The following is a 119,349-nucleotide window of genomic DNA, read 5'->3' on the forward strand; positions in this document are numbered from 1 at the left end:
TGACCTCCTTCATCAACAAGGCATTTCCATCCATATAGCTACAGTTCACGGGATGTTTTTTTTTTTTTTTTTTGTCTTCCCACCATTCTGAGTGAACTCCAGAGACTATTATGCATGAAAATTTCAGATGAGTAGTTACAGAAATACAGCAGCCCATCTGGCATCAACAATCATATCACTAATGAAACCACGGAGATTACACTCTGGCATTTAAAGTGAAAATTAATTGACGCCTCTTACCTGTATCTGCATGATTTTATTATTTGTACTGCTGCTATATGATTGGCTGATCTGATAACGGATACGCAAGTGTACCAGTGCTCCTAATAGTTTTCTCAGTGAATATACTGTATATATAAACATAGTTAAGTGAATAAAAAGGACATCCAGTCGGAAATGTAAACAATATGCTAGCACCGAGTTTAATAACATGTTGCTACACGCAAATGTGTTCTCGTACCAGCTGACAAATCAAACTTCGCACTTGACCTCGTTGCGGCTTCGCCACTAGTAAACGCTCCGCCCCGTCTGTGAATCGACACTGCCCCTTACTGATGAAAACAATAACATTTCCGCCCTGCTCTCCGTTCCCTGGAATAGAGTTCCCCTAAGCGCCAGAGCAAAACGTTCCCATGCAAAAAAAGAAAACCTATTTTTGCTACTTGCTTAAGCCTGAGATTAGATTTAAAACTGACTTCTGCTAGACAAGCTTATTTCCCGAAATCAACAGCATATCGATTGCGCCGGAACAGCAAATTTATTCCAACGTTGTTTTTTCCTTTTCCACTGCCGGAAGACATTAGAAGGGAAACGCCGAGGCCAAATGGCTGCCTTTTCTATGCGGGGCTGTTTTTCCCCTCTCTTTTAATTCCATATTTCAAGGACGGATGAAGTCTTTGTGATCCTCGATGAGCGCACCAGTAAGAGTTTACGTTTATCTGTATGACTACTCTGGAATTTTGGTGACAGGCACAGCAGGGGTATCACCGCCTTCTCTCTTCGCTCTTTTATGTTGTTTTGTTTATGGATTTGCTTACTTAATTATTATCAAATTTAACACTGTCCCTATAGTGGAACTGTGTTGATGACCGTGATCAGGTGTTGTGTAATACTTACCAAAAGCAAGACCATTCCTCTGTCAAATCACGCTTTCAGGGGTATCAGTGCTTCACTTGTCATCGGCGACTGCTTATTTGTTGTGTGATTCCGCAGATGCTTCTTAATACATTTCCTGTTTAATAAGGCCGCTCATGCGACCGCTGCATGTAGCTTTAAGTTGTACATTTTCCATGACATCTGAGCACACTGCATTCACGTCAGTATGAGGTGTCATCGGAACACTCTAGGGAGCAGAATTTCTTACTCTACACGTGGAGCACGACGTGATTTGTACCTTCCTGTGTGCACAGCGTACTCAACATATCCTGTACTAGGTATATCTTAAAGTGTAGTGCCCTATTTAATTCAGAGGCTTAGAAGCCGGATTATAGAACTCATGAAGGATTTCAAAAGGCGCAGTAAGAGTCACCCTCCAGTTCATATAGAGCTGGACGTTATACCTAGAGCCCTGGAATCAGCACCCCCTGTTACAGATGAAGTTCCAATGGCGTCATCCTCCGGCACAGGTGTTGCTTGACAGGCATTGGCTGTCATCACAATTATAGACGAAGGTTGTCGCTCCTTACTATATGTGTAATTTGAGGAGGGACGCAGTCCATCACACGTAGTTTGAGAATATGCCTCTTCTATCACAGCTAGAGCTTGTGGAACATTATTGTTAACCAAGGATGTACAATACTTCCAAGAGCATGAGTTCTGTTGTTGAAAGGTTAAGGAATTTTATTCTTTATGTCTTGTTCTTAAGTTGCTGCTGGCTCTTTATCTAGTTTCTCAATGTAGAAGGTCAGGATTAGTATATATTTAGAAATACAGAAAATTGTGTCGACGCAGAAGTCTGTGGTGCAGTGACTTGAGTCTGTACATATTGTCCCCATGTAATGTAGCTCACACATAATTTCCCAGGCTGACCTTAAACAATCATTCAGAACCATTTCAGCATCACACAAAAATGCTCTAGTACCTGTACATGCCGTGACAGTGACAGTTCATCTATCTTATTTGAGAGCAATCACACATTGCCTATTAAAATGGAAGGGAGATCAGCCATGAATCCTTTTCATCCTCTTCACCTTTGGACAAACAACTCCTACAGTAGGTGAAACATTACTCCAGATTGCAGGAATATTTAATACAACCTACTAAGTTTCTCACTCTCTCTTACATTTTCAGGTATTGCAGATGAAAGCTAACATCCAGATCCACTTCACTCTCTCTGTAAATTCTCCTCCTGAGTTCACAGTATGTCCTAAAGGCATTTGATACAAGCTGACACTTAGGTTTGCGATGACCACAACAGATCATTTGTAAATTTAAAATCCAGTTATACGATTTCTATAACCAGATGAAGTCTAATCCTAAAATGAATCAAAACTAATAACTTGTAAAATAAGTTCAAACACACATAGAACAATACAGACAGAACCCAGAGTTTCTGTAAAGGCTACTGCCTGCATAGTGCACAGAAGTATAATAAACTTGTGGGAGTTGATAAACACTTGAGTGTTCATCCAGGCATTCCACATTGTTCTTCTTAACTGTATTTTGTTTACCTGCATGCTGTCAGTGACTCCATATAAAATAAAATCTGATTGACCAATATGATGCAGTTTCTCCATATTAATTAAAATCTGATTTACTGATATGATGCAAGCAAACATTAAAGGTTTTGGTTGAATAATAAAGGTGTAACCTTGTGTCTGTCATTAATAAAGGGACACCCATTTTGAAGTCCTTTTGCAAAGTCAAGTAAGAAACAGTAGAGATGGTACATACCACTGCAGGTCATCAAGAAGAAAAGAAATTGGTAAAATCTTAACAGTAGCCAAAATCTCCAAAACTGGCACAATTATTTAAGCACTATATTTAATTATGCTCTTCTTTAAAAGATGCAGTTGTGCAAATTTAGCTTATTTTTGCACAGGGTTCCTGGAAACATCATACAGATGAACTTAGTCACCATACTTTATTTGATGAATAAATCATTTCAATTTGCATGTTTTTTTCAGGTTCTTAAACCTTTTGTTATGGTGACATGAAGTCAGCAAGCTATACCACTGCTACAAATTTTTTGTTATTTTTCAGAGATGACACACTGATAAACCAGTCCTGGACTGGAAACCAGCACAGTTGGACCTGTCCATCTATAGCCCAGAATGGCCAGCTTCCTACTCTGAACCAAGAGTACATGTGCCATGTCCAAGGTGAGTATCTTAACGAAAGAGAATTTATCTGCTTTCTGCTACATCCTTTATAAATTTAAGAACTGATGGTCTTTTCACCTTTGTTATATGAATTTCACTGACTAGAGTCCCTTCAGAAATATAATGTTCAGCAGAGCACAACGTAGCCTTCTACGTTCGTCATCAGTTTGACTGTTTTAAGATTTCCCATACAACCACTCCTGCACTCACTGTAAACTATTTTACATAAAATGATTTATACAAGTATATCTGGTTTACATATTACAAACTGTATCTGATTGATGTCCAGTAAATCATAAGCAGCTTCTGAAGAGATGGTTCAGATGACTGGTATATCTTCAACATCATACTCTCTTGGTTTTTAATTTAGAAAGAAGAATGCAGTTGTTCTGTTTTTGCATTTGGAAAGCTTGTCCATTCGGATCTTTTATCTACAAGATCATAGCTGCATTAAGTTGAAGGAGTTTATCTTTCGCTTTCTCTCTTACACACCCTCACCAGTATTCAAATTGAAGACACTGATGTCTAAGTTCTACCTGGCTTGAAAATGGCTTCTTTTAACTTGTAGTCTTGCTCAAGTCCTATTGCCTTGTGTAGCACTCTGAGTAATGTAATGGTCACAACCCCATTGTCACTTTAAATGTTAGCTCCAGTAGTCTTTGTTTTTGCAGAGCAGCACGTTTCAGTGGGCTTTATTAAACCTGGCTTTTAGTTTTGCTAACGGGACTGACTTCCATAATTTGCTAAGCATTCCTTCAACTTTTTACTGTCCTTTTAGATGTTTAGTGTGACTCAGACGTCCAAGTCCCAGTTCCTGGACAAGGCCAGGCAGGCTCGTGAAGAAAGAAAGGGCCACAAGGAGCGGGAAAGAGCTGCCATAATGATCCAGGCCCTTGTCCGACGGTACCTCTGTCGTTGTAAACTTCACAAGGAAATAAGGTGTGGCTGCCAGTGCCCCTTTATAACATGCAATTCGCATTGAACTGTCTTGCTTGCAGTTGTTTTAACTTGTCCATCTTCTTATTTAGGAAAGAAGTGGATGAATTCTTTGAGGTATGCAATGCAGATCCTTCCAAAAGGACTCCGCTTTCTATTTTTGAAATCGCAAGAAAGATTTTATTTGTATTCAAGAAAGCAGAAGACCAGGCGGTAAGTTCCCAAACATACTTGCTTTAGGGAATGTTATAGATTTTGCTATTGCACTGCTTGTCAGTGATATGCTCTTAGCCACTTTCCTCCTAATTAATCTAACCAACACATCTTTGTAACGTGCAAGGTAAAAACACACAGACATGGGGAGAATGTGCAGATTCTAAAGGAAGAAGAAACAGGAGAAAGACTTGCATTCAGGATGTTGGTTCTGTGAAACAGCAGTGTTAACCACTGCACCACGGTGCTGTCATAAGTTATATTACAGTTAAATGAGTATATAGTGTGTTGAAAATGAAAGAAACTTTTCTGTAAAAAGATGTATTTATCACAGATCTGTTTGAATAACATAAAACTGCCTTCTATCTTTAAATCTCTTAAGGGTTTTAAGGCCTTTTTCATTTTAAAGTACAATTACCAAAAGAAATAACATACTTAAAATACTCCTTCATTGGATGTCAGATTCTCATTGAATTTTGATCTACGGAGATTTTTACTCTATGATTGTTTATACATAGCACATATGTATAAATGCTACATTATCAAAGTAGAGCTTTCAAAGAGGCAGTGTTAGCAGATTCATTTTCTATAGTGACCCACAGAGATATTGGTTAAGATGTGTGACCCATGCTGCTCATAATTACTATTAGCGAACTACATTTTCATTTGTTTTCCTTTATTCCTACAGAGATTTGATAACCTTTGTCGTTGCATTCTTGCTAGTATGGAAGCTGAGAATGAGATCAAGGTGTGTGTGAATATCTTTAATAATCGTTGGTTGCAGAGATTCATTCATCAAGCAGTGTATATGGGTTCTGACATTTTATTGTAAAATAAAGAATGTGAAGAAATAAAATATTTTCAATGCTTTGACATAAATATGCAGTATAATTGGTATTTTTTTTTCCTTTTACTTAGATGTGCTATGTTTCACTAGCTTATTCAAAAGAGTTCTCCCTCTTGTGGATAAAGCAAGTGAAGGACATACTTTGGATCTGCTGTGAGTTACTCAAAAAACTGAAGGTAAGGGGATTTTATTGTAAATGCAAAGCAGTCTTTTCATTTTAGTTTTGTTTCTTCTTCCATGTCAAGGAGAAGTCTCACAGCAGTTTTACAGTTTTATAAACCTTTCTTTACATTAATAGGCAAATTCCATTAATATCAATAAGGTTTTTTCTTGTGGGTACTAGCAATATGTACAGTAATATTGCCACTTTGTGTTTGCCTGCTTGCTTTTTAACAAGACTTCCTTCTGTTTTTGTTTCAGCCTGATATTCTACAGGACAGTAAGCTCGTCACTTTGTATCTTACAGTGTTAGTTAGTTTCACTGACGCCACCAACTGGAAAACTGTACAACTAAAAGGTGAGAAAGCGCAGTCAGTTTTAAATGATCAGAGTGGTATTAAATTCGGAAATTTTAACGTTTAAGTGATCTTCAGCACTGTCACATGGATGGGGTCATGTACAAGTAGCGTGTTCAGTATCAGATTGGTTATGTGTACAGGTTAAAATAAACTTCTTACTTGCACATCTGACCAAGATTTTTGTTTTCCCTTGAACATTAGAAGGACTTCGGCCAGCAATGAATCGAATTTGTGAAAACGTAATGGGCTACCTGATTCAAAAAGGATTTTATTCTACCATGCAGGTATGTTATATTAGCCTACCTTAGTATACAAAGATATCTTTACTGATATATATCATCCTTGAAATATTTTAAATTTTTTTTCTAGGTTTTGCTGACAAATGGTCTGGCAGGATCCAGACCATCCCTGTCTAAAGCTACTTTATATGCTACCTTCACTTTGGTGTTGCGGTGAGTCAGATAAGTATATGGGTTCCTTGGTACTTTATGCCTATATGAATGGACTGGAGTTATTACAGAATTTCAGTTTATTGAGTATATAGTTTAGATGTGGTGAAATTCTGAAAGTATACTAAATAAAATAATCAGTTTGTTAAAATATCACTTTTACCCAAAGTATAAGTCTATCAGGAAACTCTTCTACCTCCCTGTTCTTAACAAACAACAAAAATCATATGTTACAACTAAGGAATCCCGAACACCGCAGAACATGGCTTAGCTAGTTAAAAAAAAAAAAAAAACTAAGACTGAAAGGTAGCAGATGTGGAAAAACATGGATTGACAGTGAAATTTCTACAGTTTTTTTGGAATTTTTAATTTTCTTTTATCCTGTAAAAAGGAAATATATGAAATGTGTTAAATATCACCTGGGGTTGGCAGCCAGCAGAGGTTAGTAACAATAATATAATGGTGGTTGTGATGTTAGAGATTACCCCAAGCATCACATTAACTTCAACCGTGTGTGTTTGCATCCCAGTTTACAGTTTAATACCCGATTGAATGTATTTTACTGTTTAAGTCCTTTATTGTAATTATGACTCTGAAAACTAAAGAGGCAGCATGTTTATATAATGCAGATTTTGCAACATACTGTATATTTTGCTCTTTTTTGCAGTCCTGTAATTGCCGCTCACTTCTCTGACAACCAACTGAGGTATTTCCTGATAAGTTTTATGTCGGTCCCTGCTGTCATTCACCATCTATGCACACTAGCACCAGAGGTAATGCAATAAGATCTTGGGGTTGTTCAGTGTGAATCACTGGTTTTCCTCATTGAGAGTTGCCTTCCAGTGATGTTTTTTGACTGAAATGGACAATCTGAGTATGAGTATAGTAGTAGTATAAAACTGGAAAAGCATTGCATTTTGCAAACAGCAAAAAAAAAAAAATTGTGGCATTTATAAGGTATATAGCTCTACTGCTAATGATAAGCAGCAGTCTCAGTTTAACAATATATGGATGTATATATAACGCTACTGACTTTGCTAAGTTTGCATTTTGTCTCAAGCCATATCAATAAATCCAACCCAGTTTTGGCTACTCACTTTACATTACCTCTAAAAAGGAAAGGCTGGGCTTAAATGTCATTTATTTTAGGACTTAACCTGGTTTGCAGATGTCATCTTGCTTATCATGTCCCTACTTCCAATATAGTATCAGCCAGTTCAAAAGGTTGTTATCTTCTTCAGGTCTGTCATAAATTTGTTCTCAGGGCTGTTCTGTCACAAAAGTTGAAGGGTATTATCTTTGAGTCCAAATTTGCAGCTACAGTGTGAGCCTAGGTGTAAGGAGAAGAATATCAGCAGCTGTAGTAGTACTGTCACGTGTACAGAATATAGTGAAATTCTTACCTCCATATCCAACTAGCATGGAATAGAAGTACTATTGGCCAACAGAGAGAACTACACTTTTTTAATGTATTGCACGCTTTAGCATACAAATTGACACTTGAATTACACTTTTAAACAATTGACCTATGATCTTAAGTGCTGTTTTGCTCCCCATACCCCTTTATTCTGTAATGCAAAGATTCACAAATTGAGTCCTTATGTACCACTGTGGCCAGTGGCCCAGGTAGTTCAGTCTGCAGGTATACATAAATACTGAGGGCACTGACTGTATAGGGATGACATTTTACCCCTGTGTCTGTATGTTTTATGAGAATACTCTTGATTTTTTGATTGGTTGATTGGTGACTCTAATTGGCTCCATATGAGTGAGTGCAATCTATTATAGTCTGATGGTGTTCCTAGGGTTACTTTCTGCCTTGCTTCTTGTTCTGCCACTAGACTTTGGCCTCAACAAACCTGAAATGGATTAAGTGGATTCAAAATTGTATTTTCAGTAACGTTTGCATATGCCCTTAGTTGGCCATGTTTTAAAACTTGTAGTTGATGAACCATTTTATTTAGTTTGTTGATTCAGTTGACTGCTGTGGCTCAATGAGCACCCATAGTAATCATCAATTGTTGCTTTTGACACTGCTAACTTACTATATGATGTTGATATTGTGGAGTGAGTTTCTTTGTAATTGAGTAGCTTGGGAACATCTACAAGTTTAGCACTTACTTTATTAACTTATCCTGTTGAATAGAGTAATATAAACTAGCCATGACCTACAATATTGTGTACCATTTAATTCTCAAACAGCTGCGTGTGCAGTTTGCTTAAATATAACTTATAAATGCCATCATCACATATAACACATTATCCTGGGCACAGCTGTAGCATGTGACATAGTACAGAATTAAAAAAAAAAAAATTAATTTCCAGCATGGAAAAGAAAACACTGATAACCTTTTTCTAGCAACATGTTTCTTGTTTATAAGCACATACAAGTAGGACTTTCACTGTAGTCTGATGATATAAACCTATAATTGAAAGGTATATGTAAATAAAAGGATGCAAGTATAGGGTGTCTAATTTGTGTGCATGCCTAAGGTCTGTTTTCACTCCTTTGTCTCTGCAGTGTCTGATTAGCTTCCAGATTCACGACCTCCTGCGGAAATTCATCATTTACCTGAGCAGAGAAGATCTGTGCAGTGATATTTGCACTTGTCTTGAAGGAAGCCACACTCTCTGCCTATTAAGTATGGCCTCTCCCAGCACTTTCTCTTATAAAAGGTTAAATTGCCTTAACACAAAGCCTAGTTAACAACTGTTGGATTCAGCTTGTGTTCTAAATAATAAGAGTGCCTTATAGCTTCAGGAGCCCATATGAAGTTTGTACATTCTTACCAGTCTCAGAAACATTTCCTCCCATATCCCAAAATGTGCGGGTTAGGTTGATTAGCAACTCTGAATTGGCTAAGCATGTGTGTATGTGCATAAATATGCTCCACTATAGACTGGCACCCCACCTAGAGTTGGTTGATTGGTTCTGGCTCTCTTCAATCCTGAACTGGTTTAAATGAACCCAGGAAATGGATGATTAGAAATTATCCCTTTGTAAACCTTTAAACCCTATGCTTTTACTTCATAGGTAATATTGTTCACCTTGGATTCCTGAATGGGAAAATCATGGAGGAAGAAGTAAACCTTTTTGTAAAAGCTCTGACAGACATGCTGTCCTCCTGTCAAATATATGTTTCCCAGAAGAAATCCAATCTAACTCACTGGCATGCTGTTCTAGGCTGGTTTTCTCAGAAGGTTGACTATAGGTAAATATTATTTATTAATCTACTTTAAAATTCAAAAATATCTAATATCAGAATAATATTAATAATACCATATTGTATGTTTTCTTTGTGTAATAAATTGTTAAAGGCAATGTATAGAAATTGTCTAGATTTGTATCACATCTAATAGGAATCATAAATACAGTAACAAAGCTTAGCACCATCAGATAGTGGAACTATATTATTTGTTTCAGTTTCCTATGATTTTAAATCAAGAAAAAACAAAAACACCTTTGAATAACATCACTACAGCTAAGTCTTCATGATGTTGTCTGAACATAGTAATGGGTCATGTTGACATGTAACTTGACTTCATTGTCTATGATAAAACATATTGCCTACAGCTTGAGCACATTCAGTGGAGTCCACACTTGGCATGAAACCACCTACATTGTTTACACCTTTTTAATATTTGTGATATTTAACTTTTCTGTCATTGTATGATTTTTCCACTCAGTTTTTTGTTGGTTCCCATGCTCAGGAAAATTGAAGAATATACAAGACTATGTTATGCTAAAAATAACATGCATGTTGAATTGTGACAGAAAACAAATTGTTGCTGGTTCTCCAACAGTCCTGAGTTGGGAAGAATGAAAACATTAGTTTGTGGTATAAAAATCCCTTAACATTCTCTAACAATGAACCAAGGTAAAATAAGCTAAAAAAAACATTAATGCTGTCCCAAAAGCAGTGCCTGTAAAATATTGATAACATCAGTGAAGAATGTCATTTCTGCAGGTATGCTTAAAAAGTTACAGCTTGTTGGTCCTATCTTCAGTATTTACACTCCTCACATCCTCCATTTATTATCAGTACTTTTTTTCTTACTGTAAAAATAGCTTGTTTACATGTTTTTTCCTAATTTAAAATAAATGCAGGTAGTGCTTTTTTTTCTTTAAGTGACTAGGGGGCTCCGCCCCCTGCTCGCTTTGCTCGCCCACCCCCGAGTTTGGTTTACCGGATATACAATTTAAAGAGATTGTTATTTTCATGGGAATTGTTACATATGCATTATTTTCACTTTTACTTTAAAACATTTTGTAAAAAACAATACTGTACTTGTCCTTTATTTACGGCCTCCGTGCGTGGATAAATCTCTTTCTCGCAGGACGTATAACGCTGCTCATGTTGTTAAGGGGGGGGATGCGGGGGGGGGGGGGGGGGGGGTGGTTGAATGCATGCTAAGGAGAGGCGGTCGGATCATCTGCTGGCTTGCTGCTGCTGGCAAGCTAGTGTTCTGCTTGTCGCTTGTTGTTGTTTTAAGAGCTGGGAGCACATGAAGCATGTCTGCCAAAAGCATTCCAACAACTGCTAGGTTAGATGTCCGTGAACTTGTTTTAAATGTTGTCTCACTGCCTTGTCTCGCGTGACGTTATACTGTCCCTCGCAGGACATCAAATTGTCTTCTGAGAAGATCACGTCTTGTCTCCCTTCCAAGATTTTTTTTTATAATAGAGAGATATGCATATGCTTATAATCACTGAAGGTTTTTCTACCTCTTTTTACAGTTTAAGAGAATCTATGCCATTGGTAGCAAAACAGCTCCAGTACCTTTGGGGTGTTCCAATCATCCGGATCCTTTTTAGTGATGTTCTGAGCAAGAAGTTGGAGAGCCAGGAGCCAGCTCAGTCATCAGCTCATTCTTCATCCTCACCAAACAACCTTCCCGTGAAGAGTAAGTGCTCCTGTAGAAACATGCATGATTCTGCCGTAACTGTTACACAATCATATATAAAGTGTTTAGCCTGCTATATGGTTTCTTAGCTGTTTTTTTGTTTTCTAAAAATGTTCTGAAGTTTTCAGAATTGCTGCATGTAGCAGTTTTTGGTTTTGCATTTTATTTCACTTAAAATGCACACAACACTGTCAATCATTGCAAATCTCCAGTGGCCTCCAGAAATGCTAACTTGTATAAAAGTGTTGCCTTTTATACTTTTTAAATTCATGCTGTTTGCATTAGCAATATAGCACTTGTAAATTTAGAATGATTTGTTGTCTTTATGAATGACACTCTGGACTTAGAGAGAATAATCTGTACAAAGAGGGAAACAGAGGCACACTATCTGCTCCAGAAGGAAAGAACAGTCTAGTTTGTCTTTCAAACATTTCCATGGTTGAGTAAAGTCTTTAAAAAAAAAAAAAAAGATGGTTGCATAGTGTTTATTCATTAATAAATATAAATGAATGAGTTTGTATGCATAAAAAACCTGCAATGGTAATGTTACATATAGTGCAAAAATATGCGTTAATTGCACTTATTACAAAGAGCCATGATGTGAATTAATTCATTTTATGATCTTGATTCGTGGTGCCAATCTCTCTCTCTCTCTCTCTCTCTCTCTCTCTCTCTCTCTCTCTCTCTCTCTCTCTCTCTCTCTCTCTGTCTCTCTCTCTCTCTCTCTCTATTATCTTTATATATAATACACTACCGTGGCTGTTCATTTGTCTGTCCAGGATTTTAAATCACCTGTAGCTCACAAACCGTTTGAACTACTGACCTGAAATTTGGTACACATATATTAGTTGAAGTCTACTATCCACTTTCGGTGTGACTATTGACCTCCAAGGTTATTCCTCTTTTTCTTTTTATTTTATTTTATTGTAGAATCAACTATGGCACATTCGTACGGGTGCCGTTCTCATCTCTTTGCCGTCACTTCCTCTACCTCTTCATATCTTAAATCATTCTTGAGGCAGGTTGAAGACTTTAAGCGCCAGCTTAAGTGAAAAATTAAAGAAAATGTACTAAATATTTGCAACACAAACACTACCTTAATCAGTTTTAATGCGAAGAGGTGCCAACAAAAGAAAAGAAGAAGCGAGCTGCTAGGGTGAAGAACAGAAGAGCTGCTCAGGAAGCAGCAAGCGCATCAGCCTCTGAGCAAACGAATGGTAAACGTACAGAGAAATAGTCTGAAAACTAGGAATGCTCAAGTCAAGTGTATTCACTGCATATATCATAGTTCGCTTGCAGGAGCGATTTATTTGCACGAATCTGAGACAGAGGCTGCGGACTGAGGGGAGGGGGAAGAACGACGTCAGGAGTGGGGAGCCGGGCAGGGCCCTCCTCACTGTCCTGTTTCACTGCTATGCAGGTGGAGCCGCGGGGGACGGCTAGTTGTTAATATGTGTAAAAGATGTGTTGTGCTGCAATACTACAACCTTGTGAAGATCATCCATTTTAATATAAATATATTTTCATAAAATATTGTGCACTGTCCAACAACAGCTTTTTTCTACCATACCAGCGATGCAATCTGTCTTCAATAAAAATGGTCAATTGATAGGTAGTAAAGTAGACTCGGTTATTTTTATTTTTATTTTGAGTTTTATAGTTGTTTTGTTTACTTAAATGATACGTTAATATATTGCAAACACTGTTTAATTTGTTTGAGTTATTAAATACATTTCTTCACTTACATTAATTTCCTTAAGACAGGCATTATAGGTTCCTTGGCAACTAAATTGGCCTAGTGTGAGAGTGGTCACATGGATGTTGGCTAATTTCTTGTAATTTTGTGTATTATTTGATTTTTGACCCCTGCTCTGTATTTTCAACAATTCCTTGGATTTGTGATTTGGATTTGTTCGCCTTGTTTTGCCTTTGCCTTTTCACAGAATTTCTTGTTGTTACAGAGCATTTTGTGAAGCATAAATCTTTTTGCCTTTGTTACTAGCCAGGCTTGATGGTTTTCCATTCTAATGGGCATTTTTAGAAGTTTTTGGAACTTTGTGGTTTAGGAACTCTCGAGTTCATAACACTGCACATCTGTGACCCTGATCTTTGTTTAAATTAATTTCAGTATGATATGTTTATTTATGTTGATAATTCAGGTTATGTTAAATACATAAGACATTTATGCCTGACACTCATTGTATGTGTTATTTATGTGTCTATCTAGCTATCTGTCTTATAGTTCCTTTCAATACCTATCTTATCTGTGTTTATCTTCAAGATCTTTTCAAGCGGGCATTTCAGAAATCAGCATCGGTTCGAAATATCCTAAAACCAATTGGAGGGAAGAAAGTAGATTCTGTGGAAGTGCAGAAGGTGTGCAGTATCTGCGTGCTGTACCAGGCAGCACTAACTACTCTTACACAGATTAAGCTACAAATTCTCACAGGTTAGTCTTTTCATATGGAGCACATCCTGGCTTTAATTCATTGTTTGCTTTGTTACCCTAATTTCTAGGCAAGTGAGTTCAATACTGCCAGGATTGTTTTTGGCCTGAAGAACCTTATATTTTATTTCATTAAATGGGATAAGAAAAATGGATATTTGATGAAGGCTTTGACTTTATAACCAAAAGTTGGTTCTCTCTCCTTTCACTCAAGCTTATTTTTTCATTATTAATGGTTGTCACATCCTTTATGGTTGCATTTTTTTGTGTCAGGAAAGAGAAGTTTCTACTTTCCATGATTACCTTTCTAAGCTGAAATTCAGATAGAAGCAGGCTCTGGTGTAACCTACTACCACTATTAATATTAAAAAATTGTATTTCTCCTTTTTTTTCCAATTAAATTTACTTAATTCAGATTTTGCTTTGACGTTGTCACCTTTCATCCAAGTACAGAATAACTTAATAATGTATCACACATTTAATAGTACAACACACAACATATTATGTTGTGAGATCCACAGAAATATAAGAGGAAATTTCCATATGAAGGTTAAGAATATGACTAATAGAACTCATTTGTGCAAAATGTACATTAAAAAAAATCTTCCTGTATTCTTGTTAAAATTGTTTTATGCATTATTGAAATTTAATTGTAGCAACTAAACTTTATTTTATATAGCATATGTTTTATTTATTACAGAACAGGAACAAATGTGTCCCATAAGTACGGCATGTTTAAGCTTTTTTGATTATATTACCAAAGGTGCCTTACAAGTACGTTTAAATGCTCCTGTATTTCTCTAGTCTGAGCACTGGCATGTCAGGTGTGTAACTCGACTTTAAACTGCAGCAGTCTTGAGGTTCATAGTGTAGCTCTATTGTCAGTCAGAAGCAACTCTGCCCATTCTAACAGTGGGCATTTTCAGTTAGTCATTGTTTACTTCATACAGTGCATTACACAAGAATATCCTTTGCAGTATACTTTGAAGGCAAACTAGATAAGAAGGTAGTAGATGCAGGTAGATCCATATATTTTTTTAAAAATATCCCCAAAATATAGATAGATATATAAGTCACCCTTTGTTTTTGTGCACAGCCCAAAATTTTTAACTTGCTTTTTGTCTGTCTCTCCATTTGTGCTAGGGTTAACATATTTGGATGACCTGCTGCCTAAGCTTTGGGCCTTTATCTGTGAATTAGGACCCCAGGGAGGCCTGAAGCTCTTCTTAGAATGCCTCAATAATGACAATGAAGAGTCTAAGAGGCTCCTAGCCATGCTCATGCTCTTCTGTGACTGTTCTCGGCACCTGATCACGTGAGTTAATCACGCTGTGATGTGCTGGCTCTTGCAGTAGATTAAAGAACAGACAGCTGGAGTTTTCTTATAAAAATATGTAAGGTGTGTCATTCTGGAGCAATTTCTGTTGGTTTTGCAATAGCTGGCCATTGGATCTAATTGTATTTTTCTGAAGATATGAAATATGTTGAGGCCATATCTGAATGATAATATTAATGGACATACAGTATATTATTATGATCCATTTATGCTGATCAATTTGAAATTGCTTATTTTACTGTTTGTTAACACTAATCTCTAATATTATGTGTGTACATAATGTAATTTTTTTAAATTTATGATTTGTTGCAGATCTTAGACCCTGCAATATTTGAAGAGTAATATACAAAATGGAACTCAACTGTATGTTAATTTATATAGATTAAGTCAGGGGGTAGGTGATTTTGGCAGGTATTATTAATAAATAATGTATTTAGATTTTTTGCATTTAGAGTGTTTCCAACGAGATGACTCCAAAACAGTTTGTCAGCTTATTTGAAATAGATGTGGGGTTATTTGGGTGCTATTAAAAATTAATATACTTTGTGATGGAAACCTGGGCATCACAAGCCCAAACCCCAACACAAACACACAAGCACAGTCCCGGATTCAAATAAAGGTTGGTTTATTACACCACGCTCCTTTATAAGTTACAAAAAAGCACAACACACAGGTTTTTTTCTCTCCTTACTCTAATTTCTCTCACCACCGCACTGTCCTTCTTCAGTCAAGTGTTGCCTCTCTACCTCCCAGCTCCAACTTGCTTGGATAAGGGAGTGCGGTCCCTATTATTACAAACCTGGGAGTACTTCCAGTGCCGGGACAATCGCCCGATCGAAGCACTTCCGGGTCACACGGAAGTCCATCACAGTAGGGAACTTGTCTCCCTGCAGCACCCACTTACGGTACCCCGTGACCCTAGCAGGATGCCCTGCCAGATTACATTTCCCGGCATGCTCTGCTGACTTCCCACTGGGCATCAATAACCAGGGCTGCTGCCATCTAGTGTGCTGGGGGAATGAAACCCCCCCCCCCTAACCAGCGACATCTTTTCTTTTTAATGGGCTGTCCGTCCTCCCTTTCCGGTCCTTTCTTCCTGGTCTACTCCCTTTCCTGGTTAGGATGCCTGTCCAGCCCATGTGACATCTACAACTTTATATCAGTGCCACTGTTTATAACAGAGATAAAACCAGCTTTCTACTAAATATTTTTATTTGCTCCATAGCTATTGCAGAAGGCATATTGAACTTATTCCTAATAGTCTGTTGAATGTTTTAGCCCAAGAAAATGAAATACAACTTCAGATGTCTATTAATCAATCCTTAATTCAAGTCTAAGGTCTGTGGAAGTCATGGGTAACCTTCCTAAAATAAGAAATATTTGCTGAAAAAGTGATCCAAAATCTATAAGGAATTTTTTCAAAACTGGCAATAGTCATAGTATTCAGAAAAAAGAAATTATAATATATTTCCAAGAAGACGTGTTATCATTAAAGATCTCACAACCGTAAGCGATGCTTCAGTTACACTGGCACAGCCGCAAAAGTTGCAGCTGTAAATGTCCTTTCTGTTGATTCATCTAATGGCTTCTTTCCTTTCCTGATTAAATTTAAATTCTGAACTGTCTTACTCACCACCAGTCTGCCTCCACAATAGACAGACCCAGGGAAAGAGCTTGTGCTAAAAATAGTGCTTGCTGAAAGTTGTATAATGAAAGGAAAGAGTCTATTAACACAGCACTGCATAAACCAATCCAAGAAGTGTTGTACAGTTCAACACAGTGTATGTTTTTATTCTGACTGGCAGAGACACTTGCAATAGAGTTGTGTGCAATTATATTTCTCTGAAAGGAACAGTCTTATTGAACCATTAGCAAATAGTGAATTTTATATCCATTGTGCACATATTTTTACATTTTGCGAGCAGTTTTGTTTGTAGCAGCCCGTTTGCATTTTACTGTTAATGGCTAGATTATTTCAATAGCTTTACAATTAAACTTAAACTTTGCTGTAGGTCATTGAGAGTAAAGGTTAAGTAAACTAGCAATTCAGTTAATTCAGTTACATCTCCACTGCATTATTATGGGTTCCAACTGGTGCTTTTTGTTAACCTTTAAAAAGTCTTGTTTCAGAAACAAGTTTAAGTGAATCCAGTATTTCAGCATCCTCATCTCTTTCTTCCTGTAGTATTTTTGCATTTCTTTTTATATACCATTTTTATTCAATGGACTTGACTTTTTCTCTTTAAAGTGGCTTTAATAATGCATCCCTTATCATATTTCACAATTTGGTTAACAATTGGTTTCACAAAATGTGCTCGGCAGAACACTGACTAACTAAATCACGTTGATTTGTATTATTAGTAAGGAAAAAAATATTTAAAAATGACTGGTACAGAGACAGAGCATAGAAGTTATAGTTAATATTCATAATTACTCTTGTAATTGTCTCATTTCTTTTTAAACTACTTATTGAAAGACTGTTTCTAAGAAAAACTTATTTTTCAGGTGTTTTATTTGCTATTAGTCACATTTATTTCAAATTATCTTCTTTTAAAAGTATTCTGGATGAGATTGAACTGTATGAAGAGCAGATTTCTTTTAAAATGGAAGAACTGGTGACCATCTCCTCTTTTCTGAACAGCTTTGTATACAAAATGATCTGGGATGGCATTTTGGGTAAGTACAATGAAATATAAGCCTGGATCACCTTGACAGGAAGGAACTGTTTTATCAGCAGAGGCCTTTCGCTTTTTTTTATATTATTTATACATATTTATTGGGAGCCTAAGACAGTTGTGTTTTATATGAGTATTTTTGTAATAGAATGTGTTTTAAAGATTATAGAGCAACAAATATGAAATAAAACCATTCTCAGAATGTTGCTTCATAATATGTTGTGAAGAATCACGTTTCATCATTATTATTTTTTTCTTTTCATTTTCATTGTGATTGCTCAGTGCTCTCAGTTATTTTCCTACCTCGGTCAGTAGCACTGAATAATGAACCTACTTTTTTCTCCTTTTATTTTCTTATTTTAAGTGGGTTCCAAGGTCTATCCTGAGCAAGCAGCTTTGGGGATCCTGTTATGCTGCTTTAATATATTTTTCTGTTAATGACAGGGACAGAATTTACAACATTAAATTTAACAAGTTACAGTGAGTCATTGTCTTGTGATAGAATTTACAATTTTACATTTTTATTTTGTATTTCTATTAGCAAAAAAATGCAGAAAATCATTTTGAAATCCTTATTTCTGGTAATGCTGACCCTGCACATGCTGGAATCCTGCTTCAAGTGACCTATCTTGTGGTTTTACTCACAGAGACCGCCAAAGGAGAGAAGCTTGAACTCTTTCATTCTGTCCATGGGTGGCTGATGGTGCTTTATGAGAGGGACTGTCGACGAAGATTTGCTCCTGAGGACCACTGGCTGCGCAAGTTGGTTGTTTGGTTGTTTTTAAGGAAGGTTACGATTAAGGAATATTGTAGGAGTGGCCAAAATGATGACATAAGGAAATAAAGTACTGTCCTTAAAATTGGGAATGGAAAGATGTCCATCAGGATCTATTTGTGAGCTTCAGCAGGGAGCAAATTGTGGGCAGTGGCTTACTGGCAGAGAGGATAGGTGGGATATATGTCAGATGTGAGTTTTCAGTGTTAACAAGGTTATTATGAAGGATCACAGTCTACAAAAGGAACAACAAACACCCATAAGCATGATTTGTTTTGTTCCATTGTTAGACAGTACTCCATTTTTTTTTAAACAGTTACCTGTTTCACACAATAGATTGCACAGTGATGTTTAATGACTATCATGGCGTCATAGAATTGCTTTGGCTGCTGTTTTTGTTCCTAAATCTAGCAGATGATTCATAAGAGTACAATATTAATATTTATACGAACAATACAATTGAGTAAAAATGAATTTCGGGACTTGTAATCTTTCATTACTATTTCTTGTTGGTGTGTGTGCATATTCCTTTGTGTTAAATCTATATTTATAAATCACTAAGTCCATGGCAAGCAAGATGCATGCAAGACCGAGCCCCGCCCACCAACAATTCACTAAGCAGCCGACCATGGCACACGCACTACAGAGCCAACAATTCGCGCAAGAGCGAAAGCATTTGCCAAGAATGTTTTCATTAATCAAGAACGAAAGTCGGAGGTTCGAAGAAGATCACATACCGTCGTAGTTCCGACCATAAACGATGCCGACTGGCGATCCGGCGGCGTTATTCCCATGACCTGCCGGGCAGCCATTACTCCCACTGGCATGCCTCCGCATAAAGTCAAACTTAAAATTGGTTCAATCGTCATGTTTCTCAGAAACCTCATGCCAGCAAGAAGTCTCTGTAAAGGTACTAGACTGACCGTTCTCAGCATTCACCGCAATATACTGGAGTGTAAAACAATCGCAGCTCCTACCTCACAAACTGTCCATATTCCCCGGATTTCCCTGACCCCATCAGATTCAAATTTGCCAAATTTTTACACGCAGACAATTTCCTGTTAGATTGGTCTTTGCAATGACAATTAATAAGGCACAGGGACACACTTTCAAAACGATATGCCTGTATCTGCCAAACCCAGTTTTCAGTCACGGACAATTGTATGTTGCTCTCTCCAGAGTTCCATCTTTTCATTTAATTACAGTCGTATCCTCAAACCCACCCCCTCTGGACAACTGTGTGTTTCAGGAAGTGTTCACCCATCAATACCTAATTATGCGGCATATGTTACGCCGCGGGTTGGCTAGTATGCTTATATAATTGGATAATACCATTGTGGTTAGGAGTTCATATGTGGTATTGTATATCCATGTGGTTCATTACATTATAGGCCAGCTTTGGTGTTCTTCATGTAGTGCTTAGTAGGTGCCAAATAAATCTTTCAAAGAAATATCTAATATAAACAGGTAAGAAAATGCATGCATGGCATCACATTCAGGTATGTTCAAGGAATGTGCAGGTGCTTTACCCCTCAATAGACTGAGTTCAGCAAGGCCTGGACAGGTTAGTCCATCATGGGGTCCATTCTCACTCACATACACCACACTCCACAATTTGCAATTGCCAATGAATATAACCTAAATAAATTAAAAAAAAAAAAACTTTCAGAATTAATTCCTTCTTTGTTTGAGCATGTCTGGTCATAGTAATTTTTATGAAATGGGACTTGTAAAACTCTTCAGTTACGGCAAATATTAGGGAATAACAGAAGTGAAAGGCAAACTTTATTACAGTTAGTGATTATTATGGATATCAGGTGAATGTGTCACTCTCATGGTAAATTATAAGGTGACCAGGTTTTCTAAGTCCCAAACTTGGACACTTGTGTAGCATGTGCTTTATGCCCACCCATAAAGTCCATCCCTGATTTGTTTAATGCCTGCTTTATCTCATCATCATCAGTAGGGAGACAGCAGGGCAGAAAGAAAAAAAAAACACTTTCACAAATGAGCATGTATGATCCCACACAGTATTTTACGTGGAAACAAATAAATGGAAGTACTCTATTTTTCTCTGCTTATTGGTCCGATGCTGTACAAATTTCACACAAGATCTTAATCAACCTTTCCCTCTCAGGTGTTTTTACCAATGCTGTTATACATATATTATCTTGAAGTGGGGTTGGAAGTGTGGGAGTATAGAGGTGGGGTAATGGCTTACCCCTTGCAGCTTCATATGTGCTGTTCTAAATATATTGTGTGGATATTTGTTTAGGCAATGTTTTATTAGGTGGGTAGTCTGTTAAAACCAGAACATTTTGATATTTTTCAGTTATTTATGAGAACACAGAGCCTGAAATCAGGACTGTCCATTTCACGACTTGTGGTCACCCTAGTTAATAATAGTGACAGTGAAATAGTGAATCATTGTAATCTACAGATAATGGTGTTGCGAGGTTGGGTTAGTGTGAGGATAATCTATAATAATAAAAGGCAAAGTCCTCACTGACTGACTGACTGACTGACTCACTCACTGACTGACTCACTCATCACTAATTCTCCAACTTCCCGTGTAGGTGGAAGGCTGAAATTTGGCAGGCCCATTCCTTACAGCTTACTTACAAAAGTTAGGCAGGTTTCATTTCGAAATTCAAAGCGTAATGGTCATAACTGGAACATATTTTTTGTCCATACACTGTAATGGAGGAGGCGGAGTCACGTATCGCGTCATCACGCCTCCTACGTAATCACGTGAACTAAAAACAAGGAAGAGATTTACAGCACGAGACACACGCGGGAACGAAGGTAAATGACGTTAATTTTTGACTGTCTTTTAATACTGTGTAAGCATACATATTAACACATGTGCAATTAAACGTGTGCATTTACGGGGTGATTTCTCAGGCTTAAAAGCTCGCCTTTTACTAAAAAGGTAAATGCAAAACTATTTTCAATCAGTTTATTGAAACGCTCCCGTTAAGGATTGCAATAACATATTCGCGAGATAAAAGAACGAAGTAGGGGGAAATGGAGGAAGAGCCGGAAACAGCAAAGAGCAAAAAATTAATTAAACAATTGAGAACGGAGCGAGTGAAGCATACAAGCATGTTCATAAGGGAAACAAAGCACGGTGTAAAACGTAACTTTAAATTAAGTTTATAGAAACGCTCCCGCTGCGGATTGCAATAACATATTCGCGAGATAAAAGTTTAATGAGAAGACACGAGGTATAAACGAACCACACGCCGTGGCGCAACGTTAGGGGCAACAGTTTCAACCATTCTATGATCTGCTTCTCGCAACTGAAAGACGGCACATGGCGGATGTTAGCCGACTTGCTGACCGCAACGTTAGGGGCTTCAACTATGGCGCTCACGCCACATCTCAGTGCCAACACTTTCCAGACTCTATTTAAAAGACACGCCCTCCTCACTGGACAGTTAAAAAGACCAATCAAACTAACGATGACATCAAGTATTACCCAATCAAAAGTAGGAAAGGAGGCATCTTCATAAAATGCGTGTGGGATGATTTGCATGACACGCTGCTTTAAAAAAAAAATGATAAAAAAAAATACGGGATAAATCCCGTCCAGTATTGATTCAAAACGGGACTCGCAATTTCATTCTCAAACGCGGCACAATTCCGTATTTTAAAGGACGGGTGGCAACCCTACAGTGCCAGGTAAGCACCCATACAATCAGATTGTGATTCAGACTAGGAATGCAATGAATGTAATTTCCCCGATCTACATACAAGGCGAAAGTCTTGCAACATTCAAAGATGAGTACTTATTAAGTACACCATGGCACATAAAAGAGCTTATGAAGCCTTGAACCGAAAAAAGCAAGATCTCAGAGATCGTAAAAAAAAAAAAGGAGGTAATGTCGTTTTACTCGCTGTACATTTTACTCAAACATTACCAGTTATTCCACGAGGGAGACCAGCAGATGAACTCAACGCGTGTTTAAAATCCATGCTTCTCCCACGCTCGGTTATATGTCGCGTGTTCTCGGGTAGTTACACCAAAAAATGTATACATTTAAGCATGTAATGGGCAAACAAAAAATGAGGTATACCCGAAGGCACTGCAGTACTCCTCAATGTAACTTTACTTCTTAAATGTTAATGTTTTACTGTTTAATAATTTATACGCTTCTTATATATTGTTCTAATTCTTTTATCAAAATACCAGTGACAGCGCAATGCACGATAACATGGAGTGAATACACCATACGCATCTGCCCACGGCCGCCCTGGTGTGCGCAGATAGGAGTTGATTCTAAAATAAAATAAACATAAAAAGAGTAATACAATCATCACCCATAAAGCGGATAGCAGACGTGACGTATTATATGTGTACCAGATTTCAAGTCAATAGGTGAAACGGTTTGCAAGCTACAGCTGATTTAAAATCCTGGACAGACCAACGAAAAGCCACGGTAGCAAATTATAGAAGAAGATTTTACTGTTTAATAATTTATATTTATATGAAATGTGCTTCTTATATATTACTTCATATTCTCATATGATAATGATGTTAATGTTGTTTATATTGATTTCTATGTTATTGTAAGTGCATCTATGTGTGTGTATGTATGTATGTATGTGTATCTATATATATATATATATATATATATATAAAAAATCTATAAAAAATATATGTGTATATATATATATATATATATATATATATATATATATATATATATATATATATATATATATATATAAAAAATCTATATATAAAAAATATATGTGTATATGTATATACAATATATCTGTATATGTGTGTATATGTGTGTGTATATGTGTATATGTATATATATATGACAGCAACACTCATAACAATGACAACACAATTACATTGACAATCATGTTACGTTATTTTTAAAATGTTTCCTTTACTTTTTCATAACCTCTTTAACACACTACTTCTCCGCTGCGAAGCGCGGGTATTTTGCTAGTACTGAATAAATGTTTATTTACTGTTGTGCATAACACCACAGGATATATCATTCATATCTAGATAACCTTTTGGATTTGGTTAAGAAGATCATTTAACTTACTTGTTACAACTTAAAGCATCAGGAGGACTGAGGTGCCGATGCACTCATTCTCTTTTGCTTCTGATCAAGCCGCTGGGAAGCAGAAATAATTTTCTGATACAGAGGTTTCCATTCATGCCTTGCTGAACTTGCCAATGCAGGATTCAGTCTTATGCAAGCAAAAGCATTCAGTGACAGCGATTTCCTACCCATGCTTGCAGTCTGCTGGTGCTTCTTTAACTTGTATTGGGGATCTGTTTGCCGTCAGTAGTGGCTATTGGAGCTGAGAAAGAGGAAAATATACAAGTTGGTGTAACTGCTATAAAGGTAAAATTGAAATTATAAACTAATTTATAAGCTGCACAGAATGTTTTTTTTTTCATTTTAAGACGGACAAGTTTGTGCTATTTATTGAAGATTTTGTAATTTTAAAACTCTGTACAGGTTGATCTGTTCAAAATTTCACAACAAATTTCAACCACTGTGGGGGGTCCCCAAGTTGTTTCATATGGACGGACAGACATGGCTGTCAATAGTGTTGCTTTGTGATTATACTGTAGGTGAACAATTCTGTTACTCTCTGTGTATAATAACTTATATTTTCTTACATTACATTATTTACATTACGTTTCATATATCTGCTCAAATGTGAATTCTGTCCAGGTCCATCTGTAATCCAAAGACTTAAACAGTTCATTAATTAAATTTTTATCCAAATCAGTTATTTAAATTACAAAGATCATTAACCCAGGACACTCCACATTTAACAGTGCCTGACTCAAGAAAACATTGCTGTCTCTAGTACACTCTGCTATCTGTGTGTGAACCTATTTTTATAACCATCTCCACGCTACATCTTGACTGCTTTTTTTAGTTTGATCACTGACATCTCATGTTGCATCTTAGTTGTACTTGCTATGTTTTTTATTTAATAATTAATGTACCTATGGTAAGCATTATGCATATTGGTCTATAGTAATTAGAATTGGCCAGATCCCTTTTTTCATTCAATGGAACAAAATTTGCAAGCTTCATATCATAAGGAATCTTACCAGTGTGCAGACATTTCTGAAAAATAAGCAGTAAGGTTTTATATATGCACACACTAACTTCCTTGAGAATGCTAAGATGATTATTATTTGGTGATTTGTTTGAATTCAGCCTTTATAATCTTAGTAACATTTCTCTCTCTTTTATCTCCAAATCCCTTAAGTATATCCTTAATAGTCTCTCTAGCTAATGAGAAGTTGTCGACCTTTTAACAGTTGAAAGTGTCAAAAAAAAATCTTTTAGGGGGTTTCCATATAATTCATTTCACCATTATACCTCACGTATTTCTTGTCTGTTTTTTATTAGTAGAATAGTCTTTTACATTTTCCACAAACTTCATCTCTAACTGCCTTAGGTTTCCTTCTTAACTTCTTAATTGTTGATCTCATGTGCTCATAAGCTCTATAGTTACCACTGGAGTTAACTGTCTTTCACGGGTTCTACATCTTTTCATTTTGCATTTTTTTTCTTAGCATCATATTCATCTATTTTAGATTTCTCTTAAATCTCCTAATGTTTTAAAAATTTTGTTTTTCATTATATGTAATATAATTTTAAATCTGCCCCAGTGTTCCACACTTTTAAAGTTTGTCCCAGTTTGTCTTCTTTAATTTTTGAAAATATACTCAAAATTTGCCTTACTAAAATTAAATTTAGTAGTATTTAGTTTTGTATAAATAAACTGTAGGTTTCTAGTGATGCCATTATGTGGACCATTTCCACTATTGTTTCCTTATACATATTTTTTTTTCTCTAATTATGATGCATTTAATGTTTAAATGTCTTCAATGTAGGGACCTCAAACCCAGCATTCTGTTCCAGGAGTTGGACAAAGGAAAGAAGCGAGCGAATCATCTGCTACAGCACATCCCCCATGTCATTCCCCATAAAAATGTAAGCACATGTTGAAATAAGTGTATGTTTCATTTCTTCATTTGTTTTATAGTTTGCCCTACAATTAATCCATTACTGATCAATCAGACATACAGTGCATTTAAACTCAGATCTGACATTTTATTCCCTACCCTCCTACAAAGTAAAAGCAGAAATCAAGGACTCTATGTGGAGTTGTCGGCAATGGATTTTAAGTTATTCCAATGGTTAGTAGAAGCCTAATTTAATTAATTAATGACAGAATTAATAATTAATAATAGCTCAAAAAAGATTTTTAACATTAGATTAGGTTTTTATAATTTAAAGCAAAAAAAAAAAAAAACCCGTTTTAGTAGGTGAGTCATGATATTTCCCGCTGAGAAAGAAAGCATGATGTTCTAGCATTGCAATATAAAATACTATAATGCAGGGCTATTCAATTGGCGGCCCGCGGGCCACATGCGGCCCAGAATCAACCTCCGAGTGGCCCAGCCCGTGGTTCCGCCCATAGATAATAAATTAATATATATTATTCATAAATTGTTATTTAATATAAATATATTATATTAATATAAATATATATAGTATATTAATATAAATATAAAGTATTATGTTTTTCAATAAATTTGTGTTGATTTTAAAATTTGTCATTACGAGCTGCTTTGCCACTAAAATGACTGGCCCAGCTAACCTTCTTGGTTTGACAATCTGGCCCAACTGAATTTGTAATTGAATAGCCCTGCTATAATGGATTAATTAAGCACTGAAATCTAATCAGAAATTATTCCTAATAAAGGTGTCAGTATGTTAGGGACAGCAATCTGAAAATTTAAGCAAAATATATTCCTCTAATAAGATTTTTTGTAGGATACTCCCAGAACATGTGGCTGAAAAAGGGAAGTGCTTAATAGCAGAATCTTAACCATGGGTAGTGTATATGATGGAAAATCTAGAGATAAGTTGAGGTACATGTAATCAATGTATTATTTTAAATTGTGATTAGCACAAATTGATTAGGTGAATATTTTATTGATAGCTAGTTTTTATTATTATTTTTTTTTATTCTAATTGAAAGGCCCCATCCCCAGTGCTGATTCCAGCTTTTTACTATATGCATGCACTCTTTTGAAGAAACTAAAAGTCTAGAGATACTGTTTGTCTCCATATAAGATGCTGTAGAAAGGTTTCTTTTAACAAAATCTCTGACATGCTTGTAGTTAAAGAAATGTGTTGAGGAGAGGTTATATTTGGAGCTCAGTTGTTCAAGGAGTGCAGAAATGTACATTGGAAATACAGAGATCTCTTAAAAATCTCAGTAAAATCAAGCATCTTTCACATTTTGTAAATTTTGAGGTTTAAGGATTGTTGGAGTGTATAATGGTTTTGTAAGAGGTGCAGTGGAGAGTGAGAGCTCAGCCTTAAGGCTTCTCCTGTATGTTCTAAGAAGGCTAAAGCTTAGAAGAAAACAATTTGCACTGCCAGTAGACATAAGGGTTATACACTTTACAGAAATTAAATTAGTTAGACCACTTAACTTTATACTGATTTAGAATTAGGATTTTGGGGGAGAATTGTATAATATTGACTAGCAATAAACATCTTTTTTGGTACTCCACATTTGACATATTATGAAATTTGTGAAATTGCTTTCACGTTTGTGTATGAAATTCTGCTGTAACATAACACTCATTACAAAGCATTACAGTCAAGCTGATGTGTTGTACATGGCTAGGATTATAGCCTAGATGTTGAGAAACTATGAAGTTGCTTTTTTGTTTGATTGTGTAATCCAAAAAAAGTTACTTAACTAGCAAGTACGCTAATTTTACAAAACACTATAGACAGTTATAACATTATGATTTCTGAGTCATTTTGTTTTGGCATATAATAATAGCAAAATATGGCATAAAAGGGTCTAAAACATAAAATTCACCTTCTTATTTTTGATGTTCTGAAGGTAGGATACTATTCCTAGACTATACTTAACAACATGTAGTATATATGTCTTCGTAATATGGAATAATCATTTTTAAATGAGTACAACTTCTACATGTAGAGTGTGAAAGTAAGAATTGTCAAGTAAAAGTTTGCTAGATCTAATTACCTTGTTGTCCTCTGTTTTTTAGAGAGTCTTACATTTCCGCACCATTGTCACAAAGGAGAAGGAATCCTTGGGACTAGTGGAAACAAGCTCAGCCTCTCCTAGCGTTACACACATTACAATTCGACGCTCCCGCATGCTGGAGGTATTGAACGTGGCTGTCATGTTGTGCAATCTGCAATTCTTTTCTATACTGTATCTACCATAATAAGAGTGCACTACTTACAGTATTTAGGCCCTTTACAGCATCCATCCATCCATTATCCAACCCACTATATCCTAACTACAGGGTCATGGGGGTCTGCTGGAGCCAATCCCAGCCAACACAGAGTGCAAGGCAGGAAACAAACCCCAGGCAGGGCGCCATCCCACTGCAGGGCACACACACACACCAAGCACACACTAGGGACAATTTAGAATCGCCAATGCACCTAACCTGCATGTCTTTGGACTGTGGGAGGAAACCGGAGTACCCAGATGAAACCCACACAGACACAGGGAGAACATGCAAACTCCACGAAGTGAACCCGGGTCCCCTACCTGCGAGGCAGCAGCGCTACCCACTGTGCCACCGTGCCGCCCCCTTTACAGCATTTCACTGAAATTATAAGAGGGACTAAATTTTCCTATGTTATTTTTTTGATTTAATTTACAGATTCCTTATATTTGGGCTGGACAGTGGCATAGTGGTTTGTGCTGCTGCTGCATGGATTCAGTGTTGTGGGTTCAAGTTCCACTCATAGTCATTGCCCTTGCTGAGTTTGCATGTTTTCCGCATGTGTAGTATAAATGGATTTCTTCTGGGTACTCCAGTATCCCTCCCATATCCTTAAAGACATGTGTGTTAAATTTATTGGCAATTCCAAACTGACCCATTTACAAGTTTGAATGTGGGAGTGAGCATGTGATGGACTGGTGTTCCTGTCCAAAGCATCATTCTGATGTTCATGGGGATACCTGAAGTGGTTTAAGTGAATCTGAGAATGTTATGTAATGTTATGATTCCTTATTGTTTTTTACAATTTTTGAATCTTAAAAATGCATTATGTATTCCTAACCTTTTCCCAGGTTTATGCTTTTTCTAGTTAATTAAAAGATTTAGCCTGCTTTCAGATATTCAGTTGTGTTAAATTCAGTATGGTAGGTAGTGTTTGTAAGAGTAACTATAGCTTCCCTTCATTCTTGTTCCGAATAAACCCAGGGGATCTAGAACTGAAGCTTTGAACAAGCTTTAAAAACTTGAGTTGCATTGTGTCTGTGCTACAGGCTAATTCGACACACAGTACTATCTCCGTGTATGCTTAAGAAATAGTGCATCTTGTCATTTCACTGGAATGTTATACAGACTCACATCTTCTACTATTCACTGTGAATGCCTTGTAATACTCAAAATTTAAATTTAATGTATTAATGTTTTTCATTTTGTATGTACCTGTTTGTGTTTACAATCTGCTATTAATCTCCCACTGATGTACTATTTATAAATGTCATAATCTGGACAGTTTGCCAAATAATAAATTGAGTCTTGGTTTCATTTCCAATTTTTAGCATTATCATTTTGCTTATTTCTGGTTAGTGCTGTCTGTCCCTATAGGTTTATGGCTATCATCTAGGTTTACCCAGATATGTTAGGTACCACACCCTAATTTGATTTGTCCACTCTGTGCCTTTCTAAAGAATGCTTAGATGAGATCAACTCAAATCACCTTCTGCCACTTTGATTCTCATTCTTCTTTTACTTCCTCTTTTCCACCTCTACAGATGGATACTGGCACACATACTACTAATTTAGCCACTGGCTTCTGAGCTGTTGGTGCCATGTTTCCAAGGCCAAATGGCCTTCCTAAACTCTTTTGGCTACAAAGAAACAGTGTCCTCATTACAACACTGAGTCATTATATTACTCAAGATAATGCCTTACTTAACAAATTGCACAAATAGAACAGATTCAAACCAGTGCAGCTAAATGTGATTTTTGTTTCTCCTTCAGCTTTTGAATATATTAGAAATTCTGGTAACATTTAGTTTCGGTACTGCAAAAATGCATCTATTAGGAGTTTACTTTTATGTAACAAGACCTTAACATGCACTTTTTTGCATTTTCATAACACTTACAAAGCATTAGTAAAGTGTTTATTCATCTCTGTAATGTGACCTACTAATAAAACATTTTGAAGTAGTTTGAGGAGACTTAACTGAGACACATTTCTTTTGATATTACATATTTAGTATAACACTTGTGAATTCTTCATATTAACAAGTAATTTTACCATCAGGTCATTATGCCACACTGCACAGAGACTTAGAATTGAAATGAGAAGTTAACAGTGGAATTAAATGCTATTTTTCAAAATGTTACAGCATAGGAATGGAAGAAAAGTAATACTTCCACACCTTGAAACGGCAAAGGAAGAAAAACAACAAATAAAATAAACGCAAACAGTAGTTGAAATACAAGTGAAAGACCTTGACTTTATAGCACGAGATGTACTATGTTGGTAGCACTCTGAAACTGAACTTCTGGAAATAGCATCTCTTTTTCTTTTTCCCCAGGATGGTTATGAACAACTACGAAAACTTCAAGCCAAAGCTATAAAGGGGGTGATCAGAGTGAAGTTTGTTAATGACCTTGGGGTAGATGAGGCTGGAATTGATCAAGATGGTGTCTTTAAAGAGTTTTTAGAAGAGATCATTAAGAAAGTCTTTAATCCAGCTCTCAATCTCTTCAAGGTAAAGCTTTCCAAACTTTAGAGCAATTTTAGAAATTATTTGAGTTTTATAACTCTGAGCCATTGATGCTGAAACACATTATAGCAGCAATCACTCTCAGTTTACTAAAGTTTTTTGTTTTGACTCTTGTAGACAACAAGCGGGGATGAAAGACTGTATCCTTCTCCTACCTCCAACATCCAGGAGAATCACCTGCAACTTTTTGAATTTGTGGGAAAAATGCTGGGTAAAGCCATTTATGAGGTATGCTGATTAGTTACTACTAATTGAGGTTGAGGTATTTTTTTTAAAAGGATTATGTATACAGTAACTGAAACTTTCAGTATGTGAAGCATTGAAATGAAGAAACACCAGAAAGTTGCTAAAAAGTGGACACTTCTGGGTAAAAGTGAAAAGGCAGAATATTGTATTGGCACCAGTGGCAAAAGTGGAAGACGTATATACTGTATGTAATTGGGGGGCAAGGATTAAAGATCAGAGAGCTGCTTTATTTCAAAGTGTATTTTTTGTTTTGTTTTCTAGGGAATTGTGGTAGATGTGCCTTTTGCCTCCTTCTTTTTGAGCCAAGTCCTAGGGCATCATCACAGTACCTTCTATAGCTCAATAGATGAGCTTCCATCACTGGACTCTGAATTCTATAAAAATTTGACTTCCATCAAGGCATGTTTTTTGTGAAAATTATACTTGTTAATATTCGATTTGTAGTTTAGAGAGGGCACATTGTGTACTTTGGCACAGAGGTTAGTCCTGCTGCCACACAGCTTCAGAATCCTAGGGTTGATCACCACTGCAACCACCATCTGGGTGGAGTTTTTACCTTCTCCAGCATCTTGAAGTCACATACAGTATATTGGGTTAATTATCTTCTCTTCTTTGAACTTGTGTTAATGAGCATGAACATGTACAAGAATGTGCCCTGTGAGAATGTTGTATAATCCATAGCTGATTTTGGCTACCAAACAATACTTCAAAGTATGTCTTCTGGCTCCCTGAGATCCTGTAATGGATTAAATAGTATTGTATATCCATGGAATAATGTATAGTTAAATCTAGAAGCCAAATATTCTTGTGTGACTTTTCAAAAAAGAGAGACAGGACCAGAGCTGGAGTAATAGTGTGAAAATACATTAGTGTATGTTGTCCCTATGAATTTCCCTAAAGGGTTAAGTATTAATCTAATGTTAATTGTTAAGTCAACCTTGCTTGATCCTTCTGGTTAAAGAACATGATTTTATACTAGAAACAAACAGTAATTAAGACAGAGTTCCACTCACAAGGGTTCTCAGTAGAATCTTACCTTTTTATTTTTTAGCGTTATGATGGAGATGTTAGTGACCTGGGTCTGACCTTGTCTTATGATGAAGATGTCATGGGCCAGGTAATGTCTTTGTTGGATTTTTGTCCTTTCAAAAAAGAACAAGATTTGTTTCATAAAGGTTTAAATAAGCTCAGTGTCATCTTAAGAGAGACTCTCTTTTTTATTAGGAAAGTCCTCAGTATGCACAAGTTTAATGCTTAGGCATATTCTGATTCTGCTAGAAAGAGATGCATTGAATGACACAAACTAGAAGTGTTCAATCCAGTTCCTATCTTTGTCATCCAGAAGTCATAAACAGAGGTAAAATTCTAAGAATGACGCTAGTTTGACCCTCCCCAGGCATATAAGGCCTTTCTGGACATCTAATACTCTTAAGTCAGAGTGTTCAGGAAACCACATGCATTCACTTAACAGAGGGGCATTGCCACTGTATAATTAAGGTAACATAGAATGGGCTGTGCTTCTGTACTCTGGGAGTGAGAAGAACATTTACAATGCATTCCCAACACTGACCTACCTAAACGCTTTGTTCTCCTTTATATATTCTTAAATATTGTTATATTGTTCAACTCAAGTATTTAGATGCTATCTTGCTGTAGACAAAATGTGAAAATATAGTGGGAAAGATTTTCGGCCACCCCACTTAACAAGATCTGTCATTTACATCATTATGACAAACTAGGTTTCTAATCTGTTGAGGCTGTCATAATTGAAAACAAGCATTTTTTTTTCAAGAGTTTAAAGTGAGCTTACACCACAGCCCTCTAATGTCAGCTGACTGTCTAGTACCCACTTGTTTCTGACTGTATGACCCTAAACAAGTCACTTGGTCTGATTTGTATTTCAGCTATAAAAAATTGTGAGTCACCTTGTTAGTCAATGTTCTTCGTAAGTATTTGTGTATGTACTGTATGTTGTACTGTATTTATACAATATGTATATAGATGGGTGCTTGACACACCAAGAGAAAGGACCATCATTCTTTCTTCTGTTCCAGACATGGTTGAAAAAAGTTTATTTTGGAGAGAAAATTAAAGGAAGTAAAAAAATATTGTAGAAGTAGGAAAGACTGGTATCAATGGGGAATGGATATCCAGGTTTTGTAAAAATGAGAAAAATTAAATTTACGATCTAGAAGACATGGACTAATGTTAGAATAAAATTTTTCCAATGGTCACACTTCAAAATGTTATGGACACTCAACTCTTCTCTACGCTTTACCCCTAAAGTACCAGTAAACAGTTGGGCAGAGATGGGTGAACACTCCTGAGCCACTTGCCAAACACATTTTCTGGAAGATCAGAGGAAAGTGTGTATACATTTTTTGGGATACCCTGTGTGTGTGTGTGTGTGTATATATATATAATATATAGAAAGAGAGATGTAAAGCAAAAAATATAAGTATACAGATATTTTCAGAATCTGCACAGCTGTTAATTTTGTATATTTTACTATTTTTATTTGTTAGATGACTATGATTAATTTTGCATAACTTTTGGTTACTTTAAAAGATGTCAACCTGCAGTCACTTATTTGTACTGCTTTCTTCTTAGCTCGTCTGCCATGAGCTTATTCCAGGAGGAAAAACTATACCAGTCACAAATGAGAACAAGTAAGATTTGTTTTTTTAAGTAATTTTTCTTGTTCCAAAAGCCTCATTTTAAGCACACTATTTGGTTAACACTGCCAGTGATGTAAGCTTCTCGTTTGGGTTTTTTTCTTTAGAATCAGCTATATCCACCTTATGGCCCATTTTCGGATGCGTACCCAGATCAAAGAACAGACCAATGCCTTCATCCATGGCTTCCGCTGCATCATAAACCCTGAGTGGCTGCGAATGTTTTCCACGCCTGAAATGCAGCGGCTAATCTCTGGGGACAATGCAGAGATTGACTTGGAAGACCTGAAGTACGTTAGGCAATCCTCATGTGGCAGTGTAACTTTTTGTTCCCCAAATTCAGGGTTTACCGTAGTTCTTGGGAGCACTTTGTTCTGAAGTTTGGGTTTTGCGTTATTTATGACTTTGTGAGATTTATATCAGCAAATAATGTTTTAAGTAATTATAAATAATGGGAAGGATGTTAGTGAATTACAAGTTGAATATTGTAATAGACAATTAGACAAATATTGAAGTAATGTAATGTTGCTTTAGTTTGTGCTTTTCGGAATACTCAGTCTGCCTTACTTAAAACTTTGTTCTCAGGGTCAGAAATATTAGAAATGTTGGTGATGCTCAAGAAAATGCTGTTGAGTATTAACATAGTGTAACATGAAGCTTTTTTATGTGCCCTTTAATAGGTTGTGAAAATGAACTCTATTGAAATGGTAGCTGCCCTTTGTCTTGTAACCTTGAAGAAAGTCTGTAATATTTTGACAGAAGATTAATGTTTGGTGATGTCAGACCTTGATTTACATCAATTATTTTAAGCTAGAAACAGAAAAATGTTTTAGTTAATTTTAGAATTTGCAGTAAATTAAAATGAAACTCTTATGAAACAAGAATATGGTTACACATTTTAACCAAAGGTTATACACAGAAAAAATACTGAAATGATAAGTTAGCAACCATTAGCCTTCTCTTTTGGTAAACTAACTACAGTACATACAATAGGATAATGAGAGAAAATTAAGAGATATAAATAAATATTCAAGTGAGCATTCAATGACAAGTTCTTGTGTATTTGATAGGAAGCACACTGTTTATTATGGAGGATTTCACAGCAGCCATCGGGTAATCGTCTGGTTGTGGGATATCCTTGCTAATGACTTTACACCAGAGGAAAGAGCCATGTTTCTGAAGGTAATAACCTGGCATGGGCAACATCCAAAGGATGCTGATCAATGTTACTGTACGTTATAGTTCTGCAGAAATTACAGAATTACTAATAAATGCACACACCCTGTACACATGACTCCAATAAAGAAATTTTATATTATTAAGGGATCTTTAGTTGCTGCTCTGGCAGGTTGTATTTTATGTTTTATTTATGCATAGAGATTTGACTGATATGTTAACATATCCAAGTTACTTACGGTCTTTTCTAAGGAGATAAACCCTATGAAAATGCAAATTTCAGGGTATACCACATTGAAGGTTAAAACCCCCAAGAAATTAATGTGGGCTGCAAGATGGCTGCTAGAGGAAGTAGTCCAGCCATATACTATCCAGAATCTACAAGCAGATATAAGCAGCATCTGAACTATAAGGCAAGGGTAATTGGATGGGTATTGCTTACCTATACTATAAATAATGCTGCCTGTGCCTTTTAAGTGAGAGGGCTCTTTGGTTATTCCCTAATTTCAGCTGCACAGTTCCAAACACAACCAATCAGGTGACCCTATGTGAAGCATAAATGAAGTGGCCACAAAAATAGAACTACCTCAGGCAAAAGAGAAAGAAACGGAGGATGAGGGAAGAAGATTTGTAGTCAGTTGTGGACAGCTACACCACACTGAAAAACAAAGGCCCAAGTAGGCACACTTTGATTAGTTTTGTTTTGTGCAGATTTTTGCAAGCAGGTATCTGTTTTCACAGCACATGGTTAAAAAAATGAAAAGTTTATTTAGCATCTGACTCTTGATGTCAGATATATTCATAACTGCCTCTCATGAGTACTTGACAATGTGACTGTATAGTATCAATAATCCATCCATCCATCCATTATCCAACCCGCTATATACTAACTACAGGGTCACGGGGGTCTGCTGGAGCCAATCCCAGCCAACACAGGGTGCAAGGCAAGAAACAAACCCTGGGCAGGGCGCCAGCCCACCTCAGGGCGCGCACACACACACCCACACACCAAGCACACACTAGGGACAATTTAGGATCGTCAATGCACCTAACCTGCATGTCTCTGGACTGTGGGAGGAAACCGGAGTACCCGGAGGAAACCCACGCAGACACGGGGAGAACATGCAAACTCCACGCAGGGTGGACCCGAGAAGCGAACCCGGGTCTCCTAACTTTGAGTCAGTATCGCTAATCACTGCGCCACCGTGCTGCCCTAGTATCAATAATGTTACATATAATTAATAATTCTAATTGAACATAATGTAGTTTGTGCACTTTTATAAAGTTTGGTGACATGACAATTTCTTTCTTTCTCACTCTAGTTTGTCACCAGCTGCTCTAGACCTCCTCTACTAGGTTTCACCTACCTCAAGCCCCACTTCTCCATTCGCTGCGTAGAAGTGTCTGATGATCAGGTAAGGCTAAACAGAATCAGGCAAATTACTATTATAACATGGAAGCCATAGCAGCGCAAGAGAAACTAGAGACAGGAGGCCCAGTCCGTCCTAAATCTCTATGCATTCCTGATGGCCCCTGCATTTGATGTATATATTTTCTCCACTGAATGGGAGGACATTTGCAATAGAAACATTTTAAAAATAAGGAAAATTCTTTGTCTAGTATTACTTTTCATTTTGCTTCGTCTCTCAAGCTGATTTCATAAATAAACACCTACAACATGTTTCAGTTTTTTAAAGGGATCCAGGAAAGCGGTTCTTGTGGAAAATATGTTACAGTGTAAAGCACAAAGTGAGCAGCTGAGTCTCCACCACTGATCCTGTGTGACCCCACAATAATCACTTATTTCACAGTAAAAATATGGAATCCACGAAACTACAACATTTATCTGTTTGAATAAAGTAATTATCTAAATAAATCCAAATAAACAATTTTTATTTAATATAATGCCTTTCTCTAGTGTTGCCAATCCAGGTCCACTTTACAAGTATAGCTCCATAGCACAGCTGTATTTATACACACAGTTTGAGCCCAGGTGGGTTACGTGAGTTGCCTAGGACCACACAGGCAATGCACGTCAGGCTCTGAACTGACAGATTTGGGGCTTAGAGGCCAGCACCTCAGCCCACCATGCTGCCTACGCATGAAAGGATACATTTGGTTAATTTTTTACAGACATGATATATATTAATATGTCAGTGAAAATTATGCTCTTTAGTGAAGTGCCTGTTCCTGTAGTTTAAAATGGTGTCTATGGGCATCAGTCCAAATGTAGAAACAAAAAGCCTTAAAACTTATCAGATATATCCATTTTTAAGCCAAGAATGTTCTCAAGCATTCATCAGTGTCTGGAGGCTGCACACACATTGTGAAATAGCCTTTCCATATCACTTTTGGAAAAATGTGCTTTTGTGAGATTCTTTCATTTTAAAAATAGTCTTGGCTATGCTTTTTTCACCTCCTTGCCTGTCTCCAGCCACGGTATCCTTTGACCCCCATGGTGTAGTTTCTCATAGCTCTTTCATTTGAGCCATTATTGCACTTAAGTATGATTTTTCTTAGGATTTAGTCAAGTAATCCGTCACTTTATAGCAGTGATATTGTGTGTATGAGTATGAAGAACAGACACACATGTGGTTTCGTGCTAGTTTATTTCCCTATTTACTTGAAAACTCCAGCTGTGAACAGACTAGTGGACAGAAACTTATCTTTACCTCAGGAAAACAGTGGCAAGAATTTTTTATAAACCTTAATATTGCCAAATTTCCTTTTGTTGACATGAACACAAATAAATCATAAAGTATGTTTCCTTTAATTAAAAACCTTTGTTGCATTGAAGCAGAAGTGTTAGTAACATTTGTAGGTTTTTATTTTCACATTTGGACTGATGCTCTGTAGACTCCATTTTAATCCACAAAAATGGGCTTTGCATTTTTTTTAATTGATAAAAAAAACACTTAAGAACACAATTTTCTATGGCAATTTTATTGTATACCATGATTATAAAAATAAATTGAATTTGAAAAATACCAGGCCTATTCTTTAAATCTGTAGCCATTCTGGAAGACATTTTAACACAATTGAAAAACATTTGAGAAACATAACAACTGGTGTGCAGTTTTAACTGGGGAGGGAATGACTTGCATCAGAAAGAAAAGTAAATGAATAAATGTGTTAACGCATGGTGTATTGGTCATCCTCTTCCAGGCTTGTGTAGCCAAAAATGTCATGTAGCCTTTGTTAAAACAGCATTCTTTACTTAACAAATGTTTCACTTTTTCAATATAGTTTTATTATAGAAAGTTGTCTTGCAAAACAAGGGGAAAAAAAACCAAATATTTTTAAACAGCATGTGACCCAAGTGCATTCACCCAGGTCTGTATTTTTTCTGCAGTGCAAGCAATTGTTTTAATTACTGAGTTATTAGAAAGCCTTTTTGGTCATAAATAACAAAGACGGTGAGTCAGCAAGGAATTTTTATCACAGTGTCCTCTTCCCATTTGCCTTCTGCCTGCAGACAGATTTTCAAAACACAGTTTTATCCTTTTTTCTGTCATGCAAAAAGACAATTTCCCCGCCGGGATTAATATAGTATACCAAATACCAAAAAAATACCTTTTTATTTGACACCCTTTATCAGTAAGCAGGCAGGTTAAGAATGATAAACTGTCCAAGGATGTTTTTTAGCAGAATGTGTAGAACTTAATCTGGCCAACTGGCCACTGTCCTTTGACCATGAAAACTATTTGTTTCTGCAATTCGTTATTTTACTTTTGTTAATTCAAATTAGTTCCACTTCTTGTACCCAAACAACAGTTAAGTGAATAAACTACAGAAATTCTTCAGATGAGCTAACTAGCTGAGAAGAATCAAGATGACAAATACTACCAAGTGTTGTAGGCTAGAGTGCCTGCAGCTTAATTTGGGCCAAGTAACAATAATGTACCGTGTGTAGTGGCTTTGGCTTTAAGACTAACTCTAAATCCCAGTCACTGATATCTGGCCCTTTGACTACGGGACAGGAAATTGTGACTTAGTGACAGAATAACTGAGTTAAAACCTTTTTGTGCTGCTAAAATGCATAGTGTTAAAAAAAAAATCCCTGAAGGAATCTGTATAGGCATATGACTGGTTAAAGCAGGTCAAGATTTGTAGTGATAGTAGAGACACTAAAGGAGCAGTAATACACAAAATTATATAAATCATTGTGGTCAGTTTTTTATCTGTAACCATAATTTTGCTTATCTCTGCAGGACACGGGGGATACCCTGGGTAGTGTTCTCAGGGGTTTCTTCACAATTCGTAAGAAAGAACCAGGGGGGCGTCTCCCCACCTCTTCCACATGCTTCAATTTGCTCAAGCTTCCCAACTACAGCAAGAAGAGTATTTTGCGTGATAAGCTGCGCTATGCCATCAGCATGAACACAGGCTTTGAGTTGTCGTAGTGCTGTTCCACTCTAAGGGAGCAGTGCTGAACAATCAAGAGTCCAGTGGCAAGCCTGTGCTTACCACTTTTGTCCTTCACAGAGTGAAAGGTTGCCAGCAGAAAAGACGTACAAGTGACACTTTCCTTCGATTGCCTATGGGATGAGACTTGCTGGAGGTTGACTAGCTGTGTGCTGGTCTTTCCCCTCTGGTGTTTTGACAAGCTGATAGGCGGCAGCCTTTTTTGAGGTTCCATTGGTGAAGGGATTTGATGACACAGCCCCACAGTCCTCCTGCCCATAACAGATACTTCTAAAGGACATCTTGTGAAATTCTTCAGGCATTTTCCAAATTCACAAGCATATAGTAAAGACTTTGGGCCATATGTACTAGAAGAGCTGATACCCAGATTCAGGTTCTTGCAGCAGGTGGGAGCTGGTGGACACCCTGCTGGATTAAACTATGCTACATGTGGGGACAATCGTCTGTGGGAGGCTTGGTGTTTTACAAGAAAAGGTGTGTTTTTTATGCTTTTGTTTTCACAAAAATATTTCTACCCACACAGATACCCCATACCACCTTGGAGGTGAGTGATTCCATTCATTTTCAAGTAAGTGTACACTACTCAGTACTGTATGATGATACCTCAATCCTCTGTCTGAAGAAGTTAAAACCTATCACTGAAGCCACTGATTTAATCTAGTTTTCCTAAATCCTGGGTATTCCTTAATGACACTTCTTTAAGTCAGCAGATTCTAGCCCACTTCCCCTATCTGCCGTTGAGTGCAAAGAAGCTGTGGTTAAATCACAAAGCTGGCTGTCTCTTTTTTTCATTACTTGCAATGCTGGCCTGCTTTTGAGCATTGTGTGTTGACCCTTTGGAAGTGAAACAGAGTGATGGGCATTTGCAAGCAATGTGTGAAGTATAAGGCGTGTAAAGAAGAAATAATGTTTTAGCGGGGATGATGGAGGAATCTTCATTGCTAGAATATATCATTAAATCTGAATTGACTGGTGCTTGCTTTAGTACCCAATGAAAAATACTGTTGAATTGCGTGAATTTTAAGCACATATATCTGAATTGGAATGGCCTGTTGCCTCTGTTGTGAGTTAACAGTTCATACAGTGATTTTAAATTGTCATATTTATCAAAGGAATTCTCACTTTCCCCTTTTTCAAGACATTTCCCTTTAGTTTTATTTATTATTATTTTTGTTTATGGGGTTTAATTTATCTTTGGTATAGACATGTTTAGGACATTGGCAGGTATATTCAACATTTGGTGCATGATGATCCTTAGAAGAATGAATGGATTTCAAATTGCTGGCAGCATGTTAATCCCCAAGCATTTGGTGTGGAATGTAAGGTTCGGAGCAGTGTGATTGTTTTTTTTAGTATTTTTGGCTCCTTGTTAGTACGCACATGAAGGCTGTCACTCACATGCCTATCATTTTTAAGAATCCAACGTCATATTCTTGTTTACCCGATTTCATGTGCATATTTGTGTGACATCGCTGGTATGGTCATTGTCACCTCAGCTCAAGATGGCATCAAACACTTAAGACACTGAGTCACTGAAGACTGTGATATACAAACACTATCATTTGACTGAGATTGTGTTAAAAAAAAAAAAAACTCCTCTGTTTCTGAGGAGAATATTTCTTGATTATTTGGGAGAGTCTTCATTATGCCTCTCATTTCCAGTGGATTTCATCAGTGGAGTGAGACTGCAAAATCCTCAACTCTAGCAGCTTTGTTTTAAGATTTTGGCTGCCTCTGCACGATGTCATATATTTGCAATCCTATATCCACACCATTATCGTTCTTAATTTCTTTTTCTGTTTTTATTTCCTCCTCCTAATGGGCATTGTCACTTAACCCCCGTCATTCATTTATTTCAACATTTCCAAGGTATTTAATTTTTTTGTGTTTAATTAGTTTGATATCTTCTTTTGTGTATTTCCTTTCAGAATTCTTGTCCTTCTTCAGGTTTCCTTGTTTAACACTCCATGTCAGCATCAGTTAAGCTCCACTGATTTTCTTGTTTATACTCTGTTGTTATTGCAGATTTAATTATTTAGTGGCCGCTTATTTCTCCCCTCCAATATTTAGTGTCTCTTTTGCCCTTTCTTGGTTTCTTGTCAGCAACTCATGGTTTGCTATCTAAAATCTGTCTTTTTTCTGGTACTTTCTTCATTTGTATTTGTATCTTTATTGATTTTCCGTTATTATTCATTTTATGTTGTTCTCCTTATTGTTACCTTTGCATATTGCTCTTTGCTATTGATTCTATTTGTTTTTCTTCCATCATTATTTTATAATACTTTCCCTTATTAAGTCTATTTGCATCATCTTCATTGGGATTGTTGCTACTACTTAATTTTTTATCACTTCTGCCTCTGTCATTTTTGTCACTTATTTCTTGTTGTGCATTGTTTCCGTCATTGTTTTATTATTTCTGTCTCACTTTTTCAATTTATTTATTATGTTTATTCTGTTATTTTTGCAACTCACTTTCTTTTTCGTCCATTCTTCACCTGCATTTGTCAATATTTTTATTCTCTCCATTCTTCATTGCCACAGTCTATCTGAAATCATCCTTGCTTTGTTTAAACCATTCATGTTTCCCATCATTATTTTTTACCCACTCCTGCTTGTGAGTCTCCATATAAGGCGGTTTCCATCATTATGTCTGTCTGTCTCACCTATCCTTCTCCTCTGCCTCTTCTTGAATTCATTTCCCTTTTCTCTTTCCCTCTCTAGCTGCCACTCATGACTGTCCCCTTCAGTATTTCTCCCTTCATCCTATTCTGTCCTGTGATACAGTCATCGGTTTGTAGGTGCAACATTATTGCTGCTCTTTGATCATCCACGTTGTTGCTTAAAGTGATATCATCTAAATCCTCTTTGGTGATTTATTGTTTCAAGTGCCTTCTCTATTTACATGTTCTGATTTCTCCGTAGTTTTAATTTTTCTCATCTCTCTGCTTTTCATTCTGTCCTGCCATTGTTATCATTCCTACGTGATTCTCCGCTGTTACTTCAAGTTCACTATCATTACAGTGACCACCATTCTTCACCCTAATTGTGCACATATGTCATACTTATGGAAGTAGCTTTTAATTCTTAGTACTTCTTGCTAGCTGTATTCCCGGTTTTTACACCTAATCTACTTCCCAAAACATTGCATGCTTATCGCAGATTGTTTGCATTCAGAGAAAATGGTTATCTGCAGCCATCTTGAGCCTTGAGGCAAGTTTGAGTTCAACTGAGATTTATGAATGAATCGAGGTTAACAAATGACCACAATTTGCTAAAAGTGGTCATAAAGTTAAAAGGTCACCAGTCCAGATCACATATACTTTTAGTTTGTACTTATTCTTGTGCACCCTGTTTTGCTCCACTGAGCAGGTAAGGAACTGAGAAGAACATTATGGCTGTATTAAATCTAGCCACATAAAGCGTGTACGTCTATGCAGTGAAGAAGACTGACTGCAGCCAGCTGGTGGACCCTGGTCTTGACAATCGAAGCCTGTGCTCAGTTAAGGCAATAACTCTTCCAAATGCTGGCGGCATGCTCGTCTTTAAACTGGTGTTACTTTGCACCACTCTTACTCCTTCTCTGCCCATTGAAGTAATTCAGGGCCATATTTTGTCCATCGTCTAGTACTATTGTCTTTCCTAGTTGATGATTTTGGAGTGAAGCCATATGCCAGGGAGTAAACTGACCACAGAGCCCAAAACACTTGTGGCATGCCTGACACCACCTCATCATTGTGATAAATAAATCAGGTGGTGACACTTCTACAAATACTAACAGAACATATCTGGAAACTGGGCTCCCTTTCTGCACGGAGAAGCCTTGCTGGCAAATTATCTTTGAGGGGTTCCTCAAAAGCCAACACTGTGTACACAGTAATCCCAAAGTCCAATTTAAATGTAACCCACAATGGTGGTCATTTAGGTCCTGTCCCCTCTTTGCTCAACCAGGAACAACCGAGCAGCCAATGTGGCAGAACCAACCCTCTCTCTGTTTACAACTCCTAATGAACTTTTTTTTTAAACAATGCCGAACCTAGTGATAACAAAACCTAAAGGAAATTAAGAAATATTTGCACTATGTGAAATGCTAGATGTCAAAAAATAATGCAGTTTTAGTGTATGAAATGTGATTAATGTGTATAACCAAACTATATAAGTAAGCAGTTACTGCTGAAAATTTATTAGTGTTCTCATCTATCACTTGTAACCCAATTAATTTCTTAAAATATGTACTTTGCAAATAATGTGTCAGTGTGCTTTATGATTTTTTTTCTTTTTAATTCCCTTATCCTCAATTGTCCAATGGCTTTTGAAGCATCTGTCAATGGTGGGGGTGTCATGACACGGATTAAAAAATGAATCCAGGTATGAATAAGGTGAAGAATGGAGACGACAATGATGTGGGTACTTAGCGGCCCACCTTGGTCGACAGGTGAGGTTACTCTGACTGCTCCCCCTTTCTTTGGCCCTGCTAATAAAACACAAAGACATGGTGCACAGGGTTTGGCCCCAGGCAAAGAAGCTGTGTAGTCATCTACATTACACCCTGGTCTCCAACTAAAAAGTAGTTGCTGTGTACTTTTGGAATGCAGATGTGCACCTCTAAGCTAGACCGGCCACTGTTGCTCACTAAGGGACATTTTAGGAAATTGGAGCCCAGTGTCATTTTGGGGTCCTGTGTATGATTATGACTAATACATGGATTTGAAAAACTTAACACATTAACACAAGGGGTCACAATTTGATTTGTTGTTGTTTTCGACATTTCTCTTTGTCTGAACTTCCTATGAAAAGCTAAGAGATGGGAGTGGAAACCATAGGATCTCATGTGTCCCCATCACGTTTCTTGGGTGTCAGGCTCCTAAACTCTTAGTGGCAGTCTGGTAACCAAAGGGACATCCTCTCCATGCCATAAATAAGGAAAACAACAGACAGTAAAATGCAGGCTGTGGAGACTTAAAAAATGATGACTGACTGTTTGAAGATCCTGTGCATGTTCTGCTCACTCCATTACTTAAAATGCTGAAATCAAAGCAAGTGGCATGAGTCTGCCCCCGTCCTTTTCAAGAGTGGAAAGCACCAGGGCCAATCTGACATTTTCTCTTGGTTCAATTTCAAGTTGTCATATGTACATGGTATAATGAAATCTGTGTGTTCATGTTTCCTTTAGACTAGGGCCATTAGTAAAATACCAACGAGACCAATAAGACGGACAGAAAAAATATCACTAAAAGGAGTTGACATGATCGAAGTATTTAAAATTATAAAGGGCATTAGTATAGAGGTCCCAAGCTGTTACTTTAAAATAAATTTTGCAACAAGAACAGGGGAGACATTTGGAAACTTAAAGGCATATTTCATACAAAAGTTAGTTTTTTTCTCAAATGAGGAACCATAGACCCATGGAATAAATGACCATGTATATGGACTTCATTGACATTCAAAACTCAACTTGATGTTATTTTGGACAGTCTAGGAGAATGGGATGGATGAACTTGTGGGGCTGAATGGTCTGTCCTTGTCACAGTTGTTCTAATGTTCTTATCATGCACTGAATTCAACATATACCTGTATATACTAAAAAGTATGCATATACAGTATCTGTATATATAAGCACATGTAGTTGTCACTGTGAGCGGCCATTGAGTAGCCTGATGACTTGTATGTTATGCGGTCACTCAGCCCTCCATTCATTCATTTACCGAATTCACCATTGCAGGGTTCATCCCTAGGCAGGATGTCAGTCCATTGCTGAGGTATTCTGTATGCTCCTTAATGGACTGGCCCATTACCCTGGATTGGTTTCAGGTCTAGGTGATTGACTACAGTTCACCACATCCCAGTAATGGAAAGAGCTGAATGAAATAAAAAAGTGATATCCATTAGGTAGGTAACTGTGCGGTTTTACAACCTCTGGGACGTGGGTTCAACTGAAAGTCCAGTTGTCCTCAGAGACCTCAAAGGAAAAATAAAATGATTAATGGATGGATAGCATACTTTTTAATATGCCGGTATATATGAATATGCTTGCAATGTATACAAATTAAAGTTGAACGGGCATAAAGCCCTTCATCCAGCGCTGCCTCGACTTCAACAGTCAACCTCACGCCGTTCTGCAGAACCTCCGATCCTGTTATTATCTTGTTCCTCCGTTTGTCATGGCTCGGCAGCTCAGCTACAATAATTCCAAACTTCGAAAGGCCTTTTTGATTTTTGTGACCCTTTAAGTCCACCTTAAAACTCCCTGTGGTCTCCGTACCCTAAAAAAGAAGCGACAGGAGAGTACTGACTCGAAGAAAGTGAACCGTAAATCACTTTTCGGGAAGCAAATCATATCCATTCTAAGAGTAATAAGACGATTAAATCACGTAGATCATTGGCTACCTGACACTGCTTCCCATTGATGATTGGTTCTATAGAAAGTGCTCCGCTTACGTCGCAGAGTGGCTGAGAACCTATGCATATTCAATGAGGCTCCCGTACCACCTGCTCTCCTGGACTAGCTAGCTGAGAGGACCCGCCTGAGGCGCTGTGCCTCCTGTTCGTCTGAATATTGCGAGTAGACGTGGATGGTAGCTTCGCGGTGGTCCTGTCTTGTTTTGTTTGGCATAATGCTGCCGTCTCCCCCAAGTCCATCTCCCTCGAGGTGGTTCAGGTCCCTGAGAAGGTAGCGACTGCGTACTGGAAAAGTCGCTTAGCTTGTTAAACTTTTGTGTTTCGTAAACCTTTTCTTGCCTTTTTTTAAACGGTTCTCTGCTCCGCGGTTTAACGTGTCTGATTTCTTTACCGCCGTTTGTTAATGTCACACAGGCGTGCGTTAGCTGTGCTGATTCGGTTAAACTAACTGCGTCAAACTGATAAGAAAAGAGTTAAATTAGCAGAGGCATTAATAAACGAGGTAAAATAACAAGAGCCTTTAGCTGATTTACACTGGTCGAGGTGCGCGCTCCGACCCCGAGATTTTTGGGGCTTCGTCTATTGTTTTTGGTTCGTCTCTTTGGATGCCCGCTGTACAAGTACAGTTACGTCCTGTAAGCGGCCACGGTCTGCCTGCTGGGACCCCATCTTAGAGAGAACCTCCCATTCCACGAGCTTGTATGTCTGATGCACGAAAAATATAAAGTCGGTAATTAATCAGTAGACCGCTTATCCTTTTGAGCTCTATGCTGCCCAAAAACTGAGCACCAGTGACCGTCTCTGAATGATTGGTTCAGCCAGCGTTATGAACATATCTCAAGTGTTTCACTTGATGTCTTTAAATGTGTAGTTTGTGTCTTTTTGCAAAGCTAAATAGTAGTCTTCGTAGAACCGTCCACTTGACAGGTGATATGAGCTTTATAAAGAGGGGCAGATCAATTAGTTCCCCCGATGTATCCTTTTTATCCAATGCAGTGTAACCCGGTAGGCGATATACAGTCGGTGGCAGCCCGGCATTCCCTGAATTGCGCGCTAGAAAATGGACTACGCGAGCTGGGCATGGAAGCTCATTCATCGTTTAGCACCTTCTTTATCTAATTGATATCATGTAGTGCCTCTTATGTCTGTCTATCAAATGTATTTCACAAAGTGCTTTTTATTTCTATTTCATATGTATTGTTTTCCATATAATCCATTACATATTATATGGTGCATTTTCTATTATACTACCTTGCCTATCAAATTATTTCATATAGTACCTTTCATATGTATATATGAGGTTTTGAGGTTTTTTTTTATATCAGTTTGATTTGTAGTGTTGTGTTATATTGCCTTATCTGTCAATTCCATACAGTGTCATTCATAATATCTAATATGTAACACCTTTTTCTAAGTCTAATTGTTTCATATAGTGCCTTTTTACATACATTATGCAATTTCTATTCCTCTGTCTGTTATGGAGTGTATTTTCTGTCTGTCTGTCTGATCACAAGAGCTCTTCCTAGCTTGTACCAGTGTTACGGTCACTTGTGAGGTATAAAATAAGGATAGGAATGGCACTGGTCTATAAACTGCCAGTGGACTGCTAGATCCACTTTAATGTAAAATGCCAAAGCCTGTCTTGGTTCTCTTGTTTTTATGTTGTCTTTTAAGTTGGCTCCTGGGATTGGCAGGGGCCCATTTGATGTGTGTGTACTAAGCGGTGAGCAGGTAGCCAACAGTGGACTGCTCAGTAGATTTATGTTTTAAAGGTTGAGGATATCATGGCCTGTTACTGCTGTGCCTTGTGGCTCGTCTAAGCCTGCCTGAATATCAAATGTCAGCATGTGTTGGTCAAGTTGTGGGTCTAATTGCACCCAGTGTTTGGACTGGGAATGGTGCACCAGTCCATCACATACTGAGACTGGCACCTTGGGTGTTTGGGCAATGCAGATTTGGGCAGGATGTATAAGCTCCTGATTTCATTATACACTGGTAAGTTTGCCTTGTGTAGAAATGCTCTACCTGTATACTCATGAAGTGTATTCAAACCATTTGGCACCCTTTTTTAATGGACCTGCTATATGTTAATGTTCAAAGCACATGTTTCGACCTGGCTCATAAAACGGCATCTTTAAGTGTATAGTCAGCTACTTATTTCAAAGAGCGTGGCAACTGCGCTGGTGTGCTGAGAGCTGTCGGACCAATGAGGGGAGGGAGGGAATGCTGAACCCTTGGCAGAGACATGCCTGAGGAAGTGACTTTAGTGGTTTCAGTTTCAGTCCCCAGAAGTCTCGTGGTCGAGTTTGTTTTTGTGTCCATTTGTAGATGCTTGGCGTTTTACTTGGTGACTGTAAACTGAGTGTGCATGGGCTGTATGCATGTGACCCCTGACAGTTTCCTGTGTCCATCCTGTATTGGACTCCGCAGGCTTACAGTAGGGACAGGTGATTTTATTTTATTGCCTCAATTAATTTTTATAGCATCTTTTATGGCGAACAGAATGTAAAAGCTTGTCATTTAATAAAAGTAGCAATACGGCTGCCAGCAAATGAAGATTACAAATAGAGGATGTTTGCCTCGTTAGCATCATTAAAGAGGTTGGCACTTGAGCTCGTAACGTTTATCTAACCAATAAATTGGCATCCGTGAGCTGAGTAACAGCATTTAGCTGCTTACGATTCTGGGATCAATTTGTAGATTTTATACGTTTTGTGGTGTTTCCCTACAGAACATACAAGGTGTCCCAGCCAAATTTGTTGCTGGCTGTAGTTGGACAAAACAATTTCTAAAAATGACAGACTGAATAAATTTTAAAAGCAAATGATGAGAGAATAGTAGTTACCTTAAAGGACCTAAACCCCCACATCCTGTCTTTTGCCCTACAGGCTAAAGTCCAACGGCCAGGCCAGCAGGACACCCGCTTCTGTTTGTGCCGAGATGCTGAAGAAATCCAGAGAGGCTTTTGAGTCCAAAAAGACTGCCGAGGAGTCCTTCCGCTTGGGCCAGCTTGATGGCATCGTACGTATGGTGGTCGAGAACGAGGATGACTTTGTTGAGGCTTTAAATGAAGATCTGCACAAGGTGAGTGCATGGAGCTTAAAAGTGGGCAATATTCAGGGTGAAGGCAAGAAAAGGTAATATTAGGTCAGGGCAGTAGACCCTTGTGGGGCATTTCTGGGGGAATCACAGAGCAATCTTCATTCCACTTCCATTTCACTTACACTGAACATGTACATAGGGAGTCCTGTGGGATTATCGATAGATGACCTTGCAGGGGCTATGGAAATGCAGACACCCTGTCGCACACATTTCTTGATCTTAATCATTCTTACGTTCTGTATCTTGCACTTGACATTCAGCAGATGGCTCTTTTTTTTCTTCTTCCTATTATGATATTCATCATCCTGTGTCATTGGCCTCTGCGATTTTCTTGACGGTCAGTAGATGGTGCCATTCTTTTTCTCTCTCTCGTCACCTTCGTGATCAGTTTGCAGTAGAAAATGCATAAACCCTGACAATTCTGTGGACGTGGAACACAGCCACACATTTTTGCTTCACTAGGGTGTATCGCATCATAAGCTTTAAATTAAGACCAAGGTTCTGGTCCCTGTGATTCTCAAATAATCACATGACAGACAGGCACAAACTGTGGCTTTTTTAATATGTGTGCATATATATATATATATATATATATAAATAAAATACACACGTATACCTGATTTGTAACTGCCGCCGAGGAGTTCAGTGCTACCCCCCCCCCACTGTTGATATAACATTACATTCTCTCTTCATTTGGCAGCCACGGTTCGAGTCATTGCTCTCAGAGTTGATCCTGGTCAAGAATGAGGCCTTTTTTGCCATCAACAACCTTAAGAAATGGATGCAGCCTGAACATGTGGAGCGCAATCTGGTATGACCCAAGTTGGGGGGAGGGGGGTGACTGCAGCAGCCTTGAGTCAGTGTAACTGTAGTTGGAGGAATATACAGAGCAGACATAAAGAAATAATAATGGTGGCCCTCTAGGGCAGAATGTAATGGGTGGCGCTGGAAATTCCAGAATTCATTAGCACCAACACCGATGGATAGCATTTCATGGTTTTTAACTTTTCAGCACCTCAAGTTTGTATTAAAAAAAAAAAAATTGAGTTTTTTTAAATGCTTTATTTAAAAAACTTTTTTTTTTTTAAATACAAACTTGAGGTGCTGAAAATGTGTGTATTCTTGTCTCCTTATTTTATATCTTGTAATATGGCATATGCCTGGTGGGCTTTTCATAGGACTTTCATATGTCACCTCCCTTCACCTCACCCTTCCCATTATTGGACTGTGCCTCTGCCCCCTAAAGTCCAATCTTGGCCAAGTCATCTTGTTTTGTTTTTTTTTCTGTGTTGACTTGTTATATATTCTTGCAGGCCACCAGTTTGGATCAGTGCTTCCTGGTCAATGAGCCAATGGGAGTGGTTCTGATTGTTGGCGATTGGAGTGCGCCTGTTCAGCAGTGTCTTATACCTCTGGTTGGCGCTATAGCAGCTGGTAGGTGTTTAGGGATTGGGTTGGGAGTCCTTTGGCTTCAGCAAGGCTTTTTGGCTGGTGTTAAGCCCTGTAACGAACAATAGATTGGATTTTATTTTTTTTTAGCAGAATTGTTCTTTGGCTCTTGTATTAACTTCTTTTGTGTGTTTTAGGTAATGCTGTTCTCCTAAAACCATCTGAGAATAGTTCCCACACGGCTGAGTTGTTACAGAAGCTCTTCCCCTTGTACCTGGACAAGGTGAGACAAAATTCATTTTATTACCTTGCCAAGTGTGGATCCAGTGGTCAGGTAACCTTAAATGTGTGTCCCCTAAATTCTACTTTATTTTTTTCTGAGGGGGTAACCATGGCCTGTACTTTCCATGCACCCTGCCTCCCCACTCTTGGTAGTGAAGAATGGGGGTCGTCATAACATCCAACCTCTCTTTTGACAGGAGTACTACCAGGTGGTCTATGATGTCATGCTTGCTGATCTTCTAGAGCTCCGATTCGACCACATCTTCTATACAGGTAAGCCCCCCTCTACCTTCTTATTAACCGCAAAGTGTCAGGAGAAAAACTTTTGTTATTTTTACAGTTAGTCTGATTACTGTATGTTGATCTCTAGGCACATTCACCAAGGCTCAGCAGGTGATGCAGGCAGCTGCCCATCACTTGACTCCAGTCACCCTGGTTGTAGGGGGGAAGAATCCATGCTATGTGGACCAGGTGTGTGACTTGCCTGTTGCTGCGCACCGCATTGCCTGGGCTCGTTTTCACAATGCAGGCCAGAATAATGTTGCACCAGATTACATCCTCTGCCATGCCGAGATTCGGGACAAGCTGGTCCAGGCCTTGACTTCTTGTGTCTTGGAATTCTACGGAGCTGAACCTGCCCAGTCACCCAGTTTTGGGCGTATGGTCAACATGGAGCACTTCCTTCGAGTTCGTGAGCTGATGTTATCCAGTGGGAAAGTAGTCATCGGAGGCGAGGTGGACGAGAGCAATAAGTTCATTGGTAAGAAAAGCAGTTGACAGTTATGGGATGGTGTATGTGTTTGTAACATTGGGATTTTCTCAGATTTTTATTTTGCATTTTTATGCAACCCTGTGTCTGCTGCTTTCTGCAGTGCAAGTGGTTTTTTCCCTTTTCTTTTTGTTTTCTCTTCATTTCTAAGTTTATGCACAGCCCTTTTTCTCACCTGAAAGCTCCCACAGTCCTGTTGGATGTGCAGGAGTCTGACGCCATCATGAAGCATGAGATCCTTGGGCCCATCCTGCCCATCCTGACAGTGTATAATGCAGACGAAGCAGTCGATTTTGTTAGAAGGAAAGACAAGCCTTTGTGCTTGTATGTTTACTCGAGCAGCCCCAAGGTAAAGGTGACAGAATAAAATGATACAGATGATTTGCTTTATTTTGGGGGTGGGGGTTGAAGTAAGTGCCCACAGTAGCAGTCCTGGTACCTGTGAGTGATCATCTTCACTCCTGTGGTTTTCATATGAAGGTAACAGGATATGCCCATCATGTGTTTGAAGTTTTATTTATTTTTTTAATCTACAGGTTATTTCAAAATTTTTGACTTGTACATCCAGTGGCAGCTTCTGTGCCAATGACAGTGCTATTCAAAGTAGCCTGGTGACGTTGCCGGTGGCTGGAGTTGGTAAGTGTAGTGGGTGTGAGCTTTATGTCTTTATTAATCATCACATTCTCAAACCTGCTTAGTCTAACTCAGAGATGCTGAAGCCCAGCACCAATCGGTCTTTCATTTTCATGTCTTTTCACAGTGCAGGCCACCATAAGGTACTGCACAGACCAAATGATGAGACACACTAATGCAACAGTAGATACATATACTACAACGGCCCAGCAGGGCAACACGTTAAAGAGCACGGATAATTGTTTGAAACAGTCATTGAGAGCATGTCATTTTACACACTTGCCAGCCAAGGGCACCATGTTGTATGAAAAGGTTTTATGCCCCAAACAGATATCTTTAACAGAAGTGGGTGGTGAAGGGTGCACACAGTTACCAATAAAGACTTTCCTCTAAACACCTTTCCTTTTTAAATTTTGACTGCAGGAGCTAGTGGCATGGGCCTGTACCATGGACGTTACAGCTTTGATACCTTCTCACACCGCAAGTCGTGTGTGCTACGAACTACACGAGTTGAATGTGTCACTTACTTGCGCTTTCCGCCCTATGAGGATCAGCGACTGTCTCTCATGATGTGGGCCACCTCATTATCACGCAAAGGTGCTGGCTGGTGCAATTTGCTCTGAGGGTGACGGCACTTCAACCTGCTTGTAATGTGGCACTTAGATATAAATTGCAAGCATTCTTAAGCAGACCTCTGTTAGCCTTGTGTGTATAAATGTCCCATAGCTGCCAACCACCTTTCTGAGGACAACCAGCTAATAATGAAGAAAGAAGAAGAAAAAACTGTTTCTGGTACTGGGATTTAAAAAAAAAAAAAAAAAAATCCTGCATGCTCTGAAACAAACATTGGAGGTGTTTTTGCATGTCTAAGGGGCTTAGAGAGGATTCACAATGTTGCACAAATGATCTCCGTATTTCTAAAGCCACCAACTTCTTTAGTAGAGTGAAACTGATGTCACACTGGGCAGTCTGTTCTACTTGGTAAGAATGGTGAGAATTAATTTTTTTAGTTAATGAAATTTCAGTGTAAATCATATAAAAGTCAAGTCTTATAGCAGTATAAAAATGGCTACACATGAACAGCTGTAGTAAGAGCATATTTACATAATGTCTGTACTGGCCTTTATTCATCTACTCTTATCTATACATACAAAAAATAGTTTATCGGTATTGAATTATTGTGTAATAGTCAAAATAGTCTTATAAATCAGTATGCAGAGAATGTATGTATTTATATACATTACATTGATAAAGCATGTACGTGCATTTTTTTTTTATTCTGGAAAATGAAGGATGTACAAGTCTATGACCACATACCTCATAAAAATAGGATTAACTGAGTTGTACTTATGCCCAGGACCCATCTGTCAACTGTACATCTGCCAATCAATTTTATTTTGTTACTATAGTGCTCTAATTAAACTATACAAAAAATTGGATATGTGGCAGCAATGGATTTCCTGGTTGACAGTTGGCCAGTTTTTTTTGTTTATTTTTGCTCTAACACCATTTTTAATAAAGTGTATCAAAATGCTATCCTGTAATTGCATATTCTGTTACTGTTGCTTAGAGAGAGAGATACTTTTTTAATCCCCAGGGGGAAATTCACAAATGTTTCAAGCATTTTAATTCTAAACTGAGACTTCACAAAAAATTTCATATTCTTAGGGGGTTGGGTAATGGATGGATGGATAACACACTACTTGTAAATAACATGCTGCATTTTGCACACTTGGTGTGAAGGCTGGTTATGCCAGTGGAGGAACTGAGAAGAACCTCCAAAAGCAAACTGGTCTTCGGAGGGGGGAGTAAAAATTGCTGCTGGCTCTGTGCAAGTGCACCTTCCTCTAACTGTGGAATGCATTATGGAGTCTATTATTTCCTAAGCTTATGTTTTGGGATGTGTTTGTTAATTTAATACAGTCACCTTATTCAACATTTTAAAAGCATCAAGTAACTACACCTTGTCCTTTTAAATTAATCACGAGCGTTCATATATGCTTAGTTCCATCTGACTGCGGTCTCCAGTGTGCCCAGGAATGGTTTATAGCTAATGTACTGAACGCTGGATGATAGTTTGCAGCTCCAAACCATGTGTCATCGTCCTCTCCCAGAAAAGGTGTGTTGTTCCCAGACAGTTAGAGATGAGGAACTGCCTCAAGTGCAAGAATTTTATTCACAAGGAAAAGGGAAGTATGAGACTGACCACCTGTTGCAGTTCTTGCATTGTTCTGGGCTGTGACAGAGAAGCAGGGGCTGTTTGGGGTGGGGACAGTTTTAAACTTGGTCAGCTAAAAGGGATTTCTCCCATGCTCCTCTCCTTTTGAAACCGCATGTATCAAATTTAGTACCACCCTACTCCCTCATGAAATTAATGTGCAATAACTAGACTTGAATTAATGAGAAAACCTATGACTTTAAAACTTGAGACCCCCTACAGTCCACCGAAAGAGGAGGTCTGTCTTATGTTTGGTTGGTGTAAGACTGTGGTTGTGGAAATGTGCAAGGGATAAAGAGATCTATAAACAAAGAGGACCTAACGACCAAAGGTGGCTGGGTCTTATCGCTCCATCTAAAACATTGGCACATCCTTGGTAGAAAATACATGTACGTTTGTCTCTGTATGTAAAGCAGCTTTTAATAAATTATTGGTGTTTAACTCCAGGCCCCCCACCCCCATAGGTTTAAGTAAGCAGAAATGGAACTAACCAGGGGTAAGGACACCACCTGCTTGGCCGACTTGAAGTTTCTACTAAATAAAGTTCTCCATTTTACTACATTCTTGTTTATCTTTGTGCCAGAGCGTGACAACATATGGTCTGTTAGTGGAACATACAATTAATTTCACTTCCTCTGTACATGTGACAGTACAACTAGTAAATAGACATGCACATTATTTAAGTGTATATTTGTAAGAGTTTACCCTGAAATAAAAAGTCTCTTTGTACTACATTGTTCATTTCTTGATGACCTCTTTTCCTTGTTTTGTTTACAGCACCAATAAACTGGGGTGCTTAAGAAAAATGTAAGCATCCTCCATATTGTCATATTATATACAAACACAGTAAATGCTGAACAAAAAGACACATTTAAGACAAAATAAAACCAAAGTAAAACCTTTCTTTCAACACATTATTCCTCTTCAGTTCTTCTGTATACTCGCTCTGGCTTTTGCTCCTTCATGGCAGCAAATCTGGCCAAGGTGAACAGGTAGTCGCTGAGCCTGAGAAGCAGACAGAGAATAGATTATCCCACAAGCAGTAGTATATGACAAAGGACTCAAGATATTGGCTATTCATGGGGGAGTGTGGTCTAATGGCTGTAAAGCTCTGAATGAATTTATTATATATATATATATATATATATATATATATATATATATGTAATATAAAAAATGTGTTCTCCATAAATAACATGCAGAGTGACCCCAGGTGGACAAAAACCTGAATGTTGTCTAATTTAGGGAAAAATGTAAATAATTTTACTGTACAAGAAACTTGGTTTATAGAGAAACACATCAGCTGAATAAATGCAAATGTACATTTTGTGTAGTTGGCAAGCTGTCTGCCATGGCAAGTAAACCAGCTTCAGTGGTCACTGGTGGTATTAGAAACAGTGAGATGTGTGCATGCACACAGCATGGCTTCAGATCTGCTTTTGTTGCTTCTTATTAGATACCAACCTGTTAAGATACTTGACAACACTGGGATCAGCTTCTCCCATACGGACAATAGGAACCACACTGGAATAGCAAAGAAGAGAAAAGAACCGGTTATGGATTAACAGGAACCAACATAATTGTTGTAAAAATTTTTAGTAATTCAATTTTCATTAGTTGAGTCAAAAAGTAACCAATATAGGAAATAAACCCACCCATCCCTGCCCTGTTATCCTGAGCAGTACCACCAGAAGCTACAAGTAGCACTAAATGACAACTACACAAACTACACCCAACAAAGGGGGCGCCTGCATGTAGCTTATGAGGGGTATGATATGATGAATGCACTGAGTAAATTGACAGTTACAGTTTCTTGATGAAAATCAAATATACTGGAAAATGGTATCCCAGCCATGAGAAGAGAATAAGGTGAGGTACAGAGACCACAGCGATATGAGGGTTAGGGGTTTATAGAAGGCCTTACATAAGAAAAAGTGGTGAGCCAAGACAGGTTTTGTGATTGGGTGTCGCCAAAGGTTTGACATGTGCCACTGTAAAGTTTATTCCAAACACATTATTTTATTAAAAATAGATAATTGAAGCCATAAATAAATACACCTAAAACCACGAAATTCAGCTGACAAGAGAAAACCTGAAAGGGAGATGGGAAGAAACAAGTGGAAGACATTCAGCCAGGCTATGTAAAAGTGCTGATGTGCCCGGTTTGGTCATGATTAATACATGGCCAGGGGCCACTCTCTTCTATTTTGAATGTTCCTGTGAATGAAATTCGATGTTTGGCGAATGCATGTTCTTATTTTGAAACCTGAGAAAAGCATAAAACTCTGTTAACTGCACTGAACCTTAGAGCTCACCTATGGCCAGATGGAAGACAGTGGTTCTGTCCATATCTAGGACAATATGCCTTCCACATTTTCTCTCTCAGAATGACTAGAGCCAACTGCAGGAACCTCTGATTGCAACACAATTTCATCAATAGCTCTCCTTAAAATATTGTACTATTGAGACTGTTCAGCTGATATTAAATAGAAGTTAAGTATATTCTTCCTTTAGTGTTACATTTTCTTTCTTCCTTTTAGAACCACTGTTATACCACTTGGGAAAGATTATATATACAGCCATTAGTGCCGAGTGGAGTTACACACCTGATAAAGGAAGAAGAAGGAATACCAATATGAGACTGAACATTTTGTGATGATTCAAGGTCAGAACCACCAATCAAACTAATGCACAGATACAACATGCCACATTCAGACAAACAGAAAACCAAACAGCTTAGAAGTAATGCATGACAGTTAAAGATAGGAAAGTACATATGCCTAAATCCCTGACACACTATATGACTTTTTCCAGCGATTTTCAATTGTAACCCGTACTTAACTTTAATGAGTCATATAGTCACAGTGCACACCAGTGAGTCACAGTGCACACCAGTAACTCCAGTCATGTAGTGTGACATCCCTAGCAACTCCAGCCTCCCCCCTCGCCAGCTCTAAGTTGAGCAGGTTGAGAATGTTGTGTAACACAGCCACCGCCTTCACCCAATCTTTGCATTAACAGGAGACAATTATGTAACATTTTCCAACAAAAAGACAAGTGATGGAATGTTTACTGAAAATAATGTGGCATCCCTCTGATCGACTCATGGACTCCTGTATACTCTTTGCCACAGTGCACCAAAGCTGGTATGGTGGTGGCCCAATGTAAATACAATGTTTTATTTATTTTACCAGTAACCTGGACAAAATGGAAAAAAAATGTATTTGATAACAGAATGATGTCTGGGAGGAAAATTACAGACTGATGTAATCACCTGAATATATAATGAAATTACACATAAACCCAGTTAAGAGGTATACTGGGAAGGGTCAATGTGTCAATTGTAATATAAAAAATTTTAGATCCAAAGATGACTATGTTGTTGAAAGCAAAGCTGTTCAGTTCTTAGCTTTGTATCAGCTGAACACAAACAGCAATCGCACCAACTTCAAGTCATTATCAACTAAAACTGGACTGGAAACGCAAATAGCTAAGACAAAGCAGATGACCTTCTCCTCCAGACCAGATTTGGTGGGGCTCCTTCCAATCTAGCCCATTACATTATATGGATGCAGAAATATCATTACAGAAATCCACTAGAGAAAAGACTTTCCTCCACCTCAACCATTTTAACTTGTGTACATAAAGCCTGCACTCACCTACGCTCTGCTCGTCGACAGATTGCTCTGGCAAGATGGAGGGCACAGCTGCTTTTTCCTCCGGACTTGAAAGGAGAAAAAATACGCAGCAATAAAAAAAATAATTGTACATTTATGTGTGTTTCACAATCATACCAATATGAGCTATCCAATTCATTCATCCACGTTTAGGTTAGTAAATATCCGTGGCGGACCGTGCATTTCACACCTAGGCCTTCAGTAGTGCTCCGTCTGAATCAACCCGCCCCTCAAAAACTAATTTATGGTTATAAAAACCATCTTACTATGCAGAAATACAGTAAAAAGAGCCGTTGCATCACAGATAGATAACTCCTGTAGCCATAATAAATGCCTTTATTGAATAGACAAACCAGGGGTGAACAAGTTCCTTTCTACTGCAGCTACAGCCACGACACACATAAACATCAATAATAACTCATAAACTTGCAATATTATTTAGGAAAATCGCAACATTTTACTCACCAAAAATTTGAATTATTTATAAACAAAATACATCCTCCTCACTTTCCTCAAAAACAGTTCAATTACTAGCAGATTATCCGTGCGCTTCAGTTCCATCACGAAGTCCCTTTGTATCGCCATCGAAGCTAATGCTGAAAGTCGAACCTGCCCTGTCGTATTTCTGGCATAAGTTTTAATTCGCTTTAGGGCTGAAAATGTCCGCTCGACAGAAGCAGTGGACACGGGAATGGTCACCGCCAAACAAACCAATGTGTACAGCTGCCCCATGCTCCATGCCCCATTTTTCTGATGAAGGAAGTCAAGGAGATCAGTGGGAGATTTTCCTGCAAAATCATCCATAGCATACTTACACCATCCTATCCAATCAACGGGTCTGAATACGGTGACGTTACTGTACGCCTGCTAGAGGGCCCTAGTAACACCAACTCAAAATCTGATTGGTTGAAGCAACAGTTTATTCGACATTTATTTTGTGTTAGAGGGCCTGCAGAACGGATAGTGAAGGCCTCCAGGCAGACTTCATTGACTTTGACCCTGCCTGGCAACAAATGATGGCTGAAATGTGATTGGTTAAATGCTTTAATACGAAAATACATGTCTGGAAGCAGCATAACCTTCGGAAAAGCTATGAAAGGAAGCGGACAGACTATTTGGAATTATTTAATAAGTATTCATGGACAAAATATAATTAACATTAGTTTGTGATTCAGATATTTTTTTAGTCCAGCAGAGAAGACCTTGCAGGCCCTGACAGTCCGCCACTGGTAAAAATGTATTCGCCATCTTGCTTATTTTCTGAAATGTACACATTTGAGACACCCAGTTGGGGGCAGATTTTCAACAAAGTCCTATCGATGTATCCCAACTGCACAACTAAGTGCAAGGATCAAGATGACACCTATCTATTCAGAGCCACACACAAGCCACCTTACACTGCCCCTGGTACCTTTAATGTTAAGAGGAGATACAATGAGGATACTTACAGGCAAAATGAAGTTAGTCAGAGTTGGCAGCTGCGCAGTATAATTATCAATCCATTGCTCTAACTCCAGGACTGGCTTCTCATTGAAACTTGTTCTCTCTAAAAAAAAAAACAAAAAAAAACAAAAAAAAAAATGTATTTGAATGGCCAAAGCCTATCAGAAATGTCCCTGATGAGGAATTGCTCAGGGTCTCATCCCTCTAAATTTCATGCCATTGCACTGACAGGTTGGTCGTGAACTCAGGGTCTCAGAGTCAAATGCACTTTTTTTTTTATTCAGCTTCACTAAATGAAATTTCCCCTTGCTCAGGACAACAAGAAGGCCTCTTAACTTCTACTGCTGTAGCAAGATGTTACATTATACACACTGGGTCTCTTTCTATCTTAGCTTCACTCGCCGCTACCGGAGTGATTCTGAATGAGCTCCCAGATGTCATGGCAATATTTATGTCTGCTCTGGAATTCACTCAGGATAACACCTCCTCATTATTTTTCTCTATGACATTCAACAGTGGCAGGGATCAAAATTTAAGATGCTGGATTAATTTCCAGCATTTCTACCATTTTGCTGAAGGGAAACTCAGCCAGCAGCTAATCATGCCAGTAAAAACAAGATGGTCCTCTCTTACAACAGAAGGTTCTCTGAGACTCAGAGCACACGCCTGTCCCATTGCAATTCAAAAGCTAAATTAAAAACTCAAACATTAGGACATCACAGACGTTTTGTACTATGGAACAAATATTTTAATTTAAAGACTGCAGCATTGATGGCACTCATCAACTGTATATTTGATAATGAAAAGCTCTATCAGTATACTTAAACTGCTTATCCTCAGTTAACTACCGGCAATATTATTCTTTCTGTGGTTTTTACAATGCCCTTAAAGATTATACCAAAATGAACACATTTGCACACTATATTTATTAAAATTAAATCATTAAGGACAAAAAAAATCCTTGACTTTGTCCTTTTTTATTGAGTATTCTAACACATGGAAAATAAGATGCAAAAAGTAAAAGATTATAAATACTATGAAATAAAAAGTATTCAGGCTTTACTTAGATGGCCATCTCTGGCTGATGATACAGGCGTGGCAATATTGGATCCAACATCCTGCAGGACACTCTGGATCTACAAATAATCAGACATCAAGAAATACAATTGCAAATGAATACTGTATCTGTAACTTGCTCAAAACATAATTTATGTATTTTACATAAATACATAGCATTCCTTAGGATTTTGAGGATTATAGATTACAGTTGAGGGCAACATGGTGTGTAGCATGCATCACAGCATGTGGCCCCAACATTACCACTGGAGTGCTGTCCAGTGTTTTTATTTTTTACATGCTTTCAGGGAAATCAAATTTTCCTTCCACCCACCCAAAGACATGACACTATAATGGTGACATCGAATGGCTTCACTGTGGATGCAAGCTTGTCAGTGTACTTTTTTGAGACTGTGTGGCCTCTGCTGGTCAAGTTCCAGCCCTGTGTCTGTGTCTGTCTCTGTCTCTGCTAAGTCTAGTATTCCTGCCACTTTTAATGCCATTTAGCAGGTGCAGAAAAGGATGTCCAATCGTTGCTATTAATTGTCCTTTCCTAAGTATGTCAGTCCAAATGAATACTGGAGAACACAAAAATGAACATTTCAGGAGTGAGAATAATCAAACAAATCAATGATAATTTTTTTTTATGCTTACCCGGTCCAGTTCTTCCACAAACGCATGTCCTTGGTCAATGCAGAATTCCTTGGCCAATCTGGAAGACATGTATGTTTACTAGTTTTAGCAAAATCTTTCTTTCACAGACTCCTCTATTTAATCCTCTGGTTAATCATTAAATGACAATATTTGTTACATTAGCTAATCTTAGTAGAATATGTATTAAATTCAAGTATTCTTGTGCTTTTTGTTAAAACCAACTCTACTACACACACCCAATGGCTGATGTCAACTCATCTGTTGTCCCCAAAGCCTCAAACACATAATCGTCTTTTGGTCTTCTCTCACCTGTAAAAGTGTTGGACCACCCTTGTAAGATAAAGAGAAGAGATATTATGTTGAAATGGGAAAATATGATAACACGTTTTACACAAATTGACTACTTCATACATATAATATACAGAAAGCAAAGGGTGTATGTTACCAGCCAAGTCAACAGGGGCCTAATGTATACACAGTTAACATGCACAAAAATGTTGCATACGTCCGTATTCACGCACACTTTAGAGATATAAAAACTAAACTTACCATAAAGCCATGCACATTTTACCCCCCCCCCCCCCCGTATGCAAATTTCTTTTTGGTTTTGTAAACTGGTGGCACCAAGTGTCAAAGCAATGCTACCGTTTCTGTGCATATTGTTTACAAATATAAGGCATGAGTTTAAAAAGGGAGTTGGAACAACTCAGCAGAAATCTTGATCCATGTGAACACAGCAGCATTGCATAAATGTGATGCTTTTTTAAACCATTAACTCCAACATTCCATCTCATCCCAAGGCTGCTCTATTGGATTGAGGCCTGGGGGACACACAAGCCATTTGACTAAACTGAAGTCACTGTCATGTTTGTAGGACCACTTACAGATAACATGTGCTCTGTGATTTTGTGGATTATCCATCTGAAAAAGGGTGGACTGTGGCCATAAAATAATGCACATGGTTAGCACAAGCGATAGCTTTCAAATGACACTTAGTTAGTGTTATGAGAACTAATGTGTGCCAAGGAAACCCCACACAATTACCCTACCACTGCCAGCCTGTTCCAATGACAGAAGACAAGATGGATGTATGGATTCACACTCTTTATGTCAAATCCTGGCCCTTCCTCCTCAAATTTAGATTTGCCGTATCAAATATATGACCACTGGTTTACGTATTTAATAAGAGCTTTTGTTCTCAGAACTGTTCTGTGCATAACATTATTTTTTTCATTTTGTGATTTAGGATACACAGGTGAAATGCATTTTTGTACAAAATACAACCAAACCTTTATCTCCCGTTCTTGTATAAATCCTGGGGGATTTATGCAATGCTTCATTTCTAGATGTGGAACACCTACACATTAGTAGAAAAAAGAAAAAACAAAACTTAGCTACAGAGTAGGTTTGTGTTTTTTTTTTCAATCAGCAAATTTTGCTAAGGAAAAAGCCGATAACCAAACTAATTAGCATTAATAGCTGAAAGTGAAATACTGAAAAGTGAAAAACAATAGTCACTATAATAATATACAAGAAAGTAATTCAATCAAATTAAAATAATCATATTTAAATGCCATGCCATTAAACCATCTCTGAAGTTTGCACGCTTACCCCAGGTCTCTGTCAGTTTCCTCCTACATCCCAAAAGCCATGCATGTCAAATTAGGTGGCAACCTTACATTAGCCATGTATGAGTTAGTGTGCAATGTGACAGACTGGCGCTCTATATATGTTAGTCATTATATAAAGTTCTTCTCATAATACATGCAGCCCTACAACCTTACTGATCTGTAGGGGTCAGTCGCTCTGTAACAGTTAGTCAGAGTTTAAATGCAGTCTCCTTCAATTTCTTACTATTATAGGACTCTCTTTTCACCGTGTCATTTATAACAATGACTTACAAAGTTACTACTGGAAGCATAGGGAAAAAAGAAGATAATTTTAAAGAACATTTAATTTTTCATAAGACTGACACAGTTCCACCATGAGTACTTATGTGAGCACCCAGTTATGTTTCATCAAGGCCAGTATCTGCCTTGCATCATACTAGCTTCAGACAGTTGGATGGCAGACTAATGGGAATTGTCCACTAGAGGTTAACGCTGTGAATGTACATTTTAAATGATGTTCAATGTGGATTTGACTAAAATTGCATAGAGCCTCCCAATATTCATTTTTTATCTATAAAGTAATGCTATATTTCTCATCTACTATGATAATTTTGCTTCCTGCTTTATAACACTATTAGAGATAATGTCACTACTATAGGCGTTGTAAGATATAAAACGATCTACTAGCAGATGGAATGTGAGGCCTTTTCCTAAATGATTCAAGATTGTCTTGCAGGTTACTACTAGGAGCCATGACAAGCACAGCTCCACGTGGATGGACATGACATTCTGCTCTTTAATTAATATTGTTTTTATCAGTATGCTGCTGCTGGAGTATGTGAATTTTACCTTGGAGATTAATAAAGTATCCATCTATCTACTCTTATAAGTAGCACATAGTGAGGCCCCATGGCTGAGACTGGGCCTGTAGATGTGGAGAACACCTCAGGTTAGTGACCCTGACAAAGTGACTGACCTGCTAGCAAATCTAAATGACTCACTAAGAATACCTGCTCCTGCAGTTATCCCAAAGAACAGCACAAAGGATTCAGGTATTAAGAAGTTAATGTGGTGACAGACTTTAGGACAATTGCATAAAAACAGCGCCATTCGTCCACTAAGCAAATCAACTTATTCCAGTTCAGGGCCATGGAATCATTAGTAATGAGGAAAAGGGCAAGAAGGAATCAACCATGGACAGGATTTCGGTCCATCACCGTGCACGCCAATGTGTGCTGGTCTAATGCTGTCGCCAAACAACCTATAAAGCATTTCTTTGGAAAGGCGGAATAATGCCCATATACACATTGAGAGAGCATTCAAAATTCAGAAAGGCCCTAAACCCAGATTGTGCGTTCTGCCAACAAAATTCGAAAATGAAGCATGCTTACGAGAATCCCTTTAAAATGAACTGTCAGCACATTAAGCATTGACTCAAATTGAGGGTGTTAGGTTCAAAGCCAACATCTCACTCATAACCCGCCTTATTTCAGGCATATTAAATATTTTTTGATATTTTGGTTGCTGTAAAAGGTGCTATATACAATCATGTTTAAATATTGAATAAAACTTTGCAATTCAAGCTTTCTCTCTTTAGAAACAGTAAAGCGACTCATTTGCGAAATCCGAACGATTGCATCATAGGTGCAGACAAAGTACATCGATACAAAATAATTCATTAAAAAATTATCTGAATACAGTAGACACACAAGCTTACCCTTCTGTGTTCTCACAGAAACGTCGACAAAAATAAATGCTAGTGCATTTTTGTTTCGAGACAACTGGAAGAAGAGTAAACTGGAGAAATCTTCTTAATAGTAAACTAGTCATTTAACTATATTTGTATTCGCAAGCATACTACGTATCTCGAACACCAATAAAATAAACAAAACACACCTTTACCAACTGAGATTTGACCCTTCTCGTCTACCGTAGCACCGCCAGTGTCAGCAGCGTTGTGGTAGAAATGGCTGTCCATCAGACCATCGCACTGCCAATGGCACCACAGTAAATACAGTCAAGCCATTGGATAAAATAAGAAAATGGGCGGAAACCTAATAGCTATTGGCCAAAGTAAGACACCACACCACAGTGATAGACTTCTATTCGGACCACTTGTCTACACCTTCACCTTTCCTTGCGTGACTAGGGCGGTGTTATTATGCTATTGACAGAAAAGTCAAAATATGATTGGTTAAATCGTAGTGCAGCGTCACCCAGTCAAAAAGTCGATTGGATACATTGTGTTGTTTTCAGGAACGCTTGTCTAATTGAGTTCTTGGGTGAAGTTCGTGGTTTTGGAGGATTCAATGTAAGGTGCGTGTTTGATGAATATAATGTGTTTGTTTTCATTACATTCAGTTCTTGCTGCAAGCTATCTAAAAGCATAGCAGGCTTATGTGGTGAATGCCGGTGGGGGTGACGCTTCTAGGTTAAATCGTCGAGTTCGAAAGGGTTTTTCTTAATTCCCCATCTGCTTCTCTTATTCGCCTGTTTTATCATAAGATACATGTTTCCGTGCACCTTGTGTACTTTTTATTGAAGTTTATTTCTTTGTATAAAGGATTACTTTAATTTAAACATTTGCTTCCGTAATACAGTTAAGAATATTGTTAGATTAACGAATACTCGGCTAATGCGACTTTTAAACGAACTCTTAGGGGAGTCTTTTGGAATATTGTCCAGTTAATCTCGGCCTCTGAGCAGTTTAAGAAATAATTGCAATAGCGTGCTGGCGATCAAGACGTCGGTTTGAATGTGAAACATTATCTCGGGCGCATGTTAAATATACGTCATGGTGGAATCTCATTTTTAAACAGTTGTGTTCTGCTTTCTGACCTTTTTAACAAACTTTTGTATTTGCATTTACTTCTGCTTAGACAGTACAGTACAGTATTGTACAGACAGTTGAAGTAAAGTATCTAATGTAGCCCTGTTACTGTGTTTTTGTTGGACATACCTGGCCTAGCTGGGAAGTGGTCTGTGTTTGTCTAATGTTGAGATTTCTTTACTAAAAACATTTGGGGTGGTGGGTAGCTTGTACACTCGTGTTTCTAGCGACATCTTAATTTCCTTCTTTAATCTAGCAAAAACCAGTTTATATGTGGTTTTTGATGGTGTTTTGAACACTCTCAGAATTTTGGCTTTGAGCAGTTACTGAATATTTTGGAACACAATTAGGAAAATATTAAAACTGCTTTTTACTTGAAACGTTTAACTAATTGATTTTTGTCATCAGGTCTCTTATTCCCCCTAGTTTCCGATTGACCTAAATCAGATGTGACTTTTTGAAATCCTTAAGTATTTATGATAAGAATGGCAAGTTGGTTATGTATTCTTTAAATGTAAAAGACATTTGTGTTTTTTTTTAATAACTAGACTTTCACACATTATTTTAATTGATTAGTTGAATTCCTTTTTGTTTGAGCATTTATTTTTCGCATGTATTTATCCGTTTACGTTTTCTGATTCACTTATTCCAGTTAATTGACTGGGAGTAATAGACTGTTCAACTATCAGGCAGCACCCAACCAAAAAACTGACACACTCGCTCATAAGCTCAGCTTGGAGTCACCCATTATCCTAGCACTCCCATCTTTAGGATGTTCTAAAAAAAAAACAAAAAAAAACAAACCTACGTATATATGAGAAAAAGACGACCAACACTGTGATTTGATTGCAGTTTACCTATGCATGTGAGGCAGTGATACTAATCGTAATGCAACCATATTTCTTGCCTTTATTTTTTGTGTATATGAAATGGATTCAAAATATAGGAAGTGCCTAGAGTGTGTGTAAGTGATCTATCAAAGAGATTGAAATGTCTCCACATCTTATGGGAGGAGAGCCTTTTTTCAGTGTGGAAAAGCCACTTTAGTGTCGAGTTATGGTTATAGAATCTTTCACTAACTCGATTTACCATACAAAGAATGGTCACAGTTTTGGTTAAATTACTGTACTTTTTCCTGAAAGGTCTGAAATCAGCCATGAAAGGGCACAGCCCAGTTTGCTCCAGCTTGATTATGGAACCTCTGCTGATTTGAGACTTCTTCTGAGAGGCCATCCTGCTTTAGCACTGATTGGTTTCAGCCTCTTCTACAATGTAATGTAGAAATAATGTTCTTCTACAGTGTTAAAAAAGAAGCCTATTCCCTCCATACTGGCTTTAGTTGCTTTGATTAGTTCTGTTTTGTGTAATACTTCTGTTTCATTTAAAATAGAGTGACAAACATATTTGACAATAGACAGTGCATAGACATTTCTAACATGATTTCTAAAGTTTGACCTTGGGGAACGAGCCCCGGACACAGACAGGCAGACATGTTATTTTCACCACCACACGTTTATTTACACTATCTATTATTTACAATTATTGTGCCACAAACCCCAATCTTCCCCAAAATCCAGGCCAACCACTCTGCCTCTTCGGACAGCCTCCTTCTCTCTTTCTTGAACCTTGTCCTGCATCCACCCGACTCCAGCCTCGAATGAAGGGAGGCGGCCCCTTTTATTTCTTTCCGGATGTGCTCCAGGTGTGCACCGGCCATCCCGCGGACACGCCCCAGTGTGGCGGAAGTGGCGGCTGTCCTCCCGGAAGCACTCCAGGTGTTCCCTCTCTTCTTCCCCCCAGTACTTCCTGGTGTGGCGGAAGTACTGGGGTCCACGGTCCTTCAGGCAGGGGGACCACGGGCCCCTACAGGGTTGGGCTTCCAAGCTCTGTACCCATGGCCCCAACACAACCAGGGCGGACGCCCCCTCGCGGTCTGGAGGAGGAATGAACCCTCCTCCTGTCTTCCTGGGCGTCCCGGCTGGGTGCCACAACCTTTAGTAAGTCCCATAAAGACTAATATCAAAGAATTTAAGAGGAACAGACATCCTGCTTAGGATGAAATATGTAACTCTCAGATCTGCTCAAACCATTTCGGGGTGAGTAGTAGGTAGGCCAGAACCTATCGTGGTAGCATCAGGCACAAGGCTTGAACAAACCCTGAACAGACCCAGTCCATCACAGCACCCAATCATATACATATTGACAGTCCTGCAGGACCAATTTTTAAAGCTCCATTTAACTTAATGGGTAAGTTTTACACAAAGGAAAATTTGCATGGAACTTGAACCCTAGTCCTGAATGAGCAAGGCGGTAGTGTTAACCACTGTGCCCCCAGGCCACTCATCATTGTAAAACTGAAATGTGGAGAACCAAATATATAATATATAATATTCATGGCATTCGTAGTCTGAATCACAATTTGATTGTATGGGTGGTTACCTACCAGGTAACGCTTGTGGTTGGTCAGCAAGTCGGCTAACATCCGCCATGGTGCCATATATATGTATGTATGTATGTATATATACACGTGTGTGTGTGTATATATATATATATGTGTATATATATATTATAATATAAATTTCAGATATTTCACACTTAAGTTTGATTTAAGCAGTTTAGATATGACATCTCTGTTGGTGTTTAGGCTTGTGATTGAAAGATTCCCAGAACCAGAGTATCATCCTGAATTTTGGGTGTTCAAAATCTCATCTTATAAATAAAGTTTTTATATTGATGTTTATATTAAATGATACAATGTAGTGCCATACCCAACTTCAGATCATTTGAGTCCAGAGTTGTTTGTGACCTGAGATACATACCTTTGTGCATGTTGCATTTTTTCCATGTTTATTTGGAATTTATCTTTCCTACAATCAAAAGGTCTATTTTTTGGTTTATTGGCGGCACTAAGTCATGCTGTAATGAATTATTATTATTATTACATTAGACTGGTGGATGGATGCCCTATTAGTGTCCTTTCACCTCTTTAATTTGATAGGTTAACATTTCCCACAAGCCTGAACATAATGAAAAAACTGAAGGATGTTCATAATGTACATAGTCCATTACAGAGCTGCATGTTCCTAGGATGCTGTAGCATCAGCTTTGGTTGAAACTAGCTGCAACACAGTCTGATCGTAGAGCACACTCACGTGTGTAGCCATACTCAAAAGAGAGACAGAAGATTAAAGATTAAAATGTAATTGTTAACTTCTTTGTGTTGCTTTAATTTACTCGGTCCATTCAACAAGCTAAAAGGTCAATGACATTTTTATGAAAATGTAGTACATACAAATAGTATGTTTTTAAACCTACCTGGATAGTTTGTGGCCATCTAGAATGGCAAAATATACAATCACAATTTAAAAAATTGTATACACTGTGTGGCATTTTTATTTTTTAGTTGTATTATTAATTGGTTTAGACACTGTATCACTAAATCTATTTAGCTGTGATTTATTGGATATTCTGTAGCAGCAATTTGAAAACAAATAGCAGAAAATGAAGACAGTGAAATAATGTGCAATTCAGGAACATTATGTCTTCCACAGAGACCTGTCAGACTGTATGCTTCTGATGGGCATATCTTGACACACAAGTGATGAATTCTTAAAAGAAATATTCTGCAATGAATCAATGTGCTGTCAAATGATTCTTTACTCTGCGCCAAGCGTTGGCTAGCTTGTTTAACCCTATCCTCCTGATTGATTTACAGCACCTCATTCTCCCTTTTCAGGATCTTGTTTGCACCATGCTGGACAAGGAATTAATTGTGTCAGCACCTGGGAAGGTAATTCTTCATGGAGAGCATGCAGTGGTCCATGGAAAGGTCAGTGTATATGTGGGCATGTTGGGGAATAAAACCTTGAGGGAATCAGTCGTGAGTGAGTTTGAGTCATTGTGTAATTGTAATCTAGAACATGCTGTTTATTACAGATTGTGTCTCTTAATTAGTCATTGGTATCAGTTAGATAAGTTACATTTTGGTAGCCTATCAAGCAAATATGACAGCAGAGGAGTAACAGCTGTTAATTGTTAACATTTTAAAACATTGTTTCATTTACTGCTAGTATAAATGCTAAAATTGCCTACTGTGACAAGACGCAAGGCTTGCCCATGCAGAATTAACATTGTGAACACCTAAAGCAGTTGGAACTCTACATTTATAGTTCTCAAGCTGTGACCAACATCCAAATAAGCATAAAAGTAAATACTTTTTAATAACTTATTTGTTTCTTATTTGGCTCTCCTTATTACAACAGTGAAACAGTAGCTATCTAAATGATTTGGGGAAAAATTGTTGTTTACATATTTAATTACTAACTTATAAGTACTACTGGAATGCAAAGTGCTTTCTTGTGAATTGTGCAAAAAAATAATTATTGCCCAAAAATACCACACACAAAGTGTGGAAGAAACTCGGTGGAACTAACCTCCATTAAATAATGTGTTCTGTTCCCCCCTCTCTATGCAGGGCTGTGTGGTTAATGTTATTAGCCTATTTACACCAACCATGTCAATAAGTGCTGCTGTTAGTCCCATGCATGCGGAAATTGTCTCACATTTCTTATAACTTGTGTTGTTGTTTTTTTTTTTAATTCAGTTGGCGCTGGCTGTTGCCTTAAACATGCGGACTTATCTCAGAGTGGGTCTTAGTGCAGACAGCAGGGTGTCTCTGAACCTACCTAACATCAACACATTCCTCAGCTGGGACTTGTCTTCTCTTAAGACATTGATGCCTGCATATGCAAGTGAGAACCGTGTTTGATTTTTGCTGTACTGCACAAATTGTCATTAATATTGTGGTGTGTTATAAAGGATAGAATTAAAACCAATTCTAAAACTATACTGACTAAAACAAGTGTGTTAATTTTCTGCTTTTGTTTAGCTGAACTGCAGAAAGTAGATAAACCAGATCACGGGCTAATCCAGCAGCTGCGAGAGTTTATGGGTGTGCTAGAAGGATCGATGGAAAACTCCACCTTGGCAACCTTGGCATTCCTTTACCTCTATGTCTCCATCTTTGCTGGATCAAGGTCGCACTCCTCTGCTTAATCTAGAAAGATTCATTGCACTTGTCACAAAAAGTATGTGACTTATAAACAAAGTATTTGAACTTTCCAAGGTGTGACTGAACAGAACTGTTTAAAGATGAATATTGCCTGCATGCATATTAAATATATTCCATATGTGTGTGTGTGTGTGTATGTATGTATGTATGTGTGTGTGTGTGTGTATATATATATATATATATATAACACACACACACACAATCTGTACTCCATGGCTGCACCCACATAGTAACGAAACCGGACAAACTTTAAAAATTAATAGACGTTGGCACTATATCTGATCACATTCAGCTCTTACAGGAGAGTGTTCCCCGTGTGGGGAGAAAAGCACATGGTCGTGATATCTCTGGCAATCAGCAGCTACCGTCTAAAACACACGTAGCTCTGATCTCTCTCTCTCTCTCAAAAACGTCAAACGTTACTCCTTAACAATCTGTAGATGATAATGTCTGTTGAACAAACGGGTATCGCTAGCTAAGCGGAGGCAAGGTGCACTGCAACACGTGGCGAGACGTAGACTAACTCGAACAGAAGCTGGCGAGTGAATGAGTAAAGCCCCGTCCCCCTGCTCTCGGCCCACAACCACACTGTTGGATTTGCATAAATACATCGGTACCACAAGCGAACTATGGTACCTAGCATGATGAGAGAAGTCGCAAAATCAACCGTAAATTTCAAGCAAATTATAGAAAACAACCAAATCTAAATCCATTAAGCAATTCTCTCGTGAAAAGTGAACAGATATACAGAGAGAATGCACTTGGACCATGAAATTTTTAAAACTGTTTCTTAGCGAGCACCTATGGGCCAAGGGCAACCTACATTTCAAATTTCAAGTCCCAAGTCCTCATGGTTCAGGAGATTTCGTGATAAGTGAGTCAGTGTTATTTGGCTTTATGAATAAAAGCTGCTGTGTCAGGAATTGGCACAGAGGCTCAAAAAGGTGGAGTGAGTACATTCTATAATAATGCAGAGTATTCAGCATCTTAGTATAGTCTTGTATTATAGCCTTGGTCTTGTAGAGTTACAATTTCCCTTCCCAAGAAAATAAATAAAGCAAAATTAGTTTAAAGGTTTCAAATTGTGTGTCTTGATCATGAAATGGATTTGCCAGCTACCTAATAGCCTACCTTATTGACTAACAGTAACAGTTAATAGAGGAAGATGGAACTATATTACCCTCCTCTCCTTAGTGATTTTTTTTTTAATCCTTTTCATTCTTTTCACTGAAATATCGCTGTCTATACAAGACTTCATTTTTATTACTGTAAAATGTAAACCTTAACGCATAAATAACAATGTAGGTAGGCACCGTAAAACTTTCTAAGAGCGATTTGATGCATTTGTTAATAGTGCTAAAAATAAACAAGTGAAAAAAAAATTGTCTGTTTTCTTGGTAAAAGTAATGGTTGTAATGGGTTTTGCTTGTTTGCACCTCCCTATTATCTTGGACTATATCATCCTACTAATAAAGAGACATTTTTACTCCATGTAAAATTAAGTAAACTACATTATCTAAAACTACAAACTGAGAGTCTGTGACTTATGTCGGAGTGTCTGTTGTACATTACATAACCATTAGTGTTACAAGTGACTATTCCTCCTTATGCTGCCTTTTGCATGATAGTCAAAACATTATGAAGTTAAAATTCTGAAGTTAAATGGGAACACCATGAATTTTTGTTTTTTCTCTTTCGGAAGTATTCTTACTACTTAAAAGAATTACTGTACTTGGGTCTTTCAAAAGTGAAGACACCAAAGTTAAATATTTGCAATCAAGACTGACAGTGGTTATAAGCTTAGTTATTGTGGACAAACAAATGCATGCACTTGTGGAGGACATAATTCTGTATGTGTAATATCATGCTTCTGGGTGATGTCCTCATTTACAAGTATTATAACTTTGTGTTTCTTGTTTGTTTCAGGGATTGGATAGGTATCACAGTGACTGTGTGGTCAGAGTTGCCAACAGGGGCTGGTCTGGGATCAAGTGCAGCCTATGTGGTTTGTTTGTCTGCTGCTCTGTTATCCGCTTGCGGAGTGCTATCCTGCCCTGTAAATGGGTGCCAAATTTCCAGGTATGAATGTACTCTCTAAGGGCAAAATAAACCCTAAAAGGTAACATTCTTGCTTATCCAAGAATTTTTCAGGGTTGTTTGATGGCCTTTTGGTTGTGAATCACTGCTTCCTTGTTTATTTAAGTGGTCAATCTCATCCTTCCACTTATCTAGTTAATCTAAATCTTAAGGAACTGAAGAATGTTCTGCGAGGATTGTGTACAGGAGAGAGACCAGCTATAGATGAAAATCTTGTGAATCAAAATGCATATATCCTGCTGTACACCATTTGGTCTAACACAATGTCTTTATAAACTAGAAACCCCAGAAGGAAACATTCATAATCACAGGTAGAACTTTTAAACTGTATGGTGAAACACATAAACCCATATGTTGAATTGTGTCACTAGCTGAGTGAAAAGACTAAAGTCTTTGAAATCTCCATTTACCTTTACCCTTTAAACTAGCAGAGCTCCACTTTTAGAGTAGATACATTTGTAAATTACTGGGTCTTGCACCTCTCCCTCAATTTCCAAAGTGGACCAATGTGATGCAGTGAGTGTCCACTTATATGTACTCTATATTAACCTGCTCTTTCTATGAAATTCCTTGCTCTAATATTTCTGATTATACAAGTAACTAGAGTAGATTTCTGAATATTCTTATGGGATGTCTGTGATTTTTCAGTAAGGGTAATTCATTCTGATAAAACATCCTGACCACACAAATTATGGGTAGATTAATTTCTCTAAACACCACTCAGGAAAACAAATGCCACACATTTGTATTTGTAGGTTAAATTAAATACCTCTCCAAACCTCCATGCTTAGCAATGAAAATTGTGTGATAACCTGTATGCGAAAAGGTAATTTTCTAATCAGGCTTTCGTTTTTTTGTTCTGCTGTTTCACTCATGTCTGTGACTAAACATGAAAGGAGGACGGGTAGGCTAGTTGTACATATTGTGATATGGCGTTTATATCCACACTAGGATGTTTCTTTTTTTAGATGCTCAAGGATATGTATTATATTGTCTCTGAATGCCTGCTCTGCATTTACATATACAACCTGTTAAGATTTTAACTTTTGTTGTTAAAAACTTTTTCTTAGATTTGTTTCTTTTGAACCCATCTTGGTATGTGACAGCAGGTCAGTCTGATGCTGGTGATGTTTATAATGAGGGGACCATTTTCTTTTGGCAATTTCCACATACCGCCCCGTCCCAACCCCATCCACCCCCTTGCTTCAGTCAGTTCCATTGTTACACAATATCGAAGTATTAGTGTTATCTTGCTGCAGATGTTAAGTCATTGATTTAATGCAGGTTCTAGTCCCATTTGAAAATTTAAAGGAAAAATCTACAAAAGAAATATTTGTGAATATTATCATTTGAGAAACAAACACTTAAGAACTAGGAAAACATCACTTGTTCTGTTGATTATTTGTCTCAATCTATTCATGCTGAGTAGAGTACAGACAACAACACTGGGATTTAATGAACTCGTCTGGGTATGTGACAACAGGTCAGTCTGATGCTGGTGATGTTTATAATGTGCAGTCCATTTTCATAGTTTATATTTGATGCATTGATATCAACAGAACAACTTGCATCAGTGATGTAAATGGTGTTTATAGCTGGATAAGGCTCCATACTATAAGGCTAGGGAATTTCAAGAACAATTGTAGAAGCATGAAAAGGTTCCCGTCCCCAGATCTAAATACAGTCAGGCGTCTGTGATGGAAGTAGATATGCAGAGTTGAGATTTCTTCACCAGACAATTTATAACAGCTATGGGACTCATTATAGTCAATGTAGGAGATTTCTGCAGCTACTCACATCCATCTCCTGTGCTTCAATCAGATTTCATGACATTTTTAATGTTTATATGCACCAAAAAAGTGAAATTTAGGTTTAATACTACTACTGAAAAAAGAGTGTCAATGACTAGTTTATCTATTTAGGTGGGTCTTTGGTTGAAAAGCTTAATGTTATTTGAATGTGCTTATCTCTCATGTACAAGAGAACATTTTTCAGAAGGAGTTTAACAATATTTTAGCCAAAATGAGTGTGTTTGGGGCATTGTGAAAATGTGGTTGGATACCTACCATTTATTTATTTGTTTTTTGCACACTGTGCGTTAATCCCTGAAGGGAAATTGTCTTTTTGCATGACCTTTTGGCGGGGGGCAAAGCACAGGGTCAGCCATTCTACAGAGCCCCTGAATCAATTTACAGGATAAGTGCACTGCTCAAGGGCCCAACAGCATAGGATCCCCTCTGGCAGTAATGGAATTTGAGTCGGTAACCTTTCAGATACCAGCACTGATCCTTAACCTCAGAGCTACAACTTTGTCTAATGCACTACAAGTAATTTTGTTTTTTTTTTTTTTGTTGTTTTTTTAAAATGGGTATTTTAATATTATACTCTGTTATTCAAGCTGGGTTGCTATTGTTTTAGAAATTTTGTGACCTTTGTTCTCTATGAAAACACGAGAAGTTTTTCTTAGCCATCACTATAAATGTTATTTATAGTAATTGCTGTCTATTGAAATCTTAATCATTGTGTACAGGTCTATCCTTGTTAATACCTGATTGGATGCCACTTGAATAACCACTGCAGTTCTGACTAGGGGTGTTGCCATATTTACGATAACATCTTAATTGTTGTTGTAATGATGTGAAAGCTGAAATTATCAAGAACGTCAGTCATTTTACAGAAACAAATCGCAAACTTTCCTTGAAAGTTCATGCCTTCACTGTGTCATGTAGCCTAATAGGATAGATTTCTGCGTGTGCGCATTAAGAGTGCATTCAGTTGGGTAGTATAGGCATACATGGTCACTGCTCCACAAGTTAAGCTAGCATAGGTAATTTAAAATGAGTGAATAGACAACACCAGGAGATAAAATGTAGAAACCACCAGCCTCACAATCTACATCATTAAATTTAGTTCTGCCTAAATCGTATGATTCAGGCAGCCAAACAATGGTGTGTAAACTGCAGAAGATTGGTGTCATTTGTTTACAAATACTAATTTTTTTTCCTGGAGTTTCCAGTGTGCAATATTTGACAGAATCTGAAAAAGTGCAAATTCTTCAAAAAAAAAAAATCTGGTATCTTTGTGTGTTATTGGACAGAACTTGAAGTTAGTTATTTGTTTAAAAATGTTATATGCTAGTGTATTTTTTTTTCTTTTATTTCACTTGGATTGTTTACATTAAGGGGACATGTCTGTTGCTCTCATTATAATAGTTTTTGTTGGTCTTTGTGCAAATCTTTACAAAGTAAATCATTTAGGTCACTTTCAAATGGTTTACTTATACTTGACTGGTGGTTTTGATGTTTTTGTATTGTTTTTACTTGAATGCTTAATTTTTAAGAAATAAATAAGACGCAGTTTCCTTCAATATGATGTTTCCATTAATACCATTAGTATGCAAAAATGTATATCCTAGTAATAGCTGGAACTATTACAATATAAGACTTTTACAAATGTATTTTTGAAGGTTGCAAAATATTGTCTAGTTATTACTGACAAAATCCCTGAAAATATCAAGATATCTTGTGTGGTTTTTTTTTTTTTTTTGTCATCATTATCACACACCCATAATTGGGACACATTGCAGTCTTTATCAATCTGTCTATCCATTTTCCGTATGTGCCTTTAATATTATAGAACTGTAGATTATCAAAGCCCATCACATCCCAAATTTAGAGTTCCCGATAACGTCTACACATATTTTAAATATGGAAGGAAATGTGTCTGCTTGTAATATGTCATTTATTCATTTTCTTTATTCTTTTTACCTTATAGATGGAATAGAGAGGAGCTTGAGATAATTAACAAGTGGGCATTTCAAGGAGAGAAAATCATCCATGGTAACCCTTCTGGTGTGGACAATGCTGTGGGTACATGGGGTAAGAAATTTAACTTCATTTTATGCTCTGGTGTCATTCAGATATGGCTCATTTGAATGTTTATGAGAACAGATGTATTTGTTAATTTTAATAACGTTGCCAACACCAATTAATAGAAAATTAACAATGCAAACAGATCTATAGAAGTTCCCCCATTTTAAAAGCCAAAGAGAGAGCAATACAACAATACAAAGGTGATAATATAAAAAGCATCAATTACAGAACCTGCCGACATGATCTAACTGGAGCATGCTTGAAAGCAATAGGCACAAAGTAAAATGCATGTTTTGTAACCTTAATTTAGCAAAATGCAACGCAAAACTTCTCCCAAATAAACTGGCAAACGATGCATACCATTCGATGGCAATGATGCATTAAGTCAATAGTTAAGATCTTCATTTAGGTATCCGTGAGGAATGCAAACGCAGTGCTACAGCTTGCCGTCATTGTGAGATGAAGTGCTCCTAAGAAGAATCTGACTCCTATGCCTGATTCCACTTTGTTCCCTAACTTAAGTCATTTGTTTAATCTTTTTTGCTCTTTAAAGTTAAGGATGTTAGACTCCTCAGTATATGTGTTGATCACAGCCATTTTAAGGCACTATTTAAATCTTCATTAAAATTTAAGCAAGCTACTTAAATAACATTTTATACCAGTGAGAGTGGGTTTCAATATTTGGTCTTTCAATGTTTTTAAGATGAAATGAAAAAAGTGAAGCTGAATGTGCTGACATTATTTTTCATTACTTGCTTAAAGTACAGTATTGATAGAAAGCATCCCAACACTTTACCTGATTTTTCATTATTTTATTATTTATTTTTATTTTTTTTTACTACAAACTTAGTGTCTAGACTTTTTTTGCCATAAGGTGCGTTTCATCCAACACACCTCTAAAAAAGTTTGAAAGTATTAGTACACAGTTGACTGCTGTTGATGCCCACTCGCTCTGAGCTGCATCCTGCTAGTCGTATGCCTTTGTCCACTTTGTTACCATGTGCTTTTGCAGTGACTGTCTTTATCATTAAGTATCTATGTAATCTTACAAAATTGCCCCAAATAAGGTGGAAAAAGTGAAAGGAATTGAAAATGCTTTACATAAACATCATAACCACAGTGTGGTATAGTGGGCCCACAGCTCTCATCAAAGGCCAGTTTAAAATAAATAATCCCCATGCTCGCGAGGGGGCGTGGTGGTTGTGTGGCTGAAGCTGTTCCCAGGGTGATTTGCGGTGTGGGCGTTTCTGACCTAAGTGCACAGGTGAGAGAACGCCCACATCTGTGATTGTTTCTGGGGGCTGCTAATTTGCTACAGCTGCCATGCCTCTTAATAAAATAGAAGCGCGAGTCGACTAGGGGAGAAGAAAATGAACGGAAAGAAAAGAAAGGAAAAGACGGAGGTTGCTGGAAGGAAGTGAGGAGAAAGCTGGTGTGAGAGAGAGAGCGAAGAAGAACAAGCGAACGAGTGACAGTAGGTTCAAGTGCAGTTGGACTGTGAGCCCTAGTGAGGTGTTTATCCAACACCTAGGGCAGTTGATTGTGGTCGCTCCCGCTGAGCATTTTGAGAGGAGCGGGAGTGACTAGCGAGGGGGGTGACTCGCCGTGGAAGACGGCAGGAGTCGGGAGACTTAGGAAGATAATCTCCAGCGTGAGAGTCCTGGCTGTTGGAGAGAAGCCAAGTCCCGGTCTGGGTTGAGAGCACGACCGCAGCCAGGGATCGGTAGGCCTCCAGACCTGTTCTGAAGTGGAAAGAAGGTCAGCTGCAGGTAGAATGGCTCCCCCTGTTACAATGCCTGGATAGGGAGAAGCAGGGGAGTCACTAGTTAAACAAACACACCGGGCATTTTGTTTTAAAGAGATTGCTTCCAAAGTTTTAACCTCATTGTCTTTTAAAGGATTATTATTTTTGTTCTATTTATTGATTTTTAAACCTCCACGTTTGTTTTATGGATTATTTATTTAATGACTCTTTTTAGAAGGCACTGCACTTTATTTATTTTGAATACTTTTTTTGACTGTTTTGTTGTGTTTAATAAAATTACTTTTGCACCATCCCTTTGCAATGTTGTTGCCTCACTGCTTACCATTACCGACGGTGACAGGTTCAAGAGCTCCAGAACAGCAGATGGGAGCATGGAGCCGAACACGCATCATCACACACAATTTTCTGTCAGACTAGTCCGCTGTGTTAGAAGTAAAATAAAGTATGTATCTATCTATCTATCTATCTATCTATCTATCTATCTATCTATCTATCTATCTATCTATCTATCTATCTATCTATCTATCTATCTATCTATCTATCTATCTATCTATCTATCTATCTATCTATCTATCTATCTATCTATCTAAAGACCATAAACATAAATGATAAATTGTCACATCCTGATCTTTCTTTAATGTAATAGGAATTGTTCTGCACATTAGTCTATTTCTCAGTAAGATTATTGATATAAAACAATTCTTTTATCATAGAGAAATCAAAAGTTGGTGGTTATATTGGTATTTAAGGGTGTTTCAGTGATATTTGGTGAAATTAGTTGGGATTTTATATTGGTGAGGAATCTTTATTATCTTATATATAATTCGCCAGCCTACTCACTCACTCGCTCACGTCTGTCCGAAGCCGAATGTGCAGTCGCCTTCTGCGCAGCTGCCCGAAAAACCTTACGAGACCGACATCGCGGCAGGCGGCGGATTTATGGCCGTGAAAATTCAAAGAGTAAGGCGACTTCGATTAAAGCTCTAGAGGCCTGAAAGGCGATTTCGACTACAGTTCGAGGCCTAATTACGCATTCATTCAATACACCTATATCAGGTTTGTGGTGCTTATACTTATTACTATTCCACTCGTGCCCGTTTCATCTTACATTGTCGAAACGGGCTCTTTGTCTAGTTAATGGTAATGCAAATATAATTCCCATTTTATGTAAAGTGAAATAGATTTTTCATAGTCGTTTTTTATTTTAGTGACCAGTTTTCAGAAATAGATTTGAATTAGAAAATGAAAGGTGGCTGTTTTTTTTTAATTTGTAGGTGGAGCTTTAAGGTATCTTTCAGGTGATATAACACCATTAAACAGGTTAGTAATTTTCCACCTCCTAATTTTGAAATATCAGTATATACATTGACAGCAGACTAATTTTTCCTTACCAATGTGTTTTTAAGCAGCTGAAAGTTGTTAAAAAATACATTATTAAGCCTGGATATTAAAGTTTTATCCATTTATTACAGTGTTCCAATACTAAGGATACTATTGACAAACACACAAGTTCCTAGAAGCACAAAGGTTCTGGTAGCTGGAGTGAAAGACAAAATTCTCAAGGTAACTGCAGACAGTGTGTGTTTACTATATTCCCACAGTTTTAATTTTAAAAATTGGCTGTTACAGTTGGTTAATCTTCATTAGAGATTACATTTAATAATGGCATTTGCTTTTTAAATTTTTCTTGGGAAAGATATTTGTATTTTATGAGTTCTTGTTTATTAGAATAGCTTTATAGATGAGTTTTTAGTGAAGTGTAAAAGACTACTTTAAAGTTGCATGCATTTTTAGTGCGCATGTTTATCCATCAAGAATATATAAAGAGAAAAGCTGATGGATAGGCAATACATTTTTGAAAATCTGTTGTTCACATTATATCCTGTTTCGATTTTAACTTTTTCTTGTCTGGAGTAACATTTTTTTGTTAATGAATAAATACAGGCATTTCTCTTTTCAAACTTCCAAGTTCATTTGGAATATTTCACTGCCATCCTAAAAGCTGTTGACATTTTAAGTTGTCTGATTTAAAGCTGGTCAGAAGTTAACCCTCTCCCCAGATATGCATATATTTCATTGATGCTGAAAAATAGCAATCCTAAGAGATCATACTGTAATTTTTTGGAGGATCTGGAGAGGACTGTCCTCTTCTAAAATACTATCTTTATTGCTTTATGATGCAGTTGAATATCCCTAATCAGCAAAACCCCAAAATTGTAAACTTTTTGATCGCTGACATGATGCCACAAGTGAGAAAATTCCATACCCGACCTCACTTGCACATACAGGGCTCTAAACAATTTTTCCTCTTATTATTATTATTTTTTTTTGTTTGTTTTTCTTTTGATGAGGGGATATAAATAAGACATGAGTTGGTACCTACAGTTTACAACTGATTTCTTCAATCCCCCTTTGAATTACCAAAGTTCAGAAAGCAAGATAACCGCTTCCCTGCTCTACCAAACTGCTGTGTAGGAGGGGGAGTGAGCGTCAAGTATCAATAGTGCCGAGTGGCATGGAGCGAACATAGGCTCTGATGCTCTTGTGGCACCAATTTGTTATCAGCTATCATCAGCATCACTACATGCAATACTCGCTGTGTTTTGTTTAAAAGGTTAATGTACTATGAGAATAAGCAAAAACACACTATCATAGGTGGAGACTTAAAAACTGCTGTTGTTTAACTGCTGATTGAGGTATTCTGCCAGTGCTACTGTGCACAAACTTTTTCATGCACAAAATTATTAAAAATGTATAAAATTACCCTTAGGCTATGTTTATAAGATGTAAATAATGATCTCTCATTATGCATATGCAAGTATTCCAAAATAACCAAAAATAATGTCCCCAGGCATTTTAAATTAGGAGTAGTTAATGTTAAGGTCCCAGTTAAAATGGCATAAGAGAGAGTAAAAAACATTTGCATGCAGAATAAGGATTTCACTTTACTCTGTACTCTGTGACAAAAATAACCCTATAAACACATAAACTAACAAGTACTGTTAGTTCTGACCTACTGCCATTCTATCTACACAATATTACTTTTGTCCATTAGATGGTGCCATATTTCATGGTTTTCTCACAGAATGCTAGTCTAAACTGCAGATGTCTGAAAATGCTGTTTTTCCTGCTGTTTTTTAAACAAATATGCAGCAATCTTTTATAGCCCAGGGCAACATAAAATTAGGATTTCTGCAGACTTTCATTGAAGTCAAACTCTTGTGGTTTAAGAGGCATTGTTATTTTTATTTATATAATTTTTACTATATTTTGCTTATAGTGTCATCTTGTTCCATTTGTGTCATTGCTTTCTAAATTTGAAGTGACTATTGAGTATATTTGACTTGAATGTTGCAGAAAAGATAATACCAATAACCAAACTACAGGTTATCTGAATTCTCATCTGCTATAGTTAATATTAATAATATATAGAAATAAAGGTGCATAATATTGTATTCTGAAGAGAAACTGATGTTCCAAAACCTTTCAACTGAATGCCTGCTGTTTAGATTAACATCTTTAAGTTAAGAAGTGGACTGTCCTTGACTTGTTTATCGTCTTGCTTTCATTCTATCCAGTTCTCTAATCAAAACGTTTTTAGTGCTTTTAATACTACTTTTTTGCAAGTCTTTTTAAAATTGAATGTGTCGGTGGGGGTAGGGGGTGAAATTTTTTGTTACAGTTCTGTTATCTCTGTAATCTGTGCTTAGTTTCCAGCCATAACAATTCCAGTGCTTGATTCAATCAATGCAATTTCCCATGAGTGTGAGAAGATACTGGGAGAAATGGCAACAGGCCCAACAGATAAACACTATGATGTTCTGGAGGTAAGATCCCACTACTCCCTGCTTCCTTCCCAGCTACAGTATTATGTACAATGCTTTAATATTTTAAATTGGGGCAGATGTATCCCTTAAAAGAAAGGTGCCACCTTTAGAATTAAATCTGACATTTGCAAGTCGAGTTCAGCATCTAGTAAATGTAACACTAAAGTTCTAAATCAGTTGCATCAGGTTTGCCTGTACAACAATGCACATTCTTTAAAAGTGAGTATTCCATTCATACATCTACTGGTTTAGCCTAGTTTAATGTAATTTTTTATGAAATAGGCTATTTAAAAGTAATTTAAAAAGTGAGTTTTAAAAACAGCAAATACATTTAACTCTTTCACTGAAATGTGCCTAAAGTAGCCTAATCCAAGGATGTACAGGTACTACACTGCATCCCCAAGTTCATGAATACTGAATTTATTTGGTTTTTTTTGTGAGCATCCTCCACTAACACTAACCTTAACCCCCCCTATCCCCACATTAGGAACTTTTTGACATCAACCAGCACCATCTCAATGTGATCGGTGTGGGCCATCCGTCACTTGACAAACTATGTCAAATAACGCTAGCTCACGGACTGCACAGCAAGCTTACAGGGGCTGGTGGAGGGGGCTGTGGCATCACCCTACTGAGACCAGGTGAGTCTAGAAATTTTTTGTTTTGAAAAATCAAAGTTGCTTTAATAATTAATAATAATAATTGCATAGTGCTTTTCTCACTCCTCAAAACGCTTTACATAGACAGAGGGGAACCACTTCAACTACCACTATTGTGTAGCACCCACCTAGATGATGTAACAGCTGCAACTGTTGCCCCAATATGCTCACCATACATTAGCTTTACTTTTTGCAGTGAGACTCCCCTATATTATATATCTGACTCATGAAACAACAGAAGCAAGTTACAAACTCAATTTTAAGAAGTTAGTCACAGACATTTTCTCATTTAAGAACTGTTTTCTTTAGAGAGTTGGAACATTTTGATTTGAAGAAAAACATGTACTTTCAAGAAGCCCTGAGCAACCTTATTTATTAAATAGTAAGCACAAGCTCTTCCCATGTTGCAAAACATTCAGAGAGATTAAAAATAATACTGCAATATAATGGCTGTCAAAGGGTTGTTCACAAAAAGAGATGTTGAAATTGCCCTATTATGTTAATTCTTTATTGTAAACTTTTCAAAGTATTATAGTTTCTTCTTGTTTCATTTCTGTTATTGGTATTTGTGTTGAACGTTTGCTAATGTTATTATAAAATTGTAAAATGTTACATCAAGCACCAGTATTGAACGAACAGGTGGAGTATACAGAATTGACAGTTCAGCTGTAAGGTTGTTTATTCAGACATATTTGTTGGTTCTTAAGACTTCTGTTTTGAATTGCCCTGCTCTATGGCCACAGAGAATTATTTTAAGACAATAAATGAGAACCTTGTGTCCAGCTTTGTACTTGAAGGTGTATGTTTCTTCTCTTACTGTTGTCCACTCCTATTTATACATTGTAACTTAAACATAGTATAGCTACATGTTGACATCTAGGACACTTTCAAGGACTACACACAGGATGGCCTTTCGTATTAAAAATGAGCATATATTTTTCATAAAGCAAAATTTCTCAGTTTCAACATTTTGATAAGTTGTTTTTGTAGTATTTTCAAGTAAGTATAGGGTTTAAATGATTTTTTATTTACAATTTACACAGCTTTTTTGAAACTGGGTTGTACATCTAGGCCATCAACCCCATCCTGTCAATGTCCACTCTCCCTGACTACGCTTCAAACTTGCAGTCTCTGTTCTGTCCAGGCAACCTGTTTTACTGTAAAGGACTTCTTTTTAAATTCACTTTGATGTCATCCTGTAGAGCCCACCCAGGTAGCCTTAATCCTATGATTAGCCAGTGATATGCATCACTTCTCCCGCATTAGTGCTGTCAGTTCTTTTGCTGTTTTCAAGATCAAGGTGTAGTTTCAGATTAATGGATAAAATCTGTGACTTTGAAACGTAAATTCAACAAAGCTAATTCCAGTTTTGGCCTTTAGTGGTCTGGTGTATTTTTGACTTTGGCAAAGTTATTCTTATCCTGAAACACTGGTAAACAGCTTAGGAACCTAGCTGGCAATTCCCCAGGTAGAAACGCAGTCCAGTCCCACCCTCCAGAAATGACCATCTATCTGCAGCAGCCAAGTGTTATGTGGGCATCCGGTTGGCCAGGTCCAGCTGCTCGGGTCCTCAGTAATGTGGATCCCGTGAGCCAGATCACCCTCGTGAAATCGCACCACATGGCCGTAGTGCCATAACTGACACTGTCTCACAATGTGGGTAATGTGCATCATTTGGGACTCCATGAGCAACTATTCATTCGACACAAAGTCAAATCAGCGATACCCAAGGATTCTTCGAAGAGACACTGTACGGAAGGAGTCCAGTCTTCATCTCAGGTCACTGGATAGCATCCATGTCTCACCACCATCTAGCAAAACGGGAAGCACCAGGACTCTAAAGATTTGGACCTTTGTCCTTTTGCAAAGATATTGGGAACACCACACATCCTTTTCTAGTGATCTAATGACCCCCCCCACATGCTCTCCTAATCCATCTACTGACTTAGGGGGCACATCAGATACACTATAGCATTATGCCACTGGGTGAAGTGGAAAGCCCAATCTCTACTTTAACAAAACAGCGCTAGCAGAGGCTCTGTAAAGTGCTCAGTCATCCATATAGTAGCATGCAAATAGACACAGGTCAGTCACAACGTGAAAACCGGTTAGTATGGGCACTCTGACTGGCCTGAGGCTACACAGCCAAATACGCAGCAAACTGTGATGCATTGTGTGTTGTGACACATTTCTCTCATGACCAGCATTAGGTTTTTGAGCAATTTGTGCTACAGTAGTTCTTTTGTCTGATTGGATCAGTTGGGCTAACCCTTGCTCCCCACATGCATCAGTGAGCCTTGGGCACCCATGATCTTGTCACTGATTTACTGGTTGTCCTCCTCTGGACCACTTTTGGTAGGTAGTAACTACTGCATATGGGCAACACCCCACAAGAATTGTGGTTTTGGAGATGCTACAGTCATATATCCTCACAGGTGGCGCAGTGGTAGTGCTGCTGCTTTGCAGTAAGGAGACTGTGAAAGATTGTGGGTTCGCTTCCCGGTTCCTCCCTGTGTGGATAGCGCTTTGAGTACTGAGAAAAGCGCTATATAAATGTAATGAATTATTATATAGCCATCACAATTTGGCCTGTGTTAAAGTTGCTCAGATACTTGGCCTTTTTTTCAGCTTCCAACACATCACCTTCAAGAACCAAATGTTCACTTTCTGCATAATATATCACAACGCTTGACAGGTGCCATTGTAATGAGATATTGAGATAATTAGTGTTATCCAGTTCAGATGGCAGTAGTTTTAATGTTGTGGCTGTCGGGTGTATGTGATGTACAGGAGTGGAGTAAAATGCACATGTAAACCCATGCATTGAGTTCATCTGTAGTGTATATACATAAAAACCAGGGCAGAGAAGCAAGTCATAGTTTAAAGTGGGGAGGGGGGGTTGGGGTTGGCAGAGGATTTTTAGTCCTTTTGGGACAAGAGAGAATGCTGCAGATTCTTCAAGGATTTAGGTGTGTAGGATGAATCTGATGTCAGTTACAGCCTACTTTCAATTGCTTTTACTTTATATAAGTTAGTGTGGTACCTAGAAGACTTTACTCCCTTATTAGACGCTCTTATTGTTTTATTACACCCGTCTATCCATTTTCTGACCCACTTATCCACTTCAAGATTGTGGGCAGGCAAAGCTTATCCAATGGCTGCATTAGGGTAACATGTAACATCATCACTGGATGGCGTACCTATACAGTATAAGGGACACTTGAACACTTCTTGTAAGTGTACACTGAATAAGTTAATGTTAAGCAAATCGGTGAAAAAGTTTAATGTTTAAATATCACCCGCACACTCACTCTTCCTGTTGATGCCCTAAAACTGGGTGCTGTATCTCAATACCTCTAATTACTCAAAGTCAAACAAAGCAGAATTCTAACCAAGCCAAGATGAAGCTGGTTTAACTAGCACTGGATATCCAGTGCATAAACCAGACCCTGCTTATTAGAGGACTCAGTCATATTTTATTTTGTTACAATAAAATGGGCAATCTTGTAGCTTCAGCAGTTCTCAATCTCTACATTAAAGTAATGTAATATTGTGTTAGAGGTCAATGTTTAGACAGGGAAGCTCAGCTTTACCAATAGCATTATCAAAATTTTAGATGGTGCTTCTCAGAATATAATGTATTGCCCCTAAATCTACTGTTGATGACAAAACAGACTTTCACTCCTATAGTCATAATACCCTTTGTGTTTTCATGTTCGAGCTGCGAATGAAAATCAATCTCATGGTTATGTCAGCACTTCCAGTAGCCAATAAACGTTAACACTTATTAAAGCTTTTCTTGCTTGCAGCTGAGCCAATCCTTCTTCTCCATTAGAACAGCACAGCAGGGCAATTTTTCCACACTTATTAGTGAAAATTGCTTTACTTATTTAGCCCCTCATTTGCGACATGGCAGGAGCAGCCATTCATGGGGTAATGGAAGATTCTTTACCAGCCACTGGCATGCAATTCAGACTATTATTTAGCTCCCTGTTGTGTGCTTTCGGAAGCATATTAGGTTGATTTACTCTATTCCATCTCCTCATTCTCTATCCTGGTTTCTACGATATTGTTTAGTTTTTCCATTGTTCTCTTGGGCAGGCAGCTTGGGAATTCATCTGCACTAATGAATTTGTAGTGTCTCCCATGGCTGCCTCTGTCTTGACAATGTCCGTCACTGTTTGGCGTGGTAGCATGTAACAACTGGAGCCACTTTTGAAACAGATGGCTAGGAGTGCGATTGTGTTTATGCTGCTTTTGTATACTTCAGGGCAAACTTTGTTCCTTGTGTTGGTTATGTTGGGGTTGGAGCTGCTACTGTGTGTGTGTGTGTGTATGTGTGTGTTTGTATATATATATATAATATATATATACACACACACACACACACATATATATGCGCGCTGTGTTTGTGAAAGAGCAGTGGGCTTCTCTCTGTATGTTGTCTGCATTTACAAAGAGAAAAGTGGCAAAAACAGACCCACTTTTAGCTGGAGAGCAGATGAGCATCTTTGTGTTTATATCAGAAGTTGTATAAGCAGCATACTCTCTTGTTTCTTTTATTTAAGCTCACATTTCCATTTTAATTGTTTAGTTTGTCAATTTGGCATTTATTAATTCAATTCAAGCATTTGTGCTTTGTCAGTTTAACATATATTAATTCAGTCCATTCATTTGCAAACCAAATGCCAATTCAGTCTTTGAATACTGGCATTTTAGTTTGGATATTTGAATAACATTTGACGTTGGGTGTTTTGCCTTTTATGGATAGGCTTTTCACTTCGTTCACCTGTTGCCACACTAGTGGCTGATGGAGCATGGATCTCTGGGGCCTTGCTCTTTGACTGTGAAATTTGTTTTTCTTTTCAAATTGTCTCTCTCTGATATATAAGATGCTATTTTATCACTAGAACTTTAAGCTTTAGATACATTTTATAGTTTTGCCGGTTTAAATCCTTTATTTTCCTCTCCCCCTTCAGGTACTGACAGTATTACGGTTGATAAAGTGATAAAGGAACTTGAAGATTGTGGTTATGACTGCTGGGAGACCAATATTGGTGCACCTGGAGTGCAGCTTCACTGTACTTCCTCTGTGAAAGAGGAGATCTCAGAGATCCTGTGGACACCCTCATCTGGAAATCAACAAAATCTCTGAAATTATTTAATTAAAGAAAAGACTATTTTTGTAATGTTTGCCTTCTGGGCAATACAATGTTAAATATGCTAGTTAATTTGTACCTCTGTGTTAGGCATCAGTTTCTTCCCGGACTGGAAGTGATTCTATGAAAACAGTAAACACAACTGCTGTCCTAGCAGCCTGATAGATTGGATACTCAATTGTCCATCCTGAACCGGACTTTCTCTTTGTTCACCTGACTTACTGACGGTTGCTGTAGTTATTTAACCTGCAATGTGCTGCCAAAACCAGTGGGAGGTGCTGTCAAGTTGAGCTTAACTGCTTCAGCTACACTCAGGGTCTCATGTTTGCTGGTGGTGTCAACAGTAATTATTGAGATGTCTTGGCCTAATATGCCCTACCAGTCTTTGACAGAGCAGTTGGAAAACAGATCACTGAAAATGCTTCTTAAAAAAACGTTTTACATCAATGTGCAAAGGGCAAAAGGTTAAGTGTGTCTTTTATGCTGTTGCTTTCTAGATAGATATAACATCTTTTTTAGTGGTCATCAGGAAATATATTTTCCTGCTAATATTTACAGATGCAATTAGCTAACAAATTAGAAGTGATAATATGCCTTTCCTTGAACCATGATAGCCACATGATACAATATAGATATTAAGTAATCCTGCTTTATGTACCCATTTTAATAAGCAGAAGTTGCATTATCCAAAAATGCAGTCTGTACTTAAATGTCTTATTGGTGCTTTGAGCCAGCAGAGAGCAGCATAGCCTTTCTTAATATGCTTGGGATTGTTAAAAAGAAGCTCATGTTTCGTTTCATTTTAACTTTAAAGGTCATTGTGTCCCCAGGCCACCAAAGTATATCAGAAATGGTCAGAGCAAGTTAGCTTTCAGTTGCCAATGGCCTACAGTGGAGCATTACGGCAGATGTTTTATCAGGCTAAGTAGGTGGATTACTTGCAAATACAGTGTGTTACCCCGTGACTGTTTGTTTTTTAGGATGTACCATTACATTTCACAATTCTTCTATTCTAAACAATGCTTCACTTTTAAGCTGCTTTTATATTAAAGGTTGCCGAAACATTGTCAACTAGACAAAAGGAAAGCAGTTTAACAGCTTGATGTCTTATTTATTAAAGTATGAAAACTTTTATAATTGTTCATTTGCAAGGACTGGTATATAGTGTGGTATAGTGGCTTGGGTGGTGGCTGGTTTAGTTTCTCTGTCTGGCCCTGTGCAAATCATTTAACCTTCTTGGGTTCCAGTTGTAAAAATGTATATGGGCCTGTATGTAATCCTAAGGGACTTTGGTGGGAAGACATCCGCCAAGCTATAGAAAATGTTTGACTTTAATGCTATACTTATAGAGGGGGACAGTAAAGAAAATGCTGTAAATCAAAAAACAAATACTGAATATTCTCAGAAAGGAAGGTCTGATGCTTTTTTTTGGATACCATTTGACATCTAACAGGTAAAAAGCTTTGGTGCAGTAGTGCCAAAAGTTACAGATGCTTTGTTTTTCTTGATGAAGTATTGAATTTTTAATTGAACAACCGTTTTATTTGGTTTATGTAGTAACAGCGAATTGTAATAAAGGAAGTCTAATAAAAAAAAAAAACCTAAAATTTCCATTATTTTTTGTTTTTATTATAACGTCATCCACATGAAAATATTAAGTTATAGAAACATTTTAAGCTTCCATTGAGTTTTATTTTACCCACTTACTTTATTAGTTTAGGCCTAATTAAACGTTTTTTCCATCTGTATAATTTAGCAGGCATTCCTTAACGTGTATGGACTTGTAATAAAACAATATTTTCTACTATAATCAAAATGTAAATTGCACATGCAATTGAATTGTCTGTGGTCTGTGTGCTTGTGGTCTTCCTCTCTTTGCCTAAAAGAGCAGGGGTTATACTTTATCAAACTTGTGGTTGGCATGTGTTTTGTTTTTAAATTAATTAATTGTCTTGTTTATTTATTTTTAAATATAAAGTCATCACTGTTCATCCGACTACTTTGTCCATCTATTGTATTTCTTCTTTGTGATAATTTTATTAGACATTAAAAAAATCTCTATGGATTCACCCCTTCTAGGGTCTTGGTCAGAAACTAGAGTAAGCAGAGAAAGGGGAAGACTGGTCCACACATATGGGCCATCTGTGTTGAACAGGTTTCAAGAGTGGTCAACACTGTTTCAGTTTGTAGCCAATCAGTGTGCGTTTATTTGGTTATTTTTTTGGTTATGTTATGGTTCTTAAGAAACATAACTGATACATGCTGAATGTGCTAGTCTGAAGGGTCTGTGTTGTGAGAGTGCTCCCCAATGGGAGCTGAGCAACTAAACAACATATTGAAATGTGGATGAAAAATAACAGGCTCTCGAGGGTAGAAAAGGCATTTCAGTAAGTATTGTGTGTCACCAGGATCAGCCATCCCCTGTCACCCTCTCCATTTCAATCACTTATTTTTCCTTATCCATCCATTTTTAACCAGCTTGTCCAGTTCAGAGTCACGGAGAGTTTGTGCACTTCTAGTTTATTGTTGATTACTAGTGTCCTCAAATTTGTATTTGTTAACTTCTGACACCTTCTTATTTCTTTCCAGAATCAATGACTGTCTTGTTCACAGCTTCCTGTTTTCTTCTTGAACCTACTTCTGGTCATCTGCTGAACTACTTGGCTTCACTGTCGCATTGGATTGTATAAACAAAAGCAGGTAAGCCACTGTTCACTGAAAACCTCATGAGTTTGGCATTAGTAGCAGGTTACTAACTCTTGAGAATAGGTAAAAGAAGAAAGCAAGCACAGAAATACAACTTGCCACATAAAGGGAAGGTCAAAGCGTAGACTGAAATGCAAATTTTTCAAAGATGTTTCAATTTCCTTCGAGTGCAGACTGAGACAGTGGGAAAGGTTCTGTTCCTTTCATTCTTCTCATTTGCCCCACATCAATTTTAAAGGTCAGACCAGAGATTTTTTTTTTTTATCTTATTTTTTTTATTTGTATTTTGAGACGTTGTGTCAGATAGATGAGGAGGTCTTGCCTCCAGGCGTCACAGATTTATCTGACTTGTCCTGGAGTCTTCTGAATAAATCCCCAGTCTCTGATTGCAGATACAAGATGTGCATTCTGATTCACTGCCTGATAGGTCTACCAATTTTAAAAATAAATAAATAACTGGGTTTTTATCTTCTTAACCATTACAGCGCATCTTGAAAAGGTCAGGGTCTCTGATTTTGGGATGTCAAGAAGATTGAGAGATATGGCCTCAAGTTCTTTTTTGTGAATTAATAATGGCCGTCGTGCGTATCACCCCCTTCTCCACTCGCCCCTTTCCTCGAATTGTCTTTTTCTTTATGTCAGGGCTGCCCCTGTTGAATCGCTGCTTCAGTGCTCCTAACCCCTGCCGGAATTTAATTACCACTGCGCTTTTCTATTTAAATGGCAGACGAGAGGGGGGACAAGGAGGAGACGGCCGCGTGAGGTTCATTTGAAGCTTTCTTTCCCCTGCGAGGCACAGATGGTATTTTTTTTTATCAATGTCAGCGCTTGCTTCTTTCTGCTCTGATGAATAGATTCTAAAGAGGCCCTGACATTATTTGAGATAACAGAGGGAGCGAGAAAAAGGGGTCAAGGATGGAGAGAAAATGTCAGCAGTGCAGAGATAAAATAAAATTGTATTAAAAAAAAAAAAAAAGGCAGGAGGGAAAAAAGTCATGTCTCAAGGTGGATAAAATACAGACAGCAAAACAGAGACATGAAAATCTATTTGGCTAATCCTTGATTGCAAGGCACACCCCATGCTGTTCAAAGATTTTAATTTCAATTTGTAGTTTTACTAGTAGTAGTTGAAAAGTTGTGTTTTTTTTTATATTGCTTGGGTGACTTTTTTGCTATGCAGATGATGACCTTCCTGTAGTCCCATTCACCTGATCAGTGCTGACTTCGCTGCTCAGGCCCAGATTCCACTAAATGGCAGTGGAAAAATGAGAAATATCTCTGTGTTGTCCCTACCGCTTGTTGAAACATAGCCACTACTAAAGGCTGTAAAAGATGCTAAAGAGGAGGTAGCTATTTATGGCAAAGTGTTACTGGCCAATTCTGCCAAGGCTAATGGCTGGTTAGCCTGTTCCCATCTTCAACAAGTGCCTTGCTTGCAGTTTTCAATTTGATAGTTTGAGTGGCAGGGAACTCACAATGTTACTGTTTGAGCCAGATTAGTGTTGGCAGAGGCCTGTGCTATGTTGATGTGGAACCAGTCTGTGGTGTTGGCAGTTTGGATAGGCACGTTGGTACTTCTAGCCAAGGATAGAACTACAGATCATAGTCAATTTTTGCCCTCACTGTCTGTGTGACCCAGAACAAGTCTTTTAATCTGCCTATGCTCTGTTTGTTTCTTAACATCAGATGGAAATCAGTATAGAAAGGCACTATATAAAATTAAAGATGATTGGTTCATTAAAAACTGCATGTGCTGGGACAGATACGTCTTCTCCATGTTTGCTAGGGAAGATCTGGCCTTTCATCCAGGTCAGATTTTGATCCTTGCAATAGATAAAACTGATTCACAAAGTTACTTTTTAATTAAATGCTAATCAAAAACTTAGGCATGACCTATTCTGCAGCTTGCAAAATAACCCAGAATTTCGCAATAAACAATAGGAAGTGTTTTTCAGTTTGTACGCCATAGCATTGATTCATTAAGCCAACTGCACTGCTGCTTAGTCATTTTCTTTTAGGCCTTGATCACTCCAGTTGAGCCATCCTTTTTATATACAGAGCCTCCTTTTTTTTTTTCCTCCATCGGCCCTATTCTTAGTAATGAAGAGAGGTGCACTGGGCCATTGTGTGTGAGTACAGCTAAGATGAACTGAAAAGTCATCAGGCAGGCTGCTGGGAGCCCATCCTCTAATGCAGTGGGCAGCTAGAAGATGTGCCTGTTAAATTTTAATTTGCTCACGTTAGATTCTCACTTGGGACTCACCAAGAAGAGCAATTGATTTTTCTGAGATTTGCAGTGGCTTACTTACAAAAGGTAGACTCTGTTGTTGTTCAAACAGGAGGAGAGTCCTGGGAATGCAGCTCAAGAGCAGAAATAGAGCAGCCTCCACTCCAGAGCCTCTCAGTACCAGTTAGGTGGAAAGACATGTTCTTGTCTACAGTCAAGGGTGGACACCTTTTGTCAGATTTTTTTTTTTTTAATATTAATTGCCCTTTTGCATAATCCTTTTTTTTTTTTTTTGCACTTTGTTACTTAAGCCGACAATAATGGTTTAGCTTTTAAAAGAATTTTTACCTCCAAACCTGGTTAGCTAAAATGTGACGGTATACAGCACTAATTACCACAATCCTTCACTTGCAAGTGAAACTAATAATTGCTAAGTGGTTAGTGTTGTGTGTTAATGCTCTGTATAGAGATTGCAAGTTCTCCCTTTGCTCAAGTGCATATTTTGTACTTACTCTTGGTTTTCACCCATATCATAAATTTTAAGTGCTTGTTGTGTCTAACACATGCCTTTTGCCAGCTGTCTAGTAGGCAAGGGCAGACTAGTGAAGGAACACTCTGCAAAGCAATGCACCGAAGTTGTACTGCAGGTCAGAGTGAACTAACAATAAATCACCTGTGTTTGTGCAAGTAAAAAGTATTTATTTAAAGTTACCTGTAGTAAGCTAGGCAGTTAAGCTACAAACTAAAAACCAACGTAAGAAAGTGTAAATCACTAAAACAGCTAAGCTAAGATGGGCTATTGCAGAGGACTGAAACACACACTTTGGGCAAAGCACCATCTGAGCTCCCCACTTTTATGTCCTCTGTTCTGCCTTGTGGCAGCTGCATAATGAGCACTGCATAGCAACAGACATGGATAAGAAGGTCAGAGGCAAATGACATAAAAATTGAAGCTCTAATGACAGAGCCCCAGCCAATCCCACACATTACTGATGAACTGGGGTGGAGCCAGATCTCAGTCTTAACAATAAAATGTTCCGGTTTTGATGTTTGCTTTAATCTGGGGTGTCACTGTGGAACACCCATTCCATCACACAGCACCAAGTATCTCCCTACATACATTATTTGTATGACAATGTACTATATAAATAAATGTTGTTGTTGCCTGCTTCCCAGGGTCCAGAGCAGCTATTTATTAGACAATAGTGGGTATTACTTAACAACTCTTTTTCTAAAAAGGGCCCAAATGCAGATCAGCAATACCATTTATCCAGATGTACAGTTGTGCTTGAAAGTTTGTGAACCCTTTAGAATTTTATATATTTCTCCATAAAAATGACCTAAAACATCATCAGATTTTCACTCAAGTCCTAAAAGTAGATAAAAAGAAACCAGTTAAACAAATGAGACAAAAATATTATACTTGGTCATTTATTTATTGAGGAAAATGATCGAATATTACATATTTGTTAGTGGCAAAAGTATGTGAACCTCTAGGATTAGCAGTTAGTTTGAAGGTGAAATTAGAGTCGGGTGTTTTCAATCATTGGGATGACAATCAGGTGTGAGTGGGCACCCTGTGTTAATTAAAAACATGGATCTATCAAAGTCTGCTCTTCACAACACATGTTTGTGGAAGTGTATCATGGCACGAACAAAGGAGATTTCTGAGGACCTCAGAAAAAGAGTTGTTGATGCTCATCAGGCTGGAAAAGGTTACAAAACCATCTCTAAAGAGTTTGGACTCCACCAATCCACAGTCAGACAGATTGTGTACAAATGGAGAAAATTCAAGACCATTGTTACCCTCCCCAGGAGTGGTCGACCAACAAAGATCACTCCAAGAGCAAGGCGTGTAATAGTCGGCGAGGTCACAAAGGACACCAGGGTAACTTCTAAGCAACTGAAGGCCTCACTCACATTGGCTAATGTTCATATTCATGAGTCCACCATCAGGAGAACACTGAACAACAATGGTGTGCATGGCAGGGTTGCAAGGAGAAAGCCACTGCTCTCCAAAAACAACATTGCTGCTTGTCTGCAGTTTGCTAAAGATCACATGGATAAACAAGAAGGCTATTGGAAGAATGTTTTGTGGACGGATGAGACCAAAATAGAACTTTTTGGTTTAAATGAAAAGCGTTATGTTTGGAGAAAGGAAAACACTGCATTCCAGCATAAGAACCTTATCTCATCTGTGAAACATGGTGGTGGTAGTATCATGGTTTGGGCCTCTTTTGCTGCATCTGGGCCAGGACGGCTTGTCTTCATTGATGGAACAATGAATTCTGAATTATATCAGAGAATTTTAAAGGAAAATGTCAGGACATCTGTCCATGAACTGAATCTCAAGAGAAGGTGGGTCATGCAGCAAGACAATGACCCTAAGCACACAAGTCGTTCTACCAAAGAATGGTTAAAGAAGAATAAAGTTAATGTTTTGGAATGGCCAAGTCAAACTCCTGACCTTAATCCAATTGAAATGTTGTGGAAGGACCTGAAGCAAGCAGTTAATGTGAGGAAACGCACCATCACCCCAGAGTTGAAGCTGTTCTGTACGGAGGAATGGGCTAAAATTTCTCCAAGCCGGTGTGCAGGACTGATCAACAGTTACCGGAAACGTTTAGTTGCCGTTATTGCTGCAAAGGGGGGTCACACCAGATACTGAAAGCAAAGGTTCACATACTTTTGCCACTCACAAATATGTAATATTCTATCATTTTCCTTAATAAATAAATGACCAAGTATAATATTTTTGTCTCATTTATTTAACTGGTTTCTCTTTATCTACTTTTAGGACTTGAGTGAAAATCTGATGATGTTTTAGGTCATATTTATGCAGAAATATAGAAAATTCTAAAGGGTTCACAAACTTTAAAGCACAACTGTATTCCTTTGTTTGCAGCCCTACTTTAGATCATATTAATACACAAAGAACAACCAAGTTCCCAAATTTCAAAATCGTCAGTCTTTTGACTAAGTGATTCGATCACTTAGGGATGAATCAGTGCTACTGTTCATATGTTGCTTTGATATAAGAAATGCCCAGGAACACTTGGTAGTTAGATAACCAAAGGAGAGACAAGTGTGAATGATTTTTCTGTTGGTTGTAACCTTTCTTGTTTTGGCTTGGGTAAGCTTGTCTGAAAATGGTACATTGCACTGATGTGTAGTATATTCATTGCAAAATAAGATGTCCCTTACATCTTCCTATTGTGCTTCCCAGATAACTCTTGTTTTATTCCATTTAAGATTTTTTCACATTCATCAAATTTGCAGCGGTTTTGTTTGCCATCTGTGGCATACTTTCTCCACTTTGGCTATCTCTTCAACTGCTATAGGCATGTGTCCAATTCTGTATACAGGAAAAATGTTTATACAGTATTTTATTTATTTTACACAGTCTGAATTTAGTAATCGGTTTGCTTTCTCATGGATCATCCTACCTTCACAACTGTTGCATTCTAATACTGAAATCACACCCTCTACCCTACCTGAACATATGTGAATCTAGACATTGAAATTTGTCATTTTTGCACATACATGGTGCTCGTGAAATGTATGTCTCTTAACACAAATAATATTAGTCTGTGCTTAGGCTTAAATTTTAAGATATTTGTTTAAATGTTTTGTCATTTTTTTTTTTTTTTTTTTTTTTTTTTAGACTGGGCCAGGCCAAACTAAACCAGTTACACAGCAAGTCCATAGGTAAAAGAGGTTACAGATATTCCAGGTACAAGTTCACTGCACCGTAGTCATTTTTATTTGGCTTAATGGAATTTGGTGGACTACATTATAGGAGGACTATATTAGCCTCCCCAATTAGTAATCCTAAGTAATAATTCAGTTTGATCGCAGGAGAAAAGACGCTTCTGCAGGAAGCATTTATATCTCAGCACTAGTGCTCTGGGTGATGGCTTCTCTGCGGCAATGCATATTATAGTAATTTGTTTAAAACTCGCGAAGCAGAGGCAAACCTTATAATGATCTGCCAATGACGTCTGTTCACCAGTGAGGTTATCTAGGCTGTTAATTTTCAGCTAAATGCCTTTTTGTTGTGACAAAAAAAAGTTGCTTTTTAAATGTAACCTTAAATACCACAGCCATTACCATTGGGAGTATTTTGATACTAGAAGGATGGATGGATGGATGCTAAGAAGGGTAGTAAATAGTTATTAGATAGAGTAGAGGACACATTTCTTTTCTCCTTGTGGACCAGGTTGTGTATTTTTCTAACATATATTCTCAGAGGTATTTAACCATGACTTATTTCCTGAACTCATCATTAATCTTTATTTTGAAGACGAAAAACTATAGGCTTCTCCAAGCAATTCCTGAAATAAATTTGGCTGCTGAAGGACAATGGCAGGTTATGAACTCATGGTTTTCCATTACATGTTTTGTAAAAGAGGGCAGAACTAATACAAGCAGCACATTGTCAATTTTCATCAGTAAAGTTGCTGCCTATATATCTTGATAGTGATTGTAAGTGTTCAGCTTGTTCGAAGTGGATGTGTTAACAATGTTGACAGTGTTCTAAGTCTGTGTACAAGATTTAGAAAACTTCCAGACGGAATGTGGCTCAATTTGCATCATCTGAAAATTGTTTCTTTTTCACAGTGTGTCAGGAGGTCTCTCCAATGTCTTTTCTGTTTCTGGAAGAGTTTCAGAGGTTGCTTCCTATAGGTCAGTGTCTTCCATCTAGTATCTATAATTGTTGTTTCTTTTGGCCACATGTAGCACTTTGCTCTTTTCTACATTAAACTTCATTTTCTAGGTGTTAGCCCAGTTCTGAAGGTTGTCCAGGTCTTTTTTTGAATTAGTCTGCTGTTTATCCAGTTTCAGTGTCATCTGTGAATTTCACAATTTTATCTATACCAGAATCAATGTCATTAATATAAATTGAAAAAAAGTAATGGTCCAAGGACAGACCCCTGAGGGGCTCCACTGATGACATTGCATCATGTGGAGCTGAAGCAACATCAGCACAAGAACTGTGTTAAGGGCTTCATGACACCGTTTTTCCTGGCCAAGTAACTGCACTTAAACCCAAGAACACTATATTTGCCTTCCAGTCTGCATAGTGCCTACTGCTAAGTTTAGTATGCGAGGGATAATGGCAGGGTTTGAGCTAGTCCGTAGTGAAGGATACTGTTAATGCTACAGCATACAAAGACATTTTGGACAATTGTGCTTTTCCATCTTTGTAGTAACAGTTTGAGAAAGGCCTTTTTCTGTTGACATGACCAAACCAATGTGTTCAAAGCCAGGTTCATAAAGACATGGATGAGTTAGAATGCCAGTGGTGAGCAAGCTCTTCTATTTGTGGGCAAAATTAAAATCTCCCCGAAAAGGGAAGGGAATGACCAATCTTTTTACCCTAGGCCACATTATTAACCAAATGTCTGGTGGAAAGGGTGGTTGTAAAATAGTGACAGTGGCAAACAAGAGTCTAGAAGAGGGAGAAATCCCTGGCCATGTTATACCACTTCATTGCTCTGTGTTTGTGGTAGGTGCTCAAGAAGGACATCAACACAAGGAAGAAGTGGTAGCCTGGCAGAATCTGGCAATGCCTACTTAGCAGGCTAGAGGGATGACTCATCAGCTGGCATTTGCCTCAGAACCTCATCTAGTTGAGATAATTAGACCTTAAGAGATTGGCAGGAGGTTGGATCACCTTCTGACCAGTAAGTGGTAGCATACAGTGCTGGACTAGAAGGACAGGGATTGAGTTTCCAGTTAAAGACTGCTGCCTAAGAGATCAGGGCCCTGTAAAACCAAGTGGGGGCATAAGAGTATAGGGAAACCAGGAATGACCACAGACTACACCAAACTAGTGCCCCAATCTTAATAAGTTTTGGATTGTTCCTTATAATTTTGCACTTACAATTACCCAAATGTCTGGCTGTATATATAAGCAGATAGTGAGGATCGGCTCCAGCAGACCCCCCGTGACCCTGTGGGGGGGGGGGGGGGGGAGAGAGAGAGAGACAGAGAGAGAGAATATATTTCTGCACTGGATTACTGGGCATATGGACAAGATAAACAGCTACTGTAGGCCCCAAGGGGGGAAAAAAGTTGATTTCCTGTTCTGTTTAGTTTATACTGTTTTACTGCTTGTGTTTATGCCTCTTGAGTTTTCATTATTTTGTTAGTTGTAATTTTTTACAACAGCGGCCTGTTGAGAGGTTAATACAAGAGTATGTCCTCAGGTCCCCATGTGCGTCTAACACTGAGTCTTATCTGTGCAAAATTGTTTAGGGGTGGGGATTTTATATTAATTTGAAATTTTTTCCCTCTGCGAGACTCCTCAGTCCCTGACTAATCTGTTTTTACCTGTATATTGCCTGCCTAACAACCTGGGGATCCCTGTGAAGAAGGGCTAACAGGGTTTATTGGTATGGAAACAGAAGTTCTTTAAAATCTCTAGATGAGATTTGAGACACCTTAGCTAACCAAACAGACTTGATCGACCAATTGGACCAGTCTCCTTTGTCAAACCTCATATGTTCTAAAACTATCAGACTGGATGAAGTGAAGAATCCATAAAGTTCAACTACAGTAAACAGGACTAGAAGTTACACTCAGTGCCTTGCACCACCATTGAAACATGTGAATCGTTTTTTAACAAGATTGTAAGAACATGCAAAATATGGACTATATGCAAAAAAGGGTGATCTGCTTTTTTGAGGGTAGGTACAATTTCATTTTGGACAAATTAGAGGTGATCCTCAGGTGAGTAGACTACAAGAAAGAGAGAATGTTTTATTGGTAAAGCAAACTAGCTCTCCTTAAGATCATTCAAAGTTAAAAGAATCCCGAAACAGGCCCAGTCTACACAGGCACTAGCATATGGAACTGGTGACATGTGAGTAAACGTGACATCATAGTCTATCCTGATGCTGCTGGCCTTGGCTCCCTGCTGAGCAATGAAATTATATGGGGGACACAGATTCTTGCATTGGAAAGAGTAGCCTGCAGTGAAGTGATAATAGAGTGATCCGATTTTTGAAATGTCACGTTCAGTCAGAGCTGCAATGGATGGGTGGGTAGGAGTATTTTATGAATAGGACTGTGGTAGGATGGACTTCCCTACAGCATATGGAGACAAACTGGGTGTGTGTTTAATACAACCAAATGTGGTGCAGTTTTCAATCCTCTAGGTAAAATGGAAACAGTATTAAGCCATTTTCTGGGACAATGTTTCATTTGACATAATAGACTCACAATATAACACATTCACATTTTGAGAGTTTTATTTTGGAAATGGAAATATAGCTGTGAGTAAAAATTACTGATTGTTCTTGGGCAGCAAGCAATTGGTAAAATAAATTCTGCTTATTAACAGACCTGACTGCAGCTTAGGAACAAACTAATCAAGCTTGAGAATACAAATTCAAATTGGTAAAGAAATCTGAAATTGGGACCAATGCCAAAAGACAAGAAATAATGTGTGGCGTAAATGTTTGGTTGTGTAGAAATGGAATTGGACAGACTGCTCAGTTCCAACTGTCGCCATACATTGGGCTCTCTAGAAAGTCGATGGCCAAGACACTGACCTTGAGGAACCGCTCCAAGTGCTCTGCTAATGAGGTGCTATGAAAGATCTGGGAGGTAGGACCTGTGGCACCCCTCGGGCTGCTCCTGACTCCTGGCCTCAGTCTGGTGGTGTTCTGGAATGGTGGGAGTCGCATGTCAATACCCCTGTCACACTCAATAAGCTGCAGCAGTGTCCTGCAAAGGGACATATGGCATGTTTGACAGGCAGAGAGGGTGCGAATGGCACTGAATGATAAAATGTTTTTTTTTTTTTTTTTTTTTATATATATAAATCTTTCCCGTTGGCAATGTCACACTTTCAGGCAGTGTGTTGGCATGTCACTCAGTGAAGCCATTGCTGACAACAGTTCAGGCCTATATAAGATGTCCTTCTGAATAACATCCTCAAAATTAATAATTACCCTGGTAATTTTAACTCCTAATAGGTGTCCTGTGATGCCGTTTTGTTACACTAAAGGTAAGGGCAACTGTTCATTTGGGATGAATGGCCAAGATAATGGTATACCAAAACCACAACTTAATTTAAAATCTTCCCCACCTGTTCTATGGTAAAGGTACAGTATTCACATATTTCAAGACACTGTGTACCTTGGGGCTTTCCTGAAATTTCTGTGGTGGCCTGTCCTTTCATTGTATCCATGAGGTTGTGCATTTCTTGTTCGCAGCTCACTAGATCCCCAAGTGAGATTTTTCCACCTGTGGTTTTTCAGTATTATGTGCCACCTGTCGGTACAGCTTGATGTCACTCGCGAGTCCGCTGCACTCACTGGCTATGCAGCCTGTTGAAGTGTTATGCCAGGCCTGAGGTAGGCACAGCACCCTTTTGGTATTCTAACACAGATAGCTTAACCTCAACTTTTTTCATGAAACAAAATCCACTTTCTGCAACTTATTTCATTCTTTACAAAAATGCAGTTTTTTTTGTGGTCATAAGATAATACTATGGTATGAATCCAGTAATAAATTATGCTGTAGGTGCAATGGTTAAACCCTTGCAAGTGAGACTTATTCGTTTTCTTCCTTGGAACTTCAGGGTGGCTTGACATTATGTAAGGAGAATTTGACAACTGAAACTGGTATGTGTTCCTACAGGTGAGAGTGCTATTAAGTGCCATCTTCTAGTAAGTGGCATCCTCCAAAGTTTTCCCTTTTGCCTTCCTTGCCAACTGTTTATGGAGAGACGTACCTGTTTGTCTTCAGCTATTGAAGGGAAAATGGGAGTCTATTCTTGGTAAAAATATGAAAAATGAGACAGGGTGTGGTGACAAGTGAATTGTCTGTATATTTCATAGTTGTTCCTCACAAGTGTGTCATATTGTTGTCTGCTTAGGGGAGTCAGGTCAGCCTTTAAAAGGTCATCCACCAGTACCACCTTGTCTGGTATTGGCAGATGAATGAGACTTCCTGCTGCCAGGTGGCTTCCTACCAGTGCCACCTCCCAAAGCAGATGTATAGGTGTTGTTTTGCTTGGCCTTGCAGTTGTGCTTCCTGAAACTCCATCAAAGACTTAATCGATTGTAATGATGTGCTGAGTGTGTTAGTGGCACTGTCACAGCGCTGACAGCATGGAGCTTTATTTATTTATTTAGTTATTTTTTAACACATCTGACAGGACAGCCATGGCAAATTGGCAAGTCTCTTACTTAGCATTTGTTGGGCCCCACACGACAGAATTAATATTTTTCAGTTCCTAATTTTATATAATTCATTTGCTCTTCTGGGGGATGGGAAGCAATTGCTCAGCTCAGCAGTGGACTTGTTCAGTCAGTTGACAACCAGGCTTTATGACCTCAAGTGAATGTAAGGGGATGGCTTGAAATCCTTTCATTTTAGCTTGCTATATGGCCAGCAGGTTTCTGAAGTTAATGGGGAAAAAAAAAGAAAAGGAAAAAAAAAAATTGGGGTTTTTGGCTCATGAAGTATCCCTCTAGCCCATAGTCTGTCCGTGGCACTAAACACAACTATAGTGCCGTATACTATACTTGTTGCAGTAATGTAAGCACTGAATAGGTGGGTATTACACCAGATTATACAAATATTATACATTATTACAAGGCGCTTTATACAACAGCATATTATACAATTTACAGCCTTCAAAGGTCCTAGTAGCAAAATAAACAGTGAACTGAATGCATATAGGAATCATTAGAGTGGAGTAAGTGAGCTGTGTATGTTAGAAGACAGAAGAGATTTTCCAAGTACCCAGCTTTTTAAAATGTGCCCACCTTTGCAACTTGAGCCACTAGGGGGACATTACCATAAAGTGACTACTATTAGTAATAGCTTCTCACTGGAGTCATTAGCAATTTTTTTTGTAGATACCATAGTCACACTTCATCCCATAACATACAGTCAGTTCCATTAACTTCTCATTTAAAGTCACTAGCATATTTGTAAATGCTACACAAAAAACCCTTGTTCCTTATTCCTCATTGCCACATTCTATGCTTTGTACTTCTGGGTGGGCTCTCATTGGTTGTCAGCTCTCATTCACGCAGAGCCCAACCCCAAAACTTAAGACAAAATGAACCTGTTTGATTTTGTCGAGGTGAGTCCCAGACTAGCTGAGCAGAGTCTTTGGATGTGAGACTACAAGACTGGTGGTCATAGGAGAGTGTTGTGATTGCCCCTGCCTTCATTATGTAAATGAAGTCTACAACTGAAACTTGCTTAGAAAGTCTCATAATGTGACAGGGCCTTATGCCAAATCCATCAGGTAGAAGATGCTAGGAAGAATTCTGCGCCCTGCCCAAGCTGGAGAGCCATAGGCTCTTTGACATTCTACTTTATGTGCCTCATTTGTACCATGTGATCACTACTCCTATGCAAAGTTTATTAAAAAGACATTTTACTTTTCAATACAATGTTCTTTTCTTCCAAAATCCATGTTTTTTTTCTCTATAATTATAATGTAGCAAGATTATCTATGATACAGTGCCTTTTATGTCTATGTTATGTAGTGGGATACAAATACTAGTGTGTGAGCGTGTATGTATGTATATTTATCTATGGGGCTTTTACTATTTCTTGTCAATCTGTGACATATCTATATATAACATATTTTTATCTATTATATAGTGCTTTCGTACCTAACATAAGCACCTTTTTTTTCTGTTATTGCACTTTTCCTATCTATTGTATATCCATTACAGTAGCTGTCATGTGTCTATGCTTATGAACTTAATATACAGAAGATTTCTTATTTATGTATATTTGTCTGTAACATATAGCATCTTCATACCTATCATGTACTCCCTTTCATACTTACCTCTCATATTTATAATATAGTCCCAATACTATCAAATATCATCTTTTTCTTTATTATAGTGATCTTCATATCTGCCTTAGAGTACTTTTGTTCATTAAATATCACCTTGGTAACACAGTATGGCAAAAATGCATCTATTACTCATTTATGCTTTTGTAACAAGACCTCAGTCTTTTTTTTTAGGTCTTAACACTTACAAAACATCAGTAGATAGGTTATTCAACTTGTGTAGAATAGCATAATGATGTTAAAATGACTTGTTAATATGAAGGTTTCACAGGTCTTATAATATGTAATATCAAGAGAAATATCTCAGTTTAGCCACCTCATACCACAAAATAAAGTTTTGTTAGTAGGTCACATTGCAGAAGTGATTATTTAGTGTCATTCATATTGGGACATTTCCTAATTGTTTCATAGGGCCTTTCATGTCTGTTGGCTTAGTATACCCTTGTTAATTGTTTTATCTATAATAGACAGACACTACATCAACTAGTGACTCTTTTTATTGCTCTGTTCTTTCTAGCCAAGCCTGAAAGGCTGTCTTTGTGTAAAATGTGAATCGGAGACCACCCTTTAAATGGCCGTACACACCACACTAATAAAATTAGTCTACAGAATCACGTTGGAATGCTCCTGGACTTTGGAGTGATTTTGCTGCAGCTCTAGAGCTGATGAATGAATGTACAAATCAGGAAAGTGGTGCAGCAATAGTAACAACAAAAAAGTCTACCAAGGAAAAACATCTTTCTGTCTTTATTTAATATAGCATAACTTTTTCTTTTCTGATGATCAGCTTCTGTCACCCCTGTCTGACTGTTGCTTCTCATGAGCCCGAAGGGATGCAGTACCTCTGAAGAAAATCACTGGGGCCCATCAGCATTCTGCTTTAGCCCTCCTCTGACGCCTGCCCCATAATTAAGAAAAACATCCTTTTGCAGAGATTACAGGGAGACCCGCCACTGCATTATGTTGGTCTGTTTGATTAATAAAGGCAGCTAATTTCAGATCGGGAAGAAAATGCTCTGAAATGGCTTCTAATTATATATTAGACTCTGAAAGGCCCCTGCTGTTTGCCTCCTGCTAAGGGACGGTGGCTGGCATCACCACCAAGGCTATAATTGTGCTTACAGCTCAACTAATTTCACTCAGTCCGGATCCCAATCAGCAGCAGATGTTGCAAAGTGTCAAATTAAAATAATCATGATAATATTCATGCCATTTACATATGTAGTGCCTTTCACATCTAATTAAATTACAAACAGACAGCCCGTCACAGAAAGTCAGGGTCCTGTGTATGACAGCTTCCTTTTATGGGATTTCTGAGCGCTGTCCTTTTTAGGTTATGTTCATTATTTATTAAAACTATTTTTGTCAGATTACTATCTGAGATTATTCTTTGTTTTTCTGTTTTTATAATTTTATTGATTGTATGGATTGTTGTTTTCTTCAAATATAATCATATCAAACTTAAAAAAATATAATTCAGCCCCCACTTAAGCGAAAGACAGGAGAGACTACAACATGAGCAGATGTTTAAAAACAGCAAAGAAAGGAGAATGTTGTTTTCCCCCGATATAAATGTTTATTCTAAGATTTGATTGATTATGTCTTGCCATGTTTTAATGAGGTTTTCAACATATCCTCTAAGTGAAAATGTTTTTTTTGTTTTATTTTTCTTTGAAGGTAGTTTAATTAGGAGTGACTTGGGTCAGAAGCTGCTCAGATGAGCTAAGTGGTTGGTTAAATAAAAATCATAGCTCAATAAAGCCAATGTCATATGGGTTTGGATGTATATATATATATTAAAACATTAAAAACAATATGTAATTATGCAGTGGAATTAAACAATGATAGCAGGAGGTCCTTAACCTCTGACCTGTTCCATGGGATTGTATGAATACATATTATAATTACAATTATAATTACTGTGAATTTCCCCTTGGGATTAATAAAGAATCTATCTATCTATCTATCTATCTATCTATCTATCTATCTATCTATCTATCTATCTATCTATAAACAGGCTGTGTGACTATTATTTATTGTAGCAAAATCAGTTAATGTTCTTGTGCAGCCTAACTCAAAATCAAAGCACTGAATATTTGCAGTAAAGGTCACACAAAAGACTGGTACTGATTATAGTGACCCATTGTGTGTCTGCTCAGAGGAGCACCCCGGCTACACTTTGTCCTTCCTGAAGTGACGCAGTGGCAACTGAACTTGCCCAACTGGAGTACATAGCTACATTTCTGTTGGGCTTCTAATGATAAAGGGGCCTCTTGTGTAATGGCAGGCTCTTTTTCTGCCTTGTGGCATTTGCCCTCCCATCACATCTTCATACATGCAACAACATGGGGTACAAAAGAATGACTGGCTGTTTCAGTAACTTTTGCTAACGTGCTCTTTTCATGGCTCCTTACCTACTTGCATTTTCAAAAAATCTTAAAAGGAAAACTGCTGTCTTTTTATATCAGCTTTCTTGCACCCACCAACTCACCCAGCCACACTGGTCCAGTGGGGGCATTTCACTCTAGTGAGTCACAGATTTTAAAGAGACTGGATGGGGGAAAAAAAGACTTAACTTATGATCTTACAAGAAGTGTATAAAACGAAAGCTTAAACCAATTATTTTATGCAGTTTCTCAAGTCATCAAGGGAATAAATATAAAGAAATATATAGGACTGGCTTGATAGGGCAGGGTGTGTCATTTATTACTTTAGTGATTATTTCATAAAGAGCAGGAAATACTATACCCCAAGTAGTGAATGTAGCAGGTTTAATTATTTAGATGCTCTCATACTGGCTTAAAGGAAGCATAAATAGAAATCTTAAACCTTTATAGAATCACTTATAGCCAAGTGGTACTGGTTGGTCAAATGTCTCTACTTGAGAGTTCTGTCTCTTCCAGGCTACTTGTCCACTTTGGGCTGTTTGGAGACTTTGGATTAGAGACCAGCTTTCTAAACCAGGGGAGATAAAGGTGTTCTTTTTGAGAATAGTTGTCCTATAGGCCAGAGGGCCGAGGACAAGCCAGAAAGGAGGCGATAATCGCCATGAGCGGATGTCCAAACAGACACACCATTGCAATTTGAAAACCCAGCCTAGCATAATGCTACAGCATGTGAAGAGACCCCACTACTAGAGTTGTCATGGAGCCTCTTTTAAATGCAGTATATTTAGACTGTACTGCAAATGATCTACTTGCAAACAGACATGAATGTCACTATATAATAGATATTAAAGAAACAGTATACTAATATAAGACAGTAAGTATAATTATTCTATGTAAATGCCACTGCACAATGGTAGAACATATGAGTGAGCTTAGCATGAGCAAAACATCCTGTGTATACCTCCATAGTCCCCTCATTATCCTAAAAGTTGTTCTGTTTACAAGATTTGTGAAATACCACTATATGTTGACAGAAAAACAGTAACTTCAAAAATAAAAGTCGAGATGAATGTTGCCACGATTCCCACACCAAAGCTGGACTGGAATGCAAGCCACCAACAAAAGTAGGATTCATGGTTTCCTACCTGTTTAGTAAGTATGCTAGAGCCACTCAAAGCATCTACCATTTGGATGAAAGCATTCTGTAAAAAAGTTAATATTCTTGTAATAGAGAGTATTGTTTTTTTAGAATATCATGACTAATAGTAGGAGAAGCTGCTGACTGTTGGTCTGAAGGTAACACTAGTCAAAGCAGTGGAGAGTGCCCGCACCAGCTTAACCTGGTGCAGTATCTGTTGGTTGTAGCAGTCCACATAGTCAAATATTATAGGCAGGCAGTAAACAAACAAACAAACAAGCAAGCAAACATGCAACTCAAAATCAGGGAAAAATGCACACTTGGCAAGCAAATATAAGAATAGAGCTACTGCAAACAAAGGGCTCATGGCAAATATAGCTAGTGCTCTGTGTAAGACAAAGGGGCTTCTAATTTGAACAATAGAACCATATTGCAAGGGTTTGTCATTCCAGCCTCAACTGTGTTAGAAATGCCAAGCTGTTTATCAAGGCAGTATTAACAAAAAGCAAGGCAAATAAGTGGACTCCTTTTTCCTCAGATCTCACAAGTTGGCTTACTTGAAGTAGTCTCTTTAACTCATCATGTTCTGCAAAGCTGACAGGTTAACTGTATCCCTTCCTGTCCAATTTTATGGTGTTGCACAGAAATGCCCTTGTTATCTTCTCGTCCATTGGACTACTTTCTGGGTCTTTGCAGAAAATGTAGACCTATTTGTTTTTCTGTTTTTTTTTCTTTCAGTTGCACACATCATCTTCTCTCTAACTCTCCTTTGTCTAGTTATAAATATCACAGACTTGTTTGAGCCCTATCTTGCTGTTCCCTGTGACTCTTCCCTGTTCTTGTGTTTTTGTCTTTCTCTGTCTACTCCTCTGCTTTTTCTTTTTCACTGTTGCCTCCTGCTCCTCCTCCCATTCATCAAGGGCATGACAGCTAAAATTCATTTGAAGTAGAAGAAAGTGCCAGCTAATCCTTTCTGTGAGACATTGATAGACTGGGCGCGCTCAAGGAATTGCACAGCAGTAATGAAATTAGGTTAAAACTGCTGGGGGATTGCAGATAATTGCCCTTGTCTGTCACAGGGAATAAAATCTCTCAAATTTCCCCATAATGATTATTAAACTTGGGCTGTTTTTGTGTTTTTCTAGTTACTTCTTTCCCTGTGCTACTTCTGTTTGTCAAATGTATCTATCTCATACACCGATCAGCCACAACATTAAAACAACCTTCCTAATACTGTGGCAGTCCCCCTTGTGTTGCCACAACAGCTTTGACCCATCGAGGCATGGACTCCACAAGACCTCTGAAGTTGTCCTGTGGTATCTGGCACAAAGACATTAGTGGTGAGGACTTTAAGTACTGTAAGCTGCAAAGTGGAGTATTCATGGATAGGACTTGTTTTTCCATTACAGCCCACAGGTGCTCATTCGGATTGAGATCTGGGGAATTTTGAGGCCAAGTCAAAACCTTCAACTCTTAGTCATGTTCCTCAAACCATTCCTGAAAATATTTTTCAGTGTAGCAGGGCACATTATCCTTCAGAAAGAGGCCACTGCTATCAGGTAATACTGTTGCCATAAAATGGGGGGTGGGGGAGGTGGTGTACATGGTCTGTAGTAATCTTTAGGTAGGTGGTATGTGTCAAAGTAACATCCACATGAATGTTAGGACCCAAGGCTTCCCAGTAGAATGTTGCCCAGTTCATCTCACTGCCTCCATCGGCTTGCCTTCTTCCTGTAGTGAATCCTGCTGCATCACTTCTAATGCACATGCATCTGGTAGTCCACGTGATTTAAAAGAATACATAATTCATCAGACCAGGCTACCTTCTTCCATTGCAGCCTGATCCAGTTCTGACTCCCACATACCCAATATAAATGTTTTCAATAGTGGATAGAGGTCAGCATGGGCTCTCTGACTGGCCTAAGGTTATACAGCAAGCTGTGAGGCATTGTGTGTTCCGACACCTTTCTCTCGTGGCCAGAATTAAGTTTTTGAGCAATGTGTGCTACAGTAGCTCATCTGTAGGATTGGAGCAGATGGATTAACCTTTGCTCCCCTACATGCATCAGTGAGCTTTGGGTACCCATGACCCTGTCGCCAGTTCACCAATTGTCCTTCCTTGGAATACTTTTGGTAGGTACTAACCACTGTATACAGAGAACACCCCACAACACCTGCCATTTTGCAGATGCTCTGAATTATGCACTTGCTGACTAATACATGCCACCCATTGATACGTGCCATTGTAATGAAATAATCAATGTTATTCATTTCAGCTGGCTGTGACTTTAATGTTGTGGCTGATCAATCAATATATAGAGCCTCTCCTGTCTGTCATACTGCCTTTTTGCATATCAATCAATAATGTCTTCATGTCTAATATAGTGTTTTTCATGTCAACATTGCTGTTGTGCTGCTCAGTGAACTGTGTGGGTAATACAGGGTACCAAGTGAGTGACTGAGTTATCCCTAGCAATGGGTGACTTACACATGTAAAGCTCAAGGTTGCCTGTATAGTTCCTGTCACTAATTCTTTGTGTGATACAGACCAACTAACTTGCATGTTTCAATATTAAAAACACTGTGTATTTACCCACAAAACACCTTGGCCTAATATTTACCATTGAAACAACTTATATTAAATAACATTACTGATTTATTTAGCTCTACTCAGACACCTCCACCTGTGTTTTAAAGTAGTAATTCAATCCAAATGACGGATAGTTCGAGCTGTCACTGGTCTCTAATCTTTAAAGTTTCTTCCAGACTCATAGTTTCTAAATTGGAAGGCTTGACCTGAATGCCACACACCAAATGAGTACAGATCTCTGGGGCACTTACAGTAAAATTCCATTATAACTGCAATTTTGGGTCAAGTCTATAATATCTGAGCTTCATGGAGTGGGTGAATCAGCTCAGTCAAGCATTAGCAGCCATCAAAAGCCCCTCCCCCCCATCTAAAGGAGAATCTTACAGCTGATGTTTCTAGAATAGGTGTTGGTTCTCCATCACTCCATAGTGGAATATAAATGGATCGATCATTTATGGGAAACTTGTCCTAGTTGCAAGTGTCCTGTATTGTTCCTGGTTTAGTCCCAGCCACTAACAATGTTTCACAACTGGGTGAGTCACACGGCCTGCTGTGGCTCATTTTCTAAAATAATCGAGCTGTGCACTTGGAGTGTGTGAGTTGCTTTGGACACAAGTGTTCAATAAATAAATGTAATCTCACCAAACCTACAGGCCTAAATGGTAATAAGTGGATTCAGTAGTTTGACAAATTAATGAAGGATAGAATGTCATGGATTAATGGTCCTGTTCGCTTATCAGCTCTCATCAGCTCTAATTGTTTTGCAATGTATGGTTTTCAGTGTGTAAAGATTATCTGCTTAAAATAATGGAATGCCCAATAGTCAATTGTGAAAGGCACTATAAAAAAAATTTGATGATTATGCTCGTCATCCTAGTTTGCACTGTGAACTACCTGTTGGCAGCTGGGCATAACTAGGCAAGACAACCCTCGGTGCCCTAACTGTAATCTGTGACCTTAAATCTAACGCTGTGCTGAAGTGGTCTCCACTTATTCTATTATGTCGTCAGGTAGTCCATGTTTTTCATGACTGATCACTTCTCTTTTCCTTTATAAACTTCATCTCTGTTGGCTAGTGTCATTTTGGCCATATCCTTGTATCACTGCTCATTCTTCTACAATGTAATTCAGACTTGACAGGCCCTGTAGCGTTTTTCATTTATAAAGAGGTGGGTTGGTGTTTGTTTCCTTGTGCTCAGATATTAGGCTGCATCTTTTAATTTTTTTAATGATTTTAATAAAATATATAAAAAAAAATAAAATAATGACATACAACCAGTGAGCAGTAGTTCAGGGCCTTGCTGTTCTCCATTTTATGCCCATACATGGGGCCTTGGAGTCAGAAAGCACCACTCTACTCAGTGGCACTACATGGCCGCTCCCCATACCCATCTGAGCAATTGGCTTCTGACTTCTAACTCCAAGGGTGTCTTTTCATGGAGCCTCACTGCTCCTTACTACCGCTGATTATGGTGTAATATGAGTCTGAGTAAATGTGTTTGTTAGTTTGAAGTACAAGGGTCAGTGGTTTGAATAGTTTTAGGCTGAGCACAGTGGTGGTGTGTAGCTGAATCAATCTCGTTTTTTAGAAAATGTACAGATGAAGTGTAAAAGTTTGAATTATTTAATGTCTGGCATATGGCTGTGGCATCGGCGGTGTGTGTTTGAGTAAATACAGCCTGCTTTATCCAGTTCAGAGTCTTAGAACCACTGCCTATGGTAGTGGAATCAGATGCAGAGTAAGCACCAGGGTCAATGGGTAAACTACTCCCATTAATATAATAATGTGCATGTCTTTGGTGTATCAGAGGACAATGGAAGCACCCCAAATAGATTTGCTTAGTATTTATTTCAGTATACTGTATTAATGTGAGAGGCAATTAGCACAACTTTACATAACTCCCGATTTATCTAATTTGTGATGGGCAGTGTGTGTTTGAGTAAATGCATGTGTTACTTTAAATAAATTTACTTGTGAGGGCTACAGGTTTTTTATATTTGACATCCAACGAAGGGTCACAATGTGAGTAAATGCGTATGTGTGCCCTGCATCAGAATTTGAGGACATTATGTGCATCCTCTCAAGCACTGGTTTCATGGCACCCATTTCAGTGTTCTGAGAAGTGCATACCTGGATAGTGGGGCGCCCTTGGTACTGGGGTACACTGTCCACTTTCATGAGGTTTACATGGCAGGCACTCATATTGAAGGAGCACAACAAGTGAGAAAGTGAGTGAACCTTTAGAAGGACGACAGTTGTGAGGCTAACATTGGTTTAGTTTGGTCTGGCATTGTCTAATTCTGTGGTGACAGGCTTTTGTTCACCCACTGGCACGCTGCAAATATGAGCATCCAAGGCAAAGTGCAGTTTAACTTCATTAAGTGCATTTAGAATGTCACAGTGAATTAAATTTGTAATTACAACATGGTAAATTAGTGCCCAGAATCTTGTACTCTTCTATTAAAGTGCCTCCCTCCTGCACTTCAACCCCAGGGTGAGAGAGTTGGGATGGGCAGTCTAGGCTGTAAAAGCCTCTGCGACAAATTTGATGAGCTTACGTCCTTTGCCGTAGGTTCTTACTTGTAAGTGGTGGCTTTCTGCTTTGTCTGGCACCTTGCGGTTCACATAACTAAGCCTCTCCTTTATGAATATCAGGAAAGAACTTTTTAAGTGAGTCCTTTTGCCATCTTTATGTTAATCCAGTTAGAAATGCACTAGTTTGCCTCATTCTTAACTCTTTCTGCATGTTCATGTATGCCAGTGTCATAAACTTTAGTAGTCTTTTGTTGAATGCATTGTGGTTGTAAAGCCTGTGCAGCTGAGAGCTCCACCCTGAAGTCAACTGAAATGACCAAAAAGTCCGGCAATGTTACGTATAGTCATATCTAGGCCTGCAGCATGTTATATTAAATTCTGGATGGGCAGCCAGTGGGGATACAAAGTGTAGAAATATTGGAAGGATCCTCAAATGTACCCACTACAGGGATGACATCATAATGGAGGGAGATTGAAGGGGCAGTTAATGATAATAACTGAATAGTCATCTAAGTCAGCAGGTGGCAGCTAAGGGGCATGTGCTCCTATTCTTTGCAATCTTCTTCTTATTTGAGTTGACAGGCTGTGATAATATAGGCTGGGGCTGTTAGGGGGAGTTTCATATGGACAGCTGCAGGAGATTTGTGGAGCAGTCCTGGACCTGAAGGTAGGCCCACCTTCTGGGTACAAATTCACTTACCTTGGAGTCAAGTGTGGTGTAAAGGCAAGGACTTCCCTGGCTGGGACAAGGAGGAGGAGAGGTCAGAGGTTCAAGAAAGATAAGGAAGGTGAGAAAGAAGAGCATTTGTGTGTTTGGTTAAATGGGTGAGTGTTTTAGGTGCCACATGTAGTAGGTGGATAATAACCTGGACATGGAGGCCTAGGGGGGAAGTAGGTTTATTACTTTACTTGTTACTTTGTGTTCTCTCCAAGTATAAACTCTCTCTTGAATGTTTAATTTTAAAATCTTTAGTTAATCAAATGCCTGTCTTTTATACTTAAGAATTCCTCCTCTCATTTTGGGTTGGGGTCTGCTATACGCCATCAGGCCTCACTCGCATTCCATCAGTACCCACCTACAACCCTCAACACTGCCTGCATATTCAGGTTTGCTGCTGCTGTCAATATTGCTGCACGCCACACTAACTTGTGCACTATGTGTGACTAAGCCTTCAGATCTGGACTTTGGAATGACCGTCCTAAAGTAAATGGATCTTATGACTCAGTTCCTTCTTTTAAACACATCTGTTAGGCATTATATAAATTCAGTACATTATTACATAGGTAACAGATGATGATACAGGAATGGCAGTTGATTGCTTATCAGTTGAATTGATCATTTCACCTGAGCCCCAGTCCCAGTCTGCCTTTTACCCTGTGTCTTTAGTAACTGTGACACCAAACCACTCTGCTGTTATCAGACATTTGACAAAGAAATGGAGACCATTCAGTCCATCATGCTTATTTTGTTAACTAACAGCTATGATGTTTTGGTGTCTCATCAAAATCACCACTTAGATAAAGTGAAGTGCATCATCACCATGTCTGCTTGAGCCTAAGCTTACTCAGTCATTGCTGTTAAATTCTACCTGTCTTATCAATCCAGTAAACTAATAAGAGCACTACATTTAAGAAAAAGAGAAAAGACTGGCTTGAATTTGCCTTTCCAAAAGGGAGATCAGTGGTGAGTACTGATGCCTGAGGCTTCTAGGACTTGAGTTTGAACTCACTGCATGTATTTCTCCCATTACTCAGATTTTCTTTCACATTACCATGTGTATTTGTAGGCTTACTGGACACTCTAACCTGGTGTTGTGTGAATAAGCCTGGTGTAAGAGCATCTCCTCCAGATGTGCTTCCTGCCATTAATCGTGCCTTACAGTTCTAGCTACTGTTTTTGTCTGTCAATCTTTCAAAAGACCCTTCCTTTCCCCCTTTTTTTCTGTTTTGTTCCCCTTGTGCTCAGATGAAGATTTGCCTTCAATGGGATTTCTTGCAGAGTGATTTGTGATTCAAGCCACCTACTGGAGTCTACATAAAGTCTCTCCTATCCAGTCTCTTACCACCTAAATGTGTGTCCTCAGGTCAGAAGTATCTATTCCTTGCTCTAAACGGCTGCAGGCTTTTGCTCCAACTAGTTCTTTAATAAGAAAAACATTCTGATGCCTAGTGGACTCTGACAATTCATCAGACACACTACTCCTGTTCCTGTTGAGCTGCTCATTTTCACTCCAGAGTATATTTTAATTCTAGATTCAATTCCTAATTTTTTTTTCATTTTGTAAAATATTTTATTAAATTTGCTACTTAAGGCTGAAAATGCCCATATCATTGAAAAATGTTAGTGAATTTGCTGCTAAGCTTCTGCCTACCTTGTTATTTCCACCTCATTGGTAATTGTAGTCCATTTAAGTAATAAAGAGCTTGAAATTCTTAAAAACAAGTGAATTTAAAAGAAGGAATTGAAATGAATCGTGACCATTTAAAGTCATGCCATCAGAAACCCTTATTTCTAATTTTAAAGAAAAATAAGTAGTACTATTTGAATGAAATTCTTACTTACATTTCTGTGTAATGTGGAACACGTCAGTGCCCTTTAAAGTTGCATTTATACTTCAGACAGAGATGAGCCATCTGATTGAATGAAAAGTGAATTGAACAAATTGAAATTACCACAGACTTTGGACTTGGTTGGAATGAAAGCTGACAGCTGCTGCCCCACCCCCAACCACCACAAAGTGTTTTCTTAAGTGTTTTTGGTGCCACCTTGTGGGCGTGTTCTATAAATGCAACCTCATGCAAAGTCTAGCAAAGTTTGAGGGGACAGTCTTCTGCAAGGTCTGCAAATATAATCTACAAAAACTATAAGAGGTTTAGACATTCTTTGAAGGAAGTACTGAAATGTGTAGTTTTGGTGTCATCTTAAAGGCCAACCCAAGGGTTACAGGACGTTTAAAGGTCAACAGCAGGTCAGGTTAAAAGGTTAAAGCTTTTGTCGATGAGTATGTGTGCATCCCCACTTCAAAACTCTGTAACAGCTTGGAGGGCCCGGCTGTTCAGTTGCCCAGACCGTAATCAGACCACATTCAGGAGGTCACTTGTAACTCTGAGAAAACTCCAGGAGGGCAGTGGTGGGGTCCTCTGTTAATCCATTAGCTGATGGAGCGTTTGACACTTTAAATTATTTTAGTAGTTGCTTGCATGGACTTTGAAAAGCAATGCTTAAATGGCAGTTTTGGAGTCAGCTTTAACCTTTGTTAACAGGCGAATCAATAACCCCTCAGTCATGCGTCATGTAGACGGGGTCTTGGGCCGCTCCGTCATTATTTCTTTATAACCTCATGGAGTAAAAATCCCTTCAACACAGAGAGTCTTGATTGACTGATATAAGGTTGGTGTTAAAGCTTCTTGTTATGTTGAATTTTTTAAAATCTTTTTGGTCAACACCAAATATGTTGCTAAAAACAGGCAGATGTTTTCATTAACTTTGTTTATTTTTGTAGTGTTGTTAATATTCCTTCTGTTTTTGTGTTCTTAATATCTTCTATTGCTTTTATGCAGTGTATTGACTTATTCAAGCCTCCTCGGTCTAATTCGACTTGGAGGAACGAATGCACTCCAGGTGGCTTTATTATTATACTTACATTTCTCCAATTTTCCATTTTCCTTAACTCATTCATGAGAGTTTAAAACAGGAGCCATCTCCAGATGGGATACTATACCATCAAGCTCACTCATGCTCAATTAATAAAAAACATACATTTGAATTTGAAGTGTGGAAGAAAAAGCCATGTGGAGGTGGAGAGAAAGGGTCTGTGACTGGGTTGAGATTTGAACCAAGATCCCTGCAATTGTATGCAGCTGCCCTAACCACCCACCTTATTTTTAAAACCATATTTTCTCCCCATTTTCTTTGTGTTGGTTTTAGTATTTTTATTGTTCATGTTTCCAATAAAATATATTCTTTCTTCCTTTGTGAGTAAATTGAAATAGCAATTGACACAGGCTTGTCTGGCTCAAATTGCAGCTGGCACGATAACAATTGCCAACTTCAAATTAAATGTCTCATTATTTTAACTAAGACATCACCGGTCAAAAAATTAAATAAAAAAGGAAATGATTGAAAAATGACAAGGGCTGTAGCAGAGAATCTTTGAGATTTAGCTTAAAAAGAAAAGAAAACCCCAAGTGTCACCAGTGAACCTTGAGATGCCTAATAAGCCAGGCTGATTGGCTCCCCTCTCCATCCCAGAGTGTTCTGCATATCCCATTGAGATCCCTCTTCTTTCTCTTTCCAATCACATCTGCTCACAATTTATTGCATTTGCTTTTGTCTTTTAACCCCTGTCTCAGCTGTTCTCCTACTGCTTGAATAAAAATGTGCCTACAGTGTTCGGCAACACTCGCTTTTGCAGTTTGCCCACACTTGTTGCCACTGCTTCCATTGCTGTCTGCTCTCCTGCTGGTCACATGAACTGGTGCTAATGCGCCAAAGGAAAGCTTTACAAAATGTCTTGAACTCAGAGAATTCCTGGGTCAATCATTAATTATGCTGAATAGTTTTAGCATTCAGCTGCAAGCTGCTGGAATTTGAGGGCTGAATAGTTCCCTCCGCCCCTGCCTCCCCTAAATCCTCCCACCCACCCTCATTCCCTTGTCAGCCCTGTGAAATGGCGTCACAAGTCACACAAACTGATCCCCTGAATTCTTGGAGCACTTGCACATGCATGAAGAGTGATGGCATGAAGTTTGTGCAGTCAGCTCCTTGCAGTCACGCCCCAGCCTATTTGACTGTTTCATGCCAGCTGTATATTAGCCAGTCAGGCCTCCCAACACACATCTCACTGAGATTCTAGAGGTACAAAAGCGTTGGCTTTTATATTCACACACTCAAAGGGGTCCTCCTGCGCTATGCCGCCGAGTGTCATGGGGCTAAATTTAGAAAGAAAGTTAGTAGTGCACGGAAAAAAAAGCATGGAAGAGCTACAGTTGTTCAGATGAAATCTACTTGTACAGCCCTACGGTCAGCTAGTGAGCACTGGCACTCAGAGTGCCCACATGTCTGTGTGTCTGTCAGTCTGTATACAGTGCCTTTTATATCTGTCTCTAGGTTGGTATTATATAGTGCCTTTCTTGTTCATGTGACAATAGTGACCCTATAAATTATCCTTACTATGTATAGAGTATATTACCTTTTTACTTATTTTTATTACCTGATTATCTTATTGACCTATCATATAGTGCCAGTCATATCTCTAACTAGCTATTATATATATATATATAAGTTCCTTTCATATCACTCTTTCTATTTATACGCAACAAATACAAGATAATAATAAAAATAATAATTCATTACATTTATATAGCGCTTTTCTCAGTACTCAAAGTGCTAATAGCACCTCAAACAGTAAAGATAGCCCTTTGAAAATTAGAAAAAAAGTAATCCTAATTGCAGTAGAGAATAAAAGTAATTATATCAAGTTGAAAATTGAGAATTAAAAATAAAATTCAAAAGTAGCCCAAAACAATTCAGAGCCTAAGAAAAAACATCAATGACCCGCTGTATCAATTTTATCAATTTGATCAAAGTGAAGAGCTGTTTCTGCAAAGTCTGGCAGTAAAGTTCTTTGGGATGCAGGGGTTGAGCAAATTTTAAATATTTGTAGGGGTTTCCTGTTCTCTCTGTATCTAACCTGTCAATTTGTATGATAGGTTTAAGGGGAGTGACAGTGCCATATTTGAAAGGTGACCCTCAATAGGATGTTGCTTTTTCTGCCATCGGTGACCTTGGATTATGATCATATATTATAGGCATATCAATTGTTCTTGTTTTTCCTAGCTTACCGGGCCCACCCCAGTCTGATTAAGAACCAAAAATGCCAGTAACTTTACTCTAGTGAAGCACAAAGTCATAATCTTGTTTCACATCATTCTCATTGCTCAGCTTTAAATATTGCAGATAATCACCAGGAAACATCCTTACCCCTCAGGAGACCTCCATAACTGACCTGGCCATAGTTGCCTTCACACCACAGAGCCTGGCTGAGCAGATAGGATGGCAGTTTTCCATCTGGACAAAAGAGAAGAGGAACACCTTAGAGTTCTGGATGTGCTGTGAGAGGAGAGTGAGTAATGTGAGAAAGGTGTGGAGAGAGCCCCCCGCTACAGCTGAGAGAGGAATAAAATAGGGAGGTCTGAAAGATATTAGAAAACATTAAATTGAGTGGACATACTGTACTTTGGCATGACTCACTTAGGCTCCCCCTAGTGGTGACTCTTTAAATACAGCTATCCATCTATTATCCATTTCCTGCTCCTACTTTAGTTTAAGGTTGTGGGGTCCCAGTCCTTTTCAGGATATACATATGTATGTATGTGTGTGTATAGGGGCGGCACAGTGCCTTAGTGATTAGCATCTAACTTTGAGTGATCACTCTCTCTTATGCAGTAATGAATAAAATGTACCGAGAAGTTTACCAATAAAATGAAAACCTTCACATACCTTGTGGTAAATGTTCATGGATTTAAAGGCCATGAAATATGTGACTCAGGCCTTTGGGTTTGTGAATGCTATGTGTAAGTAATGCCCTGGGTGGCTGTTATATCTGCCAGTTTTGGTCACCATCCGTCTGCCTCACCTTAAGCAGAGTCAGCTGGGTTGCTGCAGACTCCGATTACTTTTCAAAGTGCCGGATTGTGATTTTCTTCATCCTATAATTAGGTCACTGTTTACTTCAGGTGCAGAGCCATCTGCTCCAACGCTTTGAGCCAAAACTCTAGGCTGGAGGCCTTATGCCATTGTGTCAGATATGTGCAGTGCCGAGGGCACTTCAGATCTGATGAGATTTCCCCCCTGCTTACTGCCTCCAGAGGAGCATCCCCAAGCTGCAGATGGCATGTGCCTGAGAGACAAATGGCATGGGTGACGGTTACTGAAATTTCAAGAGTTCTTAGATGATGAATGCTTATCAAGCAGAGCCTGAGAAAAATAAGCAAAAATGTGTGTTGCACGAGTCAAAAGGATTCTGTATGAAAAGTGGAGTCCCAGTTTTATTCTTAATTTGGTGACAACCACAGGCACATTAGTGGTGGCACTAATCAGCCTACGTGTTTGGCTTTTAATTTGTTAACAACCTTTGATCTTTCTTTCAAAAAGTCACTTGTGTCACATGATGAGGGGAACTCTACATACCTGATACACTTATGGAGCTCAAGGTTATCTGGGTCGAGGGGGTCTTGCCTCTCACAGAAATGTCAAATGGCAATTTTAAGTTGTCCTAAGGAATAAAATTAAGAGTGGAAGGCTGTGCATATTTGGGTTAATTTTGAAAATCTCCCAGGGTATTCCTTAAAGAAAAGGGAAAGGAGTTCCATGCTACTTTTATGCATATGATTGAATCACTTTGAGTTCAAGGATGAGCTGCTGACCTGTCCAAATGAGGTCCCTACTTGTGCCCAGTGCTACTGCACTGGATTGCTCAGAAAATGGAAGGAAGGATTGATATTCAAATTCACTAAAAAAAACATCCAGTCCAGAGATAATTCATTTTGCCTTTGCTGGTAAAATAGATAAGTGGATACTAAAAATTAGTGGTGTTGTAAAAGGTGCATTACATCAAATAAACATTGACTAAAAACAGTAACTTTAGTCCTACTGCCA

At 38.2% G+C, this 119,349-nt stretch overlaps 4 protein-coding genes across 6 annotated transcripts; 3 read left to right on the plus strand and 1 right to left on the minus strand.

Annotated features, from left to right (window-relative positions):
• Positions 1–588: 588 nt before the first annotated feature.
• Positions 589–39,463, plus strand: ube3b (ubiquitin protein ligase E3B). The gene is made up of 28 exons (XM_028824571.2): positions 589–920; positions 3,202–3,320; positions 4,099–4,259; positions 4,349–4,469; positions 5,158–5,217; positions 5,388–5,492; positions 5,737–5,833; positions 6,036–6,118; positions 6,204–6,286; positions 6,951–7,056; positions 8,805–8,925; positions 9,318–9,495; positions 11,022–11,188; positions 13,470–13,637; positions 14,778–14,949; positions 17,528–17,646; positions 18,293–18,407; positions 25,313–25,412; positions 27,518–27,637; positions 30,046–30,222; positions 30,355–30,465; positions 30,745–30,882; positions 31,535–31,600; positions 33,094–33,152; positions 33,266–33,448; positions 34,229–34,340; positions 35,657–35,749; positions 38,546–39,463. The coding sequence occupies exons 2-28, from the start codon at positions 3,312–3,314 to the stop codon at positions 38,735–38,737; spliced, it is 3,216 nt and encodes a 1,071-aa protein (XP_028680404.1). The 5' UTR covers positions 589–920; positions 3,202–3,311; the 3' UTR covers positions 38,738–39,463.
• Positions 35,684–52,105, plus strand: aldh3b2 (aldehyde dehydrogenase 3 family, member B2). Of its 2 annotated transcripts, none has more exons than XM_051921379.1 (10): positions 35,684–35,749; positions 48,044–48,239; positions 48,958–49,068; positions 49,571–49,691; positions 49,844–49,929; positions 50,126–50,201; positions 50,299–50,688; positions 50,880–51,046; positions 51,234–51,333; positions 51,754–52,105. In XM_051921379.1, exons 1-10 carry the CDS (start codon positions 35,742–35,744, stop codon positions 51,951–51,953), a joined length of 1,455 nt encoding a protein of 484 aa, XP_051777339.1. In that variant the 5' UTR covers positions 35,684–35,741; the 3' UTR covers positions 51,954–52,105. The 2 variants fall into 2 exon arrangements, with proteins under 2 accessions (XP_051777339.1, XP_028680405.1); XM_028824572.2 differs by lacking the exon at positions 35,684–35,749 and adding an exon at positions 44,664–45,426.
• On the minus strand, positions 52,106–63,959 carry mmab (metabolism of cobalamin associated B). The gene is made up of 9 exons (XM_028824574.2): positions 63,706–63,959; positions 61,668–61,735; positions 60,615–60,708; positions 60,379–60,436; positions 59,732–59,804; positions 58,674–58,771; positions 57,208–57,272; positions 55,013–55,072; positions 52,106–54,553 (listed from the first exon to the last, which is right to left on the minus strand). Exons 1-9 carry the CDS (start codon positions 63,816–63,818, stop codon positions 54,463–54,465), a joined length of 720 nt encoding a protein of 239 aa, XP_028680407.1. The 5' UTR covers positions 63,819–63,959; the 3' UTR covers positions 52,106–54,462.
• A 205-nt stretch (positions 63,960–64,164) lies between these two features.
• Positions 64,165–88,976, plus strand: mvk (mevalonate kinase). 2 transcript variants are annotated; one of them, XM_051921380.1, is made up of 12 exons: positions 64,165–64,299; positions 68,555–68,647; positions 69,422–69,569; positions 69,707–69,854; positions 71,816–71,968; positions 75,761–75,864; positions 78,898–78,943; positions 79,096–79,186; positions 81,334–81,450; positions 81,938–82,091; positions 87,089–88,229; positions 88,359–88,976. In XM_051921380.1, the coding sequence occupies exons 2-11, from the start codon at positions 68,570–68,572 to the stop codon at positions 87,262–87,264; spliced, it is 1,215 nt and encodes a 404-aa protein (XP_051777340.1). In that variant the 5' UTR covers positions 64,165–64,299; positions 68,555–68,569; the 3' UTR covers positions 87,265–88,229; positions 88,359–88,976. The 2 variants fall into 2 exon arrangements, with proteins under 2 accessions (XP_051777340.1, XP_051777341.1); XM_051921381.1 differs by having other exon boundaries at positions 64,169–64,304.
• Positions 88,977–119,349: the final 30,373 nt, after the last annotated feature.

This window comes from Erpetoichthys calabaricus, chromosome 18 (assembly GCF_900747795.2).
Source record: "Erpetoichthys calabaricus chromosome 18, fErpCal1.3, whole genome shotgun sequence".
NCBI classification, from domain to species: domain Eukaryota; kingdom Metazoa; phylum Chordata; class Cladistia; order Polypteriformes; family Polypteridae; genus Erpetoichthys; species Erpetoichthys calabaricus.

Bases quoted from the DNA above. Each gene is read 5' to 3' on its own strand.
- aldh3b2 (XM_028824572.2), top strand. From the start codon at position 45,329: ATGGTAGCTTCGCGGTGGTCCTGTCTTGTTTTGTTTGGCATAATGCTG. The intron at 49,692-49,843 runs GTAGGTGTTTAG...TGTGTGTTTTAG, and splicing joins GGTTGGCGCTATAGCAGCTG to GTAATGCTGTTCTCCTAAAA. The intron at 50,202-50,298 runs GTAAGCCCCCCT...GTTGATCTCTAG, and splicing joins CGACCACATCTTCTATACAG to GCACATTCACCAAGGCTCAG.
- mmab (XM_028824574.2), bottom strand. From the start codon at position 63,818: ATGACTAGTTTACTATTAAGAAGATTTCTCCAGTTTACTCTTCTTCCA. The intron at 61,736-63,705 runs GTAAGCTTGTGT...ACTAATGTGTAG, and splicing joins TTCTGTGAGAACACAGAAGG to GTGTTCCACATCTAGAAATG. The intron at 54,554-55,012 runs GTTGGTATCTAA...TCTGCTTCTCAG, and splicing joins GTTGTCAAGTATCTTAACAG to GCTCAGCGACTACCTGTTCA.
- mvk (XM_051921380.1), top strand. From the start codon at position 68,570: ATGCTGGACAAGGAATTAATTGTGTCAGCACCTGGGAAGGTAATTCTT. The intron at 69,570-69,706 runs GTGAGAACCGTG...GCTTTTGTTTAG, and splicing joins ATTGATGCCTGCATATGCAA to CTGAACTGCAGAAAGTAGAT. The intron at 75,865-78,897 runs GTAAGAAATTTA...TTTAATTTGTAG, and splicing joins CAATGCTGTGGGTACATGGG to GTGGAGCTTTAAGGTATCTT.
- ube3b (XM_028824571.2), top strand. The intron at 30,883-31,534 runs GCATGTTTTTTG...TTTATTTTTTAG, and splicing joins AAAATTTGACTTCCATCAAG to CGTTATGATGGAGATGTTAG. The intron at 31,601-33,093 runs GTAATGTCTTTG...CTTTCTTCTTAG, and splicing joins ATGAAGATGTCATGGGCCAG to CTCGTCTGCCATGAGCTTAT.